The 130,573-nt window shown below is 39.5% G+C and overlaps 1 protein-coding gene across 6 annotated transcripts; it reads right to left on the bottom strand.

Annotated features, from left to right (window-relative positions):
* Positions 1-7,888: 7,888 nt before the first annotated feature.
* Positions 7,889-96,635, bottom strand: SNCAIP (synuclein alpha interacting protein). Of its 6 annotated transcripts, none has more exons than XM_082782468.1 (13): positions 96,534-96,635; positions 62,133-62,235; positions 54,607-54,679; positions 39,615-40,477; positions 37,698-37,877; positions 35,070-35,183; positions 30,556-30,681; positions 26,961-27,130; positions 19,202-19,294; positions 15,595-16,657; positions 14,006-14,098; positions 13,797-13,867; positions 7,889-8,517 (listed from the first exon to the last, which is right to left on the bottom strand). In XM_082782468.1, the coding sequence occupies exons 2-13, from the start codon at positions 62,187-62,189 to the stop codon at positions 8,433-8,435; spliced, it is 2,988 nt and encodes a 995-aa protein (XP_082638594.1). In that variant the 5' UTR covers positions 62,190-62,235; positions 96,534-96,635; the 3' UTR covers positions 7,889-8,432. The 6 variants fall into 6 exon arrangements, 4 of the variants coding, with proteins under 4 accessions (XP_082638594.1, XP_082638595.1, XP_082638596.1 ...); XR_014319262.1 differs by lacking the exon at positions 14,006-14,098 and adding an exon at positions 14,941-15,050 and having other exon boundaries at positions 8,507-8,517; XM_082782469.1 differs by lacking the exon at positions 14,006-14,098.
* Positions 96,636-130,573: the final 33,938 nt, after the last annotated feature.

Here is a 130,573-nt window from a genome sequence, read left to right on the forward strand (position 1 = left end):
AAAAATCTCTCCCTGTCAGAAGTGGAGTTCCCCTGTTCCTGGATGCTTGTGCTCTCTGCTCCCAGAATAAATTTGTTCTGTTCCCGTGTCTGACTTACCTGCCCAAGAGATGGTGACTTCCAGCAGCTTCAAAAGGTGCTGTTACAGGAGAAGCATGAAGTGGTCTCCTGACAGCCCAGCACTTCTCTAAGAGAGAGCAACAGAGATCTCCAAGTACCATAGCTTCTTTGGTTTCAATCAACACTAAGCTCTCTCCTCCTCAGTCTCTGCTGGATAAGGTCTGTCCCTATTTTAAAGCCTTTTCAGAGCAGACAACACATCTGTTGAGCACACACAACCACACAACTTCTCCCCTGAAAATCCTATGTTGAAGCAGAAATCTTTCCTTTCTTTCTATTGAAAAGGGCTAGAAAGTGATGAATAACACCTCATTATAGAGGATTTTTTTTTTTTCTCTCCCAAATTGTGGCAAATTTTTGCACCAGAAGAAATCAAATTTAAAGAAAGAGAATTACTTGTTTTCTAGTAGCAGACTTTTATAAATAAAACTCCAAAACAAATTGGAGCACACATAAGCATTTGATCTCCATATGGATGTTCTGCCTATTTAACGTTGCCTGAAATATGTGCATCTTCGATGTTTGTTGTAAAAGTATAATAAAATGAAAAGAAGGAGAATGCTTTTTCTTTTTCTTTTCTTTTTTTTTTTCCCCCTACAGAATGAAAATGATTTGCTCCTTGTTTCTTCTACTGTGATGTCTGCTGCTGCATTTGCTCAGCTTTATGAGTTTTCTTTGTACATGTTGTCTTTTAAAGCTTTGACGTATGCTTGATAGTATCTACTTTCACCACCATTACATTCACAAAGAAAGCACAGTTCTACTGAAAATGGTGAATTTTTCATCAGATAATTAGTGTTGCCCATAAATATGTTTGTCTGTCTCCTAACTACTTCAGAGTACGTTGGGAAAATAGCTTCTGAGACGAAGCTTAGGAGGGGATGCCTGGGAAAATGCCAAACAAACACTTTTAAGAGATTGAGACTTCCGAGTGCCCTTTAGTTGGGAACAGTCAGAACATTGCACCCAGAAGCACTTGAACTTTATTTAAACGCCATGCATTGAGAAACGCTTTCTTATGAAACCATTGACATGGAAAATGTTAGGTAAGTATTTTGAGGATACTTCTTATTACTGGTAAGATTTAATAAAGTTCAAGTACAACTGTGAACTGAAACATCATCTGAAAAGAGTGGCCTGAAGCATATTCTCCTTATAAAGCACTTGAGAAAGTATTTTCTACAAATGCAGCTGCCTCGGGTGCTGTCCTGGGGAACAGATCTTCATCCCAAGGTGAAGCTTATCATCTCTCCTAGGGGAACTGCCAGGCATCCTGCTTCAGAAAACAAAAGAACTTGGCTGGTTTGTTCAGGTACATAAAGGGCCTGGAGTGATAGAGGTGCAGCCAGCAATCTCGTGTGTAATGCCAAGTGGGTCCTTGAGCAATGCCAGCGAGTCAGCCCCGACTCCGGCAGCAGGTAGTGAGAGGTACAGTATGTACCACGAAACAAGGTCCCAAGGGAGCTGGCAGTACCTGTAACAGACTTACCCAACAGCATCCCACAGGCATTTTCCTCTGAAGCAGAGGGAGAGGCTCACCACCAGCCTGTTTTGCATACACTTTCTCTGTCAGTGCAGCTCTCATCCTCTGCACAGGCCTCGCTCCCATTGCAGGTGTCTGGACAGCAGAAGTGATAGTGGCTATTGCTAGCGGTGAGACAGGAGTGCTCAGGGCAGCAGCTGTGGCTGAGGAAGCAGCTCACCTCTCCTCTTTTCCACCCAGAACATGGCAGCAGCAGCAGCAAGTCTGCTTTTCAAGGGCCCTTTGCCACTGCGGCCTTTCCATGCCAAGAGCCCAACCCTTTCTCACCGGAATGGCAAAAGCAACTTTTTCCTTTGCTGCTGGTAGAAGCCACATTTATCTTCTTGATATCTCTGGCTTGGCTTTTGATAGGTACATCTAGCAAGGGAGAGACAGCATACACATTTCAGCAACAGGGGCGGGAGCTAAAGGAAGTGGGCACCATACAGGGCCAGGATCACTCTCAGCTCTGCCACTTTCCAATCCCACACTTGCATTTATGGCAATGGCAGAAAACTGGGCCAACTTTAGCTGCTGCTGGAGGCTCTTTCACTAAACATGAACCACTCTCAGTGAGCGATCTCTCTCCTCTTTTCTCCTGCACCACTACTGTGTGTACAGCAAAACCTGAGGATGCTGGAAAACAATCTTTTCTTATGGCTCAGAAACCTGGTACCCAGCGAATGTTCAACCTTGCACTGAAGAGACGGAATTTATCCAATCTGTTAATGGACCAGAAACACATTTTAGAAGCTGCCAGAATTCAGACAGACATTTTCAAGGAAGTCTAAATGTATGCCACCTATTAGATTCTTTAGCAAACCCATATGTGGATATTATTTGATCAATGCTCTCAGATAATAAATGCCGTATCACAGACCTCTGGCAGAGTTGCTGGTTGTCTTGACAGTGCTATAAAAGACACGAGTTGTAACGACCACAACAGTTTTCTCCTCTCTTAGGCTGATTCTGCCACAGATGAATCACAGACCCATTAAAAGAGAGCAGCTTGAAAGGGATCTCAGGAGGTCATTGAAATTCGGCTGCCTGCCCCATCACATTTCTGACAGTTTTTTCTCCCACCTGTTCTTAAAATCGTCCAATTATGACTCTCCCACATCTTCCCCCAGACTATTGATTATGGTGCTATTATTACTTGTGGAAAGTTTTACTAACACACGACCTCTCTCCCCTTTATTACACTTCTATATTCACTGCTGCTTGGTCTACACATATCAGGCAATGTGTAGGGCAACAAAGAGGGGTAATTTATTCCCAACCTCTCTTTTAGTTATGTCCTGGAAGACAGTTGTTTTGCCTTCGTCACTCTTTTTATTATTAATTTATTTATGTATTTATTTTCCCCAGTAAATTACCTGTTTTCATTGCTTCCTTAGGGTTTCACATGTGCTTCTTTATTAAATATATTTCTTAAAGTTTGCTGTCCATATCCACAGCTGTGACAAAAAGTGCAAAGATTGTCTTATTCTACTAACAGCACTTCCATATAGATATCTAATCTATCTGCATGCATGCACAGACACACATAAGCACGGCAGGGCCATAGTCACTGCCAAACCTGTGACTTGATCTCTACACTGCAGTTTTTTGAGATACAACAGAAATCTCTACACCATCAACATTTACGTTCACATCTATACTTGAAGCAGGTTAAATTCATTCCAGGCCTCTTTGCTTCCCTTGCAGACCCAGATGATTTTATTTCATCTTTTCTTGGAGCAGTACTACTGACTCTGACAAAAGAGATACATAAAAGCTAGCTCTGTGTTCTAACAGCCTCTGGATTTCTTATCAGTTTCCCAAATATACCCAGAATAAATCCTTTCCTTCCTGCTTACACTGCTTGCTGGTAAGCACAATACCAAAACACCTAGCAGTTAGAGTGGGAAAGGAAGTGGCTGTGCAGATGTCAAAGACAAAGAGTAATGTTCTCTTCAGGAAACAGATGGCTTGAGCTGGTATTTATAGCACTCCATATATGTTAGACAAAAACAGACCATGGTACAAAAGCTGAAGTATCTGGAAAGCTGGCAAGGCATTTATAAATGTGTACTAGGGGGCTGGATGGTGGATGCTGTTTATGTACTACCCCTTCTTTATTTTGAAGAGGTTATGTGGCATATTAAGGATCTACCTTGTTTCTCCTGGCTGCAGTCTCTGATACTTGGGTCGAAGTTATGCATTCACTGGTCAATATAATGAAGAAAAGATGAGTAAAGACAGTGGTAATGTCTGGTGTATGCAAGGAGGTGATTTAACTGTGATACTGTGCAGAAGCAGGGGATGACAACTGCAGGTTAGCCAGTGCTCACCTACATTACTTGGTCCTCATGCACAATTACCTACTTACTTGCAACTTAGTATTTGTACCTCAAAATTCATTTATAACAATGAAACAAGATTGCACAAAATCCAGTTAGGTAACAAGCTGCACCTGGTCACAGCTGATGTACAGTCAGACATTTTTGATGTTACAATAGGAAATGCACAATAATTTGAGAAATTATTCCCACTATGTCATTAAGAAACTACTTCATGGCACAAAATTAAGTTTAGTAGTTTGATACTATGAATGCAGAGACCATATTTTTTCACAGTCCATTCTGTCAGATTTTCATCAAGTAGGTTTTTAAAAGGCAAAAGAATATTTCTGTGGTACAAGGGAGCTGAATCTCATTCCACAAGCAGACAAAAGTTATTGCGCCATGAGATCCATTCACTAATACATTAATTCATACTGAGCAGATGACGTGCTGACATTTTTACTTTCAACTGCGTTGCACGGCCGTATTCTGACATTGTTGTAATGGTAGGTGATAAAACATGCAATGGATTGCCTCTCAGACAACACATTTTGAGACAGTTGCCATTTTATTATAAATAAGTGGATTTTTTTTTTTTTTTACGGCTATGCTGTCAATCATATTTTGTCATGTTATTGATCTTATGCCAGCTTGATGCTACAAGAAGGTTTCTGAATGACAGTCTCAGTGAAGTGAACATTAGATCTAAACTGTTTCCTTAACTTGTCTCCATCTCCTTCATACACCAACTTTACCGAATATAGTTATTTTCTTCATTTGTAACCTAGTACACCAATGTATGTGCCAACTAGCCTGGAGACTGAAAGGGAAATAAATAAAATATTACTAAAATGCTTCTTTATTAATACAGGACAAAGCATAGCCCACCATCCTACTGATGACAGAAAGAGTCACATCCTAACACTGCACATATCTGGGTGTTGTCCATCCCAAATACCCGCAACAAACAAAACAATCAGACAAGCACAAAAAACAAAGCTCCCAGCTTTGTTTTGTCTTTCACTCATTTTGAAGAATGGTATCATTCTTCAAAAATTAGGAGAGCCATGCAATATGAAACTGTAAATTCAGGGCTCTCAAATGCCCTATCAACTGGCTTTGATACAGATCTGCAGGACATACAGAGAGAGGTCTTATTCTGCAATCTCTGGGAGACAGTGAACATGAAAAGCTGTTCTTTACGTCCACGGTGCTCACAGATAAGAGCATTACTAGGACACAGAGAGGTTCACTAGCAAATGACTCCACTGCCTCCTTTTGACCAGAAATTTCCCAGTGGGCAGTCAAAGACCTTTTCTGGCAAGGGCTGTAATTTAAAAGCTTTTGTGCTGCTGTTGAAAGCTGTGGTCAACTGATATTTTCTGAAGATGTTGGAAAATCCCTGATCAGCTCTTCTGGGAAATGCTTATACTTCATTGACAGAAGCCTGACTTAGACCCATGCCAAGGGGATCTGCCTGGAGGATTATAAACCAAACAGAAGGAGTTATGGCACCTGGATTCTATAGCTACTAAAGATACAAATATACAGAGCACACGCTTCAGCCAGCCGAAGATCACAGAATCAGCATTTCTCTAATAGGAATGACATCAGAGTGTACCACGTGTAGGCTTTGGGGCCCTAGGTAGGAAACAAACTACAAATTAGGAACAATAAAACCAGCAGTTTATACATGAGTTCACCTTCTCCAGGGATAAAACCCTCCAGACACTACTTTTCATGCTTGCATCAAGTTGGCGACTGCTTTCTGCCCCAGCGTGCTCAGAACAGTGGGGAGTCATAGAAGCAGCATGTGCAGCTCTCACCAAAAACACCCAGGCTTTCCAGCTGTATGCAATTATCCAATTATCCGGGACACAACATTGATTACCTAGCAGATATCTTTAACCACAAACCCTGAGTGTCTTCTGGCATCCCAATCCTATCTCATGTAGTAATCTCTTATTGCCCTACAATTTCTTGTGTAATTTGTTTTAATGTGTGCTGTGTAAGAATACACTCTACAGAAACTGAAACCCAGCAGAAAGCAGGTGACTTTTAGATCCTCATTCTCCACATCTGGTAATTTATTTATTCCAGGATTTGACAATATTTACACCTTAACCTGTTTCGGATCGTTTCACAGTTGTTCAGATTTATCCCCTGCTGCACCTAGATATTAGATAGCTATGGTGGACTTCACAAATCTCCAGTAACTCAAGATCACCAGGCATGCTTTTATCTTTTTTCCTGCACAGTGTCCCTTAAGACTGAAACTGTCCTTCAAGCCTTTGTTCACTGCTCTCACACACAAAATTAAAAAAAAAAAATAAAAAAAAATAGGTGAGTCATTTTAATGGTGATTTGTGAGGGTTGAGACCTTTCAAGCACATTGTATATTTGCTTTTTCGAATTGAATATTTGTCCTTCACAAATCTTTATTTAACTCATGCTTCTGCCATGACCACAGTCAATGATCTTCATGTTCTCAAAATGGCAGATTACAAATTCGTCCTGAGCCCATCCACTGACACCAGATTTCTCTTTCTTATGCTCTATTTCAGCGCACAGGCAATTGCAGCACATGTGTCTCTTCTCACTTCGCATTTAGATTTTTCATGCACACACAGACGATGGGAGGCCCAGTTAGAGGTACTGCTGTTCCTGGCTGACAGATATTTTTGGAGGTTTGGTTGTTTCTTTAAACAACACAGCTCAGGTCAGCTACAGTGCTAAGTTTATTACTTTAGCTCAAAAACCAGAGTGTTGCCAAGTGACAGATAAGAACTGTGGAAAGAAACTCAGAATTTCATTTCTGTAAGTGGATGCTTTTCTTATTTCAAGTTGTAGTTTTTTTTGATCTCTAAATTGGCTCCATTTTATCCAGTAGTATTCTGTGCTTATCCAAAGCCCCTAAGTAGGGTGTCTGGGGCATTCGTTCATCTTGGTGTACGGCAGCTGTATGGCCAAACATGACATCACTCCGAAGAGTGAACCAAGTAAGTACATTCATATCACTGAATTATAGGTATCCAACTACTAAGTAACTCTTCCAACAGCTCTACTACCTCCTCTTCCCCTGCAGTAAGTAGGAAGGTGCTGGCATCTAAAAAAGCTCACATGAATCATATTCAGGATGCCTCTTAACTATTTTCATGGAATGGAAGGTTAAGCTGTACACAGCAAAAAACAGGCTAGAAAAACTGAAAAAAAAAAAAAAAAACAAGTAACTCCCATCATCAAAATCCTATTGGGTGCCCACATTATTCCCTGACAAGTTATGAAATTGTAGGAAATTAATTTGCATAATTTCAGCATTGTGGTACATCTTCTGTGGAACATTTTTGAAAAAATGTCTTTGGCAAGCTTTCTCTGTCTTCCATGTTTTATTACAACAATCATTAAAAGAAATCCTCATGTATCTGGATCTTTCTCATCAAGCCATAGCAGTCTTCAAAATGGAAATGGCTCAATATAAATAAAACAAATACATACCTAATTGTTTGGTATAAATAAATGCTTCAAGTGAAGATTGCCTCCTAGTCTGCTTTTGGATGCCATGCTGTATGTGACACATCTATAGAAAGTACTGTAGTTTACGAGAAACAAAATGAATTCAGTAAGCCACTGAAGATTCACTTTCTCTCAAAGGTTCCAAGTGCATTTAGTACAAGGATCATAACAACTTTGAAAAAGTATGGTCAGAGTCTTAGCAGATCACCTGGTGATTTGAACAGACCTGAGCAAATTGCCAGTGTTTGGCTTGTTAACAGTAAACTGTAATTTAAAATTGCATTAAAAAAATAATCTATGTGTTTTAAAATTGAAAAGAACCATTGAACATTCAAGCAATTCTTGACTCAACTGACTGTACCGAAATTCTGATATTAGACATTGCCTTCTTATCAAATGAACATGGAAAAGAGAAACAAAACACTTGAAGCTTAGAAGAGTTAAATATGAGAAGTATTTGCACTCAGTGTGTCCTATTAACATTGTTTTATTTCCTTTTTACAAAAGTAGAAATAACAACAGACAAAACTTACTTGAAAAAAATCAATGCTTTTGCCTCAGTCTCATTGAAAAGCTGAGCAGGCAGAGTCCTGGATGAAACTTTGATAGTATATTTCATTGACAAAGGGAACTAAAGATATATGACAATATATCCATGCAAAAGACAAAGTACAAAACGTGCTCTGTGGCCCAACAAACATTTGGAGGTTGCCTGTGTCATAACAATTTTCAAATTGTTACTTTTGCTCACCCATGCCTTTACACAGTACAGCTTACAAACAAGTTACATATACACACATATCATAAAAAAAAGTCTTGTATATGGTCTAACTGCTACGAATTAAGGCATCCTAACAGCTGCTGTTTTGCTGGTGAGGGATATGTCTCGTATTAGTGTTTCAAAAGGATTTATTTCAGGCATTTCAAACAAAGTGAGACATCGTGAGATGTGGTTTAGAGGAAAAATTCCTGCAGCTCTGGCTCTTCAGAACTCTTTTGACTGTAGGATTTCTGGCTTTTCTTACTGATGTCATCATGCCTGGAGAGAAAAAGAAGAAAATTACTCCTGGTAACACTGACAACTAAAGGGATTTGTCTTGTGTTTATTTACCCTGTTTTATCTGATTTGCAAGTTTTGAAGTCTGAATTACTCTTTTTCTTTGGACTTATTTCTCTACACAGATACTACATACATTACTTCTTAATACTGTAGATTGCTACTGACTTTCCCATAGTTCCTATTCTGCAATCAAAACTGGAAAGCAATAAAAAGATTAGATTTTTTTTTAAAAACACAGCAATAATTAATAAAGTGTCAAAAATTTTTGGTAATAATGGATAGAATGTCCCAAATGCCCTAAATCCTTTAGAATACAGTACTGCAGTGATAAAAAGATCAACTACCACAACCATCACACTTATCCTGCTTGTTCCTGACTCTACCTGAAAGGGAATCTTTTAGATTCCATCGAAAATCATCAGAGAGAAATAAGCATTTTCACAAGGTAGTTCACTGGACTTACTTTATGTGTCTACTTCAGGAGAAGATGGTGGCACATGCAATAGGAAAAATGATAAGGACTATGCTTCTTTCTAAGACAGGCACCATACCTTATTGGACATTGTCATTAGGTAATATCTTAATCGTAAGGGTTAAGACTTTTACCAAATGCATAGATAAGGATTGTTTCTCTATAATATGTCTTCTTTTCCACATTATGTAAAATTTAATTAAAGAAACTTGTCTATATTTGACCCAAATGTTACTTTCCAATTGAAGGTAGAAAAACTAAACATTAAACATTTGCAATGTTAAGTTTCTTCAGTTCCTTTCATATGCCTTTATTCTGAATCCCCAGATGGTTCCCCTTCCTGTCAATTAACCTTTAAGATGAAGAATTTTGGATTAAGCATCCAGCCCACAGCAACTTTCACAGAAAGCTTTCATTTTTAGTTACTACTGCTGAATGGTGAAACTCCTACAATAATCACGACTAGCTGGTTGGTAGCTGCAAAGAACAGATCCTGATGGTTAAAAATCCACAGCAAACAGCAAGAGTGTGTATAAAATTTTTGTTTTAGGCTTACAGATCTGTGAGTCTGATTCTTGCAAACCAGAATTTCACTCTCATTTATTCCAGTCTACTATCACTACAAAGAACCAAACATCCCCAAAAGGCTGATTCTTAGTATGCTTAGGTATCCTTCTGGTTACTTCAGGATTCAGCAGTGGCTGACCTTCTGAGGGACTACCCTTGCAGATGCTGGTAAGAGGGTAGAAGGGAGCATTTTACTTTGAGTCCCCTGCATTCATCACACATATTGTGGCTTACATACCCAACATAAGAGCAAAAGACTTAGAACCGAATTAGGGGAGGCAGAATTTGCAGGACTGAGAGGAGGAGGAGCACTTAACTCTTTGCCATAAAGTCTTGGCACTTAGCATGTGTTACACTTGTCAGAAATACGTTTAGTGTTAAATATGGAGTTTTATGAAGTGATGCTTTCTAAGGCTAAGATAATTTGGATCAATTAACTACTGAATCAGCTTGGGTTTGCAGTGGTGACAGACACTGTGTCCCCACATTTAGAGGCAGCCAGGCATTTCAAGACCTCACTCTGCCATTCTACGGTTGCACTGTGATCTTAAAGAGGGTCACGTTTATATTACTAACTAGTAATATTACTAATATTATTAATATTACTATTACCAATATTACTAATATTATGCATATTGCTATTAGTAATATTACTAATATTATTAATATTACTATTACCAATATTACTAATATTATGCATATTGCTATTAGTAATATTACTAATATTACTATATCACTAACTAGTAATATTACTAACTAGTAACCAAATTTCTGGTATCTTCTGGAGCCTGTAGGAACAGAAATATCCCCAGAACTATCCAACATCCCTTCATGCAACAGGCACCAATATATAATCATAACAGTTCACAAGAGAACAACAATAAATTCTGTGGAACAAGACCTAAATTATTTCTATATTGATTTTATATTGTATTAGTTCGACTCAAAACTGTTTTATTAGACATACAGATAAACATCCTTTTTCTAGAGCACATATTTGGGATGAAGCTGCAATTTATCCCACACTGTATCTGGCAGTGGGAAATCTGTTAGGTTAGAGGCACTTACTATGTTAGAGGCATGCCCAGTTTACCATCTGACAGAAACCTGATGGTAGATTCTGCTGATTGCCCCTGATGTATGAAGCAATTTTAGCTGTTGATAGCTGCAGCTAATACAGGGCTTTGTATTGATACGGTGAGTTAGTGCTTACTTTAATGTTCTGCAGATCTCAGATGAGTTAAAGTGTGGGGAAGAACAGTTCATTGGCCTACATGAAAGACAGATAAAACTACAAGCATTTGCTTGGAATTGTAATACACAAGAAACTAGCTGATCCTTCCAACAGGGGAAAAAATATCCCAAGATATCCCACACATCTGAAATTTATGCTAGAACTTTAAGAAAAATAATGTGTCTGAAATTTTATAAGGACCCTAGGAAATTTAATAAAGTTCTCTATGATTAAGTTGTAACCAATATGAAAATATAAACTACACAGCCCGGATGTACCTGGGTATTTTAATGAAACAATAAAAAAATGCAATAGAAGCTGAAGAAAAATCACAGGAAATGGGTGGAAAAGAATGTCATTTGACTCCAGGTAAATTTTGTATAATGATTTCAGATTTGAGAAGATTCTAATACTATCCCTTATATAAAGGTCTAGAGTTAAAATGGGTTTAGGACTGCGCCCCTGAATAAAACTATCTACACAGGTTTAAAACACCAAAGACTGCATTGTTTTCCAGAAAGGTTATTTTTCCAAAACTGCTCTGAAACAGTAATCACACAGCCTCCCCAGAACACCCAGGGAAGAGTTCAGACTATGTACAGAGACACTCAGCACACCTGATGGTGATGATTTTCCATTAATTAAGTTTCACAGGCTAGACAGCAGCATGCAGTGGACTAATGACAGGCACACATTGTGCCCTTTCAAAAATCACAACACTTGCTGAAATGTACATCAAGGGTTGGCTCAGAAATTCTTGAGAGACCAGATACCTGTGTTCTGGTTTGTGAAAAGCACAATATATTGCATGAAATTTGTAAATCTCATGCCACTTAATCTGGCACACAATTTGCCCACTTCTGTCCTACTCTGTACAGTAACAGCCCGTTCAAGCTCTGCTCCAAGTGCATTCTGCTCCTTGTTTCCTGCTCTGATTTTTCACATGCTCCACTGCCATGAGAGCATGAAAAAGGACAGCAGCTTCAGGACATTGTGCATGGATCAGCAGTGCCCATGTGGATGGTGAGATGTGGGAGCTCAGTCCTCATGAGACTCTAGTAGCTGCAGCCAGACCTGCACCATCTTTTACTGCCTCAGGGGAAATGCCACCCTGCCAGGGACTTCTCACACAAGAGCGTTTACACAAGGCAACAGCAAATTACAGCAACTAGCTAAATCCATGAGATGGCTCTAACATAAGTGTGCGATTAATGGCTGTTTCATTACTCCAGGACTGGACACACAGCTGGGCATTTTGACCGGAGACTGCCCGCTGATGTTACCTCAAACTGCTGCTGTACAGGCAGCTTTCTACACTGGAATTTCCCTGTTTCCAAGACAGAATGAAACTTCTTGGAAACTTTACAGTTCTTTGTTTCACATACACTTTGCCAATGATTTCAGAAAAAAGAAGACTTTCCTTTGCGTTACTGGAATTGACATTTTAAATATGGGAAGATCCTGGCATTAGAAAACAAGTGAACAAAAAAAAATATTAAACATTTAGAAAAAAGTAATTTGAAAGAAATTTAGGCTCCTGAACTGCAGGATGACTAATATATAGTTTTCTCAGAAGGATCTTGAAATGTGTAACTTTGGTGTGAATAACAAACAGTTCCAGGCCCAATGAAAGGATTTGTATCAGGAATGCTGTAGCCAACAGAAGCAGAGAGGTGATTGTCCCCCTGTACTCTGCTCTGGTGAGGCTGCACCTGGACTGCTCTGCTCAGTTTTGGGCCCCTCACTACATGGACATGCCTTCTCTGGACATGCCTGGAGCAAGTCCAGAGCAGGGCTACAAGACTGGTGAAGGGCCTGGAGCACAAGTTCTGTGAGGATCAGCTGAGGGAACTGGGGCTGTTTAGTCTGGAGAAGAGGAGGTTCAGGGGAGACCTCATTGCTCTCTGCAACTGCCTGAAAGGTGTGGGGAGCTGGGGGTCGGCCTCTTCTCATAGATAACCAATGATAGGACCAGAGGGAATGACCTCAAGTTGCACCAGGGGAGGTTCAGGTTGGAAATAAGGAGACATTTCTGCTCAGAAAGAGCAGTCAGGCATTGGAACGGGTTGTCCAGGGAGATGGTGGAGTCACTGTCTCTGTGAGTGTTCAAGGAAAGGTTGGACGTGGTGCTTAGGGATGTGATTTAGTGGGTGACATTGGTGGTAGGGGGGTGGTTGGACCAGATGATCCTGGAGGTTTTTTCCAACCTTAATGATTCTAGGATTTACATCTCAGTTTAATAAAAACAAAACAAAACAAACAAACAAACAAAAAATCAACCAACTAACCAAAAAAAACCATATCATCACATTTCGAACTTACCAGTTGAAAAGCAATGACAGGTAAACTTTACAAAGCATTTGCTTTTACAATGAACATACATTTTATCAAATGTTTTTTTCCACATTGCTTTTACAGACCTTGAGGAACTTGTCTCTATCTGCCTTTTTAGTCTTCCTGGAATACATCGTCATTAAGCAGTTCAAATGAGTCAAAGTTATCTTTTAAAAACAGACTTAATGTCAAAGTTTGAAGGACAGTAAGAAAAATCTGTAAAAACGGGAGAGCACTAGACTTAAAGTGCAGTATTAAGCCTCATGTTCTCTGTACTCTCCATTTAGAGATGAACTGTGGCATTTCTGGTCTCCTTGTGAGAGGAAATTTAATTTCCATTCTCATCTGGTACTTCACTTCCATTCAACAGAGGCTGAATACTCAGCCAAAGTGAACTATACTCCCTGGTGGATTTATGACTACTTTTTATACTCACTTGGAATTGAAATCTTGTAGCCAGTTCAATGGTGACATCAGCAAAAATCCATCATAAATTTCTGCTTTTCTAGGAATCAAGATGTTCATCTACTCATGTATTTCCCTGCTTCTACATCAATCAATTCTACTATTTCAGTTATGAATAATGTTAGCAAATACATGCAATTTGAGAAGACAAAGCGACAGAGATGCTAAATATCACCATGCACATACCAAGCATAGTTACACAGATGTTCTTCATTCAATGTGCTAGAGGAAAAACTGGTGTGGCTGCAGTAAGGCCCCTAAGGAAGTACAACATCAAATCAGTTAGAAACATGCACTGAGCTTATCACATGCATAACATGGAACACTATCAAAATAGCCATGGTAACATTTTAACAGATTTCTTTTTAAGTTAGTAAAAGGTCTGAATCTATTACCTCTTCAAGATACAAGCTGTGGCTCTTTGGGCTGATACCAAAATGCATACCTTCCGTGTTCTGATGTTCATAACAATGACATGCAGACATGACCTTTTCACAGATAACATGCATGTTACAGTGCAAGCAACAATACTGTTAGAATTACCTCATCTAAATCCTTAAACTTGTTCTGGAACTATAAAAAAAACTCATAAGCTTGCAATCTATCAGAACATCTTTGAAGAAATATTGTCTTTTCCTCTATCACTAAAAAATCTGAACCACCCTTTAAAAAAAAAAATAAAGTGCCATTGGGTTATGAAAATGTTTCCATGGTAAATCAGCACTTTGATTAGACAGTGTGTCTTTAAAGGCTGAAATCAGCAGTCCATACTGTGATTCTGACTAAACTTTAATAAATCAACTTCCACTTTAATTTGGCCCATTAGATCTTCTTAATTTCATTTCATGTTCTAATATCACAGTGTTTTAGCAGTACCCATTAATACGGACTGCTTACTATTTCCCAGTTCTCTCTTTCTGATTTTTCCATACTCATTTTGCCTGCTCTGTGCTTAAGATTTTCCTGTGTTTTTCTTCCATTACCTCGTCATACTTTTTGCAGTATATAATTCACTATTCCTCCTCCTACACAGTCTGTTTTATGTTCTTTCTCTTTTTTTATCTTGAAATTATCCTTTTGCCTAATGTCTTTCCATCCACTCCTCCCCTTTCACCCTGTCTTTCACAGAAGATTAAATGATCTACTGTTCTCTTTCACTCAACCCTGTATTATATCTCCAGATATCCAAACTTCTTTCTGTTCCACACACACACTATGCTCACACTATTTTCTACCTGTCTCTCTCATTCAATACCTCTTTCCTTCTCTTGGAAGACACATTAGTTCAAAGTATATTTCTCCCTTCTTTTGAGCAAGAGAGCCAGCCTACTAGATGGACATGTTCCTTTTTCTGCTGTGATCCACAAAAGGGAATTCTGTTCTTCACAGAGAGGGGATGATCTGGACCCAGTACGTTTTGCTACAGACCAAACATACACCCTGCAAAGAGAAGACCGTGTGCTCTGAGGAGAGGGTGGGTACTGGCAACTTAGATACTTAGAGGATGGCAGTAGATGCAACAGAAGCAGGGAGAACCCCTTCTGCTATTTTTACTCTTTATATTTTGACACTTACTTTTATCCTGTCGGCCTTGTCAGTCATGCCTACAGGACAAAAACGGACGAGTCCTTCAGGAATTTACTCCTCAGAAAATACCACGGATTCAAGTATGGAATTCTCTTTTTATGACTTGTCACTCAGAGCAACGTTAAACATCATTTCCAGATGAATCATGTCTCTGTAGAGAGCTTTCAACACAGAATGCATGCACTAAAAGGATGGACTAGCAATGTCTACCATTCCCCGAGAAAGCCTTCAAAGATTAAAACAGTGGACTGGCTTTCTATTGCTCAAATAAATTACATGTGTATATCCTTTTGCTATAGAAAGATAGGAAGAAGAAGATGTCAAACATTCATTACTTTAAAAGAAAAGAGAAAAAAATAAAAGAAAAAAGGGCCCTTCCTCCTTTCAGTGCACTCACTGGCTTGTTTCTTCCTTTTGTGAAAGCTGCTGGATTTCCCTTGCTGTCTGCTGTCTTCCTTCCTAATGACGTAAAAGGCAGCGTCGATGAGGTTTTGATCAGGTTTGCTGTTTGGCAGTTGTTGTTGTTATTTTGGTTACCACTCAGCGTCTCCATTATGGATCTAAAGGTTCCAAAAGGCCTTTTTAGCTGGTCTCCTGCTGGTTCCCCAGTGCTGGGTGGAGCCCGCAAGAGTGCTTTGCCCCGATCTTTGTCCTTTTCCTCATTTAGTTCTGACTCTGCTAGCTCCACCTGCACCACTGGCTCCTCGAAAGTTACTCTGAGTTTCAAATTTTGGGAGGTTCTGCGCTTTGAAGATGGAGACTTGAGAGCACTCTTAGGGCTTGTGGCAACCTTTTGAGCAGTGGCACTGTCTGTGCTGGACGGAGAGCTGTCTCCACAAAACTGGCTCTGAGGTACACTACCAGACTGATACTGGGCTTCATTATCTGGATCACTGCTCTCTGAAGTAGGGGAAGGACTGTGGCCATCCACTGACTTAGAAGCTCTGGTACCAAAAGGAAAGCGGCGTCCTGCTGCTGAAGTGTGTTTCTTAATCATCAGGTGCAAACTCTCTGTGCTCTCAACACTTTCCACTATGGGCTGAGGCCTTGGCTTGTCAGTTCTTTTCACAGGGGTGTTCTTATGGTCCTCAGAAATAGCTGAGTCTGTGTCAGACTCACTGAGAGACCTCTGCATAAGCTGCCTCAGTCTGGCTAACTTCAGCTCCCTTTTCTCTGGCAAAATCTTCTTCACGTTCTTGGAGGATGCATGAGCATCCTGAAATTCCAAAGTCAGCTTTTCCTGCGTACAGACATTTTCAGAGATTTCCTTTCCCAACAACTGGCGCAAGATTTTATCTGAGTCCTCATCTTTTATCTTGGCTCGAGTGCGACTAGAAGTTCCCAAGCTGCCAAGAATCTGAATCCCATCTTGGGTGTTCAATTTACTTTTTGGTGGAGACAATTCATCTGCTTCAGATGGTTTCCACTGGGGTTTGCCAGAGGCAGGGGATGATGGCGAGCTTAAAAAAAAAAAAGAGGAGGAAATACCACAGCCAAATTAATGCACATATAAAATGCAAAACTGCCATTTCCAGTTTACAAGTCTGTCTCAGCTTATTGTTACTTATCCTCTTTTTTGCTACTCACGTGGAATTCATTACTATGATGCTACAGTGAAGAACACAAAGAGAAGGATGCAACCCTGCTTCCATTCCTAATGAGGATTTGAGCCTCTTTACAGAGGCTTTTTTTTTTTTCTTTTTTTTTCTTTTTCTTTTACAAAGAAAACTCCTTAAAACAAAAACTTAGGATCATTATTTCAATGCCAAAGATGAGTTTCTCAGGAAAACCTTTGAGAAACTACTGTCTCCTCTTTGTGGGAGTTGACATGGTTTAGAAAGTGAAAAAAAGCCACAAGGACAAATGCCTACTTGGAAGTCGTATCATAATACAAAAGTAGGTTATTCTAAATACGGACAAGGTATCATCTCTCTGGATAGCAATGATTTCATAAATCTAAACTTCATCTGGTACTAGTAACAGCCATGTAAGACCTCATAAAAAATCAGATCCATTCACACTCAAAACCTTCTCAGATATGAAATACTGAAAAGCATGTGAACAGTGACATTGATTCATTTCAGAACAATTAGATTGACGAATTAAATTTAAAACTCCAAATGTTATATAGTGATGAAGCAGTTATCTTAAGTCTCATTTGCAAAGAACATAAATTACACAGGCTATTTCTTTCCCCATGACATATGTCAGAGCTCTTGATAATCCAAGTTCTTATTTTAAGCAACTTTTTCTCTAAGCAATGGTAAAGTGACAAAATTAAGGTTGGTGTAAGGCAGTGACTCTATAAATCTTGTTTCTTTTTTTTGCAGGCAACTTCTACCCTGCTGAGTCCATAAGCAGTGTACAAAATTCACGTGTATATACTATCCATTTCATCTTCAATCCATTTTGAGTTCTCCTCCCTGCCAGAAGACAGGCAAACCAAAACAGTCACTGAAGAATATGCATATGTCTAAAATAGATAATCCTATCAAGATGGTTACATTCTCTTAGATCAGCTTCTGGCTGCTTGGAAGATGATAAAATCCATAAGGGATTTATAGCTGGAAGAAAAAGTAGTAGCCAACTATGAAATCAAATTTAAAATAATAGTTTATAATTTTCAGGCTTGCTCATTTAACTAAAATGATGTTGAAACCTACTCTTTTACAGAAATAATGAATGATGAGAGGTCTGCTCTCATCTGATCTTATCTGATACTGAAAGTGAAACAGTCCTGGTGCTCACAAGCACACAGATGAAATACCACTTGGAAAGTCCAGTCAGCAAAAATCACAGAAACCAAATGAGCTGGAAGACAGCGTTTGGTCCCATTGCCCCCGCTGAGCTGGCAGACATGGAATACAAAGACCATGAGTCTATTAAAAAAAAAAGAACAGAACAACTCTTTCCAGTGTGGTTTTCTACTTCAGAAGGAGTTCAGATTTTTCAGCCCTTTCCTAGCCAAAATTCTTTCAAAGAAATGCATCACCAATCCCAGTGTCTTTATCTACTGCTGTAACTGTTTGAACTTGTCTGAAACACTGACATGAACTTCACGGACATGGTGTACTTACTCAGTGCATGAGATTCTGTAAAAACAGAACAGAAAGCAGTCACTGCTCCTACACATGATGTCTCAAAGTTCAGGCCACCAATGCCAGTGGAAGAAGGTTTTGTGCTGGCTTTCTGTTTTAATATATATTTAATTCCCTAAAAATGTTGTGAAACACTGCATGTATCTTCCAGAGAGGAAACTGAATTAGAAGGTCATGATACACCATGCTGTATTTGTACATGAGTTACTTAATTTATTTCAATGTCATCTTGAGATTGCTATTGGAGGGAAGTTGTGTGCTTACCTGATTACCATGCACCATATTGGAAATCTATGCCAAAAGTCAGAAAGAAATGTCAGGAGACTATAGGCTCCAGACATGGGCCTCTACTGGAAGGACCTCTTTCCTCTTCTTTAAGGCTGCTCATTTTGTATCTATTTCCAGGACTTGCACTGACAGAGTATAAACAATATATAAAATTTCTGGAGTTTTGACTTTTTATACAAGCTACTGCAGGCAAAAGATTTAATAAGTGTAAGGAGTCTTATTAATCTGAAAGCAGGTTTTGCTGGTAACTGGCTTTATGAATCACAGCTGGCAGTAATGTATGGTGGACCACCATAAGGTCAAACTTTACAACTTTCCTAGGGGGTTCTGGGATTCTCTGCAATTCATCTAATACAAAATATATTCTATTCCACTATAAACCTGATTTTTACTCTGGTGGGAAACTGGGACTATTAATACCATACTCAAAATGTCCAATATTTATACAGTATTATACACTGTCAAGTTCTAAAAGCTCAGCTTCAAGCCCACAAGGTAAAAGAAACACATTTGCTTTGACAGAACACATCTACTATTTGACAGGTCACAGCTTTTCCTGATAAGCGTTACACCATCGAACTGTAAATCCATGCTACAGTAGAATTCCAGTCACATTACCTTGAGGACATGGGCAGTGACTTGCCCTCTGACCGCTGGGCTTCTAAAAGCTGCTGGAGCTGGTTCTGTAATGTCACGCGTTCTACTGTCTGCCTGCAAGAAAATGTAAGACTGTTTACCTTGAATTTCAGAGCTGTCAGCATTAGTAAGCTACAGGATAAATGATACTATTTGTTCAACTGTGCATTCCACAGAGAAACCTTGTTAACTTATAATTTAGAAAGTAAATAAAGATGGAGATTTTAAATAATGACATATGCAGAGTCCGTACTTTTATAAGCTGTCTCTGAAATCCTGAGGGCATTTTGTGATCACTGTACAATATAAAGGTACAAAATAATGATGTTCCTTTATGAAAGATTATTTATTTTACTTCATATAAGGACAAAAGTGGGATCATAAGCAGCAGTTCACTGGATTTGAGTCACTCACAGAAAGTAATATTCCAGAAACAAAGATCCGTCAGAGCAAAAATAGGGCCACTTGGTTCTTGTTTGTTTGTGGAAAGGAAAAGGACAGAGTAAGAAGTCACTTGCCATGTTTGGTGGATGGCCTTTGCTGAGCAGACAATGGCTCAGACAACTGCTATCTCCTTTTCTCCCTGCAAATGGACTCAGGGAGGAGTCTTTGACTACTGGGAAGGGCAAGTCCAAGTTTACTCAGCTGCAGGATGGAGCTACGTATTCCAAGGGAGTACAATAAAAACATATCTACTTACTGCCCAACCTTCCTGAAAGTCCTACCTGTGCTCTGCACCCACATTATATTCAGTGCTGCTGTACATCCTGCAGTCTATTACTTTCAGTGTGGTGTTGTGATCTACATTACTCTGTAAATAATTTTAGAATCCAATGTTAAAAAAAATTAGAGTAGTAGATACAAATTACCAGCGGTACGAAAGTGACATCCATACTGGAAACTCCATTTACCACAGAACTGTAAGAACATTCTCTATTGTCTTGCTAACGTGGTTATTTCCATAGGATTTAGTTTAATAAGTAAACTGTAAATCTTCAAGAAGTTCAACCAAAATGAATTTGTTACAAAAGTTCTTATCCCTGTCCCTGCCCCTGTCTAATTTTGACCCTCTATTCTAAAATCAAAATATATTTTAGCTTGTTATCAAAACAGATAACATTCAATCTTGTTTAGTGACATATGTAGGAATCAGTGCCTCTAAACACTGCACAAACAGAATTATTGGGAAACTACTGGAAAAGAAGAGACTTCCAGCTTTTCATTAGCGTATATACACTGTCTTTCACCTGGAATATAATCAGCACATTTGTTTTTATTCCCTGGTCCTGATCAGAAAAAATGAACATATGAAAGTGACTTCTCATCTTTTTCTTCCAAGCCCTACTTCTCTTGCTGGAGAAGTAATATGTTTTCAGTACTTCTGTTCTTATTAGACCTGCAGAACTAACACAGTTCTCCAGCACTGAGCTGGATTCTTTCCTAGCTCACATACCAACAGCAGAAGATCTAACTATGTTCCAAACGCAGTCTTTATAACTGGCAATGTCAAAGCCAGAAAGAATCCAGATGACTTTCAGACTATGGGCTTGTACTTGCAGGGCTAACAAAATTAAATGTTTTACTTATATCAACATGAATCTTAAAAGTACTAGAGAAATAAAGAGTGATCTTGACATACTGCCTTGCCATTACGTTTTAAAGCACAATCATGCTTTAGGTAGATCTTGGCTTCCTTTAATTTTCCATCTTCCTTACTCTTGCCTACATACTTCCTTACACTATTTTAAAATCACTCCTACCATCTGTCAACACTGGCTTATCTTGCAACTCTTTGCAGAGACACTCTCTTTTGACAGATAGGGAAATTTTGATTTGAGATTTGATTGTGATGCAGTTTATCTGATTACTTGTCCTTTATATTTTTTCAACTTCTATTTTCTGAATATCTAAATAATGTAATTAATGTCTTAAACCTTTAGCTTTAATGGAAATGTCTGACAGCTCTTCTGCAGATTTAACATCCTCATTGCATTTAAAAATTTGATTGTGCTAAAAGAATTAAAGTTTCCTCCATTTTCACAGTTCAGCTAGTTAATAAATACCTCACAGTAGGGAAACCTACACATCTTGCCAGTAGGATCCCTAAGGATGTATAACATACACATGTATCTATGATAACATTGAAAATAAGGGATCTCAGCTCCTTGGAACAGCAATATTGCTAAGTATTAAAAATGGGCCGATTCAGGAGACAAGACCACTGTAACATTATAGGTAAAGTGAGAAAAATCTCAAATAATTTTCTTCAGACAGGATTTTCTGTGAAGATGTTTTGCGATTGCAATGGCAGGTGTCCTGTCAATCAGGAGCACATTTTAGTAAACAAATCATAACCTTTTATTCCCTATTACCCAACGCCTGATCACCTCCCCTGTTTCTTCTTTGGCTGAGTACTACAGGTTCACAAGCTACTCCACTCTCCTCTATACCATATATGTACAATTTTTCTTTTTTTCCAACCATTTAATTTCTCCTTTCTTATGTTTTGAGAAGATGGGATCTTTGTTTTACTGATCTCACATTGCTCATCCTGTTTTTCTCAAGCTTCCACCTTATTTTGGAACAGTGAGGCCTTCTACTGTCCACTTATTTGCTTAGCATTTCTCCTTATTATTACTACACAACTACCTTGGAATACTGAAAATCAGTTTTCCACTGCAAAAACAAAACTTAGTTTCTCCCAGTAAGAGGCTCTATTTACTTTAGGATACCTAAATAACTGTGGACCACATCTACCTCCAAATGAAATCAAGGCTATTCAGTAACTGAACGGGGAACAGCTAAGGAATTAGGCTCTAATGAAGGTTCCATGGTTTGTTGCTTTACTCCGTTGTTTCAAATAAAACAAACAAGGACTACCCTATATAGCAAAACCAAAACATCTTAACTAAGTTAAAACAAACAAAAAAACAACCAAAGAAAACAAACAAACAAAACCAGACAACCATTATAAAGTTTATATTGTCTGTTATTATACTTCTATACAACATGAATTACCACACAAAAATCTCCTGTCAACTTGTACACACCTTACTTTACCACCACTAAAATATTTTTTTGTCAATCATTTTTATAACTATTCCTATGAAGTTTCAGGAAAAGTATGGCTTTTGTCTACAGAACACAGAAAAGTGTTGTCAACAGAGAGCATTCGACGTTTTCTCACCTTCTTTTGTCTCACGGTGTGCTTTGACCTTTGCCTTGTCAGAGATTTTGGCTTGATAGTGTATCAGTAAGTTATTAGTAAGTGTCTGATTCATTATTTGATTTGTAAATCCAGGTCCATAAACACAGGAAGACCCTTTCATAGACCCTTCAGGAATCCAGGTCTGCCATCAAACAGCATTGTAAAAGAAGCCTAGGCAAGCATTAATTTTATGTCATTGGTTCTGACCTGGTCTCTTCAGGCCAGGAAAGCCCAAACAATACAAGTCATTACGGCTATAGTCATCAGTGATAGAAACCATACACTTGTGCAGGCAGAAATTTTCTACTTTAGCAGCCGGCATTTTTATAGACTCATGAAATCAGTGAGAGAATAAGTAAGATTGTAAGGCCTGCAGAGATGTTGGAAAGCAAAATGAAAACCAGTATTTTGATAGGATTTGTGAAAAACTTGTGACAACATTGGGTATTCTCCTTCAGAAAATCTTACTGGTTTGACCAAACCTCTACAGTTAACAAAAGATGCAAATAAAAGATTTTATTTTCAAGCTAGTAATGGCATTTCATTTATTTATTCATTGATTTATTATCGTTATTTACTATTGTTATTATTATTTTTTTGTGGTCTGCTTTCCTGTTTTAGCTATGGAAAGGACTTTTTGGTTCCTTTGCTCTTTGGGGGCAATCTCAGTTAATCCCCTTCTAATGATTTGATGGACAATTTCTAGTTAAAACTTATTTCCTTCTTTCAAATATCAAGGCTTTTCCTTCTGAATGAAGACTTCGATCCAACTTAGATGGTTTTGTTATCTTCTCATGTTTGTATCTTTAATCTGAACTGCTTTGGATCGAAGAGCTGCAAGATGTGAAAACTCTGGCAGACTGTGATGTTATTGTTTTCTGCCTTCTTTTCAGGAATGGCTCCAAAGCTTGTGAAGGATTGGGATAATTTCTGTCTAGAACTACTCTGTGTGGTCTTGACTGGAACAGCTCAGAAGAGAATAAAAGAAGGTTTGTTCTTTGGATTCAGACTTTTGAAGATAGGTCTTGCTAGGTGTCAGTCTGAGACAGTTTCTGTGCTGCTGTTCTTGCACAATGTCAACCATTCCAGTCTTCCTGTGGTTGAGCACATAGCAGAGAGAGGCTCTGGTTGATAAGAAGCCCAGAATAAAAGCAGCTTTCATGATCAGCTCATGTTTACAGCAGCTGAGAGAAAGTTGCAAAGCAGCAGATAAGCACTTGGTGTGTTGATACTACTACCCTTCCGTTCAAGTGATTCATCATAATCCAGCTGTATCCAAAACAATTAACACCAGCAGAAGTAGGTGGAGAAAATATAGCAAAGCCAGCACAGCTGTGGGAACCCTTCCCACATAAAAGAAGTTTAAAGTGACTTGGACTGTAAACTGGACTTTAATCTGATGCTTTTGGTTTCTCCAGAGCTGTTGCAACCAATGAATTCCTTTGCTATGTTACAGGTAAGGTTCCTTGAGAAGGTGAAGAAACTGCCCCAGCCACATGCTTCATGCTGTACTTGGATTTTTAAACATCCTCTACCGATGGTAAAAGTCTTCTTCCATCATCTCCCCTGACTCCTGAGAACAGGCCTCTAAACATGGTGCAGTGCTTCTTTAGGAGCCTACTCACAGCTTGAAGAATGCAGCCCAAACAGCCATGCAGTACCTCTGCTTTCAAGCAGAAAATAGAGTGTTTCACTGACTCAGTAAACTGTAGCAGGGTAGCACAGCAGATTCACGTCTCTTTGTGTTTGTAGAAGAGGAAGAAAAAGCTGCTGTGGCACTTACTGGATGTAAATAAGAAGCCTGAAAAAATAGGCTGCTGAAGGGAAGCAGATTTAACTCCAGCTGAGACAAGCAAAGGAACACATCAGGAGTCAGATAAGAATCATTTAAATGACTTCCTGTGCATGTAGACTGTGGGAGGACAGAGGGGATGCTTGGAAAAATGATAATGCTTTTGTCAGGAAAGTCAGAACCACACTGTGTCTATGGGGGTAAATAGCCTGCTATCTGACATAAGAGGTTTATTTTCCATATGAGAGGTAACACGTATCACGTACTGAGTGAGCACTGAAGAGATTGAAACATGGAGAATCCATGGTTGCCATTGCTACTTCCTGTGCTTGTTGTTTGTTTTCCTACTGAGTTATGGGGAAAACAAATCATTAGATATTGAGATGACTCAGGCGTTAATGCAGGCTATTCGGGAAATACATTTTTTTCTTCTTCTTTATATCAGTTGATCTGTATATTTTAGTGTTCCTTAGCAAATGAACAAACAACAAAACACCTGTTATTTCAAAAAGCCTAGTGAACACAGTGCCAGAAAGTAAAATTATGAAAATTATGATACTCCTGAATTCACTGTTTGTGTTTACAAGAGTATAAATGTAAAACAAGGCTGATGATTTATTGAAGAGAAAATGCCTTTATAGCATAAAAGCTTTGAGGCATAAACATAAAAAGCATACTTTAAGTGCAGTAAGTTATTCTGCAAAGACAAAGGACTACTACTACACACTCTCTCTAAAAACAGGATAAAACAGAGAGTTGATTATAATAAAATAGTTTTATCTAGTTTATTTTATATTTTATTATTCTAATAAAAACTGTATCACTGTGGCATGTTGGCTCTGGCTGGCAACTAAGCACCCACATATCCAGTTCCTTATTCCCTTCCCCCTCACCCCCTCAGTAGGACAAGGGTAGAAAATAGGAAGAACAAAAGTGAAAAGGTTCTTGGGTTGAGAGAAACCCAGGGAGATCACTTACCTGTTATCATCACAGATAAAACAGACTGGACTTGGGAAATTTATTGCCAATCAACATGTATTTTTAATTATTGATTCAGGTATTGGGAAACAAATAAACAAACAAACAAAAAAGACAAACATATAAAACTCCTATCCTCCGCCATTCCAGGTTCAGCTTCACTCCCAGGTTCATCTACACTCCAAGCCCCTCTCCTGCCTCATTGCCAGGCTTCCCTCCAGGCAGGTCTCCTATCCCCTTGTTATTGTTGCAGGTTATACAGGCCCCTTCAGTGATGTAATGACTGACACGGGTCAGGGTCAGTGAGTAGCAGTTTCTTTCTGCTGCTTCTTCCTTCTCACTCTTTCCTGTGCTCTGGTGTGGGTCCTCTACATGAGCTAAAGTTGCACTAGGGGAGGTTTAGGTTGGACATTAGGAAGAACTTTACCGAAAGGGTTGTTAGGCATTGGAATGGGCTGCCCAGGGAAGTGGTGGAGTCACCATCCCTGGAGGTCTTTAAAAGATGTTTAGATGTAGAGCTTAGGGATATGGTTTAGTGGAGGACTTGGTAGAGTTTGGTTAGAAGCTGAACTAGGTGATCTTGGAGGTCTCTTCCAACTTAGATGATTCTGTGATTCTGTAACTGATATGGCATAGGCTTATGTATGGGCTCCAGTCCCTTCAGGAGTGTACCTGCTCCAGCAGGAGTGCTCCATGGGTCACAGTCCCTTTGGGGGTGTGCCTGCTCCACTGGGGAGCACCTGCTCTCCTCTGACCTTGCTGTTCCCTCTTTTTGTCCCTCTTTTGTACTCTCCTCCTCTCTCTCTGTCATCTTCTGCCCTTATTAAAATGTTTCCACTGAAGCACCCTCAGCTTGGCTGATAGACTCAGCCATGTCCTCTAGTTGGTTTGCTGTGGCGCTGTCTGAAACTATCTGTGTCTGCTGCCAAGCAGCCCCTAGCCTCTTCTCGCAGAGGCCACCTCTGCAGATCACATGCTAATAAAACCTTGTAGATTACAGCTAGTACTATTGTCCACATGCTGTTTGCATAATATGATACAGTCCCATTAAACATGTTATTTTCAACCAGCATTTTCATGGCTTGTTTTAAGTGAGAAGCTCTTGGTCATGTATCTAAGTTGGAACTAAGCTAGATCAGTGCTGGTGTTTTCTAAAAGTCTCAAGACTATTTAGATGCTAAATCACAGTTACTGCACCTATAATAAAAGCAAGCAATTGCCTAAATTAATGTTTCAATATAATAGGTTCTTTACAGAGCACTTGTAAAAAAACACACTAAAATATTCATGCCAGTTTCTGTGAAGAAAAAGCAGAGCACAGAATATATCCTGCGTGGTCGCTGTAGGCTTAGTTGTCTTCTGAGTTGAAAAAACACCCTGAAACTACTATTTTTGTTTTTCCTCACAACATCAGAAAACAATACTGTAACTGTGAAGAGACTCCCGCTATATAGAAAACAATGCTGTGTGAAATGAAATTATGATCAGCAAAGATGTTAACTCAAGGGAAAAGGGACAGTACTGCTTATATACATGTATGTATCTCATGCATGCCTTTTTTCACTCCCACTCCCTTCATCTGTGTTCACAGCAAACTGCCTGAAAAACTAGCTGCTAAAGGTGAAGGGGCAAGAAAGTGTGTTGACATAAGGGAGAAACATGATTTGAAAAGACCACATATGAGAAGCATAAAATGGACACTTAAACTGAAGACAACAATATTGTTTTAAGAATGAACCCTCTGTTAAGAATTAAACACTTACTCCTTTAGTTGTTTAGTTAGCTTCACAACCTGAGAGGCCAATGACATACATGTCTCCACAACCACTAAGTAGCGGGAACACATGGTGTGCCCGTGTCGCTCAGCACTTTGTGAAGGTTTCTCTCCTACATGGTTTTGCATGGTGACATTTGCTCCATATTCAACCAATGTCTGTAAAAACACAAAAGAAAACATTGACATTTGTAAACATAAATCTCTGCTGTGAATTCTCATCAACACGAGAAACTTCTGGGTGCAAACCACTCCTGAATAAAATGCTTGAAAAATTTGAAAAACCAATCACTTTGACAAGTTTGCATGCACTTGGAATTCAAAATACATACTACTAAAATCTATTATTCAGGGGCAAGGGTAACAGAACAGTATTCTGTGGTGCAGAAGAATTATACTACACCCATTGCTGCAGTTTCAATGGCCTTTAGACATGTAATATGTGTATCTGAAAACTACGGTAGATACTTTCCAAAAAATCCTTCAGGTCGAGCAGGCACAAATTTCTTTTTGCAGAAAGAAACCTGTTTGATGATAATTTCAATCTTTTTTTTTTTTTTTTTTTTTTAAATGCAGAAAAAAGTCTTGTTTTATAGTTGCTTGGTTACCCCCTATTACCTTTTTAAGATACTGAAATAGTTGTCAGATCCTAGTCTTTAGGAAAAACAATGCCTCTTGTTCTGTGGATACTGATGTGCTACTCACTATAATAGCCCGGAACCTTAGCTTGTTGCTGGAGAACTGTCCAGGCTGTGAGTATGGTCTCTCAGTTACCCCTGGAACTTGAATCCAGAGCATTGTAAAGACAAAGGAAGTTATGTCAGGCTGACTTCAAGACATCCAATAACTGAAGCAAGAACTGAAACCCAACCTTCACTCTTTGTCGTTTGTTTGTGATAATCAGTGTTACACACTATTCATGCCTACAGTAAGACTTAAGTGCCTGCAGCAGTGTTCAGATACACACTGCATACAGCAGTCTGAAAAAAGTGCTGAACAAAACCATAAAGTGTCCAAAAACTAGAGCATCATCAGAGGAAGTGGGTGGCTAAGCTCTTGGCTGATTTATTCAGGCAGAGCTGGTAAGCCAACCAGGGTTTAGAACGGCCTTGTTGATGCAGAATCACAGGCACAGAGACATTTACATCTGCAGACAGAAAAGAGGAATGGTAGGCTATCTTATTTGCTAGCTCTATAAATGAAAGAAACTTATGAACAGTCTTGCACTGCATCTTATGTCAAAAATTTGGGGTTAACTTACCAATAATAAGGAGGTACGAACCTGCAAAAAGCAATCATATAGTCTGGAAAATGATAGGCATGTTGCCTGTTCATAACAACTTTGAATGAGAGAGAAAGGGAATCACTGACTCTCTATTACACTCAATTTTCTATACTAGTACTCATTCTCCCTCTGCTTTCTTTATTGCTTCTTTCTTTTTACCAAATCATACACTGCATGCTGTTTAAAACTAAACTGTTATCTCACTGGGCAGGGGCCTTATTTGGTTTCACAGCACAGCAAAACATGAACTGCATTTAGCACTGTGAGGTGTTAATGAAGTGACATATACTAAAATTGTTTATTTTTGTTGTCATTAGATATTTTCATGATTTATTCCTTGTGGCTTGACATCAACAGAAATCACTATTTGATTTTCATATTTATCTACAATAAAATAGTTTTAGAAATTCTAAGCCATTTATTAAGGTTCATTTTTCATAGAGGAAGCAAGGCAATTCTCTTTCTTGTTCAGCTTCATCCATGAAAACAGCCTGCAGATGTCACCACTCTGTTCAAAATAACTTACTTCCATTTCTCCCCTAAGTACATTGTACATGTTGATGAGGACTTGTTGAGGTTAACAACAGTAAGCCTAGATCTACAACAACAGCTTCTATTAGTGAATCACAAACATCTATTCTATCAACTTTTTTTCCAGCTGATCATAGCAATTGTCTGGAACACAATAACAGAAACACTAAATTTTGCACAGGTGTTATGACGTATTTATTAGATTCTTATAAGAGTCTGTATAGAGTCCATTCCTGACAACTTTAAAAGAAAAAAACATGTTCCATCAATAAGAAAATGCAGAGGTGGTCATGTCCTCTAAATTTACTTGACTGTTTTTTCTTTTTCCCCAAGTCTATTCATTCAGCTCAATTGCTACCTTGTTCTTTTTCTCTCTCTCTTTTTTTTTTTTTCTTAATTGTGTCAGATTCTTAAACTGGCTTGTATGTAGTTAGGTCTTCTCTGAGCCCAGACATATAAATAAACTGTTATAGTAATAATAAGAAGCTATGCATCTGTAGCTTCAATGTTACAGTGTACATAAATATTTTTAGCTCCCTGAGAGGTTAGCTAACAAGAATTAACTAGGTGTATTTCTTTTAGGGTTGAACTATTACAAATCTTCTGTGTTTGCAGTGGTCTAAGAGGTGCTGTGGGTCAGTTCACCTGTGGTAACAGGACTAACATGTTGATTGATATAAGCTGAGTGCTTAGACTCTGAGAAATACTCCTCCTCCTTTGACATATTTTCTTCCCCATGTTGACTTGATCACCTTGACTTCTATTTCTATTGATTTCTATTTCTTGGCTTCATCTACTCTTTTAGCTGTTCTTTCCCAATGCCTAATTTGTTCATGAAACACCTTTCTGCAATCATCTGAAATAATTTTACCATTATTTCTTCTTCAAACAGCTTTCACTCGAAGTTATCACAAACCCCAAATACTAGAATGTACTCCCATGACTAATGGTCCTAGTGACTCTGATGGACAAAGGGTACATCCGTGTTCTTCAACTCAAGTCAAGATACTTGAGTTGCCATCAAGTTCAACCATAGAGCTTTTTTGTTATGTCTACACTGAACACTGGTACTGTACAAAGGTATCTAAACTGGTTTATTTAGATCTGACTCTCAAAAGCACTATAGCTGTGTAAACCTTTTCAGCAAGCCAAACTATCCTTTACAGCAGCTCTGTACAGCAGAACTGTATGTTGGCCACTCAGTGGCCAACCTGATTCACTGAGAGCTGGTTAAGAAATCACCATCACACTGTTTTGTTTAGCATAGATAGGTTTAAAGATTAGAAGTCTGGAAGGGATGATTTGCTAAAAGTGTAAGTCCTTCAAAGCAAAACAAACTGCAACTGTTAGACTTTCATACGGAAAAGATGAAGAGCTACAGCTAAACAGAAAAAGAAACAGAAAGAAAATATCATAACAGTAAGAAGAGCAGGCTTATCTACACCGGATGTTCTTTTTTAACATAAAAAAATATATTAGGTATTTTTGTGTATATACTATGTACTATATAATCATGCTTTCTTCTTGCAGTATGATTACTTTAGATTTATAATAGCACCAATACAATAGCATCCAACAGAATAGAATCGAGAAAGTAGAACTTTCTGGTATTTTAGTCTGAGTCCTACTTGTTTAAAAGTTCTTTCTTGCAGTATATTTTAGGGTATCAATAATTATTCCTACTTGTAAGACCTCCTGTAAATGTTTTAATAGTTGTTGTTATTCAAATTTGATTTAAATTAGGTTTCTGATGTAGCTATTACTCTACCTGTATGCATCCTAGATAGCCATGTTGAGCAGCTATATGAACAGCAGTATTTCCATCCTGGTCAACTTCATCCAGTGAAATCCCTTGTTCTTGCATAAACTGAAGAAGCCACAGAAGTATTTTCTCCTAAGAGAAGGGGGAAACAGATGCCACAAAAGATAAATGACGAAAAGCTACAGGTACAGGAGGAATACTGGTACTGTCATCTGGCATCAATAATGATCAATAATTCCTTTCATAAGACCTTGCTTTCAGCCTCTCTTAACTTTGTAGGACATAGTATGTCAGGAGTTTGTCTCTGTTTTTTTTTTTTTTTTAAGGAAATATACCAAAGTATTTTAATCTGCCTTATAAAAAGACGTTACATCACTGTAACACATTCTGACAAATTGTTCACTGGAAAACATGCATGCCTATATCTTGCAGAGGACTCCTGAAGTACAACAGCTTGTGTGTCAGCCTGAAAATCTTTTTCTGAAAGCTTCACAAGCTTCTTTGGAAAATTACAACAGGAATATGTACAGATCACAGAGATGAGCAGTTAGATTCTTCAAATCTATCATCATGCTCCATGATGTGCAAGAAGAGAAGCAAGGCAACTAAACTCAGGAAATCTGTCCATCCTGAGCTCTCAGTGCGCCGATTTTTCAAGGAAAATGAGATGGAACCTCGAATTCTTTAGGTCTCCTCCAGAATATTCCATCCATTCAGGATCTCTGCTGTCTACTTCATAGGGACAAATTGTCTGGAACTTATCTTCTTTGCATTTCCATTTTAACAGCAATTTTGTTTTTTGTTACAGGGCGAAGGAATAGGTATTTATACTTGGCTGAATGCCAAATATAGATGACAGCCAGCATGGAGGAATGACTTAAGATCACATATCACTCTTAAAATGCTTTCGAGCAATTTCTGGAAATGCCTGTGGTGTTGGCAAGCAGTGGAGAAGGATTGTACTACTCCTGTAAATTTCCCTTATGTTTTAATAATAACAAGAAAAATATTTTAGAGACATTCCTCTGCAGAACTGGAATACAGTTATAGCTGTGAAATTATATATATCTTCAAAATGTAAAAGTGACCGAAACGCTGAGCATGGCCTATAACTTTATGATCACAATCAGCACGGAGAAAATTAGGCTTTCCAGTCATTTATGTTATCAACATAGAAATCAAGCACCTGTACGACTAAATGCCATCATCTCTACTTAGAAGTGTCTGTGTATTAACTCATCACAGGCACAACATTAGAAACCTACTGAAACAGTTTGTGTTTCTCTCAGATGACTATGTTTTTTAACAGATGTATCCTTGACATGACAAACACAGGTAAAATAACTTCAGTTTTCTTCACTTTCATACGGAAAAATGAAAAATCGTTTATCAAAATATACTATACAACCCTTTTGTAACACTCATATGATATACCTGGAAGAAAATTCTTCCTAGGAAAAGGTTTATAATCATCTATTTACTCAGACAAAATGAAGAATAATAAAATTTATTTAGAAGGTTAAGATAATGGAAAATAGTCACATACTTGTTATGTAACAGGACCTGATATACACTGACAAATTACTCAGTACAGCTGATAATTTTAAGACCTTCAATGGACTTACGTTGTAGCAGTGGTTATTGTCCCTCTGGCATATTCCACACCTACAACTATGCAAACCTCTCTAAAAAAAAGATTCTGGGAAAATGTCACAATACATAATTTCTGTTTTGGGACTGGCTCCATCAGCTTTTGAAACAGAAAGAGCAGTTAGCAAAGACCATTTAAATGATTAAATATACTACAAATGGAAGGATTAGCATGGTGAAGAGTACAGACTCGACAGTCAATCTTTGCCCCATTACTTGAAATTGATTAAATAGATACCAGTTTTTTTGAATAAAAGACTAAGGTGTGTGAAAGGAACACAAAAATGACATTACAAATGAAAAAAACAATCATCTTGAGGTGCATAAATGTGCATTTACATATCTGGATGCCACATACTGTGCCCACATTGTGGTCTCTTGCACTACACCACTGCTGAGAGGCACACAGAAACCCCCCGAGGCTCTCAGTAATGCTGTAGCTCTGGTTCCCCAAAGTCCCTCTTGACTCTCTTGAGCCTGCAGGGAACAAACACTTGGCATTCCTCACCCTCTGTCTGTTACCAGTGTGGCCCATGCTATGATAGTATCCATGTTGGAAAGAAGCTATAGCCCTTTGAAGCTCTTAGTCAGGACCTATTATGTACATCTGGGATTGCACCATCACTCCTTCCTGTTGTTCAGGAGCAGCTGGTATATGATCTACCATGCACCAACAACGTGGTGTGAAGAGACCTGCCCACCACGGTTGCTTCTTGCAAAAGCTCATGGTTAAAGAAGCCCTAGGTAGGAGGTATGCAGACCAGGCTACTGGTTGACTTTAAGCTCTTCTTCTCTTTCATCAGATGAATTTATGTGGTTCCTCTCTCATTTGACAAAATACAGTATTGTTGAGATGTTTTTGAAGTCTGGTCATGACTGTGGTTTGATGACCTTTAACTTAGGAGCTTTGCTATGAAATCACTTTTGTTGCCCATTCTAAATGATATTTATTGAAGACAAATATGGTATGCATGCCTAATGCCTGGGGAAACAATGGATGGGCTGACTCTGATAGAAAATGATTCAATAACAGGTCTTCCTTGTAAAAATATTACTCTTGTAATTCTGCCAAGACCAGTGTTTACATGGATTATCTCTCATGTAAGTAATGGTAAAATAAATTAAAACTTTGAGGATAGTGCCAATTACGCTTTGGAATATCTCAACTCTTTTTTCTTCCTAACACAGTTGGGCAAGATAGTCTGGCTTCCCTTCAGCCTCAACATTCCTTCGTGTTTGTAAGACATTTATAGATTATAAAAAAAAAAAGATAGTTGACATTACATATGAACTTTCTTTGGCATTCATCTAACTAAGAAAATTTGGCAGTAATTTTTATATCACCTTTGTAAATTTCATGCATGGTTGACTGTAGCTGGTGTTTCTTAACTGGTGGAGCTTCCGTCCTGCTCTGAAAATAATATCTAGATAAACTGTGCCAGATCTGCTCCTGGCAGTAGACAGTAGAGCTTGAAAAAAAAAATAAATCTTGACTGGATTTAGTTTGTATAAACATCTTTAGAGATGAGGACAAAATTAGGCTAATGAAAAGAAGACATTAACATAAGTTCATATGAAGCTTTCTCTTCCAAAGTTTCTTCTCAGTAGTAAACATTTCTTTCTCAAATCCAGTACTGATTGGGCTCCCAGCTTCCTTGTATCAGTTGTAACTTTACAAGCCTTTATAGTTATAGAAAGCAGAATAAAATCAATCAGTATATCGAGCAGGTTCCTAATTTGCACCAGTAACATCTGCATAGCAGGTGACTGAAGAGTAATGGAGGTGTTTGTACAGCCAAGAACAAAGGTGTCTGTGTTGCCTTAGGAAACAGTAGGAGAAAGGGTAGACTTCCAGCTCCATAGCTTTCCAGATCTGCTCCTCTCCTTCCGTCCCCCTACAGCAAATCCACCCTTGCAAAGAATCAACTAACAGCCAAAACATGCCACAATATTTGTAAAGCATTGAATAAGATAACCATGTTTGTACAGGAAAGAAAAGGCAAATTTTCTTAGGGAATACATTTTGCTTGTCCTCTCTTTTACCAAGGAAGAGAGAAAACAGCATTAGCACAAAAATAGTATTTTTTCTGCATTTATCCTTAATGTTTGTTGAAGAAACTGGATGATACAACTAGTCCATCTGCCAAAGGCATTAGAGAAGAATAACCAATCACTGTTACTTGTATAGTAAATCCTGGAGAAGGTCCTTTGAAGAGGGGTTATTGCAAGGTCTATTTAGGAAAAACAGACTGTGGGAGGAGAATCTGGTCTAATCAAGCGGTATATGTTTCCCCAGACAGTAGCAAAACACCAAAATGCTGTACTTCTGTGGTTTCCCAAGATTAGATTTATAGATAAGTTAGGTGTGGAACAGGATTGGTTTACAACATATTTTATATGTAATTCTTAATAGGACTGGCTAGAGTTAGGCAGATGATTAAGTTCTGTCACACTTCATTTTACTGCCAATATACTGAATTAATAAATTGCCACAGTTTGCCATTTTTTTGAGATTAGTCTCTCCTGGAAAACGAATGTGAGCTATTCAAAATGTTTGATGATTTTCTAATATCCAAGGGGACCCATAAGGGATCATAAAGGCTAAATTTAGAAGATGCTCTTGGGAATTATAAGGCTGGCATAATATGGCATCTAATCTTCTCTGAGGCATTATTTAAAGCTTAAAAAAAAGGACTTAAGAGGGAGAATACTGAAAAAATACACGGATTAAATGGGAAAAAGATCTTTCAATATTTAAACTGTTTATGAACCCCTGTGTTTAAAAGCCATAAAATAATAAAGATGCTTTAAATTAAAATTCCTGTATAAGCATCACAATAATCTCTTTGAAAAGTAAATGAAAACCATACCTGACCATAGCAACCTGCATAATGAATAAGGCTCGGATGATCTTTGGAGCAACTTAATTCTGCAATAGCTTCTGTTTCGCTCACCATCCACCGAACACATTCCAGCTGACCATTCTAAACAAATAACAAAAAAAATTATTTAAATTCCAGCTGTTTCATTCCAAACACATCTAATAAACAGGGAAAAGTGTATCAGAAATGCAGTATGTCACAAAATTCCACTTTTTTTTTGAAGTTTTTCTTTAATCTGTCCTCACGTATTGCACTTGTTTATCTTGCTGTCCTGTATCAAATATAATTTGGCTACTTATAACTTATAGTCGCCTCAAGCTTACCTTGTAATTTCCATCTTTTCCCTCCTAAAACTACAGCTGAGCAAATGTGTTGGCACAGAATGTTTGCTGAATGGCGTCACAGCAGACACCAGCTCAAGAGGCAGTGAAAGAGTACTACATACACAGTCTGATCCCTATTGTTCAATTGTTTAGACCAAAACCATAGCTCTGCTTTTATCACGCTTACAGCAAGGCTCCATATTTAAAATTAATAAGATCATTTACTGGAGCAGAGTGAACAATCACTCTCCCTACAAACTCAATAATTAAGTGTATATTTCCTAAGTTATTATTAAGTATGTAGTATCTGAACACCTAAACCTCTTAGATTAGGACGTGTGATAAATATTGTACAAACACAAACGAGGAGAGGTTCTTGCCCTGAACTCCTTTTACAGCCCATTCTCAAGTGTTCCAAATTACTATGCATACTCAGGGAGGTTTACAAGTTTCTATGAAGTGGGATGTAGATGCTGCAAAGACCTTGATCCAAGTGCAAAGTCTTGCATCTAGTCTGGGACAATCCCAATTACAAATACAGGCTGGACAGAGAATGGATTGAGAGCAGCCCTGAGGAGAAGGACCTGGAGGTGTTGGTTGATGAGAAGCTCAACGTGAGCTGGCAATGTGTGCTTGCAGCCCAGAAAGCCAACTGTATCCTGAGCTGCATCAAAAGAAGTGTGGCCAGCAGGGGGAGGGAGGGGATTCTCCCCCTCTACACTGCCCCTGTGAGACCCCACCTGGAGCACTGCATTCAGCTGCAGGGCCCCCAGAACAAGAAAGATGTGGACCTATTAGAATGGGTCCAGAGGAGGGCCATGAAGATGATCAGAGGGCTCGAGCACCTCTCCTGTGAACACAGACTGAAGGAGATGGGGTTGTTCAGCCTGGAGAAAAGGACCTGGGGAGACCTTGTAGGAGCGGGCCTTCCAGTACCTAAAGGAGGTCTACAGGAGAGCAAGAGAGGGACTCTGTCAGGTAATGTAGTGATAGGACAAGGAGTAATGGTTTTAAACTAAAAGAGGGTGGGTTTAGATTAGACACTAGGAAGAAAGTCTTCCCTCAGAGCGTGGTAAGGCCCTGGCACAGGCTGTCCAGAGAAGCTGTGGATGCCCCATCCCTGGAGATGCTCAAGGCCAGGCTGGATGGGGCTTTGGGCAGCCTGGTCTGGTGGGAGGTGTCCCTGCCCATGGCAGGGGGTTGGAACCAGATGGTCTTTAAGGTCCCATCCAACCCAAACTGTTCCATGATTCTATGAAAGACAGATGAACATCTTCTTCAGAGCATGTTTGTGACCCAGTTTAAAAGCAACAGCTTTTAGCAGCTTCTCTTGCTGCAGTGTCTTCTCTTTCAAAAATCATACCTCACTACATGCAGGCATGACCTGCTCCTATTTCACTATTCAACTGTCTTTTTCATAAACGTTATTATAGTCTTTATAGCTAAAAGAATCATTTCAAGCCCTCAGTCAAAACCTCATACAGGACAAAAGAGAAAACATAAAATACTCTCTGCATTCATAGAAAGGAAAAAGCTATTTTGGAAAGGAAATAAATATCAATTTCAAGTTTCAGATTTGTTTTTACACAAAGAGAAGAATGCAAACCTGCAGGTTGGAGTCCACCAGTTCTCTGCCAGTTTCTAAAGTTTTCCCAAGAAGTAAATAGCAATTGAATAAAAATATATCTGAAAAATCAGAAACCCTTGTCATTGTTTTGTCTTAAGGTACTCCATGACTAAGATGAATGGCATTCAACCATCCAATCTTATTGAAGACCCAGAATCAGTTTGTCAAAATTATCAGCCTTCCTATACACCTCTAGGTTTTACTTTAGGGCAGCAACACCAATTATCCTCACATTTCCCTACATAATAGTTGTTTCTGTAAGTTTTGACAGTAATTATCACATTTTCTGACTGGTTGCTCTGCAATATGTACATTTTAACTTCAATGCAATTGTTGTAGACAACCGAGACGTTTCATCTCCAGATGCGGATCAGATTTATTTCATGCTTTGTAAACATGGTCTCACACCTTTTTTTTCTAACTCTCTTACACTTTTCTGAAGACACAACTGAGCCTGATTGATGAATGTTCCTCAGAATACAGCAATTTTTTAGACAGTTAACAGATTTAAAAATGAACATATATTCATTGACAACAATGGATAAAAATGTCATTTAACAAAAGGCTTGAAAATGACTTCCTGATGGATGTAATACCTACTGCTGTCACAGAAAGAAACTAAATCACCTTTATGCCACATTACAGTAGAGACAGAGACTAAATTACCTTTATTGCTAATCCAGCTGGAGTTAGCTGCTCAATGTTTCTTTCATTCAAACAGTCTTCGCCCATCAAAGAAGTGAGATGCTGCAGGCATTCTGCATGTCCCTTTGATGCTGCTACATGCAACAGATTGTTGTCACATTCATCATGAATCTTATCCAGATTATCTGCTGCTAAATGTGGCTGATAAAGAAGGCGTTATGTTAGTTACAACTAGGGATAAGAACACAGAACTCTAAGCCTCGGAACCCAAGATACAAGACAAAAGACATTTTCCCATAGTCACATTCTTTTACAACTCATAACCAGCAGCTTTTAATTTCCTGGTACAGCAATTGGCTACCATTAGTGAAAGGATAGAGGCAGTATGCTCATTGGCTTCATTCTCTGCTTAATTTCTCTCCATCTAGGCTAAATGCCATAAAGAAGTGCAAGGTTCTTGAATAGCTTTAAGTCTTTGTACTAGTTTGTTCTACAATAACAAATGTGCAATGTAAGAAAATACATTTTCATAATTTCTGTCAATTTTGTGATTGGTTTCTTTTCTCTTTTTTTTTTTTTGGAAGGGATGGGGGTGAGGAGAGGGAGGGGAGGAGGGACAGAAGGCATTATAATAATGTGTAATTCAAGAGAAATCATCCACAACTCTTAAAAATCTTCCTGTTTAATTTTGCTCATCACAAAGTGGTAGCTTGTATTGTTCAGCACAATCTAAATTGTACTTAAAACATGAGGCAGAAGACTCTTATTTAGTAGCTTGTTTCTGTTAAAAAAATAATTTGTTGGAATATTTACACAAAGTAATTCATAACAATGACTTAATACATTATTCCTGCCCAAGTCTAATTTTCAGACACAACAATTAGACTGATAAACCCCAGAAGGAAAATGGAAGAAGAAACACAGAGTTAAGCAGTAACAACGACAAGTTTCTCGTGTAGTGCAGGCTTGTCAGAGTACTGTTTGATGAATATACTTTACTTACAGATTTCGATTTGTTTGGAAAATAAATACATATTTTCTGCCCACCCGCCTACCTATTATGACCTTTTTTTGTTTGTTTGTTTGTATTATTTTTACCAATTCCTATTTTGGGTGAATTCCATCTACTTTTATTTCTTACTGAGCATTCTAATATACTCTTCTGCCTCTGTCTAGTCTTTGAATGTCTGTCTTTGTTTTTACTGCTATGTTAATAGCATGCCTTTGTGCTTGAGCTAGACTGGTAAACAGAGAAGCTAAACAAAAATCTAACAAAAACAGTTCTTATACATACACAGGGCCTCCACCAGCCATTCTGACTGCAGATCACATGCTCTGCATCATTGTGTTCACTTGCATCTAGTTACTTTGGAAAACATCATTGATAGTGTCTGATCACTGTGCTAGAATTTACTGAAAACTTCATATGGGTCAGAGGCCATTGAGGCTTTAGAGAAAGCCCCTGCCTGAGAATGCTGCTGCAACAAGCCAGCATAAACACTCCTGAATAATAATCAGAATACAACAGAAGCCCCTCTGTTCCCACTGTCAGCTTCTAAATAACAACTGAGGTAAACCATTAATAACTGAACAAAACAACCCACAAATGTTGTGAAAGGCAAAGCCCATTTAAGATTTAAATATGATATTCAAATGATTTCAAGAGTTAAAATGCCTACCTTCTATATTATTTCAGTTTACTGCATAAACTAGCAATCTTGCCTATGCTCACATAAAACTAGTATCCTGTTTTTGTTACTTACTTGTTTTAAAGATGAAAACTTTCTACCTGGAAGATAATTTACCCAATTTATAAGGAGCATACAAGATACAAAGGGTGGTGATGCAAAATACACACTTCATAAATTTTGCTGATGTAATGAACCACACCACAGAACCCTCTTATTCTACACAGTTTATGAAAAAAATGATACTTACCAGTAATGATATTTGGCCTTCCTTTACAATGTTTAAGATGCTCTTAAATTTTTTCACCTCTTCACTCCTCTCTTCTGGGCCCCCTGCACTGCTCCAGTTCATATTCAGTTCCTCAAGCTGCTTGTTTTCTGCCACTGCTGTCTGCAGGTGAAAAGTCCTCAGGTGGCAGTTAGGCATAGTCTTCTCAGTTTTGTGAGCCTGAGGATCAACAAATGTCCTACAGAGGAAACCCTTGCCCTGGGCTTCAGATTCATGGACTGAGCTACACTTAACTAAAGGCTGGGAAAGCTCTAATTCTTCTGTTATATGCTTGTGCTGATCAAGGACAATGGGCTGCGTTTTTCTCAGCTGAGAGCCTTTCACAGGAGAGAGAACACAGAACTGTGTCACCCCAGAAGGCGAGTTCTCTGTGCTCCCTGTAGGGCACGTCTTGCCACTAACACCATTGACTGTTGAACATACACCCAAATTTTTTTTCTCAGGAGCTACCTTTGTGAAGGGAATGAGTTGCTGGCTTGATTTAATATAAGGCACATCCAAAATTTCATCCATATCCAGGTCATAGTGCTCCAGCTCCCCGAGCAGAACAGTAGGCTCAATGTTTTTACTTTTAAGGTTCTCTCCTTCTCCTGGGCTCTGGTCATCATTCGGAGGTGCAGGTTGTGATTCGCTGCCCTTCTGGTATTCTCCCTTCTGGTTCTTTTGGTCATCACTTTCATTGTTCTCAGAGCTCTCTGGCTGGTGCTTTAGTGGGGAAACCCTCTTCACTGGTCTGAATTTATTGCACACATCTGCAATGCCTGTTGGTTTCTGTGCATTTCCGATAAGAGTTGAGACTCCACAGTTCCAGCTGCTGCTGGAAACTGAAGAAATAGAGGAATATGATTTAGAACTGCTGATTACTGCCAGATGTGTGACATGATATATATAGCATGCTTCAAAGATATACCTGGATAAGCACTGGTAGCCAGAATTACATGACACCTTGCCAGATTCATATCTAAACAGATTTAACTGCAACTCTAAGAAAACAGCTGAAGAATTTCACATTCTAGAACAGAAATCTTCAAACAGGACATACATTAAAATCATTTACAAATAAAGTAGTTTTAATCAAGTAATAGGAACCTGTAAGAGTCCAGTAGCATTCACAGTGGCCTTACCCAGCTATGCTGGTTGGAACTCTACTTTTTGTACATTTCTAGTTGAACAGAGATACATAAGAAGAGAAGGGCAACCTCCCTGGTTAAAACTGTTTTAAGTGAGTTTGTTTTAGTAACAGCAACAATTTATTCTTTTAAGGCATGTTATCTCTGGAAGATGTATTTTTGACACAGGAAGTGGAAATCATGTTTTCATTAAAACAGCAAGTCAATAGAGGTGACCCTTCCTCTCTGCTCAGCCCTAGCAAGGCCACACCTACGGTCCTGCATCCAGTTCTGGCTCCCCGGTGCAAGAAGAACACAGACTTCCTAGAGCAAGTCCAGCACAGAGACACAAAGACACAACAGGACTGGAGCTTCTTTCATACGAAGAGAGGCTGAGAGAGCTGGGACCATTCAGCCTGCAGAAAAGAAGGGTCAGGAGAATCTTACCCACAGGTATGAAGGCATGTTGGGAGGTAAGGAAGAAGAGGGAGCTGGGCTCTTCTCAGTGGTACCCACTGACCAGATAAGAGGCAATGGGCACAAACTGAAACACACGAAATTCCAGCTGAAGGGAAGTGTAAGGTTGTATAGAAGTAGAGTGTCTGCTACTTTAAGGGCATTTGGTGAAGAACCTTTTCCAATGCAACAAGGGATAAGGGAGGAGGTGGTGGGAACCAAAACTTGGTCAGTTTTAACAATTGATAAAGAAAGATGGAATGTGGGAATGTTATTTAAGCAAGGTTGACTGAGTTGATAAGAAGTAAAGTACCATGAGCAAAATGCTGAGACACAGACCTGACAAACAAAAATTGGGACAATGGCAAGAAATAAACCTCCTAGTCACACTAGTGGATGGACTATCTAAATACAGGTGCAGCTTCCAGGAAGATCAACCTGGATTTTGCAGAGGATAATACTGTGAACCGGAGGGTGAGGGGAGCCTCGACTGGGAGGCTGCAGAAACTTCAGACCTCTGCAAATCCATGGGGGTATGTAAGAGGAAAGGGGAGCAAGAGGAACAAAGAGAGTAAGAAGAAAAGGGTATAAAAGAGTGCAGTATAAATTAAGAAGGTGTGCTTTTCTAGCTGGGCCGTGCACCTGATCACCTGGTGTGCCTGGGGTGTGCATGTGCATTCACCTGCAAGCTTTCAGCTGGACTTGCTGACAAGTAGTGGGGCCCTTGGGTCCTTGCTAGGGTATCAGGCATGGTGGGGGTCTCTGCCTGTGTGCCTGTGGAGAGCGTTGTGTGCATGATGGCAAGTGTGTGAGTGCTGCCTGTCTGCAGCGAGCCTCAAGCTGGACCAGATAGCAAGTAGGTGACCCATGAAGGAGGTAGCAGGCCTAGGGGGCAGGGTGCTTGGTGGACAAAGGGGCTGTGCCAGGGGTTTGAAGGATCCACAAATGTGTGTGTGCTGCACAAATGTGCGTGTTGTGAAGCTGCAGAGTGCTGTGTGCAGTCCTGTACCAGTGAACCTGTATCTCCTCTACAACCAGGAGATACAAATGCGTCTGTGTGTTTTGGACATGTGCTCAGCTTTGGTACTCTTTGAACCTGCAAAAGGGAAAGCCGCAGCTATATCCCCCAGCCTGGGCAGAAACCCTGGGTCCCTAGGCACCAGGCTGGGCCCCAGCAGCTGGGCAGGAGTGGTCCTGGGCTGGAAGAGCTAGACCAGGTTGCCCATAGAAGCTGTGGATGTCCCATCCCTGGAGGTGCTCAAGGCCAGGCTGGATGGGGCTTTGGGTAACCTGGTCTGGTGGGAGGTGTCCCTGCCCGTGGCAGGGGGTTGGGATTAGATGGTCTTTAAGGTCCTTTCTAACTCAAAACATTATATGACTCTGTAAATTCTGTGTCTGTGAAGATACTCAAAACTCAGCTGGACATGGTCCTGAGTAACCTGCTCTAACTGACCCCGCATGAGCAGAGAGGTTGGGCCAGATTTCAAGAGGTCCCTGCCAACCTAAACTATTCTCTGATCTGAAAATTAAGCCTACTTATTCAGCTGCAATGTTTCTTTTTCCATTTCTCCTCTGTATGCTGGGCTTCTCGGTCCAACTTTCCATCTGTTAATGTGCATACATTTATACACACACACACACACACATACCTATAGCTCTGGAACTTCCAGAAAATTATTTCAGCACATTGGAGCTTGACCAGTGAGTCTGACTTACAGAGAAGAAAAGGAGCTTAAGACACCTGAGCTCTTAGTCCTATTGGATCTGCATTCTTTTCTACAGTCCCAGTTGGTGATATTTATGTTCTCATTAATCAGTGAACTCTGGTAAATAATTTTATTTATTTATTTATTTTCATTAGAGACACAGTGCTAAAAACACTAAAGCCTTTAGGCAGTTTCTCCTTCAATGTTCCTCTTACTGTACATTAAGAGTTAATACATTCTCAAACTCAAGAATGCAGTTTAAACATAGCAGATTTATTACACATGCTAACTGCATATCAGGGGGATCTAATTCGTGGTCAAAACACACAATTTGCCATGAACACCTTCCTAAGGAAACAGATATATACACTTTCAGTGCAACATTAGTGTTTGAAGTGAAAGATTAGTATAGCTTAGTAGTTACGGATGTCTGAAAATTACCTTAATACTTTTGGAAATGCTTAAGAATACATTTCCGAAAAATAAATAAAAATAATAATAATCAGAAGGCATGTAACTTAGTGGGCCAATACAAAGAACGCACTGTACTGACTTATTTATGTGTTGTATAAGATTCTAGGTTCAAAGGCCTACACTTTTATGTTGGTTTTATTTACATGTGAAATTTTTTCCAAGTGATACAGGGAAATGGATACCATATGTTTCCCAGCTGTTTTGTTCTGACAGGAACTATTAAGCACTCAGTATGGAAATGAATTCTGTCTGCGTTTTATGAAAACACTGCTTTCAACACAGGGGTCTAGACAGAGGAAAAGGCATCAACATTTTGTTTGTCGTCACTTTCTTTAAGCTTTCATTTATTTTGTTGCTTTGCTTTTTCTACTTTCTAACCTTAACAACAAGTATTTACAGAAACCACTGATGGTAAAACTGTAAAATCGGACACCGCAAAGAAGCAATGACCTTTGTTACAAATCTGTCTTGGATCATTGCACAGTCATATATTTCTCTTTCATTACATCTAGACTGGCGTAAGGCAATCGCATTCTTCATTGTTTTCCTTCCCAACATATTGGTGGAGCATCTCTTTACAAATACTAGCTCCAGAAAAACAAACTGGGACACTAAGAACAATTAGCAATATTTTTACTGACTTATGAACATATTCTTTACTTAATTGGGATGATGAATTCACACTGCATTTAATAAAGGACTAGAACATGGCATTTAACCACAGAAGCACTAGGAAGGAAAGCTAATCAAATTGGTAGATGCAATCCTTGGTGCAATTATTCACTTGGATGCTGTATAGGCTGCATTACTGCTTAGGCAGTTACAGCATGGTTTCCTCCTACAAAATACCGAGAACATTGGCCAGAATAGTCCAGGGCATTGCTTGAATCTCCTCTCTTCTGTTTTCAGATGTTTGTTCTCTGAAGAAGCAAAGGCAAGCAATGCCTATGTCCTCCAAAACACCAGCACAGCAGGAGTTATGCAAGTAGTCTTCAACAGCTGCTCCAGGGGATAAGTGCCTTGCTCATTTCTCCATACTTATGAACGCAGGCAGGGGCCATTAAAAGTCTGGGTCAAATAAATACTGCTTTATTCTCTTATAAACAACAATAAAGGATGGTTTAAGCTTAAGGCAGTGGACTAGAATGTGGAACAGCTAAAATGATTCCCAAATCTGAAAAATAAGTCTGGTGCAATCTTGGATAAAACAGATCTCTTCCATGCACCAGTATTTACAAAATCATAGAGTGGTTTGTGTTGGAACGGACCCTAAAGACCATCTGATTCCAACCTCACTGCCATGTGCAGGGACACCTCCCACCAGACCAGGTTGCTCAAAGCCCCATCCAGCCTGGCCTTGAGCACCTCCAGGGATGGGGCAGCCACAGCTTCTCTGGGCAACCTGTGCCAAGGCCTTACCACCCTCTGAGGGAAGAATTTCTTCCTAATGCCTAATCTAAGTCTCCCCTCTTTTAGTTTAAAGCCATTACTCCTTGTCCTATCACTACATTACCTGATAAAGACTCACTACCCAGCTTTCCTGTAGGCCCCTTTTATATTGGAAGGCCGCTATAAGGTCTCCCCAGAGTCTTCTCTCCTCCAGGCTGAACAACCCCAACTCCCTCAGCCTGTCTTCATAGGAGAGGTGCTCCAGCCCTCTGGTTATCTTCATGGCTCTCCTCTAGACTCATTCTAATAGGTCCACATCCTTCTTGTTCTGGGGGCCCCGCAGCTGAATGCAGTGCTCCAGGTAAGGTCTCACAAGAGGGAGAGAATCCCCTCCCTCACCCTGCTGGCTACATCTCTTTTGATGCAGCCGAGGACACAGTTGGCTTTCTGGGTTGCAGGAACACATTGCTAGCTCATGTTGAGCTTCTCATCAACCAGCACTCCCAGGTCCTTCTCCTTAGGGCTGCTCTCCTTCCATCCTCCACCCAGCCTGTATTTGTGCTGGGGATTGCTCCGACCAAGGTGCAGCATCTTTCATTTGGCTTTGTTGAACTTCATGAGGTTCTCACAGGCCCACCTCTCAAGCCTATCCAGGTCTCTCTGGATGCTATCCCATCCCTCTAGCACATCAACCACAGCACACAGCTTGGTGGCATTGGCAAACCCGCACTGTCCATGTCACCAGCAAAGACATTGCACAGCACAGGTCCCAGTACTGACTGCTGGGGAACACCGCTCATCACTGACCTCCACCTGGACACAGAGCTGTTGACCACAATCCTTTGAGAGCAGCCATCCAGCCAAGTCCTTACCCACCAAGTGGCCCAACCATCACATCCATGTATCTCCAATTTAGAGACAAGGATATCATGGAGGACAGCGTCAAATGCTTTGCACAAGTCCAGAGAGACAATGTCAGTTGCTCTTCCCCTATCCATCAATGCTGTAACTCCACTGTAGAAGGCTTCCACATTTGTCAGGCACGATCTGCCCTTAGCAAAGACATGTTGGCTGTCACCAATCACCTCCTTATTTTCCATGTGCCTGTTTCCATGCACAGTTTCCAGGAGGATCTGCTCCATGATCTTGCCAGGCACAGAGGTGAGACTGACTGGCCTGTAGTTCTCTGGGTCTTCCTTTTTTCCCTTTCTAAAAATGGGGGTTATGTTTCTCCTCCATCGGTCATTGTGTACTTTGCCAGACTGCCACAACTTCTCAGCTATGGTGAACAGTGACTTAAGAACTACATCTGCCAGTTTTCTCAGGACCCATGAATGAATCTGACCAGGTCCCATGAACTTTTTCACCTTCAGGTTCCTTAGCTGACCTTCTCCTAAATGTACAGTGGGTGTTTCTTCATTCTCCCAGACCTTTTTTTTTTTTTTTTTTTTTTTTTTTGTAACAGTGTAGTCAAAATTCTTTCTTTAACTTTTAATCACAAATATGAGAGGCTTGGGCAATCTCACTATTGTGATGCTTCAGTACTAAGAAAGAATAACAAAAAAAACTGGGAAAGCTTTTCATTGCCATCAATTAAGATGTGTAGGTCTGACACGTCTGAAGTAGCAAAGCATTTCCTTGGCAGAAAATATTATCTGAAGAAAATCTGCAAAAGTCAAATTTGCAAAAAGTAGTTCTTTACCATATATTATGCTCTGTGACCTTTGTGAGGAAGAAGCACAAAACTTGATTAAAGAGGCCTGTGGGCATATTTGCAGTTTTATTAATTTATAGGTCAATTCAATCACTTTGTCATATTTGATTTTAAGAATCAAAATTTACCTTGAACTTTGAGAGAGAGAGAGAGAGGGAGAGAGATCCTTAAAACATGTTTCCAATTTGCAGGATCTGCTGACATTTTTTCAATGTTACCTAAGTATCTAGGGCAGGGAGAGATGTGTGAAAGAATCTTATCTAGTATATGAGCATCTATGGAAACACATAGTAATTATATGAGTTTTGTCCAGCCATTGAGACTACCCTATGAACAGATGAATTCTGACAGGCATTTTCCATGATTCTTGCAACCCAATGTCAGATATTAGACTATGTTTAAATTGTCCTGACTATAATGAAAATAAAGAGCTCAGCTTTTATTTCAGGGAAACTACTGTTGAAATTCATTTCTGATGTTCATGCAAGAGTTCGTCTCCCTAGTACAAGGGTACAATTACATTCTGTAACTGCTGATAGCTTCATGAAGTTTACAGCACTTGCAACACAAGGAAGAGGTGGCAAAGAGCTATATATCAAGCATCAGAACCATGACAAAATGAACTGAACATACTGCAGAGTGTAATTTGTAGATGCTGCCATGCAAGATCTTCATGGATCCACCTAACAAAGATCCCAGAAAAACTCACATTTTCAGAGCACTGACTGGCTGAGGATCTGGGGGAATGGCCAAACTTCTAAAAGTGTGTTTCTGTCACCATCACCACAGCCTCATTTAGTTTATACTTTGACTGATTTCTGTAGCCATGACTGCTGCTCTTGAACAGCTGGGACATACAACAGGCAGTGGTATAGGCAAGCAGGAAATGGCTGAAAAGATATGAGTCAGTTGCAGATCAGCTGGCATTGAATCCATGTTGTTCTAGCAGATCACCTGATAGACCTCTGTTTAACACGACTGAAAAAGAGTATTAGTTCATTCCCTTTCTGTGGGTGGAAAGTGGTGACCCTCATCATTGTTATATCACTACGTAGCATTTTTAGCCTGCTGTTCCTGTTCTTTCTCTGGATAGACAGCAACACCTTAATGGTCAACTGTGTTGAACCATTGTCCAGGAGAAAAACTGCCTGACATCCGTTTATGCAAATAGCTATCAGTCATAAATGCTATTAATGCTACTTCTGTCCAATGACCTGATCCAGACTGTGCTAACTCTAAATTCACTGTATTTCAACCTTTGTTTTCTATAAAATCTATACCTGCACAGTCACAAAACACAGAAAAACTATGAGTAATGAAGAACAATATTCTGCTTGAGCAATGAAGCTGATAGTCCTACAGTATGGCAGGTTTATCTGCTAATTTTATCATGCCTAGTAGATTTCCTAAAGGTCTATGAATCAGTCATTTAGAGAAAAGATCCTCGAGCAATCTTGTGCAACTAGACCTGCTCTGAGCAGGGAGTTGGACGGTTCAGATTCATATGTGCCTTCTGACTTCAGTTATCCCATGATGAAGATGTAACCACCTTGAAAGAACACAATCTGTTTGCACATAGCAGCAAGACTGGAATTAATGTGAAAAACTGTCAAAGAGACAAGAGAGGAGATGGTTTGTGGGCTTTCGCCTCAACAACTTGTCACTACATATTTGGAAGTCTTCCAGTACGAAATACAGGAAGGTACTCTCCGCCCTTGCTGAGAACATAACAGCAAGCTTCTTTACCATGTAGACTCTATGAGAACAAACTCTGTTAAGTTGGCTCTATTGCCACCAAAGGATGAATGCATTCTAATGTCTTATCCAAAACAGTTCCTCCATGTTTTACAAACTCTGTGACTATGCAGTTTACTTTCCACCATTGTCATTAAGGAAGTCTGGCAATTTACAAATGCCCATACATATATTTTTTAAAATGCAGTATTTCACCATATTGTTCAAGAACTATGTAATTATTTGGGATCACTAAGTATGTATAAAGTTTCACATCTGGAGTTTTACTGTCTTTAACCTCTGAAATAAACACCTGATCATCTTTGTGATAGAACTTCAGTAAATAGTCTTAAATCAGTAAAGACTCATTGCAGATCCATTTAGAGAACTGTAATTCTGACTTTGTATACAAGCAACAAGGTGCTGTCTACACTAGGGAAATTTTTAGAAAATTTCTCACACTTTTTAACACTGATTTGTCTACAAAACAGGCAGCAATACTGAAGCTCCAAAGAAGGGAGGAAGGGATGTCCCTTACATACCAATGGATAATAAAAAGCAATTATGAGTAACTTGCTATTTATTGATTCATTAATATAACTGAAATAATATTTAACAATTGTAACTGAAGGTGGCACTGTTTTACAGTTTTAATATATTAATAACTTCCAAGAGTACATTTTACGGTTCTTATGTGAGTGCTATGTATGACAGTCTGAATCAAAGAACAACCCTGCACAGGCACAAACAGAGTGGGTTTGTTCCCACTGAAGTGGAATTTGAAGCTATTGTAAAGAAGAAAGAAAGGGTCTGGAAATGATAGAAAGAAGGAAAAGTAATAATTCATCCTTTTAAATAATGATACGTTACTTCCAGGTAATCCAAACCTTAATATGAGCATCAGTAAATGAATAATTTTTCATATCTTGTCTTGAGGAAAAACACTATAAAAGCTGTCATTTTTACAGTAAATAATATAGAAGAGGCAAGGAAATTTTCAAAATGAACAAATTGGGTTTACCCTTGTCCAGACAGATCTAAGGATGTAAAAGGGAGGTAGCAAGTCAAGTTCTACTGAAAAATCAGAAGAGCTTTTCCTGGCACAAATATGTAAAACAGGAAGAGGAAGGATGTGAAAATGAGGTAGGAGAAGAAATTGAATAGCTATCACCAGCGTCAGTGCATAGTCATCATTCTAATTTTGTTTTCCTTTATTCATTTATTTATTTATTTAGAGATAATTCTTCACTATTCTACCAAGGATTACCCAATCAATTTGGTACTATTTCAGACATATTTACCTGGGAGGTATCTGGAACTCTGTGGGCACTTAGAAATAAATGCCATATGACACTGCCTCCAAATCAAATTTTAATTTCAGTTATAGCTAAAAAAATTACAAAGAGCTTGAGATAAAAATTGTCTGCAATTTTATATTTCCTGACATTTTACAGTCACTAATTTAGTTTTCTCAAATAGAAAATTGATCTTCTGAATTCTTTCATGAGTAACGGTTCTGTGGGGAATTAATAAAGTACTGCATAAGGATGCTAAAAATAAACCTGCTTTTATCAACATGTAAATAAAGATCTAAAGCAGAATATTTTTCTTATTTGAGACTAATATTTAAGGACAACCAAAAGTCATTGTAGCTGGCAGATATACTTCAGCACAATGATATGGTTTAGAGAAGCCTGTTGAACACAGATGTGGTACTCGATGACCTTTGAAGGTCCCTTCCAACTCAGGATATTCCATGACCCTATGAGGTCCCTTGAACCATTTACTCAAGTGGCCTTAGAAAACCTGCCCAGAAAGAAAGTAACTAATTTCATGCTTAATAACAAAAACATAAAGGACTGATTTCTGATGCCAGAATTCAGTGGGCAGGCTGGCTAACACTTCTTTCCTGAAAAATTAGTTTGCTAGATCCCTATTTAAAATATGTTTTTTAATTCTCGGTCCCTGAAGAAGAACAATGCACTTCTTAGTGGTTATTATGCTAACTAAAAAGATTGTTCTCTTGAAGGATGATGGATGAAAAAATGATTATCCTTATTCTCACATTATTGTGGGTAAAACAGGATTTGGCCTACACCTTCTCTCCAGTCCTGTAAATATTTTACCTTGTAGCCCATGGTTGCTGGCAGATATACTTTGGTTCCAGGAATCCCCTGGAATTTTCCCCAGTCAGAATTCCCTCAATCTGAGGACGAACATGGAGGAGTCGCAGTGAGACTATTAACTGCATGACTTTCAGACACATCTTTCAAGATACTGAGGGAAAAAAACAACACCTTCCCGTAGTGACAGATCATGGCCACTGCAGTTTAAGGAAGGGAGCAGGCAGTGTGGAGTTGATCAATTCGGGGGGGAAGAACTATAAGCAGTTCATTTTCTCAGACTTTCTAATTTCTCCTCATGGAAAAGAACAATTTGAGCAAAAGTTATAGGCAGAAAGAAATAGTTAAAAAAATAAATCTTGTGAAAGGTTTATGAGAAATGCGTGAGAAAGTGTGCTGACTGGTAAACACTGGTATGTTTGCCTAGGGTTGAAAGTGTTTAGAGCAATTTGAAACAATGTAACCAAACAATTTCATACATTACTAACATATTATTCAACATTTAGATGAAATGTGGAAAGAAAATGGGACTTACAAGGCTATTTACTAAACTTACCTGTGAACAATGAACAGTAAGACCAGCCATGTAATTAAAAAATGTAATTCCAGAAAGAGGAACTGTGGTTTAAATCTGTTCTAACAATCTCATGGTGAAAATGTTTGCCAGCATATTTACATATATATTAAAGTTGAAACTTATTTTCTCTATACCTCAGTCTTAATTGTCTTAGTGAACTAAATATTTTTTCTGAGACAAGGCTGAAAGAGACAATTGTTTTATAGATTATTAGGGTACTGACATGTCTAGTCTGACAGTTAACTTACTCTTAACTTTTGTTTGTTTGTTTGTTCGTTTTGTTTTAATTCTTCTATGGTTCTAATTCCACGTTCTTTGTTTTAGAGAAAAAATGTTACTTCAGCTAAACAGGAGTCAGTATGAGGCAAAAAGCTATACCAGCTCTTTGAAAGACTTCTGAATTTTTCTATGCCCAATTACTTAAATTGCTACTGGACTACAGATACAACATAGGAGGAACATCATGCACACTAATAACTTATGATATCATAAAATCAGATAATGGTTTAAGTTGGACGGGACCCTAAGGGCCATCCAGTTCCAACCCCCTGCCGTGTGCAGTGACACCTCCCACCAGACCAGGTTGCCCAAAGCCCCATCCCACCTGGCCTTGAACACCTCCAGGGATGGGGCATCCACAGCTTCTCTGGGCAGCCTGTGCCACCACCTTCAGTGAAGAATTTCCTCCTAGTGTCTAACCTAAACTCACCCTCTTTTAGTTTAAAGCCTTTACTCCTTGTCCTATTACTACACGACCTGACAGAGTCCGTCCCCAGCTTTCCTGCAGGCCCCCTTTAGGTACTGGAAGGCCCATCCCTACAAAGTCTCCGCGGAGCCTTCTCTTCTCCAGGCTGAACAACCCTAATTCCTTCAGCCTGTCTTCAGTGGAGAGGTGATCCAGCCCCTTGACCATCCTTGTGGCCCTCCGCTGGACTCATCCTAATAGGCCCATGTCCCTTTTGTTTTGGGGACCCCAGAGATGAACACAGAGCTCCAGGTGGGGTCTCAAAATATATATATATTGGTGCAGACACACACACACACACATATATATATATATGTTTACATATCTTTCAGTGCAGGATATAATATATCTTCATCAGAAATAGCACACAACAACAGTAATTTGGGCAACTATTTTTAATGTTCTATGATATGAGGAAGGCAGAAGACTGCAGCAGAAGTAACAATGATCAATTAGCAGATTGGGCCTTAAACAGCATTGACTGCTGCAGTTTCATTGATATTTCAGCGAAGTCTGTGCAGGGATGTAAAGTGATACTTTCCTGTAGAACACTATGTATGTGTACTTATTGACTGAGTAAAAAGAAAATAAAGAAAAAAAAAAAAGAAAAATAGATTTTAGTACTATTTTCAATTCACCAAAACTCTTAAGTGATAAATAGAGTGAAAAAATAGATTTTAGTACTGTTTCCAGCTTGCTGATATTATTATCAGTACTAAAGACCTATTTTTTGACTCAAGAATTTTAAACAAAGCTCTGAATTAACTTCCACTGGCAGACTCCCCAGTGCTGCTACTGTCTTCCAGCAATGCCTGTATTTACTTCTGTCAACTCCTTTTCAAGCCAATGGATGAGTGGAGATGTAATTGAAGTCATCACTGAAAAATGGCTGATTGCAGAGGCGATCATGAAACATGACTACACAATAAGCTGTCAATATCCTAGGGCCTTAAAGAAGAACTCATGACCAACGCCCCATCCTTGCCATTTGTGGGCATTTTCCTTTAAGACTACTATCTGTATTTTTAAAAGAATACTCTTTCCTTCCTGAGAGCAGACATTGATTCTGTCACTCTGGCTAAGCAGTACTCATGAATAGACCTAGGAGTACAATATGTCTTACGTGATATTCTTGCTTTCTTTCTCTATCTTTCTTACTCTTGGAGCAACAAAATAAATAAACAACTGTCTATTTTTGTGAAAAGATGAGGCAATGTCCTGCTGCCACATGATCACCTCTTAATACTGATAGGCAAAGAGAGGGAGGAAAATAGCGCTGTGAGAGAAAATGAAGGGGGGAAATGAGGGGTGGGAAAGGAGAAAGTGCATTGAGGATGGAATTAAGGGAGCAAGAATGAGAGTGGTGAATAGTGGGGAGAAGAACGGGAAAAAGAATGGTCTAGAAGTACAATGGAAAGAATATTAGGAAAGACTTGGTGGGATGATGGCAGGGATGACAGGGGAAGGACTGGGAGGGCAAAATATTGGGGAGGAAATGTGTGTTAGAAAGGAAAATATTTGGGAAAGAAGTCGGGAAAGAAGGAGAAAAGGGGAGGAAAGAGACGGGAGTATAGGGGCAAGAATATGAGGGAGAATGTGGGGGAGAAATTGGAGGAGAACAGGGAGGAGACAACAGCAGAGACAAGACAAGGTGAGAAAGGCATGGGGTAGAGGATGGATTGGGAGTGAGGACAGGAGGGAGGACAGGGGCCAAGGACACATGCAAGGGGTTGCAAAGATGGAGGGTGTAAAGGCAGAGAATGAGAGAGGACAGGGAGAGGATGGGACAGAGAAAACTGATGTGGTGGGGAGACTGGGGACCCTCTCCCTTTCCTCTTATTCCCTGCTTTTCTGCTTGCAGCAGGTAATGCTGGTTGCACAATAACCACTGAGCCTTGTGTGGGCAAAAGCACCGCAAGAACATATGGTAAGGAAAGCTTCACTTCCCTTTTGGTCAAGGGCAGTGGCACAGGGCTATGGTGACCTGGTCTTTAATGACTCTGGCAGAAAAACTAGCTCATATAAAGTTTCAACTTAGTTACGCACCTTGAAAATTTACAATTCTCTGAAAGGAAATATAGAAATGAAAGTTGCCAAAGCATAGCACAGTTCCTAAAGCCTTCTATCATCCCACAAATTCCAGGTCTGCCGTTTCTGTTATAAAAAGTCTTTGATTCAACAACATTAATGAAAATTCAATTAAAGCATCAGATGAAAGCACAATAAACTTTTTCATAGCTCAACAAAAATGCTCCTCTCACCAATTCATTTATCCTCCATCAGGAAGAGAAAAACAAAAAGGGATTAATCTGATTTACAGAGTGAAAAACAACACTGAATGCACTTTTTGTTGGGGAGGAGGGAAAGAAGGGGGAAGGTCCCCAGCTGGTTCTCATCTATATGCCATGATTCTTCATTTAGTTTACACTATTAAACTCAAAAACTCTGCTTTAATCTTAACTAGTACAGTATGCCTTAGAGTGGATTCTATCATGTAGCATCCTTGATACAGTTTCAGACTCTGGCAAAACATCATCCCTCAAACTGGTCGTGGCCATATGGGTAGTAAATGTATCCAACATTTTTTCATTGGCGCCTACATTATTACGTCTTGTCACCAATGGTTTCTCGGGTTTTCAAGTAAATTGTTGCATATACTGTGGTTTGGAGCTGCTGAGATGAAGCCCTACATTTATCAGTATACAGCCAAATCCTTTTTTGGAACTTTTTTTTTTTTTTTCTCCTTCTAATGAACTAACATCTGTTGAAAAAAAAAAAAAAAAAAAAAGAAAAGTCATGTTTCCAGAAAGCTGTACAAAAATGAGAGAAAACAAAACAGAACACTGCCAAGAAGCAATTGTTGCCAAGTTGTACATGATAAAAAGCAGCCTAGAAACTGATGGGTGGACAGAAGTAGGAATCATACCTGATCTGTCTTCATTTTGTGAATCACACCTTCTACATAATTCTGGGATGGTCTTGAGAGAAGTTATAGAATACTGTAAAAAAAAAAAAAAAAAAGAAAAAAAATATAAGAAGTAATTTCTTTAAAAAGATAAAAAGTAAGACTTTCCAAGAGGTCCTGATACCATTGGCATTGTCTATATCTACCAAGCTGAGAGTACTTTGGGTGGCCTGATGGTTTCTCATCTTTGCTGGAAAAAAGCAGATGACGTTTGCTTCTGTGTCCCACCTCAAGAGATCTAAGAGACTTTCAAAACCACAGCAAAGCATCTACCCACCTGAGAGTTCTCCTTCCTGTACATCACCATTATTCAAGTCACAAATGTACTTTACATATTCTTTCCATGGAATGCACAGATATATCAAATGTAAGAATAAATTTAGACTTCACAGTAAAGATGTAGGGTCTGACTTTGCCCATCTTGGTATGTATTATGGAATTTATACTGCAAGATTCTTCATAATTAAAAACTAGAATTCAAGTTTTCACAAAGAAATATATAAAATTAATGAAGAATATTTACAGCTAAGACATCTGTTTTCAGAGATGGATACATATACATGCATGTTATCAGACACCAAACTAATTTATGTCATTCAGGCTTTACTGAAATAATCTTACATTGTTACTGTGATGTGACAGTATATGACTGATAATGATCAGTATGTTTGTCTCTGAATTTAGCATTAAAAGGGTATTTTACAAAACAGAATTTTTTATTTTTTATTTTTTTAATAAACTTGTGGAACACATACGATCATTACTCAGTAATACATACGATCCAGAGTTATAAAACTATAAACTCTGAGAAAAACAAAACAAAACAAAAACAAACAAACAAACAAACAAAAATTAAGTTACTTAATATGAGGCCTTCTTTGCCTTCTTTAACCTAATACTTAAATGTTACGGGAATCTTCACTTAAGCAAATGAAATCATTATGCCTGTGAAAGATCAATGGCTTTGCCCATTAAAAAAAAATATTAAAACAGTATTTTGGAAACTAAGACATAAAAAGCACTTAGGATAAGCACAACTGAAAAAATTTAAAGAATACATAAACACCATATGTTTTCGAGGAAACATATTTTTTGCTGGTATGTGATTGACCAATGAAGCAAAACAACTACTTATACAAGCACAACCCCATCAGCTTTTTGCACAAAACATAAATGGTCATACATTGTCCTAGTTTTTGCTGACAGTTTGTCATTCAGACTTTGATTTGTTTCTAATGCACAGCTGGCACCCTACTTCAAAATAATCTAAAGCTAACTTCATTATCAATTGCAGAAGTTATTTACTTTTCTGGTGCAAGTTTAAGTAAGGCTGTTGTTCACTTGATTGTAGATACTTTATTAAGCCTCAAAAACCTCCCATGCCTCACTTTTTCCTTTTTTGGCCTGATTCAGAAATGTATTGATAAACTTCAGCTACAACAAGAATCTCTCATAAGTATTCCCAGGATGAACATTGAACTTATTAATTAGTACTTGTAGCAGAGCTACTCAGTGACTCCAATCCCCATTAAACAAGGGGTTGACTATAAGGCTGTGACTGCTCTAGGATCTGACAACTTAAAGCAACAAACAACAGAAGAACTGAGACAGAGAAAGATGCTACTAAATACAAATTAATACAAGTTAAACACACACATTCACAAACACCATGTGCTTTGCTTCACTGTAGTTATTGTTTAATAAAGATTGAGCTGTTAAGCTATACATCTTGCTATTTCAGCACAAAGATTCAGAAGGCAATGTTGAACTGGTCTAGTAAGATTCTTAAGAAAATCCAAGGAACATGTCTCCAAGGAATATGGTAGCTTCATAAGACCAGCTGGTGCAGTTTAAACTATTACACAGTTTGTAATTCAATTAGAATGAGGCCTTTTGTATTCCATTGCTATGTGTTTTGTCAGGCACCCTCAAAAAAAAAAAAAAAAAAAAAAAAAAGAAAGCCTCTTCTCTTTCTGTCTTTTTTTCCCGTTCTGTCCTGGAAAAATATTTTTTTTTCTGCTTCAATACTGCACTAAAATGTATTCAATTATGTCTGACCCTCCCCACTACCAAAATTTAATGTTATAAATTTGATTATGCATTTTAATCATGTTGGTTTGATTTCATTAACAGATTTCCTCCCACTCACCTCTGTCCTCACAAAGACTTTGCACACTTACATTTCTGCCATCTGTATTTTGTGGCCAAGTTGTGGAGAACTGGCTTTCAGTCTAGCAAGCAACTAAAATTGCTCTTTAAAATGGATCTTTCCCAACTATAAGTGCAATACATTGCCAGTTCTTCCTTCTATAACTACTTTCTCACATATTCTAGTTCCAGCTCTGATCTAACAGTAATGTCTATTAGCTTTTCTTCAACCAGAATTTCAAGGTTATTACGGGTACCAGAGTGACAGAAAAAGAGGCTGAGACTGCAGCTCTCCCCCAGAACATCACTGAGATTCACTGCCTATTCAATGGCTTTTAATATTCATCATTTCCCACTTGTTCCATAATCTTAAATTGTTCTACATACAAAAATAAACCTAATTTCTCACAGTTCCCCACTAAAGTAACCAAGTCAACCAAGAGCTGAGGACCATGACTAAAGGCGTAGGTGACAGTGTGAGAGGTAAGCACATCAGGCTGCTTTGCCAGTTAACGTATCCGTGCTCTTTGCTATTTTATAAAAGTGTGTTGTGGTTCAGAGTGAAACTCAGTAACAGGCTTCTTCCCAGGTTAATGCACGTAATGGCCTTTTTGACTGCTGTGTGAGGGTTGTTTGTTTTTCCCCTGCTTTTAAGGCATTCCTATGGCCAACCTGACATAGTTAATTTTAGAAAACCCTTAAGAACTTTGCAAGATGGAGGAAAAGTATTAACAGGAAATAAAAGTCAAGAGGCAGTAACACCTATTCCATGTAAATGTAAAATATTCCCATATTCCCAATTTTCTTCAACAGACACTACCAATTCAGGGGAAAACAGAACCTCCCTTGTCATACAAATATTTATAAGTCATGTAAAACTGGGCTACAGAATTTGAATGAATGTAAAATGTCAACATTTTACATTTCACTTGGTTCTCAAATTTTAATGCAAAGAATTTTAAAACAAGATATGAGAAAGAAAACTTCAATCTCTAGCAAGGCTGTTCTGGCTGTGCAACTTGTCTGCCACTTGCAGACTCACTTTTACCTGTGAAGTAGCAGAAAGAAGAAATACCAGATCATGAATTGTGGCACAGAAATGCAGGTATGAGAGTTAAAAAAAAAAAAAAAAAAGTGAAAATGACATTTTAAGTTTCTATTGTCGAGAACACCTTAAATATTTCCTGAAACAGAGTCAAATGGCAAAGTTGGACAGATAGCACGAACCTCAGACCATGTCATCAGAACAATGACAACTCCAGAATACTACGCACTATGTCCTGGTTCAGCTAGAGTCAGTACCAAAGCTCATCTGATTTACCTCCACTGGATCAAGACCCTTGTGATTATGTCCTGATCTGAAATTCACAGCTCCTTGTTTTTACTGAGATAGAGAAAACAGACACCCTCCTTCTTCATAACATTCCTAGGTGCTGTTACTACTGTATGCCATCCAATAGCCTCATTTCAGTTTATTTACTATAGTGGAAAAGAATCCACTTCATTAATAGGGAAACGATTGACCTCTGGTGAGGCTGCAGCTTGAACACTGTGTTCATTCTGGGGCTACTCACTACAAGAAGGACATCGAGGTGCTGGAATATGTCCAAAGATGAGCAAACAAAGCCAGTGAAGGGTCTACAGAACAAATCTAATGAGGAGTGGCTGAGGGAACGGGGGTTGTTTAGAATGTAGAAAATGAAGCTCAGGGGAAACCTTATTGGGCTCTACAACAACCTTAAAGAAGGCTATAGTGGGGTGGGGATCGGGCTCTTCTCCCAACCGCCAAGAGATAAGATGAAGGGAAAAGGCCTCAAGTTGCACCAGGGGAGGTTTAGGTTGGATATTAGGAGAAATGTATTTAATGAAAGTGTTTTGCAGCACTGGAACAGGCTGCCCATGGAAGTGGTTGAGTCACTATCCCTGGAGGTATTCAAGAAGCGTGCAGATGAAGAGCTTAGTAGCATGGTCTAGCGGTGGACTTGGCAGTGCTAGGTCAATGGTTGAAATAGATGATCCTAGAGGTATTTTCCAACCTAATTGATTCTATAATTAATATTCAAATCCCCTTAAGTTAATATCTTTATATTACTTTAGCTTAATCATTTATAACTCTGTAACACTAACCTTTGTCCTAGATGCTTATTTGGGAGCAGCTAGCTACATCAAGAAAAAGTAAGGCTACAATAGTTGATCTCCCCCCTTCAAAAAGTTTCTTACTTCATATCTGCAATCAGCATCCTCAGAATACCAGTTCAGTTATTTGGGCTATGCAATACAATTTTATATACACATTTAATGCTATTCTTGCTTTAACTTCAAAGGATACCTATATTGACACTAATTCTGTTAAAGGTACAAAATGTCTGTCTGCATCTAATATCTTCTAAGTACATTTTAGTTGCTATCTGCATTTTTTAAATTCTGAGAAGGAAGAGAGTGGAAAAAAGACAATTATGTAGGTGTTAATCACATGGGTGGGAAACAAATCAAGCCATTGCAGTCAGTGACTGTCTCTGCACAGCTGTGTAGGACTCTCCATGCTGAGCCCTGAAGTCCTGATTGCTGGGTAGAGGAAGTCTGGCTGTGCATCACTTGCACATTTGTGGAAGTCTGAGGGGTGCACCAACTCTGACCATAGCCAAGGTGAGGTTACAGCAAGCTCAGGAGGTGTCCTGCACCTGGTAGGCGGGGAGTCAGGAGATAGGCCATAATCCTGACTATAGTTTACTGATGCACTGCCAAGTGATGATGGACGTGGAGTTGTTTTTTAAAGTATTTTGAAATATTTGGCAACTAGGCAGCTTCTTCATTGTGTTTTAACTCATTCATTGTTTTTGCTGCTTTCACATTTCACAGACTTTAGACCCAGTCCTGCATTGGCTCCACGGAGCAAGGCTTTTTTCCTTACAAAGCTATTTGAATGATCTACAAACTCAGTTTCAGGTAGCTTACAAATATCTAGCCCCAGGAACTCTGGTTTATATATATTATGAATAGTCATTTGGTATTATTTCTGTAAACCAAGAAATTATTATACTAGTTTCAATTTGCTTAATTTGCCAATGCAATAGAAATTCTGCATTTTAATTAAAGGATGAGGAAAACTTCAAGTAGCTATAACAATGGTATACAACCTAGAAGCAGGGATGAATTTATGGGGAAAATCAGGACTAGTAAAGGGGAAAAGGGAAAGTTTAAAACATACTGTCATTTAATGCAACAAAGGTCTTAGCTTTTTTTTTTTTTTACTTTTTTGTGAATAGTTATTCATGAAGTAATAAAAGAAAATAGTAAGATTGGTTTTTAATGTCACTGTGAACAGAATATTATTTTTGTTTAATGTAAGCAAGAGTCCCATAAATCTATTCTGTTGTCTAAATTACACTCAAATATACTATACCAGATGTGTCTGCAAATGTTATCATCTTAGTTTTCCAAAGAAACATGTTATTTTGGAGAAATGTAGTTTCATTTACTTACTTACAATGTTAATCAAAAAACAAAGCAAGAACACTTACAAGTCCATTTGCCTTTTAAAACAAATCCTAGTCCATTTTCTATGCCTATTACATTTTTGCTGAAATGGTCTACAAGGACCTCTGCTAACACAGTGGCTTTCTAACTTAGGTACTTTTATGAGCGCATCATTTAACAACCTTCATGCTGCCCTTATTTTTAGCCAGTACTTTTCTGCTCTGGATTAAAACCAGAGGCTAAAAGGAGCAATTTAAATTGCTAACTCCAGTACTGTGCAGCTGCTCTTTCCATGGCAGGCTAATGGTAAAGTGTGAAGGTCAGGTATCTCTAAATTGTACACAGTAACAGATGAGTAGAGTACTAGAATAACCAGATTCTCTTATTAATCTGGCTATTGGCAACAAATCCTTTGTTCCCTTACCTGCTGAAGTGGGAATAAAACCACTACCTCTATAATTTGTGCTGCTTTTTAATTCATTGTTCAGCATCCCATGACAGAACAGCGTATTAAAGCAGGCAGCCTGAGCTGTTCAGTGGAAAAGTGAGTAACCTAACCCAGCAGTATGCAGCAACAGTCACAACGGGAGAGACATGGAGAGGTTACATCTATTATGCTTTACAGTTCTGCAAAACTGAGCATAGAAACAGATACCAGGACATGATCTACTATATAACAGTAATAAAAAGAAAGTTGCCCTGAATAAGGTATTCTTTCGAGACTGGCTTATTGTCTTGTAATATTTTGGGCATTTGCCATATTCCTCTTTAATAAATTTCAATGTTACAATAGGTAAAAGTAAAATCCTCTCCAAAAGGAATCTGTCTGTGAATAAAGCATCTGGAATGTTTTAAAATGAATCAAGAGTCCCCAATACTAAAGGAAAAAATAGGCCTTTCGTATTGTTTTGTTTTTTAAAAAAAATAACAACAAAAGTCAAACAAAACATTACAACACTATCCCAAACTAAGTTTATGAAGAATGTTGAAGGAGACAGGAGCATACTTTCTTTGACCTGAAAACTGAATTAATAAATTCTTCTTACGGTGTATTTAATTTGTGTATTCAAGTCCTTTGTTTATCAGACATTCAGCATACTGGCAACTCAAAAAAGCAGGAATATTGGCAGGAGCAACATTTATATGAGTAACAGAATACACTACATCAGTGCTTTCTCTAAGAACCACTAACAATATAATTTAGAACAACAGCCTTTTTGCTTGCAATTACAGTTGCAGTTATTTTAGGTGTGACATTAAAGATCAGTACTTTGAATCTATGGAAGTCTTTCTGCTTCTTGCAGACATCACTCCCATGTCACAAGAACCTGTATGACTCTTACTGATAAAATCTTGCTGGACTGGAGCTGGCTTCTGTCAGTAATGGCAAAACAACAACTTACGTGAAGAAGGAGAAATTCACAGATGAGAGGTATGAGGTGTTTTTTGTTTGTTTGTTTGTTTGCTGTTTTTTTTTAATGGAAATGTATTTGATTAAAAAAAAAAAAAAGAAAAAAAAGAAGTAAAACATCATTTTAGTGACTATGGCTAGCCTTAGGGCGTAATTCATTCAGGACAATTAGAGTACATAAGCGATCCAGAAATAAAACTCATTTATTAATTTGACTTGCAAATCATTTTTACCACCTGAAGGAGAGGGCCTTAAGCTGATTAGAGGTTTCCCTTACAAAATACCTTATTTTATTCAATAATCAACCTGTTTAAACATCCCCTTGTATGAAGTATAAAGAAATGTGACTTGCAACGATAGTTCTGTTTGTTTTATCCAGAATGAGATACCTAAAAATCCCTCAATTTGTATTAAATTATAAATATAAATAAATAAAAATGCATGTACTTACTGATATATCATCACTAAAATCTATTTCATCCAAATCAAGGTATTCAGGGGCTTCCATTATTCTTCTATGGACATCTTGCGTGCCTCAGCATAGTAGTAAAGACCTGATTAAGAAAAGAAAAATGGATTGTCTACTAAATAGTCAAAACTTCACATAAATAGTTTAATATAGTTACTAGACTGTTGAAAACATATAGAGTGCATGGACACATCTTCCATAAATTAATACTAAAAGCTAAACATTTTTTCAACTCTAATCTGCATATCAGGTAGAAGTCATTTGATTTTTTAGAAAAGATAGCTAAGTGGTACTTGAAATGGAAGTCATAAATACTTTATCCAGCATCACTCTGTCTTTCTAGAAGTTCAATATAAGCATAAACACCTAAGCTGTTGAGCATACTCACCACCCTTTAACCACAGACATTAATGACCTATCTTCTCTTAAGGATGTTGTTACTTTACTGGCCAGAACACAGCAACTTCTGCTATTACAATTTTCCTCTGCTCAAGAAGGCAGAAAAGAACTGAGCAGCATGCTGTGCACAGAAACCACAGTCCTATCACACCTTATCTCCACTTCTCCATACAGACACAAAATGCAGACAGTGCTTTATAGACTGGTGGTTTATCTGTCCTCAGTCTGCAACTTCACTTCCTCCTGAACAATAACCAAGGCAACAGCAGAAGTATATCTACGTGCACTGATTTTCAGGGCTCTTCAACTTTTTCTCACTGCAAGGGGAAAAGGAAGCAAAAAATTCTCTTCCAAAACAAGAAATTTGTCCGGAAAATTCAATACATATTTATGAACAAATTGCAGTTTAAGCATTCAGAAGATCAAAGATAAAACACTCATAACTTTCTTAATCCCAAGTAGAATGAAGTCTTGCATTGTCACTAAAGACAAGTATAAAAGCAGAAGTTAAAGTGGAAGAGGAAGCTATTTTAGAAGAAGATGATAAAAAAGTGATAATCTTTTTACATGATGTGAGACACTACGTAAGTGTTAAGTATTATTATGGAAGGAAATTGATCCTGTTAGTACTTGTACATAACAAAAGGAAATGCCTGAAGGAAAAGAAAAAAATGCAAGCCCAGATTATCCATATGGCAATTGCCAAGAAATACATTTATGAATACTGACAAGTCAGCTGTGTAGGTCTAAATAAAATCATTGTATGAGTCACTTATATGTGGGTAAGACTGTCCACTTTTCTGCAGGTGTTAAACTTACTGGCAGACAAAATCTTAATCATGAGTCTCCTTCTCCTTGATAACAACCCCGACAAGCACAAAGCTGATCCTAAGACAGATGTTGTTGAAAAGTTGTTGAAAGAAGAACCAAGAAGCACATTTATAGTTTTAAGCTGAAAGAGCTGGAAAACATTTTTTTTTTTATTTTTTCACTGAACTACTGAAGGCAAAGTATTCAGTATAATTTTATAATTGTGAACGAACAACTTCAGCTACCTATTTTTGTCTCTTACTCTGGCTGTTAGTCTTGAGTGAAGCAAGGGAAATGAGATAGCTACAAAAGGTAAGCACAGTATAAAGCCCTCATTCCAAATTTATGTGAGAAAATGGAGCTATAACGTAAAACTAATCAGAAGGTGTTCATTTTTCAAACTTCCGAAATGCTAAATTTATTCTTAGAGGGAATCACTAAAATCAGACAACATCTTTGCAATGAAAGGAACTAGCTGTGAATAACGGTGACACAGATTCTTCTTATCATTGCCAATTTTGCTTCCTTAAAAGAAGCATAGAATTTCAGAATACTTCTCTTTTTTAATTTAATTTAATTTTTTTTTTTTTTTTTTAAGATTTGTGCTTTATCATGTATTTGGGCAACATTACAGCTTACTTGTGGCAAAGTGCTGTATATCACATATACCATCAGGACACTAACAACTAAGTTGCTTGTACAAGCACAAGACCCCAGAAAAACAATTTCTGTTTGTTTATGTACATATATATGTGGACACTTGGTGATCACTGTTGCATAGGCACCATTTAGATTCGGCCAAATGACACAAAATCTCCACTGTTAACCATTTTAAAGTGAGCAATTTAAGAGCCAAAATAGCTTCTGCAGAGCTACTAGAATCTCCCTTATAATGTAATAGTGCAGAACAAGACAAAGAAATGAGGCAAAACAATTGGTATGGAACAAGGCTACAATGACGTGCTCAGTGGTATGGAGCACAGAACAAAGTTACAAGTTTTCATGAATATTAAATGGATTAAAAAAAAATTAATCCCAGTATGTTTAAAAATTAATGGAAGAGGTAGATAAAGCTACTCTAAACATGCCACATAATAAACCATCCTAATGTGTAATCTCAACATTATGTTTTTCTTTCTTTTTCTTTATATTATTTTTTACTGTTAAAACTGATTTATTTTGGAAAAATACACCTGCCCAAACAAGAAAAAGATATAACTTTGATAAAATAACTATAATCCTGGCTACCACATATCTCAAGATTCTCAAATGAAAAGATCTCCTCCTTTTGAAATTTTTTAAATCCTAAATTACAAGAAGCCATAGAGGAAAACAAAACAAAACAAAAACTACACTGCATCCATATGTGCTGATGAAAAGGCTGCATTTCAGCTGGAGATGTATAAACCTCATCATGTCTGTCCACAGTCTTGTAACATTATTTCCCCCAAATAGTGTCTTCCGTCTCCTTGAAAGAAAAAGACTATGAGACACAGAAGGGTTGAAGAGAAAGTCAGTAACCAAAACAAACGGATTTTCTCTGTGGAAAGATTCTCTTTCTGAAGATGGTGCTTGGTTATGTGTAAAGACAGGGAACAAAACTCATGCTTCGCTTGCTATACTTACAGATTTTCAGTTTTTTCTCAATGCAGTGAAACTGGACATCAACTGGGTGAACAAATACTATTACTAAATACGATTTTCCATGACAGTACCTAGAGTGTTATTCAGGAGGTGCACTTTCTGAAACAAGTTCACAGGGTGGAACTACACCATATATAATGCAAAACACATGGTAAAGACAGTACCCAGGGTTGTGACTGTTTTGAGACCTTTGCAATGGCTGAATCCAGCATATCATCAGAGGTATACACAATTTGAATAGCATTCACAAGCAGACAATAAGCAAACTGGTGAAATTAAAGGTAAAAATAATTACAAAGTTGCACCTGCCAACAATGGATGATAACAGATGAATAATTTATTCCCAAAATAAATTTCCTAACTGTATTTTGGAAGCTGTACATTAAACATTTTATAAAATTTTAACCCCCAAAAGGTATTTCCTTTCTGATAATTTGGCTTGCAGGAGAGAGACATACACATACATACTTATACAAGTAAAAGAAATCCTGTCTGCCCAAAGTATTCAAAGCAAATAGGAGAAAACGGCATAAAACATCATCTAAAAGTACTCAAGAAAAAGTGTTTTTTATTGTTGCATGAGACATTTCCATTAGGAGAAGTCATACAGCTAAAAATTACCACACAGAAATGTGGCAATAGTTGTATTGGCATAATAATATCTTGCATATGTTGCATTGCAACAGATACTGAACAGTGATTAAGTAGCAAAATAGAACAAAATAGGAAAACCACTATCCTTTTCAAACAACAATTGTAGCTGTTTTTCCAAAACAGATTTCCTCTGATGTTGTCCTTCTATGCTAAAACTATTTGTCTGAACCCAAATCCTGTTACAAACATTAAATACAGTTAGGTGAATCAGGAAAATAAAAATAAATAAATAAACCAAAGAAAGCAATTTACAGTAAAAATGAAACAAAACAAAAAAGCAATGAAGTAATAGATAATGGAAACAAATCTGATAATTTCTGCGAACACTAAAACTCCACCCTATGCTGATGGCAGGCATTGCCTACAGGTGGAAAATTTACATTGTTCGTGCTTCTTCTTGAACCCAGATCAAGTCATGGATTTGTCTCAGCTCACAGACTCAGAAAACAGCCATACCAACAGCAGCCCCAAGGGACTGGTATGGACTGCCACATGAGGATGAAGAAGACTCACTGTGGGAACACTGGGAATGCTTTAAAAGCCAGTCCTGCCACTGATTTTGCACTGGAAAGTCAATGGCCATTGTCTTATCCATGCTGATACACATCAAGCAAGAACAAGGCTACACAGATGAACATTTGCCTGTTTGTCAATTAACTGAGCGAATGAAAAGACGGGTATGGAGGCAGAAAGTAAATAAGCATCAGGTTCAGTTTCTTCTTCTGTTTGTTCAGTGCGAAATTGTGGAGTAACGAGGTTGTAGTGAATTCAGTAGCTTCGGAAAGGAATCTGACCCAGTACCTCAGCCAAGAACAGTCTCAGCGTTGCTCATGAAAGACTAAATCCAAGAGGGTGCACAAGGGAAATGTTCTTTATTGAACCAAAACAAAACAACTGATCACTGGTAATTGAGAATGTATCATTTTAATTATTTATGGATATATAAATAGCAAGAACAAATAACAATAAAGATTTGCTGTTGATTAAATGTCTACTTCAGCTGTAACTAAGAAATCCCGCTGAATGCCACTTGGGATTTTATTTTCCACATCTCAGAACAACTATACCAAAATATTTGGGGATTTACTTAAATTTTCAATCAAATGTAAAGTAAATCAGATGTAAATACTTCTATAGTGGTTGGAAAAGGCTGTTTCCTTAAGCACAGTTAATATTAAAGACTTAGAACTTTAAATCCTAGAATGCCATGATGGTTGCTTTTTAATTAGAGGATACTGTTACATTTTACAATTATATGTTTGAGATAAAGAAATAAACATGTTGCCCTTTCACATGCATCGGATGCTATAGTAACTCAAGATTCATGGGTAGGAAAATGAAGGCTTTACATATTTAAAATAATGTACATGTTTCAAATAACACTTGAAATATGTTCAACTGTCTGAACTTTATTCTCTAGCATTAAGAAATGTCAGAAGAACTTAAAAAAAAAAAAAAGAAAGAAAGAAAAAAACCTTTTTTTTTTTTCCCCCATCAAAAAAGTAGAACAGTGTAATTTTGCATTATGTTGAATGACAGGGAAAAGCCTAGCACCCAATTAAAGCCCACAGTTCAGGAAGGCACAACATCTTACAGCAGGAGAAAAAACCAAAAATGTTGAATTCAGTCCCTCCACCTTTGTATTCCACTTTAACAGTGAGTGAAGCCAGATGAACTTGGCCTTGTATTAGCTATTTTACTATAAAGCACAAGGAAAGCGCTATAACACTGCCATAATTAGGGAACATGGGAACTGCACTACTGAATGAAAGCAAAAAAGCTTGGTCACTGGGTCCTAGCACAGCTAGTCTTGGCTGAGACCACTGCATCTCCAGCCATCACACCGGTCTTAATGCTTTATGCTACTGCTGTCTGCTGCGTGCTGTCTTATGTTAAAGACTATACACTCTTTGGGACAGGTATTGGGTCTATTTCTCTGTGTCTGTCTGGCCTTTTGCATAGTCTGTGTCCTTGTCAATTAACAGAGCCCCTCAGTACAAGAGTAATTCAATTAGCTAATGAACATGATGCAAACACAGTGCAATGGACTTTGGCGGAGGTTCTATATGAAGTTGTGTAGGAGCTCCCCAGAACAACTGAAAATCCTTATTCACTAAATACAGATGGCACCTCTGCAGGTAATAAATGCAGAACATAAGAAGAAAGCATCAAAGACATGAAAAGCTTGCAGCTTCATCTTTATGTCATATGTGTGAGCAAAACCTTAAATAGTATACAAACATGCACTTTTAGAAAAACCCCTCATTCATACTAACATTCTCTTCAATAACACTAAGGGGGAAATTACTTGAATATGATCAGTAAAAATTCAAGCAGACCTAAGAATGTAAAGGGAAACGCTGTAGCACAAACAGAGATTTATTTGTTTCTGAAAGGTATCACTTCAGGTTCATGCATTGAAATAAAATGACAACCTGGCATGGTTAGACTGTGTTAACACTATTAAGTCATTCAAAGATTTGTGATCCACAATGCAGTCTGAAGTGTTAACCACTTTTTGTTACCTTCTAGGGCTCCCAAAGTGTTTTTTTTTTTTTTTTTTTTTTTTTCTAATTATGTTAAATAACATTTTTTCTATTACTTGTTCTGCTCAGTGTCTGGATTGTCGCTCTCTGACTGAGCACCTCTTTTGTACTAGTTTGTTTTATTTACTTTTCTTCATTCTATGTAAGCCAAGAAAAATATATCATGCAAAGGAAATTATATGTCTAGTCAACTTTAAAATATAAAAAAATATATAGAGGGGAAAGCTTAATAGGAGCAGGAAGAGATTTTAAAAAATAAAGATGAATTTTAAAGAACATCTTGTAAGGAAAATGAGAAGTTAACAGTGAGGCTGAAAATGATGTGATTTATTTCAGTGAAGGAATGAATTCTGAGACTGGGATTACCTTATCCCTTATCACGTTTATTCAGAAGTTTTCCTGAGTTTAAAAGTTCATAGCAGCAATTTATAACAGTATGGTACTTCTACAGCAAGTCAAAGTAAAAGCGCTGCTTTTAATCAGCATGCAAGTACCATTATTGCAAAAGCTATGCTGATAGTACAGGAGGAAGGAATGCAGCAAAGTACAATGATTTTCCAACAAGTAAAAGATGCTATTTTTAAAATACAATTTCAGAAAAACCCTGCATTCCAGACATGCAGAAACAATGCACCCGCAACCCTAAAGAGGCACAGATACTTAGCCCAGTCCTGTTCCTAATGCAGTCAATGCATGTTCAGCACAGATTTTAGATGAGAACAAATGTATTTTTCTCTAGTCAAATGTAACCAGACTTCTAGATCTCGAAATTTATCCAACAATGCATATAAAACAATTTTATGGAGTTTCAGAGGAAACTATTTTAAAGAAGTCATGTGAAGACAGGTAATAGCGTGTGGTTCACTTGCTTTATCATATTATGAATTGAACAGAAAATTCTTCACAGCTTGAGGTATTTTGACATCAAGTATTTTTAACAGTTACAGTGACTGGCACTGTACCAGGCACATACGTATCAGGATCCGCAGCGTGACGAAAAAGTAAACAGCAATTTAACAAATATGAGGTCAATATTCAGGCTACTGAGCAACATGACTTACTGAATAGTTGTTTGTATTCTAAAAAAACTTGGAAGGCATCTCATCTCTTCACTGAGAAACACTCCAGATTTCTCATAATAAAACCATCCTTTCCAGCATACAGTTTTATATTTCCTTCAAGATTCAAGCAGAAAGAAAAATGGACTGCAGGCATTAAGCAAGAATGCATGCACTTGAGTTTTCTGGAATGAGGCCTAGAAAAATAAGTATGTTTGTTTCAATTATCCTTGAAGAAGAAACCTTTGGAGTTGGAAATTAATATTTGTTATTTTAAAACTGAAACAGCATACGTGATTCAAGCACTGTACAAAAGCTAATGCACTGTCTGCTTAATCTTAACAGAAAGATCAAAATAAATAAGAGGTCAACTGATCTTATTAAAAAGAGATGTTTGGTTAGTTGTATTTGATTGTTGTTGTGTTTTTTTTTTCCCCTTTGAACTACTACAAGCCTATTTACTCGTAATATGAAATACCATGCTGTTGTTCAATATTAATGTTTACTCCATGGTACTCTAGCTCATATGGCAATTGCTTCAGATATTTCCCACCAGCTAACTCTATTGTCTTTAAGATTCACTGATATGCAGATCAAAACTAGATCCAACAACCCACCTCTTTATATGACATCTGCACATGTACCTATAAATGGAGGGAATGACCAGACAGAAACCTCTCTAGAGTACACAGCAATATTACATGCTACACTATTCCACAGCCTTTACTATAACTTATTTCTATAATGCCACTGTTTGCAGTGATCAAGTAAAAACAGAGGCCATAGTAGGACAATGCATATACTGAACTCAGAGTGCATTTGGGTTAAAATGTACAGTTGCTGTCCTTGATGCAGTCCAAAGCCATACTGCAGGAAATGCAGGTGGTGTAATTTACTTCAGTTTCTAACAATCTTAACTTTTGCACTAGAAATTGACCTTGGCCTGGCTCAGCCACTTATCCACCTGACAACTTGTGCTAGTAAGAAAAGCAGTGCTTTCACTGATGTGCCAAGCACAGAGGTGTAATTTCTACTGAGCACGCTGCAGCAGCATACTTTTCCTCTCCCCCTGTTAGATATTGTTACATGTTTTGTACACAGGGACCACAAAGTAATTATAACTAATAATCATGTTCCTTCCTTCCTTAGTAATTTTCCATATTAAGAAGGGGGGAAAGGGGAGGGAAAGAACGAGATTTTACCTATAATGGGGGATAGAACGAAACAATGCACTGTTCATTCATCTCAGTCATTTTTTTGTCAAAGGGTATTAAACTAGTCAAGTGTAGAAATCATCTTGTAGTTTTACCTAGCTGATTTGCAGTGCTGCTTTCATTCCATTCACCTAAGCTACAGAAAACTACTTCCTGCCAGCCACTGACCCTATTTGGGCACAACATCTGTTCCCTTCACTTGTTTAGAAAGGGTCTTTAAATGGTAATGAGCTTCTGCTTCTTCCTCTAAACTGTTCTACGAATATGTATTTAACCTCATGTTGTCCTCAGTTATGATTCGTTCTCAAAACTTCTTTCTAGGGTCTTCCCACTAAACTTTTTGTGACAGTGTGACATTAAAATGCTGAAGCATTTCTGATAGATGAACGGGGAACTAGTTACCAAATCTAGGCTATAGGTGAAATACTGATATCAATTGAAAATGATCTACTTGGAAATTTAAAATCCAGACATGTAGAGGCACAAGAAATAATAATATTAAAAAAAAAAAAGCTATTCTACTCAAACTATCAAGTTCTTATCATTCAAGTATGAAAGGGTCACTTTTTCCTCAGAAGATCAGCCACTTCACCGTAATATATACTTGATTTTCTCATATGAAATGTTCCAGTGTTGTTCTGGATTTTTTTGGTTGGTTTGTTGGTTGGTCTTTTACCTGTGGGTAAGATTCTCCTGAACCTCCTTTTCTGCAGGCTGAATGGTCCCAGCTCTCTCGGCCTCTCTTCACATGAAAGAGGCTCCAGTCCCTTAACTGTCTTTTTGTCTCTGTGCTGGACTTGCTCAAGGAAGTCTGTGTTCTTCTTGCACTGGGGAGACCAGAATTGGACCCAGTACCCCAGGTGTGGCCTTGCCAGGGCTGAGCGAAGAGGAAGGAGCACCTCTATTGACTTACTGGTAGCACTTGTCCCAGTGCAGTTCAGAAGGCTTCTGCCCCCATAAGGGCATGTTGTTGGCTCTTGGCCAGCTTGGTGTCCACAAGATCCTTCTCTGCAGAGTGTGTTTCCTGCAGGTCAGCTCCCAGTGTGTATTGGTGCTTAGGGTTATACCTCCCTAGATATAGGACTTTGCATTTCTGTTCGCTGAACTTCAGGAGATTCCTATCTGCCCTGTCTTCAACTATACGCATGTCCCTTAGTCGATTTTAACAGCATCACAATCATCTAGTGTGTCTCTCACTCTTCCTAGTTTCTATCAACTGCAAACTTAGTACTGGCACAAGTACTAGCCCTGACAGCACACCAGTAATCACTTGCCTCCAACTAGACTATGCATAGTTGATCACAGCCCTCTGGACCACGCCATTGAGCCAGATTTGAACCCACTTGCCTGCCCACTGATTTAACACACCCTCTGTAAGCTTTTCTGTGCAGATGTTATGGGAGACAATGTCAATAAGTCTCAGTAAACAACATGCACTGCTCTCCCATCATCCACAAGCCAGTCACCTCACTGTAGGTGACACTATCAGGTTGATTAAGCGTGGTTTCTCCTTCATAAATCCATGCTGACTACTGTAGATCACCTGCTTGGCCTTCATCTCTCTTGAAGTGCTTTGCAGGAAGATTATCTCCATTGACTTCCTAGTCATTGAGGTGAGGCTGACCAGTGTTGTTTCCTAGATTTTCCTTCTTGCCATTCCTGGAGACAAGAGTGACATTTGCTCTCTTCCAGTCGTCAGGAGCCTCTCTCAGCTGCCATAACCTTTCAAAGATAATAGAGAGTGGCCTCACACTGGGATCAACCAGTTCACTCAGCACTCCCTGGTGCAAACCATCAGACTCTGTAGGCTTACGTGTTTCCAGTTTAAGTGCTCCCTAACCTGGTCCTGCTCCACCAAGGCCAAGTCTTCCTTGCTTCAGACTTTCACTCTGGTCTCAGTAGCCAGGGATTCCTGCAGCCAACCAGGGTGGTGAAGACTGAGATGAAGAAGGCACTGAGTACCTTGGCATTGTCCATGTCACTTGTCACCAGTTCTCCATCTCATTCAGCAGTGGCCTCACATTTTCCCTATCCTTCCTTATGCTGCTTATTTATTTGCAGAAGCCTTTCTCCTTGCCTTTCACATCCTTTGTCAGATTAACCCCAAGTCAGACTTGGCTTTCCTGGCCCTACCTCTGCAATTTCAGACAGCAGCTCAGCATTTCTCCTGGGTTATTTGCCCCTGCTTCCACCTCTTTTACATTTGTTTGTCATGTCAGAATTCACTCAGGAGCTCCTGGTTCATCTATGCACTGTGTAGGCCTCCTGCCACCTTTTCCTGAACTCCTGATTGTTGGGAGCTCATTACTTGAGCTTGGAGGTAATCCTTGTGTACTGACCAGTACTCTTGGACCCCTCTCCTCTCCAGAGCCATAACACTGGATTCTTCCAAACAGATCTCTGAAGAGGTGTACAAATTAGTATTGGAGGCTGTTCTGTTAACAATTACTTCTTCAAGTATTTATTTTTCGTTATTCTGCTGGTATATAAATCTGTGTGAAATTAAATAAAAAGCAGTATTATTTATCAGCAGTCCTGCCTATGAGGGGAGGTCCCAGTTGACTGGCAGCTAGCAAAGGTGATGCCAATCTATATTAAGAGCCAGAAGGAGGGTCTGGGAAACTACCAGCCTATCAGTCTGACTTTGGTTCTGGGCAAGCTCACAGAGCAGATTATCTTGAGTACCATCACGCATCACCTACAGGACAACCAGGTGATCAAGCCCAATCGGCATGGTTTTACCAAAGGCAGGTCCTGCTAGATGAACCTACTCTCCTTCTATGACAAGGTGATGTGCTTAGTGGATGAGAGAAAGGCTGTGGATGTGGTCTACCTAGACTTCAATAAGGCTTTTGACACCATTTCCCCCAGCATTCTCCTGAAAAAGCTGACTGCTCGAGGCTTGGATTGATGTAGGCTTCATTGGGTTAAAAATTGGTTGCATGGTCAGGCCCAAAGAGTTGTGGTGAATGGATTTAAATCCATTCACCACAGTCACTAGTGGTGTCTCCCGGAGCTCAGTATTGGGGCCAGTTCTCTTCAATATCTTCATCAATGATCTGGATGAGGGGATCAAGTGCACTCTCAGTAAGTTTGCAGATGGCACTAAGTTAGGAGCAAGCATTGATCTACTTGAGGGTAGAAAAACTCTACAAAGGGACCTGGATAGGCTGACCAATGGGTTAACGCCAACTGAGGTTCAACAAGGCCAAGTGCCAGGTCCTGCACCTGGGGCACAACAACCCCTGGCAATGCTACAGGCTGGGGAAAGAGTAGCTGGAAATGGACATGGTGGAAAGGAACCTGAGGGTATTGGTCAATAGCAAGCTGAACATAAGCCAGCAGTGTGCTCAGGTAGCTAGAAGGCCAACAGCATCCTGGCTTGTACCAGGAATAGTGTGGCCAGCAGGACTCAGGAAGTGATTGTCCCTCTATACTCAGCTCTAGTGCAGATGCACCTTGAACTCTGTGTTCAGTTTTGGGCTACAAGGATATCAAGGTGCTAGAGTATGTCTGAAGATGAGCAACAAAACTGGTGAAGGGTCTACAGAACAAATCCAATGAGGAGTGGCTGAGGGAACTAGGGTTGTTTAGCCGCTCAGGGGAGACCTCATTGTGCTCTACGATGACCACAAAGGAGGCTATAGCAGGGTAAGGTACAGGCCCTTCTCCCAAGCACCAAGTGGTAAGATGAAGGGAAATGACTTCAATTTGTGCCAGGGGAGGTTTAGATTGGATATTAGGAGAAATTTCCTTACTGAAACAGTTTTGTGGCATTGGAACAAGCTGCTCAGAGAAATGGTTGAGTCATCAACCCTCGATGTCTTCAAGGAACATGTAGATGTAGAACTTAGTAGCATGGTTTAGTGGTAGACTTTAGTACTGGTTTAATGGTTGGACTAAATGATCTTAGAGGTCTTTTCCAATATGAATGATTCTATGATTTCAAATGCTTACTGGATATCATAATGCTAGTAACGTAGGATATCCAACATTGACAACTAAAACCAAGGCAGAGATAAACACCAACTTTTCTTTCCATATACATTTTTACAGATTGACATGGTTTCAGTACTTCTAATTTTAGTGTCCTTCTCCTAGATGGAAGTCTACAACTGAAAAAAAAAAAAAAAAAAAAAAAGAACAAAAGAGAGACGATAATGCTTAAAAACTTCTTAGGTTGTGTAGAAACAGGAATACCCATTGAAATAATTGTGGGCATAATCATTATATAAACAAGCTGCAATTAGGATGCACTTATCATTGCATTATGCTGCTCATTATGACCAAGATATCCTGTTTGTTCTGCCTGTTCAAAAAGAAACAAAACCACCACCACTCCACCCTACCCCTTACCCCTCCTCTCCCCCCCCCCCAAAAAAAAATAAAAATGTCATGAAAGCAATTCTTTATAGTGTTTCAAAAGGAAGCTGGAGCTGGTAAACACATGTTCTTATGAGAAATTGCCATAATCTCAACTATATCCCAGCAGGCTCTGAAAATATTTCTCACAAAGTCTCTTCTATAAAATCTAGAACATATGTACAACAGACTATGTTTTCTGTCCTTTTAAGGAACTTGCTAGATTAATACAGAGGACCTTGCTCTTGCATTTCCTCTGAAATGTCTGCCTTTTCCTACAGGTATTCTGTTTGGTTGTGGGTTTTTTTTTTGTTGTTGTCGTTTGTTTTTTTTCCTATTTACATGATTTCTGCACTTTTATAAGACTTGAAAGAGGCCATTAATGTTCACATCCAGACCTCCTATTTCTAATGCAGTATATCCAATACATAGTCTATTGATTTCATATTTCAATGCATTTCAATACATTCATATCATTAAACTCCCACCATTTTTCCAGGACAATTATCAGAGAAATCAATATAGACATTATTTTTTATGTGGTTGGAAGGAAGAGGTTTTGAAATTGACTGTACTTTTTTTTTTTATTTTTTTTTTTTTATTACTATTGACTGATACATCAAAAAGAACACAAACAGATCAACAGTTCCCTTACTAATTGTCATTCAGATAAATATCTATAAGCCATTAGGGGTATATAAAATTCACAAATTTCTAGATGGGAAATGATAACATCAATGAAATTTTTTTTAAAAGTCACCATTTGAACAATGCAGATCACTCTTTATAATCTAAAATGGACAGCATGATTCTCTCAGCTGTTCTCCTCTTTGCTACTTTTCTGAGTTTTCATCCTTTCACATCAAACAAAACAATTCAGTTAAAGAAAGAAAGCAAGAATCACACAAGACATGGAAACATTCTAAATGCAACTGGAGAAAAATTAATATGCAGAAAATATATTGATATATTTTTTTTAATTATTCTCAATGTGTTCCTTTCATATCTCAAATTACACACCTAGCAATTAGTCTTCCTGAAGAGCTCTGTCACTATCATCATTGGCATCCACTATCATCTACTGTAATTACCTATTTTTACCCCAAACTAGAACCACTATCAGTCAGAACTCTGCTAGGACTACTGTGCATATTCTGTCTGAAAGAATATATCAAATCCTTTCTCAACTGATATTTTTTCAGAATTGTTCACCAGAGAGATAAACAAGCATACCTCATTGTCTTCCACTCACTGGAGCAACATTGACCATTACAATTTGTGCATGTTTCAATCATGTGTTTGAAAGACTACACAGATAATACAGGTAACTGGGGGAAGAGGGAGAGCACTTCTGTCTTGAGTAACTTACTACATTTGTACATGGATTTAGGACTTCTACATTCTGACCTACCAGTATTTTACTGTTACTTGCACTTACTCTATGTTGATGGAAATAGCTGCAGTAAATGCAGGGGGGAAAAAAACAAAAACAAACAAACAAACAAAAAAAAAAAACAACAAAAAAAAACAAACAAACAAACAAAAAACAACAACAACAACAACAACAACAACAACAACAAAAACGTTTAATGAATGTACAGAAATTTGTAACCTATGCCCTCCATGTTGAAATACCACAGATGGTAAGATTAGTTTTTAAACCACTGTGCTTTCCTTTACCACAGGCAAAGATATTGCAGCAGTATTTTTAACTTTTTGGATGTCAGTTGGCCACAATGACTTGCTACTAGAGTTGGAAACTAGACCACAGACGTCCTACTGCTAAATTTTAAATCTATCTCTTGGGTTTGACTCCACACTATAAATTACTTAAACAAACAGAAAAACTTTTCATTTGCACTTTTGTTACTTTCCATACAGGATTTTACTCTCCAAACTCCTATTCAGACTCCCCTGCTCCATTACACGTGACTCTTAAAGCTCATGATTTTAACTGCTCTGCCTAAAGGACTCCAACTACTTCAGTGGGTGTCACTGTTAATTAAGGACACATGGAAAGGAAATGAAGAAGCCAAAAAGCAGCCTTGTTGTCTGGAAAAATCACCAGCATACATGGATAGGGGTGACAACAGTAGGAAAAACTGGTGCTAGATAAGGCAATGTTTGCAGCTGAGAAAAACAGTCAAGTGCCTCTTACTGAAGCATATGAAGAAGCTGAATGACTAAAAAGTCATCCTCAAATGGATCAAAAATTGGGGCCATGATGTCAGAGTTTCAAAGGTAATGAAGAAAAAAAAACTAAAAATATTAAAAAGGATGATCCTTTCAAAACTGTTGAAACATATTTTACTTTCCATTTATATAGTCTATTCAAACTGAACAAGGTGTAAATCATTCATAAAGCTATCAAACTATGTAGTGAGACAGACAGTGAGAACTAGGCAGTTTAATAAAAATGAGCAGACATGGCTTAATGATAAAGCAGAATAGGTACAAATTAGTACTGATTTGTTATCAGTACTAATCAGTAATACAGTTACAAATCTGATTTGTACTGATTTGTAACTAAGTTTTTTACTCACTGGTTGCTTCACTTTTGCTCCATACCAACTACATTTCTGTTTAATGCAAAAAGAAAGGAAAATAAAAATACAGCTCTAATCTCTCATCGCCCTTAACTAATTTCCAATTCTGATTCCTAGCCACCAGCCTTCACAAGTCAAATTATGCAACCATATCATTTAGGAGAACCTCTGAAAGAGGCTGTACTGTAAGATACAGGAACTATGTGTCTGAGTTGTTTATCATATAAAGAGTAGGATTGAGCTATCACTATTGAACTACCATTTCCAGTTCCCCCAACATCTCCACCTCCACTGAGATAATCCGTACCGCACTCTTGCACTCATCTGTGGTAATGACCATTGGGCCTACCAAAACAACGATTATGTTTAGTATAAAATGTTAACAGTGATTGTTGAAAGCATGTCCAGAGAAAGGCTACAGAGTTGGTGAAGGGCCTGGAGCACGAGTCCTGTGAGGATCAGCTGAGGGAACTGGGGCTGTTTAGTCCAGAGAAGAGAAAGCTCGGGGGAGACCTTATTGCTCTCTGCAACTGCCTGAAAGGAAGGTGTGGGGAGCTGGTGGTCGGTCTCTTCTCACAGGTAACCAGTGATAGGACTAGAGGGAATGGCCTCGAGTTGTGCCAGGGGAGGTTCAGGTTGGCAATGAGGAGACGTTTCCTCTCAGGAAGAGCAGTCAGGCACTGGGATGGGCTGCCCAGGGAGGTGGTGGAGTCACCGTCCCTGGGGGTGTTCAAGGAGAGGTTGGGCGTGGTGCTTGGGGACATGGTTTAGTGGGTGACACTGGTGGCAGGGGGGTGGTTAGGCCAGATGATCTTGGAGGGCTTTTCCAACCTGAATGGTCCTATGATTCTATGCATGACCAAATACCATAATATTTGTTTTTTCACCAAAAATTAGAACAAGCAATATTTCTACTTCTAGTTCTAGGAGGGTGTAAAAGAATAAGACAAGAAAAAAAAAAAAAAAAAAAAAAAACTAACTCAAAATGTTTGGCAGACAGCAGCTTAGCTTCATAAGCAAATATTTAGTTATCCAGTTATCCACAACTGACAAGTAAGCAGAAACACTGATTGGTTAGATTTGGTTAAAAATCTGGGCAAGTGATTTGAAAAAAAAAAAAAAAAGCACTAATGTTATAATATTTAGTTTTTAAGTAAACAATATTGTCATAGGAAAGTCTGTGCTTGTGTGGGTAGTAGCACTATAATTTCTAGTTTTATTAACATAACTTTCTGCATCTATAAAGCACATCATCAGCCTTGGCATGTGACCAAGCTGCAAGTGTAGTCACTTCACTGGAAATAAATGCAGTTGGCTAGGCAATGTTGTAAGACAGTTATTCCAGTTTTCCAGAAAAGAAAAATTTCTTTTACTACATCTTTTTCCCACATATACATACACTGAAACAAGCAACAATACTCCAGATAGGATCTGTCCCAGTTCCAGGAAAGACAGCTTTAATACCGTTCAGAACAAATCAGTGCCAGTTGCAACTGTTTTAAGAGATTATTCATTTTACACCAGCTCCAATTTCTTCCATTCACTTGTTACAATGTAAAGGTATATTACCATTATATCTGGAAAGCAGGGAGAAACATGGATTTCCTGTTTCATACATCCTACTACACAAATGGAAGTGTTGCCAATCCCATAATTTGCATTGTGGAGTACTGTAGACTTTGGGAATCTTATGTGGCTAGAATGTTCATATGGTGTTTCAATTACACAGATGATTCATTGCTTTTTATCATAGCTGCATAGTCTGAAAGAGAACTCTGCATCGCAATGTCAATTCAGCATTTAACTGCCAATGATGAATATGATCTTAGGTTGCTTGCTATCTAAAAAAATCTGTCTTCCAAGAAGGACTCTTGATACTCAAAAGTCAATTGTAACTCTTACAAATGCTTTTAGGAGATGAAAGATGATGTCTTTAAAATTGCAGAAGGAAAAAAAAAAAAAAAAGACATTACCTGCAGCTGTCAGACTCTTCTTGTCAGTGATTCAAACTCATGTAAAATATGAAAGTCCTTTATATTACCACCACCTTTTTTTTTTTTTGTGAATAGTCACAATGTTATAATACTATATGTGAACTACAGTACAGATTCTGGGCTGAGTAGGCAGTTATGTAGATGTATACATTTTGTACCTTTACCGCCTTAAAATGATACTGAATTTATAGGTGGAATAACAGAAACAAGTGGACCCTAAATCATAGAATAATTTAGGTAGGTAAAGACCCTTAAGATCATCCACCTAATACTGTCAACCCACCACTAAACCATGTTGCTAAGCACCCTGTCCATACGTCTCTTAAATACCTCCAGGGACCACAACTCTACTTCACTCAACTCCACTTCCCTGGGCAGCGTGTTCCAAAGCCTAACCACTCTTTCTGTGAAGAAGTTCTTCATGATATTCAGCCTAAAGCTCCCCTGGTAAAACTTGAGGCTGTTTCCTCATCTTCTTTCACTTGTGACCTGAGAGAAGAAACCAAAAGCCTCCTGGCTGCAGCCTCCTTTCAGGTAGTTGTAGATGATGTATCCCGTCAGCCTCCTCTTCTCCAGACTAAACAACCCCAGTTCCCTCAGCCACTCCTCTTAACTCTTGCTGTCTTGTCCCTTCACTGGCTTCACTGCCTTTCTCTATATATGCTTGAACAACTCAACGTCCTTCTTGTAGTGAGGGGCCCAAAACTGAATACAGTATTCAAGGTGTAGTCTCACCAGTGCCGAGTACAGAGCAACAATCACCTCCCTGTTCCTGCTGACCACACTATTTCTGATGCAGGACAGGATGCCGTTGGCCTCCGTGGCCACCTGGGCTCACTGCTGGCTCATGTTCAGCTGTCTGTCATCAACCAGCACTCCAAAGTCCTTTTCTCCTGGGCAATTTTCCAACCACTCTTCCCCAAGCCTATACCACTGCATGGGGTTGTTACACACCAAGTGCAGGACTCAACACTTAACCTTGTTGAATGCCATGTGATTAGACTCTAGCCTAGCCAGCTCCTTCTGCAGAACTTTCCTAAGTTCTAGCAAATTGACACTCCTGCAGTTCTTATCATCCACAACGTTACTGAGAATACCCTTGATGCCCTTACCCAGACTGTGATTAAAATGTTAAACAAAGCTGGCCCCAAGACTGAACCCTAGGGGATGCCATTGGTAACCGGCTGTCCAGTGGATTGAACTCCCTTCACTAGCACTCTGAGTCCAGCTATCCAGACAGTTCTCCCCCTGAGAACAACTGGCCTTACTAGTAAGGGTAGAGGCAAAAAAGGCACTAAGGACCTCAGCCTTCTCAGCCTCCATCACTGTTTCACCTCACATCCAATAAAGGATGGACATTCACCTTAATCTCTTCTTTGCTATTGATGTATTTATAAATGCATTTTTGTTGTCTTTTATTGCACTAGCTAAACTGAGTTCTAGGTGGGCTTTGGCCCTTCTCGTTTTCTCCCCACACAACTTCATGACAACTCTATTGTCCTCCTGAGTTGCCTGCCCCTTTTTCTACAATTCATAAACTCTTTTTCTTCATGAGCTCCTGAGGAAGCTCTCTGTTCATCCAGGCTGGTCTTCTCCCCTGCCAGCTTGACTTTCAGAGCACTGTGATAGCCTACTCCTTTACCATTAAGGTTTTGTTCTTGAAGAAGATCTGGCCTTCCTGAACCACCTCACAAAGGGACTCTGTCAACCAAGTCTGTAAATAGGCCAAAGTCTGCTAACCACCTTCCTTGCTTCACCAAAGAGTGAAAACTATCATTTCAGGATTGCCATGCCCAAGACAACCTCCAGTCATCACAACACCCAAAAGTCCTTCACTAATTGCCAATAATAGGTCGGGTGGGAAAATTTCCCTAGTTGGCTCAATCACCACCTGTGTCAGGAAGTCATCCTCCACACACCACAGAAATTCTGGTCCCAAAATAGAGTTCATCTCTAACAGCCAAGTTCTCAATGCTCTGACCATTTATGAAGAATTTTACCCTCTTCAGCTGTTCAAACAGTTGAAGATCCAACACATTTGCAAATGCAGATGAGAAACTGAGCTTTGCACACATGCAGAACCATAGGGTGTGCTGGAGATTCACACAAAGAAATTACTAAGCTTATGACTTGTGGGACAGTTTCAATACAAGGTCACTTCTGTAAAACTGTAACTGCTAAAGATTGTAAAGATTGTAATGATTGTAAAGATTGTAATGTCCCCTGTCACCATTCAAATGGTGACAGAGCCCATCACCAAAAACACTTACTAAAACACATTTTTTCCTGCAAGATGACTGAACGTCCCATTTGCCTGCAAGTTAGTTAAAGCTTGTACAAATTCTCTAAAAATGTAGCAGAACCTTTTAAGCAGTTATTTCCATGATGTGGAAACTGAATCTAAATAAGATCCATGTGCTCTTTCAGAATCAGCTGGCAGGCCCACTAGGACAGAAAACACACTGTTGTGTACTTGTGTATATATGGAAACCAAGAGTGCACATGACAAGTATTTTACTTAATATCATGCAATGTCTAATGTACTACAGAGCCTGGAATTCAGATTTACACTGAACAACCAGTAAGGATTTGCCACTAATATAACCGAGATTCACCTACCAGCCTGCAAAACAGAAATGCCAAATCAACCAGTCTCAAAAGTTGAACTCAGGGGAAGGTAACTGAGACCCTAGATGTGGTGATATACATCCGCTTTGCAGTTCAGAACTTTGAAAAGCTCCCTCTGATTATCCTCATGCTTCAACCAGTGAAGGACACAGCAGCTCTGGCATTGGCTGACAGTTCAGCTTCGCCACCTCTCCCAGCCAGGACAAGACACCTTAGAGTATTCCACAGGGCAAGAATGATGTATGGAATAAAAAAGGTAACTATTGCTTTCTTAATATAAACTAAATTTAGACTTCAAAGCAAGAAAGAGAATAACTTCCTTCTCTCTGCAGAATTACAGTGATGTAAATACAGTACTGGCAATTTGTTTTTCACTATCTTAATTTTATGGAAGTAATTTCCCTCAAAGCCAATTATTTATTATGCTGCCATCCAGGAGGCTCATGTCTTGGAAAATTTGTGATCTGCAAATATTTTTAAAAGATTTTGCAAGTGCTATAATTTTTCAAGCATACTGTTTGTTTTAAACCTCTCCATATAGGGCAAAAGAATTTTTGAGTCTGTTGGTCCTAGCGAAACTTGCATTTTTCATGTTGCAGTTGGAAATCTAAAATACACTTAGGGAACATAGTATTACATGATACCTGTAGTTAAAACATTGTTTCACATTCTTCCTCATCACAGCCATCAATCTCAACATGTTACAAAAATTATAAAAGATGGATTTATTTTTTTCTTAGATCCCGACCTCTTGCTTAAAGAGCCAAAATTACAGCAACCGGTTGATACTGCACTATTTTCTTTTGCAGGTTCTCATAAGATTAAATTTATGATTAATCACACTGCACTATCCCTACAAGCAAAACAACCTCTGAAATTGCAAGATTTCAATAACATGTAAAAAGCAGTTCTGTTAAGGAGGCCTATAGAATGGCTTTTGCTTTTCTTACAGAAGTGATGACTAAAAACAGTAAGGTCAATGAATGGAGCAAAACTAAACAAAAACAACTGAACTGAAGGAAAAAAAGTACATTTCCCGTCAAGCTATGAATAATTTAGACCAGAAGCAAAATCTGGATCAATCAGTAATAAAGCAGAACACGCATAAGGGTGAGAAATCTGCCACTGATACATTTAGGAGCATTGAATATAAAAAATCTCACATTTCAATTGGGCAACTAGTAACTAGTTCATTGTATATCCTCTGTGCTTTAGAAGTATTTTTGTAAGCAGAGCTACCCAAAGTAGTCTTCAAAAACGTTTGTTCCGAATATCCATAATTTAATACTAACAATAAATCCAGGTTGAAATCACATATTTGCATACAGATTGGATGATTGCATACAATAAAGCTTTCCCTGGAAAATTGTGATTGAGCAGAAATATCAGGAATTAACAATTCAATTCTTCCATTTTAGAAATGTGAAATTTGAAGAAGAAGAAAAAAAAAAAAGGTATTCCATCTGTTTTATTCTTCAATTGCTGCACAATTTTAGGGAAAAAAAAAAAAAAAAAAAAAAAAAAAAAAACAAACACTTTCTCCTCCAAAGTGTGACTCCTTTGAGGGGGGAAGGCTGGGGAGGGGGAGAAGCCAACACATTTGCGATTACTAGAAAAAGCCTACTAAAAATTGAATTTATGACTTTACAAGTGAAAATATAGTTGCTGAACTAACAACCTCTTATATCAGTAAATTCTGTGTATGGCACAAATAAATTTTATTTCATGTTACCTATCTGCTCTACTTTAAATACCAATGGCAATGCAGGAAGTTCATAAATGTGAATACTCTAGAGGCTTACACGCATCACTGAGAACGGTAAAATGAATAGTTACACATCTGCAGTCTGAGCTTTGAGATGAATACAAGCAAATTGTGAATGCGCATTTTTCAAATGATTGCACTCATTATTTTCCACTGACTCATGGCTGTTGGCAGAAATGAATAATACATTTTAATATAGTATAGGGGTTCAACAATCAAATACAAAGAGTATGTATGGGTATTTATCCATCTTCTATGCATACATAGTACTAAAGCTATAGGTTGTCATCTGTTTTTAATACTAAAACACCAAATAATTTATAATACAGAACAGTAAAATATATATAGAACACTGCATCAATCATGTACAAGTACTAGTGCTGTTCAACATTTCTGTAAATCCTCCATTAAACTTAGATTTGAGACTGAACCAAAGACTTATATGAATCAAGTCATGGTTGCTTGGAACACTGGAACAGAGGCATAAAATGTTGTTCTATTTCAGGTCAAGACTATTTGCAGTTCACTTCATTATTTCAAAGAACACTAGTGACTGAAATACAGCACACTCCACATTAAAGATAATGCTTATTTATTTTCCTTAATTCAGGAAGCAAACTACTAAATGGCAATTCGGGTATCAGCTGACAGAACTCCTGAGTTGTTTGATGCCATGGGTACTCTCCCAATGCAAGCAAAGAAACAGCAGAGCTTTGGGCAGCTATTTAGTAACAGTGTCAAATAAGAGGGAGTTAACTATCTGAATGCCAACACAGTCTTGCTTTGCTCCTCTTACATATTCCACATCAAGTCCCATAATGCACCATAGACCTTTAGTCAAGACAACAAATGTGACTTCCTTGTATGGAAAACACAGGAAAATGAAAATTCAACCACTACACCCTCAACAGCTGCTAGAAGTGCATAGCCCATGTATCACCATTCCACAACAACATAAAACTTTACCAAAGTAAAGAAATACTACATGAGAAAGTGTGTGTGAGCATGGCGATATTTCCTTGAGCAAAACTTCAGAAGCATGAACTTTCAGGAAAATTGAACGTAAAACTGAGAAAATTAATGGTGACACATCATTCCCAATCAACTCCAGAAGAAAGGGATACATAGAAATATGCATGACATTTTGTTTTAACAGTAGTCTAATAGTACTCCAGGTACAATTTGAAAAGTACTGTGCTGTAAAAACGTTCGTAACTTCTAAAGTATTTGGCAAAGGTAATGAATATCTACCATCTGTAGAGCTGTTGCAAGTTCATGAGCTACAGAAATAAAAAAATGCCTTCTTTTGGTAGCCCAGGTCTTGTGCAAAAATCCAAAAATAATACACCCTAGCAATGGCATCCACCAGGAATCAGACACTTGGCCCCAAAATAAGATGGAGCAGCAAAGGGCTTATTTCAAGTACCACGGCTAAAGTAGGCTCCAGCGCTCACGTTAGGATGAAATCAAGCATCGCAGAACTCAGTCTTTCCAAACCATGTGTTGGTCTGGGGGAAGGTGGGGAATTCTGTGTCAATGGCTTTATAGAGCAGATGTGACTCATTGCACTCTCATTTAAAATCAGAAATTCAGGTCTCTCCTTCCTCCACTGAATCAATGGCAGAAGCACTGGGGGCTCTAGCACTGCAGTAGCAACTGTACAGAAGATATTTCTATAGTCAGTAAAATCAGTTCAGCTAAGTCATAGTGTCTGACACTGACATTTCATGACATGATATTCACATCCTGACTTTTGTTTGTCTCCTTAGTGCCATGCAACACCCTTATTCAACTTATCTTCCATAGTGGCCCTGATCACAGAAAAATATGGAACTAATTTTATCCCCATAAATCTTCCTAAGCTTCTTTTTTCACTGAAGAACACATTTCATCTATAACTGTTGTTTCAATAAACCAAGTAATGTGAGATATCATTGCTCAACATATTTTGAATGCTGACAGCATCTTTAGGATATGTTTTTTTCATTACTATTATTATTATTTTTAAGATCAGAAAAAGGCTTTTTTTTTTTTTTTTTTTTCCGAACACTTTCCTACATCTTTCATTTTCTCATTAAAATTCCTCAGCTCAATTCAATAATCATCCATTAGAATTTCAACACCCTGTAGTCCCATAGTGGTCTGTTCAATTACTTTTAGAAATATCTTGGGAAAGTTCTAATGCCAAATGGTACTCTCTGAAGTTTATAACATTCAAACGCTGTATTAAAAATCAGTAATTTAGAGCTTGCCTCATTTATATTTGCCTGCCAATATATATATATCCTGAATTTAGTTCCATGACAATTTTTTTGCTTCATATAAGCTTTAATTATAAATTCAAGGGAAAACTTCTATGTAAGTAACATCCCATTCAATGGTCACAGTATGTGGAGTGTATCCACCATTTGTACAAAGCCCATGCACTGCACTGCTCACATGCAAAAGGAGTCTTTCTCTGCTACCTGGCCCAGGCCAAACCACCTTCCCACTCTGTTCTCTATACTCTATTACCAATTCTTCACACACACATACCTTTTAAAAACAAAAACAAAACAACAAAAAATCAACAAAACAAGCAAACAAAACCAACAACCTTTGGAGAATCATGTCTACTGCCCCATCACTTGCATGCTGAAATTCACCTGGATGTTCAACAGTTATACTCTGCCAACCAAGAGTACCTGCAGATACAGACTGTACTCCAAATGCAAAGAGAAATGTCCCAGTGATGTAAAGTGGGCTTTGCTCTCAGCTGGGATCTGGTGCACTGGTGAGTAACCAGCAATACCCTTATATTTGGTAAATGAGTCAGCCTCAGGAAGGGCACATTATGCAAAGCATGTATCTAAGTATACTGTGGCCAGAGCCAAAACAAAACTAAACTAAACAAAAAAAGAAACCAAACAGAAAACCAACCCAAACCCTGAAGTTGAAAGCTTTTCCACAAAAACTCACTTTTCTTGTTACTTAGACCACCCCGCTTTCATTTGAGACTACAGAATGAATTACAAAAATTTGGTTGTATGCATGTATTACTACAGGTACATACTTTTAAAATAAACGTGTACTTTTGAAAACCGTTTAACAATTTTACCACAAATCAAGGCATTCATTTCCAACAATTAACCCTGGAACTTGACCATTAACGTCTATGCAAATGTCTTCATTTTGATAAAATTAAAATGGACAAAGGACAAAAAATGTAAACATTTTTTCACATTCTACTCCCTGAACAGAGCCTATGATGTTGCAGATTAAAATTATTAGAAGTCAAACCAGTAGTTTCATGGAAATTGGAAAATTCAGAAATGAACAGCCAAATTATTCTTGAGAGATATGTGTGCCCCTGAGATCAGGAAGTAGTCTTCTTAAACTGTCCTGGCTCTTTTTTAATTAGAATAATTGGAAATAGACTGCCACTGCACTTCTGCAATGCTGTGCTGTGTTATGATAAAGTACTGCTACACTGCTACGGATACTACTTGTTTTAAACCATATGGGCAGCAAGTACAACATAATATTAACACTCAGAGGTACAGACATTAGAACTATATCAAAAATAAATTCTAACTGTAGAAGTATCGCTATTATTTTAAGCTGTACTTTAGTAGTGTCTTCTTTTACGGATTCTTAAAATCCTCTAAAAATTTAACATAGTTTCAAAACTGAAATTTAATTAATGTCACTACATCCAAACCTACCATATTATATAATGTGTGCATTTGGGACAATCCTTTACTCATATTGACTTTGATATAGTCTAACAGAATTATCACACTTTAGTGTTTTTCAAAGGGATACCTGCCTCATACAGGGCACAACCAAAGCTATTCGGAAAATCAGGAAGCTATTTTCATTTCTTCTTTCCCTCTTCCAGCATTCACCTAGCCAAGTCTTGTTTATTTTAGTTTGTCTAAGACCTAAACTGAATGGAAGATCATTTACATCTTCACAGCATTTTAAAGGATGCACATCAGTATTGTCCAATTATCTCACCTGCAGTTGTTAATTCATGCACAATCTCCATTAAAAGACAATAAAGCATTATTGACCCCATCTAGAAACTAGAAACAGAGACAAAGGGACTTATACGAAGCCACAGAATAATGCACTAGAAGGGATAGGATCAGAAACAGCATATAACATTACCTGTGTATCTGTTTGTATCTCCAGATCGTGTTGATCACTGCCTGAAATGGGAGACAGCTCTCACTGCAGTTCATTTCCTTTACATAGCAAACACCCAAGAGACTTAATTTAGGCAACCTGAATGTGACAGCTTACAGGTTTTGTGGCCATCTGCCACATAATAAATTGGGTTTCTTGCTTAGCATCATACAAGACCACCACCACAGAGGCAGGGACACAGACTGGTCAATGTTGCCTTGTCTGTATTAATTACAATGACATCTCTTTATTGCACAGTGTTTCCTTGCCCATTATCTGTGCACTTGCCAGCTCCCCTGTCAAATGAGTCAAGATACCTGTTAAACATCCCTGACCACTACGCAACCTGCCAAAAGGAGGGAGAGTGAGGGCAGCACAAACTGGCACAGTAAACCCTCTCTCTCATGTTTTGTTTTGTTTTTAATTTGAGAGCACCCGATTTTGTAACTATCACAACATCTTCTACCTATTTATGTGATTTCCAATGATGGCTGTTTTTTCCTCAGGAGCTTCACCTGCAATGAAACACTGAGTTTTCTACCAGCACATAGCCAGCTTTGTGTGTAGAGCACCGTCCTGCAGGAGGGCTCCTGTAGCATTATGCAGGATGAGTAAGGGGAATGAAGAAGACAAAGCACCCCACTGGTGATGTACTCAAACTGTAGCACCTTCAAACCGTGAAGGTGCTGGTGCTGTTCAGGAAAGGGCTAAATCTTTTTCATAATGCAAAATAATAGGTAATGTTAGATTTCCATATTACAAAATGATACTGCCATAAACAATTCTATTACCCCGGTTCCCGAATACATTTTCTCCTCATTTTACAGAAGGATAAGTGAAAAGCTTAATATAACTCATTCAAGCTCCCCTGGTGCTACAATCAGACTTAGCAGGTATATGCTTACGTCTTGTGCTCCATCCAATCTACCAAAGCATTTTCCTCTTGAGGGCATCAAGTATGACCATAATACTTTTTTTATATTTTAAGGAAAAGATAAGTATTAAGGAAAATACTTAAGGAAAGTATGTCCACTTAAGGAAAGATGAGTATTTATTTCAGTACAATCATTTATCCAGAGACAAAATATTTTCTTGGCAGATAAGTAAGTGCAACATTCCACCAGGCTGAAACGCTCAGCTTCACCTTATTCTTCTACAACATGCCTCATGTCACAGAAACATATGCCTTATTAGAGCCTATTTTGTACTCCTCTTTGTCTGACAATACTCACTTTAATGTTAAATATTTTCATGGCATGAAAAAATTTGCATGAAAACATCTTTTTACGTCCTAACCTCAGTTTTCAAGCCATCTTTTCTAAGGGTCTTAGTTAAATAATACGGAAATTACACAGTAAAAAGAAACTGACACAGTCAGCAGATCTTTTCAGACTATATCCCTAGATACAGATCATTTTTGTTGTTTTCTGTTGCTTTTTGTTTGTTTGTTTGCTTTTAAGTCAGAAGGGAAGTATATTTCCGAATAAAAATTACTAGAATTTAATGTGGAAGTACACTTGCTGCTGCCAAACTTTGCTCTCTCTACCTTAAGTGGAAGCACATTTCATTGAGAAGGCTGTGGATTAACTTAATAATTAATCTGACAAAGTAAAGAAATAATAAAATAAAATAAAATTTCCAAGGAAAGCTCAGCAGGGCAGGGCTCTTCCTTGAAATATATATTAAAAAAAAAATAAATACTTACACAACAACACCTTCTGTTGAATATGTAAGTCCTTTCAAAAAAGACATACAGTGTTTTATATATGGTAACAAATGTGTGTTATGTAGATTCACAGGTAGCCATGTTACTGTAGTAACTGATATTTTTCACAAAAATTATCATTTTTTTTCATATAACTCTGCTCTAAATTCAATGCTTTCATGTAGAATATTATACAATGATACCTTTCTGACATTGCTCTGTCAATCCGGTCTCTTGTATTGATTTTACCTCTTGGAAAAACCTGTGGCCTGGGACTGGAGGTTAAGGCTGAGCTAAATAATCTAACTTGGAAAATGGACTATAACATGAATTTTGTAGTGGAACATTGCCAGAAGTCTCTCCTATCTTTTGGTGCCCTCCCTATAATTCCCTGCGAAGGAATTCCAAAACAAACAACTAAAATCAGTGGAAAAGAAAAATAGACAGTATCCGTGCAAAGAGTAAGGGACACACATGCAGATGCAGAGCATCCACAGACAACATAGCAGAGAAGTAGTGGGCATGAAGTCATGAATTGATTTCAACATGTGTAGGAGTATCCATGGTAGTGCTAATCTAGACAGCACAGTTAAAAATAGCAGTGAAGACAGATGAAAGCAGCCATCAGCATGGCTTAATGATCTGTCTGGAAGGGCTGGACAGCCTGCTCTTACGTCTAGGCTGGCATGTCTTCAAACCATTTATACATTAAAGGTAGAATTACAAAATCATCTAGTTTGGAAAAGATCATCAAGTCCAACCATCAGCATGACCTACCAAGTCCCACCACTAAACAATATCTCTTACTGCCTTGTCCACACGCCTCTCAAATACTGCCAGGGATGGAGACACTACCACTCCCTCGGGCAGCACCTTCCAATGCTTGACAACCCTCCTCTTGAAGAAATTCCTCTTAGTGTCCAATTTAAACTTCTTCAGTGGAGGAGGACCTTTTTTGGACCTTGGACCTTTTCAGCTTGTTTTGCTTTTTTCCTTTTCTGAGAACTCTTGTAGTCACTGTCAGCTTTGTCATCATCTGCTCCTAAGTAGTACAGATTTGTCCACATGAAGCTGTAGTCACGCTACTCACTTGCAGCGTAGACACATCCAGAAAATGTGCTACTGTAGATACATTCATCTAAAAACTGCATTTGCAAAAAGAAAAGCCTGGGAACACAGTGTAAAGCATATGGGACCTGATGAGGAACACATGCTTGAGAGAGTGTCCATTTTACTAAATTGTATCAGCAGGGCATGATCTCTCCTAACACGACTTGCTTTCCTTGAACTGCTGGAGGACATGAGAAGTTGCTGGTTGGCCTTTCTTGGCCAGAGTCAGGACAGATTAATCCAAATGTTCAGGTACAGTGACTCAGCCGGTTTTAGTGTGTAATGCAGAGATACTATTATACTCTCCAGGCAGCTGGAGGCAACTGTATTACGTGTAAATCGCACTCACTCATCTTCATAAAGGACTAATGCCAGATGCCTAAATACTAATCTAGGGAGGCACTTTCGTTATCTGCTGTTTCAAGGCCAGTTATTTCAGAAGCATATCAAGACATCAATAACGCCTTCAACCATAACCGCTGTTAACAGAGGCAGAACTTACTGCAATGCAGGAACCCAGCAGCTGATAAAGTCCTTTAAGTTCAGGACCTTATCCCCTCAAATGGTGGTTTGTCATACGGGGAGCCGCAAACACTAAGGAGACAGAGGCCACTCAAGGACTGCTCATGACAGTTTGTCCAGAAGTGACCAGAAGGATTTATGCACATTCATAACCTGTATACTGAGTGATACACTCCAGGGAGATTTTGTGCCCATTTTGCTAAATCACAGCCAGAACACGAGTTAAGAAGGAACACTTTTAAGTGTTAAGTCTTAAGGCATGCTTAGCTGCCTTAAGAGGGGAGCGCAAAGACAAACAAGCTAGTGTTGCCTCAGATAATAGCACTTCTGGTTGGAATCAACTCACAGCAGCAGGGATTACATCAGGGCTAATTTACCACAGGAAGAAGTGAGGTAGTGAAAAGCAGAAAGTTTTGGGCACACGGATAAGAATCCAGTGCTGCTGTCTGTCTGCAGAAGCCCTGAGCACACGCATGGCCACGCTCCACTTCGCTGTTCAGACCCAGGCACCACAGCATACGGTCACAACTAAAACTCCAGACGCTTGGGCAGCACTGCTCAAGCCATTGCATCTAAGGATTGTTCTGTGAGGTAACTTTAATAAGAAGTGCAGAGAGGCAGTGAGTTAACTCCTCTGCAATAGGAACACCACAGTAAAGAGCAGAAATACAGTCCCACTGCGTTATTTGCTCATGTGCTTCATCTGTGACCTTCAAGAACAACTGTGAGGAAGTGGATGAGGGTTTAATTCCTATCTCTCCTCAGTCTTGGAGATGACACCTTAAGTTGGCACATGCGGTATGAACAGAAATACATTATTAAAGCTTTTCAAACTGCTAAATTTGTGTCACATATGCCTGCAGCACATTCAAAATGCTGAACAATAAGTAATGATTTCGTATTAATTTCTGAGATAATGGTGCTCCCAAAACTCTTCTGAAGAACTGCTGTATTGAGCTGTTTGTAAACAAGGCCTTCCTGCACCTAGAACTAAAGAGTGAATTTAATGCCAAAAGCAGCATCATTACCGTTCACCAAAGATACAACATGATACACTAACACAAATGAACATTAACAGGAACATATTGAACTACATGCACAGATTTCAACATTTAATTTTTGGAACAGCACCACATGCTCGCTAACAGAGCATCACAAATTTGGTTCTATTTTACCTTGTGAATAATTGCTGTACCAGCATTTTTTTTCTCCAAGATCTGTCCTGTTCAATCAAAACAGAAACTCCTGTTATCATAATTAGACTTTAAGAGGTGGTTCTCCCTTTCCTAAGGGTGCCCTAAGATGCCATACACAAATAATTAATAGAAGCATGTATATGGAGTGATAAAAACAAACTCAGCCTTCTGAGAATTGTGCTATCAAATTGCTGTAAGGAAGTACTGCATCAAGATGTTATAGAGTGTATCATATTCAAATGGGCAGTGAACAGCTGAATCCTCCTTTGTCTAACCTGTTGCTTGTTTCTTAGGTACATTGCTCCTCTTTGTTCACATCTGCCAGAAGACTGCCCGTTAATTTAGACATCAGTGATGGTAGCCAGAGGGTCCAGGGTTCTACAGATATAGAGCTAAAAAATGTTGACAGAGCTCAAGATTGCAGAATGTATTCACATTTGCTTGTATTTATCCATCATAAAAATCCTTCACCCCTAATTTAAAGTCTGGTTTAGGTTAATCAAAAGCAAATAATTATTTTTTTTAAGCATAACTCCATTTCGTAGTGATTCCATTCTGTAATTAAAGGTAAATTTATGCCCATGTCCTAGCAACAAGCGCAAATATTGTGCTCTATCCAGCGCTCAACATGTGAGTTACTAGAATGACAATCTCCTAATATTCAATGCAATTAGTACATACATCTTAGGACTACCTGAATGCACAAATGGGGGAAAAAAATAATTAAATGTCTAGCCTAAGCACAACAGAATTGCGGGTCAAAGAGTATGACATGCAGCCTATTTACCTTGGTAGTACTCTTCTGCTTCTGAGTGCACTGTATTTCCCAGTTGTGCTTTGTTCTCCCTCTCTCTCTTTTTTTTTTTTTTTTTTTTTAATTAAATCTTGGACACAGTACTTACAAACATTCACATAAATCTCTCATCATGGTGACAGCTTTAATATTCAAAATCTTGGGCCAAATAAAAAGTAATTCTTAGGCTTTTTATAAATTTACTACTGTGACTACAACTGGAACTGACAGTGTAGCATACAAAAGGCAGAATATTTACGTTTGTATTTTACGAAAGAGAACATGAGATATGTACATGCATATTGAAACATGCCAGCAGTTTTATGTTGTTAGTCTGGATAGTTAAAGGTTTTTCCCATTTTTAAGAAAAATGCCCACCATTACAGCCAGATCCCACAAAAGACCTTATGGATGAATAACCAGCAGGGCAGTATAACTCCAAATTATAATCATGTGCATAGTGTTGTCATGCACATGCGAGAAAGCTATGCAGCACAGATGTAAACACAGATTGCTAAAATGGTAGAGTTGAAGGGAAGTGTTAAGTTCCTGACTATAATTTCATTTTAAAGGACAAGTTCCAAACTGATAGAGTAACAATAGAACAGATGGGGAGGGAGGGATTTATACACAAGGAGAGGTCATGCAATACATTGAATTGAGTTTAAAAGATAAGTGAGACAATGCCTTTTTCTGCGGTATAAACAAAGAAAAATAATGCCAGCATTTCAACTGCAATCAAGAGCTGGGGAGGAAACGGAACTGGAAAGGAAATGCTTGGGGCAAACCTTACACAGCTAAGGCAGCATTTTAACCAGAAAAATACATTTTCAAGCGTTACTCAATAATTCTATATGAAGTGCAAATAGGCCAAGTTCATATTCAAAATAAGCTTTCATAAATGCTCCTTAATATACAAGAAAATATACCTAATGAATGACTGTCACAGCTGCCAAGCTAGGACACCTAATTTGTACTTTTCTTCTCTTTAATAACTGACAGATTTCCATACCTCAGAATCACTTATAACTTTGGAAGATGAGCTTACAGTTCCGCCTCAGACAGGTAAGCAGCAGGTGATATTTCTACTGGAACAATTAATTAATTAATTATTTTTCCCCCATTGGTTAAAAACTCTTCTGGGACCTTAAATCAACAAGGTATGTGATGTATGTGTTTATCCTCATGGATAAATCCTTCCCCAGTTCATTCCATTGTGCACACAAACCTATTGCACAGCTACATTTGCATTGAAAGAGATATTCCCTTGTGTTACTATGCACCTGCTCCATGTAAGCCTATCTTCTCTGCCTCCTTTGAGAAGCAGATATATCTGCCAGAAAAAGAGCAAGCCTGGACACAACCTTCTTACAAGTCCTCTTGCCAGTTATCTCAGGATTATTTCCCTTGGTTTAGCTATGAGCCTATTCTGATGAGTGAAAAGAATGGCTACACACCCTTCCAAAATCTATTAATTCCCAATGCTTTCTTACCATATTTTTCATCTTGACAGTGAAAATATACACCGACTGTATAAAACCTCTATTTTCTGGGTAAAACACAGTGAAACATTGGCAAACTGGCTTCTTACAAAAAACTCTAACCTCCCCCCCCAAAAAAAAAAAAAAAGAGAAGTATTCTTTTACTTAACAGCAATTAACACGGCTTTATAAGGGAAGCGAAGAAGATTCCCGTTCTGCCAGTTTCAACTGTAACCCAGAAAAGATACAGACTTTCTCTCGGTAAATAAATCAAAAATTATTTATTTAAATTGGATTTAAAAACCAAGCCGTAAATAAAACTGAAATCAAAATGGTAGGTTTTCCTCTCTCTTTCCCTCCTCCTTCCTGTAACCGTGCTAGTGATTCACAGATGGCTTCTGGAGCTTCAGGCAGGTAATCAGAGACAGCCAACCATGGGAACAGAGCTCTGCTGCACATTCCTTCTGGTCAGCTGAAACACCCAAAAACAGAGTGAGGGGAGATAACGCGCTGCATTCCCCAAGGACTGCTGGAACTACTGGTCTTTATGCTTGTGCACTGAGAAGTGCAGTACGCCCACACTGGTGTCACCACTCCAAGTACACGCGACACCAAATGATGCCACTGCTACAAGTGCCAGCACCCCCGCACTATTCCCAACACATCTTCTGTGCTGTTCTCCACCACAGTTGTGTGTCCCACGCAGGGCTGCTTCTGCCTCTGCACTCCAGCAACTTGCTGGCATCTCACCACAGCATCAGACAGAGCTGCTCAAACATCCCTGCTGCAGAGGACACAAACTAAAGCAGCTGCAGCAAGGCTGTCACGCTTTCCCTTTCCTGCTTCTAATCAAGCAAACGTCCACACAGGATGAAGCTGCCGTGAGCGCAGACAGAACAGGGATGTCCTGTGTGAGATGGTGAATGGTACCACCGCGGGCAGTATCCCACATCAGGTTTGCTTGGGAAGAAGAAGTGATCCCAAAATACCATGGCCACCTTGTACTACGGGGTTTTGTGTGGGGACAGGTTTCAGCTCCCAGTAAGGCTGGACAACTGGGAAGCAGAGGGGAAGTAGGAGAGACTTCACACCTCCTTGAAGTTCTGCTGATGCCTTGCCAAATATGATTACAAAGAATGTAGATATTTGAGATCCTTGTTCCCCAATCATGAAAAAAAATAAACGAGAAGTTACTCGTCACTTCTTCACAGTACCCAGGGGAGGTTCTGCATCTCCAAAGATACCATTCATCACCTCGTCCAACTGGTCTACCTTTCACATGTGGCTCGTAGGCTCAGAATTGTGTCCCAGAGAAATCAAGTCATACTTACCACATCATTGTGTGTCCTCAGAGAAAAAACACTGCTAAGGACAGGAGCCATTCCTACCTAGTTTATCACTTTCTACATGACCTCCTTACCTGAAAGACCACCTTTCTCCTTACGCCAAAATTCCAGTTACAATATTTTGAGTAGCCCACACCGGGCTACCCACTGAAACCAGCTACTGTCTGACAGGCCAGTCCCTTGGAGGCTTCCCAGATTGGGAGATAACTCTTCACTGGCCCGTTCCCCTGAAACATGCCTGTTTTACCCACCCTCTCAGCCAGATGCAAGCCACATCCCCTTTTGCTGCACATTGAGCCAATGGCATAGACCAGAAATCACAAAGACCCGAACACCCTCACGGATCTGCTGGCTGACGGTATCACCAGCGACCGGGTGAAACGCAGCAGCCTGTAAGCCAGTTTTTTGACACCGGGGAATGTGCAGACGGAGAAACATACCACGCCTTGCGAGGAGCGCTGAAAGTCATTCCTTGTCGCACCCGGCACGGATGCTGCGCGTTAACCGCGGGGGGGGGGGGGGGAGGAATCTGTAAAGGCAAAAAAAAAAAAAAAAAAAAAATCGCGATTTGGTTGTGGAACCAAGCGGCGAGAGACCAAGTTTCTTGCTGACAGGCGGGCGGGTCAAACCCCAGCTGCTCGGGATCAGCCGCCCCGCTCCTTCCCCCGCTACCCACCGCGGGGTCCCTGCGGACCCGGTGCCCGGCTGAGGGCTCCCGGCGGGAGGAGCTCCCTCAGCAGCGCCCGCCACAACCACGCGGGGCCGCCGCCTCCTTCAGCTTCAGCTTCAGCTTCAGCTCCCGGTGCCGCTCCCGGTGCCGGTGCCGATCCGAGCCCCCCGGCCAGCGCCGTCCCCTCCCCGCTGCCCGCACAGGGCGGCCCCGGCCCCGGCCCCGGCCCCGGCCCCGCCTCGCCTCACCTCACCCCCGCCGCGCCGTTAAACGGCCGCGCAACGGCCGCCGCCGGGTGATGGGGACGGCGCCGGGCCCAGGTGACGCCTCCGCGGCACGGCGCGCGGGGGGACCCGGCCACGCCCCCCTCCCGGGGATGGCCACGCCCCCCCGGCCGCCTCCTCGCCCGTGGCCACGCCCCTCCCCGCGGCTCCCGGGGCGGCGGCCGCTGCGTCACAATGCGGGAGCGGGAGCGGGAGCGGGAGGGGAGGGGAGGGGGCGCGGGGATGGTGCCACGTGACCGGCGGCGGGAGCGGGAGGGGAGGGGGGGGGCGTAGAGGAGGGGGCGCTGCGGGAATGGGGGGGGGGGTGGTGGGGCTGGGGCTGGGGGCACTGGGGGGGCTTTGCTTTATTTATGTATTAGTCGTTTTTAATTGTTCTGTGCTTTTTTTTATTATTATTATTATTATTGGCCTTTTCTAACACATTTTTATGTGTCTTTACGTTTTGTAAGGTTTTTATTTTTTTTTTCTTTTTTTAGGTTATTTCTTTTAGCCTTGTAAACTTCTCTTAGCTTTTTCTTATTTTTTAAAAAAGTTTCTTTTAGCTTTTTTTTTTAATCTTCTTGTAGCATTTTTAGCTTCTTTAGGTTTTCTTTTGCTTCTTTTACCTTTTTTATTAGGTTTTTACATTTTCAGCTTCTTTACCTTTTTTAGCTTCTTTCAATTCAGCTTTTTAGCTTCGTTTTTAGCTTTTACCTTTTTTGTAGCTTTTTTCATTTTTTTTAGCTTTTTCCTTTTATCCTTTTAGATTTTTTTCTTTTTAGCTTTTTCCTTTTCATCTTTTTTTTTCTATCTTTTTAAATCTTTTTTTCTTTTTATCTTTTTTCTTTTTATCTTTTTTTCTTTTCACTTTTTTTTTCCTTTAAATTTTTTTTTTTTTTTGATAATTCATCCCCCTCCCTCCACCCACCACCTTTTTCCTTTTTTTTTTTTTTTTTTTTTTCTTTTTCAGTCTCCTCTGAGCCCCCCCACTGGTACCAACTCCACCGCCACCCTGGGGGGGCCACATCCCACCAGCACAGTGCAGATCAGCCCTAAAACACCCCAAAACTGTCCAGGAAGGGTGAAAAGTCAGGAAAAAAAGGCCTTAAATCACCGGTTTTGGCATAAGGGCATGCTCAGGGCTGCTCATTCAATGCCTGCAGACACAAGGCCTGCGGAAAAAAAAAAAAAAGAAACTTCTCCTTACTGGTCACTCTGTTCCCAAAGGAGTAAGATGGACTGGAAATGTGTTGCATGTTGTTTTTTCTAGCATGTTTCTGCAGGATCGTTTCACGGTTCGCTGCGCGGTGAGGCAGAGGCTGGTGCTTGGGTAAGAGCTGTGCAGCATCGGCTGGGTGCATGCAGGAGAGGCTGGATCTGCGTGGGACAGCAGCATCTTGAAAAGCTGAAGCCTGTGCCCGTTATCACCGGTCTGTGGAAGTCTGTGACGATGACAGCATCCATTGCTGGTCACATCCAGTGATGTCGGTGACTGCTCTCGTGAGGCCCCAGCTAGAGCCCTGCGTTCAGCTCTGGGGCCCCCAGTACCAGAAGGACATAGACGTGTTGGAGTGGGTCCAGAGGAGGGCCACGAAGATGACCAGAGGGCTGGAGCACCTCTCCTATGAAGACAGGCTGAGGGAGTTGGGGTTGTTCAGCCTGGAGAAGAGAAGGCTCCACAGAGACCTCATAGCGGCCTGCCAGTGTCTAAAGGGGCCTGCAGGCCAACTCAGCCCACGCCGTTCTGTGGCTCTATGTTTCTGTGATGATATGAGAAAAACTCTCCATCAGTTTTGACACTTCTATGAGAGGTGACCTCCAGCCAGGTTTAGAAGCGTGCTGTTTGATAAGACTGCTCACAAAGATGTGGCTGTGTTCCAGTTAAGGCGTGAAGCCCATAGAGACTTGTCCTGCACAAGCTTTTGTTGCCCTGTGCAGGACCAGCTCTCTGTGTTTGTTCAGGAAATGTGCAGCCCTCCTGAGGTGGGAAGAGTGGGCAGGAACAGCAAGGAGAAAGCAGGAACCTGGGAGAGATGGGCCCAGGAAGGTGCAGCACATCCCTGTTTTTCTCCAGGGCAGCAAGGCTGGGAAGCAGTGTTCTGCTGTACAAAATGTTTTAACAGTTGGTGAAGCTCTAGGGTTTAAGTACTTCATATGTAAAAGCAGCCAGTGGACTCCCAGATGGTGACCTAGGACTGCTGGCGTGTGATATCCCCACCACAGAACATCGCAGACGGTATCATGTTAAGGAAAAACTAGCAATTACAGAGAAAGCGCATCTCCTGAAATAACAAAGAACAAGCTTTAGGTTGGTCAGAGGATGACTCATGTTGAATCACAGTCATTCAGAGCAGCCATTGTGGCACTTAAATGTTCTCTTAAAAAAATATATATATATAAATATATATATATATATATATATATGTATATATATACAAGGGGCAAGGGTAATGACAATTTTTAGAGCTTGACAGAATTTATGTACTCATTTCAAAAGAGTGAGCCCAAACCAGGTGCTTTGTTCCTACCTTTGTTCCTACCAAGTGGAGATAAATGGGACACCAAACAAGTTTACCTTGCTTCTAGCGTTCCAAAAATCATTCTTAGGTTTCCAATCTTCAGTTTGCCCTACAATATCTTACATTTTACTCAAATTGTGAAAGCATTTTCCTTCTGAAAACCATGCAAACATGTAGCAAATATAAGCATTCCCTTTGAGAGAATGATGACGTTTCATAAACTGTTCAAAGTACTGAGTTACTGTTCAGCTTAGATTACAACAAAGAGTACCAGATATACCACCTTAGATTTATGAAATGGCTACATCTGAAAAAATCATAACACTCTGTACCTGGAACTTCTTCCCTTCCCTTCCCTTCCCTTCCCTTCCCTTCCCTTCCCTTCCCTTCCCTTCCCTTCCCTTCCCTTCCCTTCCCTTCCCTTCCCTTCCCTTCCCTTCCCTTCCCTTCCCTTCCCTTCCCTTCCCTTCCCTTCCCTTCCCTTCCCTTCCCTTCCCTTCCCTTCCCTTCCCTTCCCTTCCCTTCCCTTCCCTTCCCTTCCCTTCCCTTCCCTCCCCTTCCCTCCCCTTCCCTCCCCTTCCCTCCCCTTCCCTCCCCTTCCCTCCCCTTCCCTCCCCTTCCCTCCCCTTCCCTCCCCTTCCCTCCCCTTCCCTCCCCTCCCCTCCCCTCCCCTCCCCTCCCCTCCCCTCCCCTCCCCTCCCCTCCCCTCCCCTCCCCTCCCCTCCCCTCCCCTCCCCTCCCCTCCCCTCCCCTCCCCTCCCCTCCCCTCCCCTCCCCTCCCCTCCCCTCCCCTCCCCTCCCCTCCCCTCCCCTCCCCTCCCCTCCCCTCCCCTCCCCTCCCCTCCCCCTTTTTCCCTTTTTCCCTTTTTCCCTTTTTCCCTTCCCCTTTTTCAGTTTTTCCCTTTTTCCCTTCCCCTTTTTCTGCTCCTCTCCTTAGCATTCAGATGTCTGAACCTGATCTGTTAGCCCACATTGGATCACTCTGCTGTCAATGAATTTCAGAAAGCAAAATGTTGCCTTGAAAAGAAAGCAGATGGGATCCTCACCCATAAGACAAGAAGAGATTAAGAAAACTTGAATAATTAATTTGAAGGCATTTTCAGCTCTGTTTCTGGGATTGTGCATGCAGGTATTTTCTGCAGTCTCCAGAGGCCATTTACTTGGCAGCTATCATGAGGGGAGAAAAGTCTCAAGCCTGGGCTTTATTAAATGCTTACTGATTTGGTCTGTTCTGTTGGGTGAATCAGTCAGATTATTCACAATGGGACATCCAAGGTCCTAAATTCACAAATTCAGCAGAACTGTGCAGAATAATTCAATATAACACATATGGTTGGAAAGCTAGTACATGGCATTTCAGATTAAAAGGTCAGAAAAAAAAATTACCATAATCAGCTACTCTAGCTTCTGGCATAAAAGCCCATCATCCCTGGTTGAGCTGGAGAATATTTTTCAGAAAGTGATCTAATCCCCATCATCACACTCCTTGCAACATTGTTTTAATAGATAATTAGTTTCACTGTTAAATTTTGTGTGCTTTGTCCAGCTTCTCATTTGTCTATTTGTGTGTTCAAATTCTGGTGCTGTCTTTAGCTCTACCTTTGCCAGCTGTAAAAAAAAAAAAAAAAAAAAAAAAAAAAAAAAGAGCTCTCCACTCTCACAGGTTTTCTTACCATCCATGTATTTCCAGTACTTTTTTAACCCCCCTTTCAAAATATTCAAGTATTTACTTGAATTTCCTGAGACTTGGATAATAATCGGAGCTTGCTTGTGGGATTGCTTGGCTACTGTATCATATGAGGAATACACATGTAGCTGGCTGTCCAGAGTTACATTCTGCTTTCCTCCCTTCTTGTGTGTGAGATATGCATTCTTTAATGTGACCTCACTGGAGAAGAAAGAAAGAAAAAAGAAAAAAGAAAAAAAAAAGAAAAAGAGGAAAATAAAAAGGAGGAGGTATTTCTTTGTGTGATTAGAATATAAAGATAGATGTTGTGTGTTGCCAATTTAGACATAAGACAAAAAGTCAAAAGTCTTGGAGTTTAAGTTTAATGTTGATTTACACATGTATCCTTTTCAATTCAGTAGGGGTATGAATGAGTCATTGGAGGAAATCCTGACTGTGCAACAGTGTGAATTGGATTATGGCCAAATATTATGTTTCACTTGAGCCTTAAGCAAGTACTCACATAAACTTGTTGTAAGAGCTGTAAGTGAATTCTGATCACAGCAATTCTACAAAGTAATGATTTTTTTACAGCTATAACCAATACATTGCTACTAATTAAGCTGTTTTGAAGACGCCCCCATTAATAACATGACTCTGAGAAATTTCAAACCTATGCTTACTGTCAGTCTCTTGGCAGAAGGTCCCATCTCCTGGATTAGGTCAAAGTAAGACATTTCAAACAATCTTTTAAGTAACTGCAAAAGTAATGACATGAAAAACATTTCTGGAGAAATCTTGGGAAATCAGCTGACTGTGTAAAAAAGGCACAAAAGGAAAAAAAGGAGGACTCCAGACTAATTCACAATGATGCTCTACATGAGAAAGAAGGTGCATTTCTTATAAAAATCTAAGGGTGGAAAATCTTCAGCTCTGGGAGTCGACCAAATGCCTGCATTGGAGTTTGGTATATCCCTGCTAAAATGAAGAACTCTGCAATTGTTCTGGGTGGAAGCAACTTGGGGGGCACAGAGATAACATAAGGAGTTTCTAAACAGTCAGAGGGGTGGCTGTTTTCTTTTCCTTTGTCCAGCTGGATCTCAGACAACACACACACACACACACACACACACACACACACACACACACACACACACACACACATCTGCCTATCTATCTGTTTATGAAAGGAATTTGTCATGATGATATCTAAAACTAGCTGTGAAAATTGATTCCTGGAAGAGAACACCAGTTCTTTCTCTCTCTCTTGCTTCTCCATGTATCACATAGGATGCAGTAAGATTCATCTTTCGAGGTCTGCTTTGCTTCTAATAACAGTAAGGATGCTAATAGTCACTTCACAGATCACACGTTGTGATGATCTCTTAGACAATGTTTCAAAATACTCCTATAAAGGTCAAAGATGCTACTTTGGGTAAAAATAACTGAGTTTCAATATATTGAGAAGGATGATATCAAGGGCAATAGCACTGAAGTAGAGTACAGGCATTTCATGGATGAGTGTTGGCAGAACTTTATGGAAACTTTTACTAAATGTGCTACTTTGTCCTAGAAAGCAGCCACTTCACCTGTAGTGTCAAAGAAAAAACAGTCTCATTTCTGTAATCAGGTGCTGTGGTTTTCCTTTTATGTGGCTGACACAACCAAGATACTACTGAACATTAAAGCTGCATTAATAGAATCATGAAATCATGGAATGATACCACCGCCCCCACCTACTCCATGGAGAATACAGGTGGTGGGTCTTAAGCACTTCCAGGGACTGGGCATCCAGAATGTATCTGGGCAACTTGGTCCAGTGCCCGACCACCCTCAGAGTAAATAATTTCTTCCAAACATCTATTCTAAATCTCCCCTCTTTTAATTTAAAGCCATTCCCCTTTGTCCTATCACCACATTTCCTGACTCTCTCCAGCTTTCCTGTAGGCCCCCTTTAGGTACTGGAAGGCCACTATAAGGTCTCCCCGGAGTCTTCTCTTCTCCAGGTTGATCAAGCCCCAGAAATTCTGATTCAAACGACTTATTTAGCAAATCTCTGTTCACCAGAACTTGCTAAAACCAACTCCCTTTCTTCTATGTGGTCTAAGATTTGAAACAGTAATGTGAACAAGGAAGAGCACAGGAGAATGAGGATGATACTTTCATTTACAGAATCACAGAATCACAGAATTTCTAGGTTGGAAGAGACCTCAAGATCATCGAGTCCAACCTCTGACCTAACGCTAACAGTCCCCACTAAACCATATCCCTAAGCTCTACATCTAAACGTCTTTTAAAGACCTCCAGGGATGGTGACTCCACCACTTCCCTGGGCAGCCTGTTCCAATGCCTCACAACCCTTTCGGTAAAGAAGTTCTTCCTAACATCCAACCTAAAACTCCCCTGGCGCAACTTTAGCCCATTCCCCCTTGTCCTGTCACCAGGCACGTGGGAGAACAGGCCAACCCCCACCTCACTACAGCCTCCTTTAAGGTACCTATAGAGAGCGATAAGGTCGCCCCTGAGCCTCCTCTTCTCCAGGCTGAACAAGCCCAGCTCCCTCAGCCGCTCCTCACAGGACTTGTTCTCCAGGCCCCTCACCAGCTTCATCACCCTTCTCTGGACTCTCTCAAGCACCTCAATGTCCTTCTTGTACTGAGGCGCCCAAAACTGAACACAGTACTCGAGGTGCGGCCTCACTAGAGCCGAGTACAGGGGGACGATCACTTCCCTAGCCCTGCTGGCCACACTGCTTCTTATGCAAGCCAGGATGCTGTTGGCCTTCTTGGCCACCTGAGCACACTGCTGGCTCATATTCAGCCAACTATCCACCACCACTCCCAGGTCCTTCTCTGCCTGGCAGCTCTCCAACCACTCATCTCCCAGCCTGTAGCTCTGCTTGGGGTTATTGCGCCCCAGGTGCAGGACCCGGCACTTGGCCTTGTTGAACTTCATGCAGTTGACCTCAGCCCATCAGTGCAGCCGATACCATAATTAACACTTCAAATCAAAGATTTTTAAGCAATGTTGTAATTTTTTGGTGGATAAAGTGAATTATTTTGTGACTCTTAGCACTGACTTAACGTGACTAAGGGTTGTATAGGGTATCTGATAGTTGTGTAGGGAAAGCCCCTCTTTCTTACCCTTGCACAGAGAATAAGAAACAGGTCGTTTCAGACAGCATTTTCTTTTGGCTATGGTATGTTTTATTTCACTGTTGTTTTCTGTCTCTAATCTAATTATTTATCTGTTTGCCATCTATGAAGTCTAGCATATAGCTATTTAAAGAACTGTGAAGTAAAGAAGAAATTATTTGTGTTCTTTTTCTACAACTCTGCCAATGTTACTAAGTAATATGAACTCTTATTTGCTTGCAATAGTTCATTTGTAAAAGAATCACAATTATAAATATGTGTTGGATGATGGTACTCTGTATGGATCCTTGACAATCAGATAAGGACTGGGGGCAAAATAGACCAAAAGGAAATTAAGAAACAACACGTTATTTTCTCTAAGGAAAGCAAACAAAGAAACAAAACAAAACAAAACAAAACAAAAAACCAGCAACATATTTTCAAAGCAGAAGTTGAAGTCTAAACTAACTCCCCCTGAACTCAGAATAACAATTCTCCTGACACGGTCAATAATACAGAATTTAATTTCTCTCTCTCACAACACTCAAACATGTAATTATGAACCAGCTATAACACAATTAGCTAATTATCATTTGAAGTCCTCATTTAGTTCTTCTGATACCAAATAGGGTTTCTGCCAAAGAAAACCTTGTTAGTTATTCAAATAGCATTGCATTAGGCATTCAAAGGACTACAAAAACTAGAAACAGCAGACATGTCCCATGAGATTCACAGCTCATATTGTCAATCCATCTTCTGTCCCATGATCATCACTGTGATTTACAAAAATAAAAGTAAGTAAAAAAAATACCAGCCAAATAACAGCTGTTCTAAATTGGCCTAGCTTTTTGCAGTCAAGGAAGAATGATGTTGATTTCCACCCGTGGAGATTCCAGCTCTGATCTTTCATTTTCTCCCTTCCAATAAGTCAATAAGGATCTTAATAGTAGCCAATGATAACACGTTAGCTTACACAGTGTTCATATTTTCTTTGTATTTGTCTTTTTAGTATTGTGTACTACGTTACCGTTATTTTTCTTTCTTCTCTAGAAGAGTTTCCTTTCTCCTCCTCTTTCTTTTGTGTCTTTCCCCTTGAGCTATTATTGTTATTCAAACTGGCAAAGAAACTGGTTCCTAATTTCTCTCCAGAAGAAAACAGATTTATTTAAATCTTTCTTGGCAGCGTGTTGCACGCCCTTGGGCCACCATGGAAGTACCAGCCTTAGTGACAACTCCATTGTTCTGGATATTTGTTGTTATTGTGGTGTGCTAGAGTAATGAGGACAACTCCAGAATACTTAGCCTATTGAGAGCTTGGAAAAGCAAGATGTGGAATTGTATCTTCTCTCTCTTCTTCCACTCTCTTTGCCATACTAGAACAGTATAAAGGGGCTTGAAACTTGTCAGCTGCCAGGACAAAATTTCCTAATTTCCAAGGAATCCTTACATTAACATCTAGCTGGTGTCTTACATGCAATTTATCACCCCTTTCTAAGAACTGGAAGCTGCATAATCAGGCCATGACTGTGCTGGGATGTGCTAAACTGGCAGATGCTTCCTCCGGAGCTGCTAGCAGCTGGTGTAGTTTAGAAATGCCTTTTGGTTGCTTTAAACTGTTTGGCAGCTGGCAGTGGACCAGCATGAGGATCAAGCTATTCCACCCTCCTCCCCACACCCCCCTTTATGTGATTGCCAAGTTGAAATTGAATGCTTCAGAGAATCTACATCAAGAACTTGGAGTTTAACCTATTGGATCAGATGCTGTATCTGTACTCCAGAATTTGTACAGAGATAGGCTGTCACCTCCTTCACCCTGTAGGAAATTATTCTGGGATAGATATGGTACATTGCAATAATGAAGCCTGAAGGCTCACAAGCTCATTGGTAATCATAGCCAAGTCTCCATCTGCCAAAACAGGCTGTCTCCTGTCCAGTCACAATAGTCAAGGCACTTCTGCCAGCTATTGCTATTTGGATATCTTATAATGGTGAAGCATGAATCACAGAATCACAAAATGGGCAGGTTGAAAGGGACCTCTGCGGATCACCTGGTCCAACTCCCCTGCTGAGCAAGAGCACCTAGAGCACGTTGTGCAGGATGGCATGTAGGTGGGTTTTGAATATCTCCAGAGAAGGAGACTCCAAAACCTCCCTGGGCAACCTGTCCTGGTGCTCTGTCACCCTCACAGTAAAGAAGTACCCCATCATATTGAGCCAGAACCTCCTGTGCTTCAGTTTGTGCCCATTGCCTCTTGTACTATTGCTGGGCACAACTGAAAAGAGACCGGCTCCATCTTTTGACACCCTCCCCTCAAATATTTACACACATTGATGAAGTCACCCCTCAGCCTTCTCTTTTCCAGGCTAAACAGGCCCAGCTCTCTCAGCCTGTCCTGATATGACAGACAGGTGCTCCAGCCTTCTAATCATCTTAGCAGTCCTCCTCTGAACTCGCTCCAGTAGCTCCATGTCCCTATTGTACTGGGGAGCCCAGAACTGGACACAGTGCTCCAGGTGTGGCCTCACCGGGGCTGAGTAGAAGGGGAGGACCATCTCCCTTGGCCTGCTGGCAACACTCCTCCCAGTGCAGCCCACGATCCCGTCAGCCTTCTTGGCCACAAGGGCACACTGCTGGCTCATGGTCAGCCTGCTGTCCACCAGGACTCCCAGGTCTCTCTCTGCAGAGCTGCTTTCCAGCAGGTCAGTCCCCGGCCTGTACTGGTGCTTGAGGTTATCCCTCCCTGGGTACAGGACTCCGCACTTGCCCTTGTTGAACTTCATGATGTTCCTCTTGGCCCAACCCTCCAGTCTGTGAAAGTCCCTTTGAACGGCAGCACAGCCCTCTGGGGTATCAGCCATTCCTCCCAGCTTTGTGTCCTCATCAAACTTGCTGAAGGTGCACTCTGTTCCATCGTTCAGGTCATTGATGAATAAGTTGAACATTGGACCCAGTACTGACCCTTGGAAGACACCGCTAGCTACAGGCCTCCAACTGAACTCCACACCACTAAGCAACAATCCTCTGAGCTCTGCCATCCAGCCAATTAACAACCCACCTCACTGGCCAGTCATGTAGGCTGCACTTCCTGAGCTTGTCTATGAGTATGTTATGGGAGACAGCTTCAAAAGCCTTGCTGAAGTCAAGGTAGACCGCATCCACCACTCTTCCCTCATCCACCAGGTCATCTCATCACAGAAAGGTATCTGACTGGTTAAACGATTTCCCCTTAGTGAATCCATGCTGACTATTCATGACCATCATCTTATCCTCCATATGCTTGGAGATGACCTCCAGGACGAGCTGTTCTATCACCTTCCCAGGGATGGAGGTGAGGCTGACTGGCGTGTAGATTCCAGGTGCTTGAAAAGGCCAAGTTCACAAGTGAATCTAAGAGTTTGAGGTCACTTATTTTGTTTAAGAATGATGTTAGCAAAAGCAAGTATAAGCAATAGTTCAACACTGGAGAGATCATGAAGGTAATTACTAACCAGCTAGGAACGGATTTATAAATTTTAAGGATAACCTAGACAAAGCAAGAGTAATTGTGATCTGACATTGACAGGTACCAGAACCCTACATCTCCCTTTGAAGCCACCTAAGTTAAGGAAGGCAGGGGAGTTTGGAGTCTCAGCACCTCTCAAGATTAATCATCCCAACTTCACAAAATTTTTCCAGACGTATTTTGGAACATGTTAAGTGGGTACAAACCTGAAAACAGAAAAGGAAGGCACAGTAAATACAGAAAAATAGGAAGCATTGTAACAAGAATCCAGAAAAGGGTTTATACAGGGTCTAACGTGTCTATATGAGAACTTGATTATGAGATGCGAGAAGAATGGGAACACTGCCAGCAGATCCAGAGAAAATGGGTCAGACCAGTGTTAAATGCAAGATAAATACCTTAAAGAAATTACAGTCCACGTGTATAAAACGTATTGTTCCTTAATTGGTGAGAACAGGGAGTAGTGCCCAAGCAAGTACCCAAGTGACACTGATAAGGTAAAGGAATTCTTCCATGTATTATTTTCATTAGTCTTTTATATGAAAGTCCAGTGTTGTTTCCAGGGTCAGCTCATTGTTAGCCATCTATTCTGACACTGCATAAAAATAGTATACGTCCCTGGACTGCTGGGATGGCTTTTCAAAGCCTTATTGACTTAAAGGAAATAGTAAAACATTTCATGCAGTTGAATATGAAGTAATTCTGACACAACATCCAGATGCATATCTCTGTCATGGTTATTTGCCTTGACAAGTGTTCTTTCAGTCAGCTGCTACTTTGGATTGAATATCATTGACTTGATGCATCCATTCCTTTCATTTACTCTGTTTACCTCTTTTTTCAGTTCATGTCATTCTTCCATATGTAACAGTAACCAGGGATAAACAATAAGCAAAGAACCTCAACCAGATATTATCAGGAAAAATATTATCAGGAAAATAAATAAATAAATCAATAGATAAATAAAATAAAATAAAATAAAATAAAATAAAATAAAATAAAATAAAATAAAATAAAATAAAATAAAATAAAATAAAATAAAATAAAATAAAATAAAATAAAATACTGCATCTGAACTAAAATCCTGGCTACATAGTTAATTGTTCCCCAAAGGAAACAAAAATTTACTTGAAAATTTCTCCTAGGTGGCCACGATCTATTCGTTGCACATCTCCTTTCTCCTCCTCCTACTACTTCAGCTCTTTGCATTTTCATACCTCAGTTGTGGAGACCTACATTTCCATACTTTCAATCTAGATCTGTCCTGCATTTTCTCTAGTGGCATCATAATGATGTCATGATGCTATAAGAAATAACGACAAAGTTTTTGCTACTTAGAGTAGAATCTTTATTTCAGTCTGATTGCAGAGTGGCTTCAAGTTAAATGTACTAGGGATACACAGAACATTTGGTGAACAAGCTGATGTGCAATGAATTTAATTCCTGACATGCTATTTCAGCTATTACATCAGCAATAAATAACATAAATTTCTCACATTTTAAGTATATATGTCCTTTTGAGAGCACTATCCTTTTCCACCATTTCTCTCTGAGTTAGAGACAAACTAAATTTCCAAAATAATCAGTCATAAATACTGAAAGTATTGTACATAAAGTAAACTTCGGGATACAGAGAAAAACTATCCCGTGGATGGGCATTTATGGTCAGTTATGGTTGGCTACAGAAACCCTACTATATTTAAGATTTCAAGGAAAGAGTAAGTTTGCTAAAGATATTATTATGTTTATTTGAGTTCTCTTCATCTGCAGTCAATGGATTTCATTTCCCTGTTTCTGAATATTTTGGGGCTTCAAGATGATGGAAGACTTTGACAGCAAAGAGTAAGATTAGTTGTTTTTTTTTTTTTTTCTATTTGTTGCAAATAACACATAGTAATGCAATTCCATTTTCAATAATGTATGGATTAATTCAACCTCTCAAGAACAACCTATCATTAATTTTGAGTTAATTGTTTGCCTTGTTGTTTTGGCACAGCTCTTTGAAGTAAACTATGTATTGTCAATACATCTTTTTATTCTGATAAAGAGAAGTGGACCAACTAAGTTGAAAAAATCTTTTTCAGTGTGCTGCCTCTCTTTTTTGAAAAAAAAAAAAAAATGTACAGGGTTCAAAGTGTGTTGCAAAAGTATTGCAAGCTCTCATGTAGAGAGTATTTTTATCTCTACCAAAAAGAAAAAAGAAAAACCTCCCCTGGCTTCACTAGGGTCAGGGTTTTACTTAAAAGACGCCACACTTCCATCCCATAGTAGTCAATGGATTTGCTACTTGACCTATTTTCCTTCTGCATATCCAGTGAGGTAGACCCTTAGAGTTCAAATCTTTTTGAGAGACTCAGAGAATGTAACAACTGCTAATATAAGAAAACTGTATTTTATGTAATTCTATACTGTTGTATTAAACTGTTTAAAATAGGAAGAAAAAAACAGCTTTGTAGGGACAGGGTTGGGTTGAAAATTAGTCCTGAAGTATCAAATTCCTCTATTCTACTAAAACAAAGAACCAACTAATCAACCAACCAAACCAAACCAAACAAAACAAAAAACAAACAAACAAACAAAAACACTTTAAACACAGGGCTTAGTGTTTAATTTTACGGTGGAACTTAGGCCAAGGCTCTCATTTCATATTTTTACCTTCAGATAGAAAGTTATGTGGTTATACAAAAATACAGATACTTGATGGAAATAGACATTTATTAAACTGTTTTCTTAATTCCAAGCAGTAAGTCCAACATCACTCTATTGTTTTTGTTCACACACTTTTGATGTTATTGCCCGTTTCCAATGTACACATTGCAACCTAAGAACTCATGCAACTAGATTATAGATATCTCTGTTGCTTGTTTAGCCAAAGCAATTTTTTTAAAGCATGTACACTTATGAAGTCTAGGAGAGAAAAGAAGAGGTGGGTGTTGTTCAGAGAGATTACCTTTTGAAGAAATAATGACAGACTTTTAGCTACAGAAGTGTTAGGGAGCACTGCCATGGTAATAGCATAAGCTGTGCTAACAGAGTCTTTAATAGGATCAAGCTGGATAAAACTTTCCCCTAACGCATGAAAGAACACCTTTATAAGTAGTGTTCTTGTCAGCTATAATCCTGGAAGTCTAATTCATGAAAAGTTTATCATATGAGATTTTCACTAAGGAGACTAGCACAGTCTGAAAACTAGGGCAGGAGTTAGATTTGTCAGCTCATGATTCAGCATGCAAGTACATTTATCTTTTTTCTTTAAATAAAATTTTGTGGTAAATAAAGGAAAAGTTTCACATAAACATTCCATGTTGCTTCAATAGATTATGTACATGTGGAGATCAAATTCAAGTGCTTGTACTGTCTGGTCACCTGAAATATTTGAAGACCCTGCTGGTTGTGTGCATTGCACAAATTGCTACTGGGGGAAATGAGACAAAGCAAAAGGAATACAACTACTCCCTCCCACCAGTACCCCTACTGAAACATTGATAGTCTGTAGTGTATTGAGGTGCTGAAAGCACAGCAGTATTTACATACTCCTTGGGGCACTGCAACAACCACAACAAAATGGTGTGTCTTTGGAAAACAACAACACAATGATGGAAAGTTCACCTATCCTTCATGATTACTTTTTCTGAAAGTAAGGGTGGAAATCACACACTTAAAATATCCAGTAAAACTATCAAAAAACAAACAAACAAACAAAAACAGTTACTTATTGTATCTTTTGCTATATTCTCAATTAACTTGGTTTCAAAATAAGATTCATGAAGTATGAAGTCACATCTAGGTTATTAAAGACTAAAGAAGAAGGGCTCTGTATTCACGAGATGGTACAGAAGAATAAAGGGATAACCAGCCAAAATAAGCAGAACACAGGAAAAACAGAAAATAAAATAAAGAAAAAGATACCAAATAAGAAATGTATTGTAGAAAAACTCAGACCAAATAAAAATATCCACTTTGTTATCTGTGCACTTACTTTTGGCATGTAAGTCTAGATGGAGGAATGGAAATTTAATAGGTACTTATATTTTCTATTTCTGTCACCCACTGTTTTTTGTTTGTTTGTTTGTTTGTTTTGTTTGTTTGTTTGTTTTTAATGTGTGGAACTGGAATAAGTAAATGACATAGACAAATATCAGCGACATAGACAGTGGGAACAAGTGCACCCTCAGCACGTTTGCAGATGACACCAAGCTGAGTGGTGCAGTCAAAACAACAGAAGGAAGGGATGCCATTCAAAAGACCTGGACAAGCTGGACAACTGGGCCCATGTTGAACCTAATGAGGTTCAACAAGTCCAAGTGCAAGGTTCTGTACCTGGGTTGGGGTAATCCCAGACACAAGCACATACATGTATTGGGAGAAGAACTTGGGAGAGCAGCTCTGCAGAGAGAGACTTGGGGGTTCTGGTGGACGAAAAGCTCAACAAGAGCCAAAAAGAAAAAAAACAAACAAACAAACAAAAAAAAAATTGATCTGACTTGTAAATCTGCTATTTTTTATCAGTAACAACAAAATCATTTACTAATTTATTCATAGAAGAGAGAAATCCCGGTTTTGCTCTGTAAACATTGTAGAGCTAGTACTCTGGGCATAGGTGATGGCTATATTTCAGACTCACTCAAGCAAGTACATCTAGCAGACTGTGAAGACAAAGGCCTCTGTTTTCCACTGACTAGTCTGGCAAAGTCTTTTGGCATGCCATGGAGAAAGCAATCAGTGTCTGGACTTTCCTTATCCTTGCAAAGATGGTAGGGTTTTCCACCAAGACTGACCTAGCAAGATGGTGCCTGTAAGCTATTCCAGATCTTGTTTAAGGTCACCTTCTTCACCTCTTGCTTTATCTGCAGAACCCACTGTTACAAACTGGATAACCCCTGCCAGGAAAAATACCATATAAGAACAACTGACCAGCATAAGCATCAGCTTGGATCAGACAGAGCCCAGGATGCTTCGGTACCATGGATTCTGAGGTAAAGGAAATGTTCAGATTCAGACCATGTCCAGAAGAAAACATGGTTTGGTTGAATTCCTGAGAGAAGGGGAGGCAGGGGAAAACCATGACCCTCTGCTCTGCCTGGTTTTGTACAACCGAAATTCAATCTATAAGAAGGAATGAAATAGTCAGCATTTCAGGAGCTTACCAAATAAATTACTAGTGCCACGTCTATTTGTAATTATAGGTCAGTTCTTAATACTGTTGTAAACCACACATTCCAGGGCTTTGCAAGCACTTAAAAGCATATTTTACTCTCTTTGGATAAGGGAAGCTGTCATTGGCAACAATAAAAAAAAACGTGGGCTAAGTCCCTTAGTTCTTACTATGAAACGGTGCTTTTTCCTGCTTTAAGCAGCTCCCCCAGCACACAAGCTGTGTGCACTCACATACCACCCAAATCTAAGCTATTTCTTGTGACAGTTTCAGCCATGCTATGGAAAAATTCAGTGACACACTAGGCAACAGCAACACACTGGCAGCTCTCTTGTGGTATCATGTCTGGAGAGCCTGATAGTAATATCAGAGGCAATGTCTCATAAAAGGCACTCACTGTAATGGCTCCACAGATCCAAAAGGGCTGCAGGCAGGATACAGTGTCAGCAGCAGGGGTTTTGCTTCATATAACTGATCCTCTTGGATTTTGGAAGTGGCATAATTACAATACGGGGGGGAGGGGAAGGTTTATTCATTTTGTTTGTTTTACTGTAGAGACCGTATTCAAAAGAAAGGGAAAACTAAAATAATAATAATAATAATAATAATATCCATAATTCTCCCAGCTCTGGCTAGCTAAGTATTTGAGCATACATGCTGTATAAAACTACACGCTAGCTGAGATAGCTTTAATACCAGTTATTATGGTTCTCACAAGTAGGATTTCTACAGCACCTGATTACTTCAGAATACCTTAAAGCAGCATTTACTTCCTTTCTATGGTAGTCAGTGCATTATCATACATGTATTGTTATTATTTGCCATGTTGCAGTGCCTCCAAGCCAGCAGAGACCAGAAACACCTCTGCGCAGCTGCCACAGGGACAGTGATCCACACGAGTCAGTGCAGGAAGGGTGAGAGGGACAGCAGAGGAGGTGGACGGGGTGGGAAGCACGCAGCAACAGCAGTGACTTTCTGCAGATGCACCGAGGCTGTCCTTCACCATGAGCTCTCCTGCCCCTGAAGCCAGAAAGGAGAGGCCACAAAGAGAGCTTGTCCTGGGCTTCTCTGGCTCCATCTTTGGTAATGTGTTGATAAAAAGAGCAGATCATAGGTTTTCTACTATGTTTGGTGTCAAGCAGAATCAAAAGGAAACAATAAAACCCAGAATACTTCCCCATCCTTGTTCTCTCCCCTTTTCCAAGGATCACTGTGCCTTTAAACTGGGTAGCACTTCCAAGGTGAATAGTAATGTCCTTGTCCCTCAGACAGGAGATGCCATTCTGAAATGACTGACAAGTCCATCTTGACACTACTGAGGTGGGGAATGGACTTGCAGTTGGGCCTTCCAGCTCAGAAAGGAATTAGCCAGACAAGGAGGTACTGAGAGAGAGGATTCACATTGTGTAAAGTGCTCCCTTCACAAAGGAGGTTGCAAAAGCTGTTTGCATTGATGGGTGCCTTGACAGTCTCTTGAGAGGAAGCACCTTTGTCTTCCAACAGCTCTTCAGCGCTTCATATCAGCTTCTTCAGTGCTTCGTATCAGCTGGAAGTCTTGTAAGGAAGCGACTGAGACTGGAGCTGCCATATCTTGGTGGATTTTCTGATAACTGAGTTGTCATCCAAAAAAGATTCTATTAATTTATCTGCCATTTCTTTTCTTATTTTGTTATTGTTTTTTTGAAAGTGCTCTGAAACAGAAATTCATTGTTTCTGACAATTATAGGGCTTTGTTGTTGCTGCTGTTTCTTTGTTTTTAAACAGAGACAGGCCTTTAACAAAATATTTTTGACAGACCTTTTAAACAAAACAGACCTTAAATACTAAGCATTGTGTAGGAGGTGTTTTTGTTTTGTTTTGTTTTTCAGAAAAGCTCAAAATGTATTTGTCTTTTTTGGTTCATCTATTTTACTTCCCTCCAGGCCATGGTAATATTAAGTCTTGACTGATCATTCTGAACTACAAGAGGCCAGGCTGCAGCAAGCTGCAGGAGCTTTAGAGCTGTTCTGTACCAGGACACAGACACAAAGGAGCTGCAGAACAGGTCTTACTGTCCCATTTTATTGTTTAATACACTAAGTCTGATTCTGCTCACACAAAAATGCCATTGTAATGCTAGGGGAAAACACTACTTGGAGTAAAGGTAAGAGCATGTATCTTGCAGATTAAGTGAGAGTCATATGGCCATAATATAAAATTCTCATACAGCAAACTTGGAAATGGTTTCCAAATGTAGAAAGAAAAAAAAAAATCCCATTTCTTTTTGTGAAATTCTTTTGAAAATTTGCAAAATGCAGAAATCAGTCACAGTTACAAAACTTCTTATTCCTTCACCACAAGCAGAAAGTTTCATATATGACAGACTACTGTGGGTGCACAATACTACATAAAGAGAAAAGGGATGCTATGACTTATATTGTGATAACATTTGGGTTTGGGTTAGTGTGTGGACACAGAGTGAGCTGCAGAGCTGAGGCATAAATGGGCATAAATTCAAATCAGGAGAGAGGGATAGTTAAAGAGTCAGGATGCCTAAACAGTGAAACCAGGCACTTTCCTTAAAATATTTTTATTTTTATTTTTATTTTTTTTTTGGTGCTGCTTCTTTGAATTGAACAATATTTGGTTTGCCCACTTCACTGAAAAGGAGGACCAGTGCCATTATCCTTTGCAAACAAGTACGTTTTGGATAAACACTCTAAGGCAGCATAAACACTGCATGAGCATAGAAGGAAAACAAGTCTCATTGTTTTCAAAGTTTCTATATGTGCTGGTAAATTAGGAAAACAAGAATGCCTAATATAAATTGTGAAATCAGAACTGTATTTTACAGGCTGGCATGAGTCACACAGGGCACCAGCATTTTGGAAGAACTCTGAGGTAAACTTTTATCAACCTTTTTCTTGTTTTGTTTTTTGCAAATGTTCTTCTTGAAGCTTCTTATTGTTCCACAAAACTGTTTTAAAGGAGACCAGCATTTTATTTCACATAGCATTTACTCTTCTGTTTGTGTTTTATTACAAAGAACTATTCGGATTACGGCTGTGCAGCATCACCAGGTTTTCTTTATTCCTCTGCAATGAAGGAGAGAAAACTAAGACACATGAAATACGTTAAGCAATAAAGAGAAGAAAGGAAGATTGATCAAAGGTACTGAAAAATCTCCTACATAAAGTGCCAGAGAATAATTAGGATAACTCATATTCTTCTAACAAAGAAAAGGGCATGAAATTCTGATTTGATTTGGAAAGAATAGGTGAACTGATGTTATTAGGGCTTGGATTTATGGCTTAAAGGAATGAAGTACTCACCAAGGCAAGAACTTTTGCATCGAACCATCCTTCAAAGTAAATGAAACTGTCTTTTAGAGGTAAGATAATTACAGCAATATCTAAAAGACTAGTTGAAATTATATGGCAGAAAATATGGACCCACTGGAAATAGGAGAATTTGAGCCTTCAGAAATACCCAGATTTAGTGTTGTTTTGCAGATCTAAAGAGTTGCTTCACTTAAGCATTTATTGCTAGCACTTCATAACTTTTTTGTGATGAGCCAAGATCGTGTTGCAACTCCATGCCACAGAAGAAAATAATTACCACTTCCCTGCAAGAAACACAGAATATTATTTTAATGCTCACAGAATAATGAGCTAATACAGAACAACTCAGCTACTCAGCTAGAGAACCATGCCCCAGGTAAATGCCCCTGTAGCTTTTTGCTGTAAAAACAAAAACAACAGTGGTAATATCTTTATTGGCTTATACAGAATATCTTTATTGGCAGGAATTTAGCTTTCTTTTTTTTTTTTTTCTTTTTTTTTTCTTCTTTTTCCTACGAAAGTTGCATTACACAAAGGCACGACAGATACAAAGATAAAACCCAAGGCCATAAAGAATGGAAAAGGTCATTTCAAAGGCTCCAGAAAGTGGCTGGGCTTCATTTTGTTATGCTTTGTGACTAACAACAGCAGCACTGTAAACTGAACATCTGCAATCCCCTCATTAACGCGCATGCCTGAGCCAGTGAAGTAACATTGCTGGGCAGGCCAAGCAGCACTACCTCACTTGGAAACAGGAGGACCACGCTCCAGTGATGTTACAGGGCACGCTGGTGGCAGAGCAGACCCTCCAGGGGTGCTCCAAACAATCAAAACAGTCTTAGCAAAAACCAACCTTTGTTTTCAAACTACAGGATCTCTCCCCAGCAACAGCATGTATTTAATGCTCAACAAGAGCAAGCATAAAATGGAGCTTGTATTGTAAAAAGTAATCCACTAGGGAATGATAATCTTTTGGCTACTGATACCTTGCAGCTTGCCAGGTTCACCCAGTCCTTGTTTTTGATAAAATCCATTCTTGTGGTATTTCCTGCCATGATGTATCAGCTTTTAAAGAATGACACATTTGTGTTGCACCCATAATTGTGAGCACATTTCATGCTTCACGAAGAGGTAGTAAATCTAGTATATAATAAACAACCTTAGAGGTGCTGAAACAAAAGCCTGCCACATGTATTTCACCTCCTTAGTTCTTTTGTAAGGTAATCTTTCCCTTCTTTGCCTAAAAGAGACATCTAAACATGCACACAGAGGCAAACATACAAAGCAGTGTTGTGGATTTAGCTTGCTTACAGGGGTGTATCTGTTAAGTCTGCAAACTGGGTGATATTGACTAACTTTTAGTAATAAATGATTAATGAAAGTACATATTTTATGGAAAAAATCTACGATTGTAAAGAACAGATATTTGTTTGACAAGAGAGAGACAAGAGTAAATAACATTTCTGTGTAATTGTAAGCATTTCATCTGATTTTTCTGTATATCCTTCAGATTTTAAATCGATTAGTGCAGCATAGTACCTGCACTTTGTTAATTACTATTTTTCCCAGAACATTTCACAGATAAATAGACTGGAGATCTTGTAGCATGGACAAAGATGAAGGGAAGTGTTTGCTGAAATCTAATTGATAATTCAGTATTCTTAATTTTTAGTCTGCTTACCAGTTGATCCTTTGCAAAGTGTTTAACTGGTGAATACCTCTAAGACCTTAACACCGCCCACTATGTCTGTGGACATGTTCTTTGTTCAGGACCTCTTACAAGGGAGTTAGTCAGAAGTTGTCATCGCTACATTAGAGGACAGGATTTGTTCACAGAAGGAATTTTCCAGTGCTTAGGTCACATACAGACAGCATTCTTGTGGAAGAAGATGAATTTTACTTTTAACTGTGCATTAATCCTCCTTTGGAACCACTTTCAAATTTTATAGCCCTCTCTTTCATCTTCAGGTTAGAAACTTGACCTGAAGGCTCGGTTCCAGAGCTGGGTCATGACAGGAGCACAAGGAGAGAGTCTCACTGCTGGAGGCAGAGCCCAGCTGATGCTTGTGCTGAGAGAAAACCTGACTGAAGCTGACACACTTCATGGCTTCAGCATCAGGGCAAAGCTGTCACAGCCAGTCGAGGTGGGTATTACTTCTACGGATGTCTGGTGGGTAAGAAAAAAGTCATCCCCCTGGAGGGGGTTCTGGCTTGGAGACGGGGGCCAACCATTGCCCCACTTAAAACTGGTGACTGCTTTCAGAAGTCAAGCTGGTTAATGCACTCCTGCCTCCGACAGCTGTGGCTGCTCTTCCTGGCACCCTCAGACACTGGAGAGGAGGGGAATAAATAATTGCCAGTAATCCAGTACCTAGAGGTTTTATTCTCCAAAGACAGGTTCAGGTTCTGCTCAGCTTATGTGTAAATTTGCTCCTGTACTCTGGCAAGCAGCACCTGTGGGGCACTGCACTAGCCCTGCCTGTCTTCTAGCACATCATGGGAACCACGTCCTCAGTAAGGAGATAGGGCAGAGACTGAGAAAACCACCTCTTTAAATGCATCTCTCGCCACCCTTTAAAATAACACTAATTGTAGGATTCACTACAGGCATTGAGGTGAATTGTGTTGCTGGGATTACAGCAAACCATCACTAAGCTTCAGTACAATGCAAACGTTTTCTTCTCTTTGGCATTACTGCACAGGACGTGCCGTGTTTCCAGGAGTAACTGGGAACTCAAAGAAGCAAATATCAGGTGCACACAGGAAACAGTGGAAATACGGTCGTCTTTGATTCTGTACAGTTGCTAAAGGGGGAGGTATTTCTTTAAGTGAACCATGTGTGATTTTGTACTGGCTTACATCAAACTGCAGCATGTCACATCTGATATTTACAGTAGTTTATGTACTGAAAAAGGATGAGGTGAATTCAGGGTCAGGAGGATACTGTAAAAGCTATTCCTGCTGTTCTCCCTAATCCCACATGCATGCGTGGGGAATAGTCCAATTTCTTTTTACACTTGTGAATACTGTTACTGGGTCATATCTAAATCGGTGCTGAGCACCTGCAGACATCTGCAGGTGCCAAACAGCTTCCCCCAGCCTGTTTCTGCTCCACATTAATTAGATGAGCTGAAACCCTAGAACCAAACGTTCCTTCTCAGCCCCAGATCTTGCAACGATCCAGTCTGGACTTGAACTCATGTCTGTGGCTCATCTCTGATTTTGGCCATTAGCTTCTTCCTCATTACAGAACAGTTCATAGAGTCTGGGACATTTGCAGATCTACTAAGTCAGATGTTTGGGGAGAATAAACACATGATATGAGATTGCACCACCTGCACAGGAAAGGCAGACTGATGGTTATTTAATTGACCATTATCCCGAAGGTGGCTGTGGTCTTCTGCTTCTGACAGAACACATGGCTACAGCCAAAGTCTGCTCTCAGTTACACAAATTGAAATAAAAAAATAATTTCAGCCTGTTCTCTAATGTAAATGAGACCAAGGTTCAGGCTTTGGTCTTTTCTTTTCTTTTCTTTTCTTTTCTTTTCTTTTCTTTTCTTTTCTTTTCTTTTCTTTTCTTTTCTTTTCTTTTCTTTTCTTTTCTTTTCTTTTCTTTTCTTTTCTTCTCTTTTCTTCTCTTTTCTTCTCTTTTCTTCTCTTTTCTTCTCTTTTCTTCTCTTTTCTTCTCTTTTCTTCTCTTTTCTTCTCTTCTCTTCTCTTCTCTTTTCTTCTCTTTTCTTCTCTTTTCTTCTCTTTTCCTTTCCTTTCCTTTCTTTTCTCTTTCCTTTCTTTTCTTTTCTTTTCTTTTCTTTTCTTTTCTTTTCTTTTCTTTTCTTTTCTTTTCTTTTCTTTTCTTTTCTTTTCTTTTCTTTTCTTTTCTTTTCTTTTCTTTTCTTTTCTTTTCTTTTCTTTTCTTTTCTTTTCTTTTCTTTTCTTTTCTTTTCTTTTCTTTTCTTTTCTTTTCTTTTCTTTTCTTTTCTTTTCTTTTCTTTTCTTTCTTTTCTTCTCTTTTCTTCTCTTTTCTTCTCTTCTCTTTTCTTCTCTTTTCTTCTCTTTTCTTCTCTTTTCCTTTCCTTTCCTTTCCTTTCTTTTCTCTTTCCTTTCTTTTCTTTTCTTTTCTTTTCTTTTCTTTTCTTTTCTTTTCTTTTCTTTTCTTTTCTTTTCTTTTCTTTTCTTTTCTTTTCTTTTCTTTTCTTTTCTTTTCTTTTCTTTTCTTTCCTTTCCTTTCCTTTCCTTTCCTTTCCTTTCCTTTCCTTTCCTTTCCTTTCCTTTCCTTTCCTTTCCTTTCCTTTCCTTTCCTTTCCTTTCCTTTCCTTTCCTTTCCTTTCCTTTCCTTTCCTTTCCTTTCCTTTCCTTTCCTTTCCTTTCCTTTCCTTTCCTTTCCGTTCCTTTCCTTTCCTTTCCTCTTTCCTTTCCTCTCCTCTTTCCTCTCCTCTTTCCTTTCCTTTCCTTTCCTTTCCTTTCCTTTCCTTTCCTTTCCTTTCCTTTCCTTTCCTTTCCTTTCCTTTCCTTTCCTTTCCTTTCCTTTCCTTTCCTTTCCTTCCCTTCCCTTCCCTTCCCTTCCCTTCCCTTCCCTTCCCTTCCCTTCCCTTCCCTTCCCTTCCCTTCCCTTCCCTTCCCTTCCCTTCCCTTCCCTTCCCTTCCCTTCCCTTCCCTTCCCTTCCCTTCCCTTCCCTTCCCTTCCCTTCCCTTCCCTTCCCTTCCCTTCCCTTCCCTTCCCTTCCCTTCCCTTCCCTTCCCTTCCCTTCCCTTCCCTTCCCTTCCCTTCCCTTCCCTTCCCTTCCCTTCCCTTCCCTTCCCTTCCCTTCCCTTCCCTTCCCTTCCCTTCCCTTCCCTTCCCTTCCCTTCCCTTCCCTTCCCTTCCCTTCCCTTCCCTTCCCTTCCCTTCCCTTCCCTTCCCTTCCCTTCCCTTCCCTTCCCTTCCCTTCCCTTCCCTTCCCTTTCCACAAATATGATATTCCACCAAGTTTCTGGTCCTCAAAGATTCCAAGTCTGTGGTAGAGCATATACAATGCTTATACAGAAACTTTCCTCATCAAGATTTGGCAACGTTTAAAATGTGTCAGCTGACACTTAAAGCAAGCTAACAGAGACATGGTCAGATAGATAGATAATAACTGAAAATAGGAGGGAGGGAGGACAGGGAGGAAAGACGTGGATGGAGCTCAAAGAATGTAAAGGAGATAAAATCAGTGCATGCTAGAATTCAAAAGGCTCACCTCCTTGCCTGTGTTACTAGTATTTTTTTTTCCCTATAAAGAACTTTAAAAAAAAAAACAAAAAAACACACGAATGTGGCTGTGTGGGGCACCAAGAAATGTCAGCCTTATGACTGTACTCTGATGAGCGTGACTTGCATTTCCTCTTGTCAGGAAGGGCAACTGGTGGGCTCTGTGGTTCTGCGATACTTTTCAAAACTCAGGAAGCCGAATCTCTCCCAGAGACGTGCATCTGGTCCCTTACAGCTGCTCGCTGCGCAGTTCCCCAAGTGTGGGAACGGCGCCAGGGCTGTGGCAGGGGACGGATGCCTCCGAGGGCTGCCGTGGGGCTCCATGCACAACAGCAGCCATCGCTGCTGCTGTGAGCATGGCCCTGGGCTTTGGGGAGCCTGGCTGCGGGGCAGCATTCGCCGTAATGGGCATGGGAAGCTGCCGCGAGGAGAGCGAGCCCCTCCGTGCAGCCTGTGGGTGGTACGCAGCAGGGAGGAGTGATGTGGGAAAGCGCTGGAAGCTGCTGACAGTTCCCACACCCCGCCCGGCGCCCCCCAAACGTGCTCGTTTTGCCACCCGCCTCCTCTTCACCCGGGCTGGAACAAGTGTTCGCGGTGCTGCGCCCTCACCCAAGCAGGGCTCCGGGGGGCTGCGGGCCCGCGTGGCACCGCAGAGCTGGGCTGAGGAACGTGTCCGTGTCCTGCACTGGCTGGGTGGCCTCGAATCTGGGTGGTTTTCATCAAACCCAGATGGGCCAGAGTCCTGATGATTTTCTTCCACGTGGGGGCCGCGTTTGAAGGCCAGGCCCTGAGGCCGGGGAGTCACCGACCATGAGTAACACCATGACATGACGCAGTGCTAGCAGGAGGGTTTGGCTTGTCAGGCTGTGGTCTATCCCCGTGCTTGGCTGTCAGACAGCACAACAGAAAAAAGAAAAAAAAAGAAAAAAAAAAAAGATGCTCTTCTCTTTCACTGACAGGGCCTCTGCTGTTGTCATAGCCAGCCTGATGCTGCTCCTGAGGAGACGCATTGAACCTAAAGCCATGAGGCCTCTCCTGGCATAGCCTGGCCATCAGACAGGCACTTACCTCTTCTGGACCCTCTGTCTGACTCTGAGACACTCCCTTTTCTTTTTCTTTTCCAAAAACAAGCAAGCAAACAAACAACAAACCAGCAAACCCACACCAACAGCTCTACAAGTAGAGGGTAAGTGTCAGACAGCTGAGGGCCAAATGCTGAGAAAATTGCTGTGCAGCATGTGAGATATGGGTATTTATAGCACCCTTTGAATGGTTCTCCCATCACATGAGGGTATCTCCTGTCTTCCCTAGCATATGGTGGGTTTGAAAATTTTTGGAGGATTTCTTCATGAGATGTAAGGGCACCTGGTAGCCAGGACTAATGCCTGGAGCAAACTAGTCTCTCATTTGTACGTGGCTTGTCTGCAGCAGAAGACACTTTTCGCTCCAGATGCATGACATAAATAGCAGGTATTATATCTGTACAAGTGGGCAGTAAGGGTCCTGTGGCTGAGCACACTCCCCAACACACTTCTCAAGCAACTGCACCACTGTGAGCAGAAGCCAACCAGTTCTAGTCTCCATAATCTCAGTTCAAGACCCTCATATGCAAAGACCTACTTACCTGCAACATTAGAGAAAACATCAAAGGTGTTACTGGGATCATAGAATCACAAAATGGCTTGGGTTGGAAAGGCCCTTAAAGACAGGGCAGGGATGCAACCCACTAGATCAGGTTGCTCAGGGCCTCATCCAACCTCATCTTGAGCACCTCCAGGGATGAGGCATCCACAGCTTCTTTGGGCAACCTGTTCCAGTGTCTCACCACCTTCAGAATATGATTTTTCAATATTAATTATGAATTTTAATTTGTAGATTGGTTGCTATCGTGCAGAAGATCAGGTCTCTTGCAAATGTCAAGTTCCTACCAAATGGTGTAGCTAGTGTGCCTTTCTTGGAGGTCAGAGTGAGTGAACCCAGGGCTGACTGGCAATGCTGCGCTCCAGTGATCAGTTCCCCAGCTTTAAAATGGTGTTAATGAGACTTGCCTGGCGGAGGCTGTAAGCCTTAACTAATAGCTGGGTTTTAACTACTTGGAGAGCTCTGAATGGAAGGTGCAATGGGAGTGCAAAGCATTACAGTTATTAGAGTCTGTCAGATCTCTTAGTGGTGCTTGCAGAGTTCCCACCGGCTCTGCAGCACTTCCAGTTCTTAATTTCACCCCGGGAGAATCTCCAGTTACCTCAGTACCCAGAAGCCCGGAAGAAAACTTGATGTCTTCTAGGCTTACTTTCTCAATATATTTCTCCAAGCATATACAGATACTCAGGTCAGTTCAAAAAAAAGTAGCTTATAGCTAGAAACACCTTCCTTAAATATATACTTTGTAACCTACACTTGCTCTTTTTCCATGAGCTCTTTGTTTGAGTGGGTTTAGAAGTGAACCATTCTGCTCCAATCTCAAGTATTTTCACTCATCTCTAAACAGTATACGTTCATGTACAAAAGTAATTGGCAATCAGTTAACTATCAGGAGACTTGACCTTGAAGTCATACTGAGTGTTTGAAGGAGGCTGATTAATTGCAGATAGAGCAAACGTTCTGAAACCTTAACCAGATGAGAATATTTACTTCATGTGACTCATACGTAAAACATGCTTAGACCAGCATTTCAGGAGAGCCCTCTGATCAGAGCTCACTCTGTCGACTTTCAGAAAGTCATTCAAAAATTATATATATGTATATCTGAGGTGTGTTTCTAGACGTAATCTGCTCCCAGCAGCTGCAAGACACCCTGTTCAACCCGAGATGAATGTAATAGTACTTGGTAAATCCCAAAGACACGAGAAAGATCCAGAGGTGGAAAGAATGCCAGACTCTCACACATGGAGTTTGCATTATTTTAGTGACTAAAATCACCTTCTGTGTTGAGGCTTATTTTCCATGCAAGCTAGAGCTATAAATGACTAAATCATAATGATGCTATTGCATGACAAGAGTTTAATGATTTCAAATTACGAGAAGTGCTTATATTGCCACCTGCTGGGCTTCACTGATTCATGAGCAAACAAAGCAGATCAGACAATTTCTTTCCCAAATGTGCACAACAGTTTTTCAAATGTCTCTTGCAGATACAGAGTGGTCAATCATTTCAAGTTGAATGAACAGACAGTGACACACACAAAAAAAAACCACCACATGCATTAATGCCTCCAGCAGACTACTCCTCATGAATTCATACTTAGGCCAATTGTCTTTTGTTAAAATGGAAGTAAATCCATTTTAAGGTCCATGTTTGGTAAGTCTTACCACACATGAAAATATCTGTTTAAAAGTGGGTATAAAATATATTTGGCATGCTGAATAGTGGGGTGTTCTTGTTGTACTGCAGTATCTAATACTGTAGAGATATGGTAACAGCAATTATATAAATGTGTTGGTTTTTGTTTCTTTCTTTCTTTCTTTCTTTCTTGAATAATTGACATCTCTACACTAAATACGCAGGTTGGATGCAGCTTTGAGCAACTTGGTTTAGTTGAAGGTGTCCTTGCCCATGGGAGGGGGTTGAAACTGTATGGTCTTTAAGGTCCCTTTCAACCCAAACCTTTCTGTGATTTTATGATTCTCTGAATACTTTAGTCACTACTGTAGTCACACAAATATTTCAGACTGCTCTTTGTGCTACTGTAAGATGAATCCACTTTCAAAATGTAATCAGCTGTCTTAATGCAGTTTATCATTTAGTACAATTTTATGCAAAGTAGCACATCTACAAGAAAATGTACTTGGCATAACATAAGCAATGGCCAAAATTAGTTAAAAGTTTGCAGCAAAACGAAGTGTTTTACAAATGCATTTCTCTGATCTGTGTATGAAACTCCATAACTCTTTAGATTTAGAAAACTCATGAAAGGGGAGACTAGTAGAAAACTGCTGCATATGGGGCTCTGCCATTAAAATATCAAATGTGCTGTAATAATAATACTCGCTCTTCCACTGAAATAGCTTTTAAGAAACAAGTGAAATTAAATCTAAGGAGACAATATATTGGGGAAATTTTTGAATATGATATTTCTTTGGATGGAAGAAAAAAAAAAGTGGCAGAAGATATTACTTTTGAAACACAAGGACATAATTGTAGAAATAGTTCAGTCCTCTGTTTTTTATCCTCTACTGTGTTTGCTCCCTTCACCATTATGCTAATGAATAGGAACAAACAAACAACTTACTAAAACTGGTAAAACATCCAAAACTAAAAATTATCAGCTTTCATTTGTGTAATTGTTTTGGTTCTCCCAGCCTCAGAAGAAAGGATTTACAAAAGTTTTCTGGGAAAACATGCAATTGAGAGAAAAAAAAAAAAAGTTTCACTTATAAGATATGTTTGGCATTCTTCAAAGGGTTCTGGCTTCCTGTTGATTCTAGACTTATGGTAATGCATGAGAAACGCAACATGAATGGGAATAGCAGGTATATTTTTAAGGCGTTTAGAACCTGATCTTAAGAATAAACATCATGCATACTGCAAAGTGTGTCTGCCAACAGAGTATAGTAACCTATTCGGACTACAATGTTTAGACTGCTTTCAATGTCAGATTTGGTAAGTTGAAATTAGTTGGACATTTGAATGTAATGCCACAGTCTGTAGCATAACCTTGTTGTTGGGCAGCTTCAGTTACAGCCTTTCCTTTCAGAAAGCTGCAAATCTCCTGGCTGGCCGAAGCAGAACTGATCAGAAACATCTGTATAACCACACGTAGAAAAGCAGAGGGTATGTCCTGTAACTGTGCTCTCAACAACTGCCATCCTTTTGCTGCTCTGCTCTTTACTCATGGCAAACACCTTGCTTGCATTGGAGACCCCCACTACTTATGTCGACTCAGCTGGCTTTTCATAATTGTTTTCACCAGTGAGGAGAGTAAAGTTTTACCATCCTTTCACTCAGATTTTGACAACAAAATTTTTCTCTAGATGTCTCTGCAAGGGCCAGTTCCATTTTACTGGGGACTCAGACTGGTATGGCATCTTTTAGATGCCAAAGAGTAGCTATTTCTTAAGGTCGTTTTAATCTATATCATCAGTGCAATTATACTGACCAAAGTTTTCTATGAAATTTTCTTTAAAAGAATGAAAATACTTTAAAAAAGTAAATTTGAAAAGAAACTATGCAAGTCTAGACCACAACTGAGCCAACCAATTCACCAAGCAAAACAACCATTTGCGGGGAGAAGTGTTGCAATCAGGTTTCAGGCATGAATACAACTGCAGGACTCAAATGGTGGATGATACAGACAGATGGAGGCTATAAACTGGACTAAGGAAACTCAAGAAGAAGGAAAAAAAATAATGAAACAGAATAAGGACTGTGTTGTGTTAAAGTTTGGCTTTAGAAAACTATGAGTTGATTTTTCCCTGTACCTGGGGCTGGATTGCTAGAACTGTGTTATAAAGCACCAGCTATGAAGGACAAGAGTCTCTTCTTGAGCTTTTGGAAATGTTGAGAATCTCCCAGACTTGTCTGGATTGTGCTGATGTCTGTTGTGCACCCTGGACCTGCAAGTTAGCACCAGTTGTCCTGGCCTGGAGTCACTGTCCAGGGACCTCAGGGCATACATTACCACCTCCACCACCCTACATACAGCTTTTCATTAGAATAGTAGAGTCTACCAATATTTGAGAGGGTCACACTCAGGAAGAAATGAAACTATAGCTCTGGGAGGACTCCAGACATGTTTTCTTATTTCTAATAAGAAATGTCAAGACATCCGTAACATATATATCCCTACTGTGAACTGTATGGGATAGAAACTCCCTTCATTCTTCACTATTAGGGATCAGAGAATCACTCAATTGCAGAATGGTGAGGTTGTCAGGGACCTCTGGAGATCATCTTATCTGACCCCCCTGCCAACCAGGATCACCTAGAGCACGCTGCGCAGGATGGCATCCAGGTGGGTTTTGAATGTCTCCAGAGAAGGAGACCCCACAGCCTCTCTGGGCAAGCTGTCCCAGTGCTCTGTCACCCTCACAGTGCAGAAGTGCCCCCCTATATTCAGCTGGAACTTCTGTGTTTCAACTTATGCCCATCGTTTTGTGCTTCAGTTTGAGCAACAGCTCACTCTATCAAGACAACTTTACAATTACGGATTTGAGCACAGCTGGATCTCTGGGGATATGTAAGCACCCCTCCTTTGGCCATAGTCTCTCAGGTGAAGTAGAAAGGCCTCTCCAGGCCACTTCATATCGTAGCCACTTTTGTGTTAACTTTCTGAGGCTAATCTCTCCAGCATTCAGCTCAGCTTCACAGACCATAACACATGGCAAACACTAGAGGACCCGCAGATACTTTCCATTGTCTGTTTCAGAAGAGCTGAGTTCAGCTTGCCTCGGTGTCCTCACTTGTCTTTCTGAAGTGTATACCAGATACTCTGGAAATGTTATTGGTATCTTTAGTGACACATCAGTGAAGAGTCTGGTAACTAGTGAAAACACACTTGTAGATACCAGGCTACTAAAGATGGAAAGACTTTTAAAAGGTACTCATGTTTCAGTTTCTACTTGTTATTGCTACCCTTGTAGTCTTAACTACCTAATTCAGATACCTTTGGTCACTCATAACATATTTCTCAGACTTTTGCAAATATCTTTTTCCTTGTCCTGAAGACTTATCGGGTAGGTTCTAGCCCTATAGCCACTGCTCTCTTCTCAGTCCTATAAAGACTAGAGTAATTTTCCCTGAACTGTAGATGGCAGAAGTTTTATTCTTCTAAGAACAATAGATTTAGGAATCCAGTGTCAATAGTGCTCTGTACACCTCAGGAGCTGAGACAGACTGAGGAGCAGGTAAGATGCCAAAGAACAGCATGCGAGAACACAGATGTTCTGTCCACAGAATGTCCCTGCTGCAGACATTTAAAAACCTAAACAAGCAAGATAAATGCAGGATGGAACAAACTGATAGGACAGAGGACTAGCTGTCTCCAAAGGTCATGCCACTACCATAGTTAAATTTTTAAAAAAATCTTAATTTGCCTTAGAACTAAGTCGCTAAAGACAAGAAGTAAGTTTGCCTTCAGAGAAAAAGGTGAATAAAAAGGGGAAATAGCTCAAAAGCAAGCAGAAAAAGCATGTGAAAGTTTTCAGGGAGGATAGAGTGAAGGTCAGAGACTCAGACAGTTGGGACTGCAAAAAAAATGCACAGTTTTCACTGATGAGGAAATATCCAGAATGAAAAACAATGTCCCCACCTTCTGTCACTCTTGGTTACAGAACGTCCTCAGGCAACTTTTGAGAGGGTTTTCCAGGCTCATAATTTCTGTTTCCTGGTGGGACTCATACACCAATTGGATGCTTCTGTTGTATGATCCTACTGTCTTGTTGAGCGTGGCATCTCTCCAGATACAGAAAACTTATTTGAGATCACTTTGATGTAATATAAAAATACAGACTTCAGGAAACTCTATCCCTCTGAGGATGAAGCAAAACTAACCACCTGGGCAGACAGGGACACTGAAGGAAACATTGAATCAGATGAGAACCTTCCCTGAATTCCTTGTGTAATGATCAGCTACCTGATTTGGGTAATAAAAACAAACTTAGTTTGCAGTAATGGAATTCTATTGTTAAGGAAGAAAAAAAAAAAAAAAAAAAAAAAAAAGCCATGAAGGTTTGCATAGCATCCTAAAAACCTCCAAGAAGTAATTTAATTAAGGCACATACATGTCAATACCTTATCAACCACTTGCTTTCCTGGGTCCATCTTGTACCCCTGTGCCAGTGGGGGATTTTGCTTCAGTGGTGAGAGAAGTATCAGATTTTCCGTTCATGAAGACTTAACCAAAACTTAAGCATAGGCATTTTCAGTGGCCAGGAGGTAATGTTGAAAGCATGACTTTACAGTCCCATATTTTATAGTCCCATGACTATACAGTCCCATATTTTTTCCAGGTCTCTGTCATGTAGAAGCCAGAGGTCTGTGTAGGTTCCTTGCCACCTTTCAAACAGAAACTGACTTTGCATCTACAATTTTTTTTTGTTCCCCAGGCTACCAAGTACTGATGGTCTTTAAGAAAAAGAGTGTGTGAAGCCCTTTTATTAACAGCTAGGCAGTTTTTGATACTGCCCTTGGATATGTGGGACCTTTTAAGGCTTGTATAGTAACTAAAGGACTGAAGCATTGTCAACTTGCTAAATTACACCAGTTTACATATAAACCTTACCTGTAGTTAGGACTGGTTTCACTAATATCCAATTTTTAAGGTCTGCAACTAAACTCATTTATGCTTCCAAGTTCTTCAGGACTGCTTTTCTAAAACGTCTGCTTCTAAAATTTGAATGGTAGGTTCAACAGGCTGAATAAAATCAGTCAGGGATAATTTTTGCAGTCTACTAGTGGATGTTTGCTTGTTTTTTTAATGTGATTGAACTCTGCTTGTCAACTCACATTCTGACTTTCTGTACATTTTGCCCAAGAATAGTTTTAGCTCCTATCAGCACATTTGTAGCAAGCTAAATGGAATATCGTTGTTTTTGAAGTACAGGAAAACATTTTCCAGCTCTTTAAATGTAACGTGCCAGTAGGAAACAGGATCGAGCTGGGAATCACTGTGAGAGCCAACTGGATGAGATAAGGTTAAGTGACAAATTACCAAAGTACAGAAACAAAGGAGGCAAAGTAGCTCAATTTCTCATTTCCTTTTCCTCTTCTGAAAGAAAAAAGAAAAAAAAAAAAAAGTCTGAATGATGCCAAGCAATAACATAAAATGCTTGTAAGATCTTATTTTAACTCTACTGAGAGCAAGCCATGAAAGCACTATCAGTGCTGTTCCCACTGAACAAACCTTGCCACAGAACCCACCACCACTGTCAGCCCAAACTAACATCAATATCAGTGAACTCAGCAGAAAATCTCATGGCAGAGAAACTTGGAGATGAGAGTGACAGCGACACCTTGGTGGTGTTTGCAATGTGGTGACTTGCTCTCCCATGTCAGTGCTTTCTATCTCTATATATATGTTT

This window comes from Aythya marila (genome assembly GCF_965140915.1).
Source record: "Aythya marila genome assembly, chromosome: Z".
Taxonomy (NCBI): Eukaryota; Metazoa; Chordata; class Aves; order Anseriformes; family Anatidae; genus Aythya; species Aythya marila.

Coding starts and splice junctions, on each gene's coding strand:
- SNCAIP (XM_082782468.1), bottom strand. CDS start 62,189: ATGGAAGCCCCTGAATACCTTGATTTGGATGAAATAGATTTTAGTGAT. Junction 27,131..30,555: donor GCTATCTAGGATGCATACAG/GTAGAGTAATAG, acceptor GTGTTTTTACAG/ACATTGGTTGAATATGGAGC. Junction 19,295..26,960: donor CTAACTAAACAACTAAAGGA/GTAAGTGTTTAA, acceptor ATTTTCTTGCAG/GCAGACAGTAGAACGCGTGA.